The sequence below is a fragment of the Callionymus lyra genome, chromosome 2 (genome assembly GCF_982586985.1).
Source record: "Callionymus lyra chromosome 2, fCalLyr1.hap1.1, whole genome shotgun sequence".
NCBI classification, from domain to species: domain Eukaryota; kingdom Metazoa; phylum Chordata; class Actinopteri; order Syngnathiformes; family Callionymidae; genus Callionymus; species Callionymus lyra.
Window position 1 is genome coordinate 23,548,184 of NC_141819.1, and position 113,028 is coordinate 23,661,211.

Consider the following 113,028-nt stretch of genomic DNA (forward strand, 5'->3'; position numbering starts at 1 on the left):
CTATTCCTGTACCTCCCACCTTTCCACCCGGTCCTCTCACTCCATGTTGCACCTTCACCTGGAGCGAACTTTCCATATTCTTCGATTTTTACATCCTCCAGTTTGCAGCTAGATAAGGGTAACAATCATACGTATCATACGGCGTGTGTTTGTGTGTGTGTGTGCGTGTGTGGAGGTTTAAAGTGGACAAGTTTACAAATCTATAATGTTTTAACGTTTCCAACCAATATGCCAACTGAATGTTCATCATATACCTCATAGTCAGGCCACCAGAAGAAGACACGGCGCCAAATGTTTCCGTTTTCCTCGCTTAGATTTTGATCATTGTGTGTCTGCAGGAGGCGTCGCTCTCTGCAGGGTTCGACCACCTTTCTCAAGTGTCATTCGCAAGGTCCTGGGGTCAAAGTTTGGCCCAGCATGTCGTATGAAGTGGCCCACGGTGGAAGATTTAAGACGATACAGATAATTGTAATCCTATTATTTAATATTTTGGATAATCAAAAATAAATTGATTATTGACATCAGGAACTAATAGGAAACAGCCTGGAAGGATTTTTCTCCTCTGGTCCGGAACCGTGTTCAGGAACCATCAGTAGATTCTGATCCACAGACCTCAGAGCCCGAGCTGGGGTGTAAGGCTTGATCAGATAACTGATGTAAGGAGGAATGAATAGCCATGAATAGATCTGAAAGTAAGAACCAGAATTTTAAAATTGATCCTGAAAGAAACTGTTGTTTTAAGGATCGGAGAAATGTGAGTTCTCCTACTAGAGCAGGTCAGAATTCTCGCTGCAGAGTTTTGTAAGATTGTGCTTCAGTTTGTATTTTTTTATAGCATCTTTGCTAACAAACCAACACAGAGACGAATAAGCTTAATTTAAGAACCAAGAATTCAAGAAAAATCTTTCAAAAACACTTTAAAGAGTGCCAGCTATAGACGGTTCGGTAATATGAACTATTGACTGATTTTGGCCTCTTTCGTGAATGAGTTTGACGCTGCTCTGAAGTATCGGAAACACTCCATTTTGAAACGTTTGAATTTTTCTTACGTGTGCAACCATCATGCACCACTTATACAATTAGTTTAACGTTCCAGATAATTCCCGGCGTCTATAAATGAAACCAATTTACCATGAAAGTACGGTCGAGTGAAAATCCTGAAGAGACTGATGATGCGGCTGCTGCAATAGGACGGACGATTGTTATTCTGGAACCTCTCGTTGTTAATGTTGTTGTTGTTTTGCTAATCTCAAGTGTTGACTTTTTTTAATGCGCTCTACTGAAATGAAAGTCCACATCTGATCTGTCGTGCTGTCATTCGTTGCTTTCTACAGATGTTTCTTTTGAGCTGCTCACAGATTTCCTGTGAGGAACCTCTGCTGCGTCTGTTGTTCCTTCTCAATGAGAAAAACCTTCATAGATCTTTCAATACAAGTCTATCAAACCAGCCAATCAGTGCCCAGCAAACTTAAAAAAAAGACTGTTCCGATCTTGGACCAAATCAGAGGTTATAATGTACTGTAAATTCTTGGCATTTTTGATTTGAACAATTATATGTAAATAAAAAAAATGTTCTTTTCAAGCGTATGGCAAACGTTCACTGCTAGAATAACATTATTGATACTGTATGTCGTTTGAAAAAATAAATCTGAGCTGAGTTTTTTTTAAGTAAAGACCTGATGTTGCTCTCTCTTGTATTTGTACACAATGTTTGGTGTTGCTTTTATTTATTTTTTCTAAATAAAACTGTTCTGAAACTCATGATTAAGAGACACTTTGGCGATGAACATTCACCACATTATGAACACGAACACAACCTTTAACTGCTGATAGTCAGTGAAGCAGCCTCGATCAATACTGTATATGAAGGGTCAACAACAATAACTGTATTCACACGTCTCACTGACTAGAAAGAATATTGATAGCTCGTCTTACTGCTTCTATAGGTAGATGACGAAGTCATGAAACTTTTAGTAGCAAATGTAGCTCAGAGCTTTTTCAGTGATGACAGAAAAGAAATATGTTGTTGCCCTTTAAACCTTAAAGTTTCATTAAAGGCTGAGTAAATACAACTTTCTAGAGGTTAATATTAATCCCACTTGTCTCTTAAAGTCCACATCATTTAGAATGCAAACAAAACTAAGGAGATGTTTTAATCCCAAATACAAAACACATACTGTATTTCTGAAATTTAAAAAGAATTACTAATACTACTACTCATACTACTACTACTACTACAATAACTAATGCAACGAATACTAATGCTACTAATACTACTACTACTACTACTAATACAACTAATACTACTACTCTTTATACTACTAATACTATAACTACTACCACTACTAACCTGGCTGCAGAAAAACATTCAAGGAGGGCATTAGATTTTTTCAGGGGGGCAAACTTTTCAACCTCAAAACTGATTGGCTTCAGGCTGAACAATGGCTTTGGGAGTACTTGTAAGGTACAGAGCAATATTTTTCACCTCACTAAAAAGTGACAGTTCATCCTGAAATCATAAAAGAAACCCAACAAAGTTTAGTGCCGTGTCCATGTATTAAACTAAAGCACGACAGAGCTTCACTTCTACTAAAAACATAAGCACTGAAGTCAACCTGAACACTGGATTGAACAATCAAATAAGTTGTCATGTGAGGTGTAAAGGTCACCAAATGACCATCGTGACATCATAGGCTATTTAGTCATTCTACAGGAGCCCTGTTTTTAAAAGGTACAATATAAACAATACTGAACATTCACAGAGCCTTAATCACCTGTTTCATTTTCCACTTCTCCCCATCCGGCGGAGAAGACTCTTGCATCTGTGTCCTGAGGAAGTCCAAGGCAGGTTTCTTGGTGAGTTCAAGAGGCTTTAGCTGCAGCTACTCTCTCAGTTTGAATGTTCACTCCAGGGTTCAGGTGTGTTTTCAGTAGACATGGATGGCGCTGCTTCCTACTCGCACTCCTTGTTACTTTTTCTTGTCAGCGTATTACGGATGTTCATACTGAAAACTAAAACCAATGACTGACTCTATAAGCAACTGTAACCATTAATGTCAAATGATAACAATAACTGTAGTGGAACCTAATGACCACTTGGATGTGCTGTTCTCTTGACATTGATGGATGTGTGTTGAGAGCTCAAAGAAGATAATAAACGAACATATTATGAATCCCGGATTGTTGTTATCGTTGTTGTGTTTTCTCACATGGAAATAACTAAGAGTTGAGCTACTACATTGTAAATTTACATCACTCATAATATCACTTCACTTCGTTCGACAGGGCAGAGGGTTGGTATTGTTATAATTACTATTGATATACTTATAATTATTGTTATTAAAACTATTGTTATTATTATTATATAAATGATAATGATTATAGTGATATTATAAATGTATAGTAGTATTCGGGGTTCCTCTGTTATTTTTTCGTTCACGTAAACCACAATGCCAGATATAAAGTGTAAACAATGCCATCTGGTGGTGGTGATAAAACATGATTTTATATATAGGAATTACCACAGTTTTTCATTTGGTACATTTTCAATACAAATGTCGAAGAAAAGTGATGCAGACTTAGGTTTTATTAACATGTTTTAATTGTTTTAGAGTGAAAAGTAAACTGACTAATATTTATGTTATTTTAACTACAAATTAACCTTCTCTCCTTGATGTTTTCACAGACGGGTCTTGTGTTGTGTAGCAGCAGAGTACGAAACCTTCAGCTGAAGAATGAGTTGAACAACATTAATGCACAAATATAATATAAATGGTAGAACCAGTGTTTTATTAACCACACAGCGATCTCAGCCAGTCTAACCAAGCAACCGACCCAACAAAAAGACCCGCCAGGCGAATCAATTCCACAAACTGACCATGTGAAAAACTCATTTACCACCCCATCTAGTTTAGTGTGATAATCACAGCTTCGGTGTCCAGAGGTTAAGGGAGGTTTCAGGGCACATCTGGTATGGAATGCAACTAGTTTTACCAGGACATTTACTTGAGTAAAATGTACTGTATAAGTTAGCAATAAAGCTAATGCTATATCTCCAAAACACTCCTGTGTTGCCAACATTGCTTCCTCAAACCATTAAATGATGTGGTATTATCTTTCTTTGGAGAACTCACTACCTTCAGAAGTGGTTGTTGTGTCAATCCATAGACACAACAGAATTGTGTTATCGCTGATAAAAACGCAGATGTCGACCAAACTCTTCACATCAATGCAGAATCTGGACTTTATCTCAGGCTTCTGTACTTCTTAAGGAGTGTTTACCTCCGAGGTGTTTTTTTCCAGAACAATTGTAAGTAACTAATTTGTATTTGTACAAAATGTTTGGTGTTGCTTTTTTTTATTTTTTCTAAATAAAACTGTTCTGAAACTCTGATGAAGAGACACTTTGGCGATGAACATTCACCACATTATGAACACGAACACAACCTTTAACTGCTGATGAAGCAGCCTCGATCAATACTGTATATGAAGGGTCAACAACAATAACTGTATTCACACGTCTCACTGACTAAAAAGAATATTGATAGCTCGTCTTACTGCATCTATAGTTGTTCCTTTTTTTATAACAAGCACCGGTGGGCAGGCAGGCAGGAAGGTAAGTAAGTTAGGTTTATTTGTAAAGCACCTTTCTAGACCAGGGTCACAAAGTGCTTTAACAATAAAAAACAATACACAGTTGAAAATACATGCTTTAAAAGACACATAAGACAAACACAGGAGTCTCAGAAAATCAGGGAAAAACCTGCACAAATAAAAGTGTCTTAAGATGTTTCTTGAAGGAGTCAGTAGATCATCAAACACAGAGGGAGAGGAAGTTCGTTCCAAAGCTTAGGAGCAACAGCCTGAAAGGATTTCTCTCCTCTGGTCCTGAAGCTCTTTAAGGAACCATCAGTAGATTCTGATCCACAGACCTCAGAGCCCGAGCTGGGGTGTAAGGCTGGATCAGATCACTGAGAGTGCTGCAGAGTTTTGTAGTGCAGGCGAGACAGCTCCTTCTTGTTTATACATGAAAATAAACTCTTACAATTGTCTAAACGAGAAGACATGTACAGAAACAAGAACATCCTCATGACAGAAACAACGTTTTCAGTATATGAAAATTAGCTTTTGCATTAGCATTAGCATAAGCCACTTCAATCTGTCGTGTTTTCATGAGAAGCTCGTGTCACATTAAAAACTTAAATGTATACAACTGTACAAAGTTGTGTATTTTTATATTCTCTGGCTAAATGATGCTGTGTATAACTACCGGCCACATACGTTTGACTTAAAGGCCGCAAATTAATTTCCTCTCAAACCGCTGAGCTTGTGTAAATAATCCATTTAAAAGTCAAATCTTAGTGGAACTAAGGCAATGGTTGTGTATCTAGACTCTCATGTACCGGTAGCCGATATGTCCAGTGGGTCGCGGGTCACCAGGACAGTATCCTGATCAGATGACTAAGCATTGACTCCAGTCTGAACCTCCTCCAGATGACGAAGCTCTTCATCTTAAGTGTCCCGACGTTTCACAGCTTTTGGTTTCAGCTCAGCATCTTCTAAACCTCAACAATAGATTTGGATCGCGAGCACAAAACTAATGAAGAACTTAAATAGATGTTTGTGACATTGGAAGACGATCTCATCCTTCTTCTTTCCCTCACTCGTGTTGGTGAAACCGACCAACAACTGAGCTTCGACGCATGACTCTGACACATGACTGTTGAGCGTCGTTCCTTCACGCTGGACGATGACATCACTGCTCAGGGCTCATGGATAACGGGGTGCAGGAGAGAGAGAGTGACAGAGAGAGAATGTGTTGCAGTAAGAGGGGTCTATATCGGCCATGTGAATCCGCAATGAAGCATTCTGGGGCTTCTTGTTACAGGCCTTATAAGGGCCCAGGGCCCTGTGTCTCCCTGAGGCTCTTCTATTCTTAGGCTGTCTGTCCCTCACCCTCAACAACCCTGCAGGCAAGAAACTCCTCTCTAATATTCTTTATTTTACCCTGATTTTCTCATATGTTGATGCCTCTTCGGTGAGATATCTTTCACAGACGTGTTAACTTGTGTGTCCGTGTGCGTGCGTGTGTGTGTGTGTGTGTGTGTCTTCATTTTTGCGTGTTGCAGAGGCACCTGACCCACCCACTAGCGCCACCAACACCACCCCAGGGCGTTTGATCCTGAGTGTTGGAAGCAGAGGGAGTGAGCAGAAGCTGTTGGAGGAGGTCTGGAAAAAAAGGGGAAGCAAAGGGAGGACCAGGACTGAAGAGTCCACACGGCCGGACGAGTGTTGACATTGAAGCGAAGATGAGCACGTACACGGTAACTCTGAACGGCCCGGCTCCGTGGGGCTTCAGGCTACATGGAGGAAAGGACTTCAACATGCCACTCAGCATCTCCAGGGTGAGTCCACCAGAGGGGCTGACATTCAAGCAACAAGATGGCATGACACTACCATGGTCATATGTAAACACATGAGATTTTTTTTTATGTGCATGCCTGTGTGTGCATGATATGTTTGTGTGGTTATGTAATGATGCTGTATGTGTTAATGCCAGGAGGCATGTTTGTAATCCCAGGAGAGAATTTCCAGAACAGAGCCGGAGCAGAAACACTAGAATTGATGCACTTTTAAATGTTTTCACCAACAAAAAAGTATATATCTAAACACTAACCAAACATACCTAAAATGTGTCCCGTGGAATTTCAATAGTTATGCATTTTAAGGTGTTTGAAATAATATAAACTATTTATTTAGGGTATTTAATAAATTACAGGAGCAAATATTAATTTGAAATTAAAGCTGGAAAAATGTAAAAGATAAATCACTAAGATATTAGTTAAACACAATTTTTGTAACATTTCTTGATTTACATTTTATTTTAAGTTAGTTGCAGAGACAGGGCGTCTCTCTGCGGGGCCTCTGACGTACTTACAGCTTTTCTTTAAATAGCATCACAGACGAGGTAGCTAGATAATCATGGATGGAATGGTTGGGGAAAGGCTTGTGTTACCTTTAGCACTATTTATTTCACATTTAAACTCCAACATCGTGGAGAATTCAGTGTTTTGGTCCAAAAACAACAAACGAATGTGGTATAAACTTCTTTAACAACTTTTTTGTTTGTGTTTTGTGGACTTTTGGAATCTAAAAGTCTAAATAGTATTTGAATCAAAGCTCTCTTGCACTATTCATCATAGAATTTTGACAACAAAAAGACATTTTAAGCTGAAATACCTCAAAACTCATCGATGTTTACTTAGGATGTAGATTATAAAGTAACAGCTGTAAGATTATTAAAATCATTTTTTCATTATTTTTCCCATCAGAAAATGCAGGTTTACATTGAATTTTCATCTTGCTTTCATTTAAATAAAGCTTTATTTTTTTAAGTTTTTTTTTTGGGTGATTTTTCTTTTCAGAAAAAAAACATATATGTGTATAATTAGAGTGGCATTATTGTGAAATACTTTCTTTTGAATATCCAGTTCTGTGGTTTTTACCACACATGTACACAAGCAACCACTTCCCTTTACCTACCATGGAATCACAACTTTGATTATTTATTTAGCAAGAAAATGCTAATTTTCCCAAAAAAAGAATCAACTCTAGTTAATTCATGTATTACTTTTCCCGCCACTTTAGTCCATCATTGTGTGGTTTATACAGAATTGAGAGTAATAACTTTTAAAACACATGTTTAAGTATTAAAACTGTCGACATCACTCATTTTAAAAATGTCTATTGGTGCACATTTTCAGCCAACATGTAACTTTCGGGAGTTACTGGGGTCAAGAAGCATAAAACCCCTTAGTTTGATTGACATATGGGGAGCTGTGTAACTATTGCGTAACCAGTCGAGGTTTGGATTTCATTCTGCATTTCCTAACACAGAGAAATGTATGTAGAAAATTATTTGCAGAATATATTTTGCCAATATTTGAAGCAAATTCATCACCTAGAAGTGAAAAATATATGCCAACATTGATTTAAATGTCTGTAGTTAATCTTTTTTATTATGACTCTCTATCATACTGACACAATAATGTGGGGAAAATGACAACATTCTTGTTACATAATTCTGAAAGGTGTTGTCGAAGCGTGACAGTCGGCAGCAGCTGTTTGTGTGTTTGTTTTTCTGTGAATTTGTGGAGGGTTTGAAGAGGGTGAATCACAGCAGGCATCAACACACTTACTTATTTTTAACTCTTTAACGAGTTGACTGTAAGCCTAGACCAGTTACTGTATGTCCCTGGCGGCGCTGGAACCTGCTCTCAGTGGAGTTTACTCAAAAGAAAGTCGCATTCAAACAACATAACGTCATAGTCCAGTCGTATCGCACACTTTTATCAACCTGAATACTGGTGTTTAAGTGGTTGCCTGAACCTCATACTGTGAATCCAACTACTGATATTGTTACTGATTTAGTTTCAAACCTTCTAGAGCAGTGGTGTGCAATAACATTTCCTCAGGGGCCACGATTTATACACTGGCTGTTGTGAGGAGCCATCAAGCAAAGTTAAAAGCCGGAAAATTGTCACAAAAGTGATAAAATCGAACCTAATACGCCATTTTATATCCTTTTTTTGAGGGGCAATAAATGGTCCTGAAATGAAAAAAGTGAGGAAAAATGTTCTAAAACATAACCCTACAGTCTTATCTAGAGACTAGAAATGAATCAAGGAAATAAATACATTTGTACATGATCTTTATGTTCTAGAGAATTGATTACTTTATCAAAGAAACCTGATACATGCATGGCATGGATTTAATAAGAGGTTAATAACAAATACTTCATATACAGTTGATGATTCCCACTTAGAGAGAGCATATCGTATTCTATATTACGTTAAACATGTTAAACATAAATACGTATTTCTTCATTTATTTCAAAAATAATTAGGAAAGAACACAGCAGCCCATGAAGCCTACAGAGTAATATACATAAATCTTACTTTTTCCAAGTTGTATTTATTAAACATTTATATCAAAGTTTTGTCAAAACATGTGTTGTGTTTTCTCGTCTTGAAAATATATTATAAGAAGATATTTTGTCAAAGGTTTTACAGGGTACAATAGCGCTAAACAAATAATATCACAATTTATTATCTGACCTAAGAACACCAGGGGAAATTAACAAGTGGATATCCAGTTCATTTAATTTTAAATATTAATGTAAACTTCATCACATATACAGAAACTTAATTGAATAAAATTCAACCTATTTTCTATCCAAAATCTTTATCATGTTTATTTAATTTATTTAAAAAGGCCCAAAACCGTAGGAGATTTTTTATTCTTTACCAAACCTGACCCAAATATGTCAGGTTTGCAGTCAAATTACCTGAGGAATCTGTGTCAGTGGTGTAAGTGACCTGCCCTCTTGACCTCCTTCCATAGATAACTCCGGGCAGCAAGGCATCGGGTGGGAGTCTGGCCCAGGGCGACGTCATCTCAGCCATCGATGGGGTCAGCACCGACGGGATGACACACCTGGAGGCCCAGAACAAGATCAAGTCGGCCTCCAGCAAACTGGCCCTCACCATGCTGAAGTAAGGATGAACAAGATGACGAAGAAATATAACTTGTTTTTAGCAGAACCTGTAAGAATCCAGTGTCCATTAGATAGAGCCCTGAATTCAGAGAAATGAATAATAATGTTACATATAACAAGATTAAGCAACATATTAGCTCTTCAAAAAACATCAATGAATGTTGTGGGATAATATTAGACGTAAAGTAATGCAGTGAAAGTTAACTTTTAACACGTGTTTTGTGTCAGATCAAGACGTCCAGCACTGCTTCCCACAGCGACATCAAGAATGGACTCCCCCTTGCCCGTCATCCCCCATCAGAAGGTAATGAAACACTGTCTGTAAGACGTTTAACTTCATAAATGTCGACACGAAGGAAAAATTTCGAAAGAGAAAATCTTAAAGAGGATCTGATTTTCTCAATGATTTCTTCTCCATCGGGTCCAAACGTGACAGAGTTTGACAGAGGCCAGCTGTGGGACCTCTGAGGACGAACAAAATTGCTTTCTCTCCACTTCCTCCCCGACCTCCAACTTAGGGGCTTCGCCCAAAACCCCGTCCACGCCACTAGCGTCGTCGAGCCACCAGGGCCAGTACAATTCCCCCATCGGCCTTTACTCGAGCGAAACCGTGAAAGAGATGATGCTGATGCAGGGAAAGTTAGAAGATGGGTCCACCAAGGGATTCTCACCGGTGGGGTATGTCCGTGACGTCAACTAACCCAGAATAATTCCAATAAACCTCAGAGAGTGAAGCACCTTATGTTTATCCTGAACAAGAATACTCAGAACTTCCTGCAGCTTTTATGCCACGTGAGGCTATTTCTGGAGCAAACCCATCAGCATACTGGGTAATAGAAGCAGGAGACCTTTGGCTTCGCCTCAAAGAGGAGTCAAATACAGTTGAAAATATGAGCAAACCTGTATCTTATCTTACTCTGTAAAGATAAAAATGACCAAAAAGAATCTTCTCAATCACGATCATTTGAATTATTGCCGTAACAACAATAGTAAAAGCAGGTTTGAGGCGACCTTCTTCGCTCTCAAGGACATCGTCAATCTACCAACGCTGCTATCAGAAGCTGCTAATAGGTTTCCTCTCCGGGGGAAGGTGTGAGCCGTTGCACGGTACTGATAAGTCATGTGTCAAAGAACACACTCCACCTCACCGTCTGATTCCACCGACTCACTGGCAGCTGTCGCTCACTTTTATAGAACACTCTGAATCCCCTTGACGTCCCTTCAACAGCTTCCACCTCACGTGTGTCGAGCAGCACGTTCCACTCTTGCACATTGTTTCCCTTAACCTGGATCCAGGGCTGGCATTCCAGTATAACTCCCAGCACCCACTCCCCACCCCCCCCCCCGCCGGCTGCTCCTGTCAGTCCCCGCCGATGATGCAACGGAAGTCGGAAATATCCAGCCGAAGATAAATGAGGCCAAACTTAGCATCCGGCTAAAGCTCGATTGTTTCCTTCACAACAACACGGTGTTGACTCAAACACCTCCCGTCACTCACTCCTCCCTTTTCCTTCCTCTCTGTTTCAGGTCATTGCAAACACAGCTGCAAAGTCAGTACCCACAGAAGTTCACCGATAAGTTACGAGCATGACGTATGACTCGTGAGAGTTGTGTTGAAGTGACCGTGTTTGGGTTATAGCTAGAAAAACAATCATCGATTGTTGGTTTCATTTGATCGATCGTGTAACTTTAGTTCATGTTTTTTTCTTTTTCTTGCATGAAAACAAACAGATTTTTGTTTTATTCGCAAAGATTTGTTCAAATGTTTCGTTATTAGTTGTATATGCTTGTATGAAGTATGCTTGTGTTTTCAATTCAGATGCCATCATTTTATTTATTGATCAGCCATAAGACAAGACAACACCATCTATGGAAAATTTAGAAAAGTCTTTAAAACCTCAGCGTGTTTTGGTCTCTGGGAGGAAACCGGAGTGCCAAGAACAGGGAATATGAAAAGACTGAGTTGCCTCAAGTAGGATCCAAACCAAGCACTTTTTAACCACCATGTGTACCCGCCAAAATATGTTCCCACTAGAAATAAGAGCAATGAAAGGTGTTAAAAAGTTCAAATATTTGTTTACATGTTAGTCAGGCTGTAAATTCTGACCTCTGTGTCCTGCCTTTGCAACTGAACCACTGGGCAGTGGACAGATCTTCTAGTCCGATCAAACTCTTGCATGTATCGTTATTGCTACATACTACTGACTTTTGTCTTGCAAAACTTTTGCAATGTCGTCCTCACCTCAGACGAGAAATAGCAGGTAGAACATTTGGTCATAATGTTAGTACCAGTCAGCTGGTCGCTGCAATAATTTATAGTTGGCATGAGTCTTCCGGTTTGATCATGGCATGTCTCTTCCTCTTGGGTTGTGGTGCAAACGTCCTTCCTTCTTCTCTTGCATGTTAATAAATCCCCCCCACCCTTTGCCCTGGCTAACTGTTGACCTCACCTTCACCTCCTTCACTTGGCAGTTTGGAGTACACCCCCAGCTTCAACCCCATCGCTCTGAAAGACTCGGCCCTGTCAACCCACAAGCCCATTGAAGTCAGGGGTCCAGGGGGCAAGGCCACCATCGTTCATGCCCAATACAACACGCCCATTAGCATGTACTCACAGGATGCTATCATGGACGCTATTGCAGGCCAGTCGCAGGCCAAAGGTCACGAAAGGTAAGGTCAGACGCCCTGAATACGTCTCCTGGTCTGGTTGTATTGGTAGTTAGTGACTAGCTAGTCAGGTAGATACTGTAGTCCCAGTAGTAGTGCCCAGGCTGATCCCTGTTGTCTATGTCCTGTCATTGCTCTCCTCTATGCTTTTCATCCACTTTCCTTTGCCCATTCCACCAACCTGCCACCACCCTCAACTCATCCTCCCCCCCATCCTACCACCCGACTGTGACCTCAGTGAGGAGGCCGGCTCCCCATTGGCGTAAGTACAGCGTTGCTTCTCATCCTGGCTGGACGACCGCTTGTGTGTTGCTTCAATCATCTTCCCCACTTGTGTTTCCCTGGAGGAACTGTCTGTGTTGTGAACATTATAATCTTATCCTCCTCTTGATCCCAATCCGCAAAGATACTATTTTACTAAACTGTCTCCATATGCTAAATGCTAAAACATCTTACACTGATGGTGCATTCACAAGTGTGGAATCATTTAATTTGCCTGAATCATATTTTTGGGAAAAAAGAAAATTCATTTGAAGAAGATTTTTTTTTTTAAAAGCCATTAAAGAGAAAGCTGTAATTACAGAATATGTATGAATAAAGGAAAAGTTATTGTAGTCAAATTGAATAAGTATACTTTAAGTCAAGAGAATTTGGATATCTATATTGGTAGAAATGTATATTCTTTACAACAGATGGAGAAATGCTTTTATTTTTGGTGTCATTTAAAAAAACATTGGGAGAAAATAATTATGACCAAAGATTACTATATAGAAATGTAACATCAATGTAATAATTAGTAACAATAATACTGTAATTGTATAGTATTATTCAAATGATCAAACTGTCTTTAATAGTTTTGATTTACAATGTTATGATTCACTTTTAATAATTTGTGAACAAAACATTTAACATATTTATAGAAGACATTAGATTTATAGATTATTTCAATAACGGGTTCATCCTAATAAAAGTGAATCAAGTAACTTGTAACAAAGAATGCCTGGGAAATTAAAGATATGAATAGTTTTAATATAAATAAACAGGAATCGCTTCCAATCATTCTAATCCGGTGTTTGACTTCAAGTTCTGTTTTCAGTCGTGCTCTGAAAAAGAAGAAGACGATAGAATCTCATAAAGAGATTTTATCCGACTGCGAATGTTCTGAGTATTTCTTTTAATCTGCAGGAATCACGACCAACTCACTCCTCTAACATCATCTAAACATTCCTCGACTGTTGAACCTGAACGGTGTCGACCCGTCGGGGCACATCAGAAACATGATTTCTGATCGCCATCGATCCGACATCATGTTTCAGGGAAGCCGTCAGCGTTTCTAACTTCCTCTCTGGTGTGCAGTGTGTTGCCCATTAAGGACCCTGTGGTGGACTGCGCCTCCCCGGTGTACCAGGCCGTGATCCGGCCCTTAGAGTCCTCCCAGGACATGAGTGAGTGGGCACGCCGCGCCGCCAACCTGCAGTCCAAAAGCTTCAGGATGCTGGCCCACATCACCGGCACCGAATACCGTCAGTATAAGTTCCCCTGGTGCTATTTGAGTCGAACGGACCGTCATATTACGATTGAATTCCTACTTTCATTTTTCCCCGAGTAGTGCAAGATCCAGACGAGGAGGCTCTTCAGAGGTCGAGGTGAGAGCATACATTGAGGGAAAACTTCAAGAAGCTGGTTTCAGACTCAAATTAAAATCAATTCAACATGAGGTTTCCCTTAAATAAATCACTGGTGCGTTCACTTAATACATTTGTGGAGGTCAATCATCTATCCTCACTATAACATCTGTCACTGGGACTGAAAGTCCATGACAGGGTCAGCAATGACACATGAGAAGTTCAAGTGCTTTATCATGCACGTAGGAGACAGAAAGTCCTTATTTGAATCCACCAATTATATCTAAGACGAAACCTAAGATTAAAAATATATTTATAAATAAGAATGTATTCTACCCGGCCACGTGTTCTGTAAAAACTGTCACTAGAAGTATAAATACTTTATAGAGGTTAACCATAAATGATAATATATTTCAGTATGGAAATGATAAAATCTCAAGAAGAGGCAGCAATATTGTTTGTTCTGCTCTATATACTTTTGCTGTTGTGTTACAACAAATGAACTAAAATATTGTTCGTAGAGCGTTGGCTTTGAGTGACTATTTTTAAATGGAACCTCTCTTCATTTTTTTGGACGAGAGCGCCATCTGGTGACCTCAAAAAAACAATGCATCCTAAGGTGTCATCAGTACCTCTCATTTCACTTTATGTTTTCTTTCCCACCTTCAGGGAGAAGTTTGAGTCCGAGGTCAGAGGTCCTCGCTTTGCCAAGCTGAAGAACTGGCACAACGGGCTGTCAGCACAGATCCTCAACATCCAGTAGTGAGAGAGCTGACATGGACAAAAGCACGGGAGGGAACAGGAAGAAGGGATAAATGACGGGAGGAGAGCGGAGCACCATAGTTTAGAACGTGAGACATTAAGTGTTTATTGTGTGAAGAGGCTTTCTATGTTCATATGCTTGTTATTACCGGTCGACTGTACCTGTCTGCTGCTCAGACCTGAACTCACATGTGTTTACTTCTTTGTTTGGGTTCTGCCTCAGAAACGAAAGGGAAATTGTATAAAAAAAATATGGATCTGAGTGAAGTGCAGGAATACTTTTGTCCCCAGTATTAATAAAGTATCAATCACACACTAATTGTAACTTCTGTCGGAAGGACAAAGATGTAACTACATGCACAAATATGTACAAAACAAATGCACTCAAAATGAACAGATGTTAATGTGAATAAATGTTTTCTTTAAACTACAAAACCCTCCTGATCTCTGATGCTACCAGTTGTCAAAGATATCCTACTGTCTTGGCTGAAGATGGATCACATGTTTTATTAAAGGTTAGATGCTTATAAATAATATTATTATTATTAATATTATGAACTGATCCACTTTTGGGGTTTTAGCGTTTAAAGTCACACAACAAGTTCTTTATTGTTTATATTTCAATAAGGTATGTGTAAAATAATATAATTCGTTTTTGTTTTTATTTTCCATCATTAATTAACAATTAATTAAATATTCACGGGTAGCACATGGTTCAGGACCAGAGGAGAGAAATCCTTCCAGACTGTTGCTCCTCAGCTTCGGAACGATCTTCCTCTCTCTCTGTGTTTGATGATCTACTGACTCCTTAAAGAAATATCTTAAGACATTTTTATTTGTTCAGGCTTTTCCTTGATTTTCTGGAACTCCTGTTGTGTTATCAGTTTTATCTTGCCCTTTAAAGTATATACTTTATTGAATATTGTTTTGATTGTTTAAACCCTTTGTGACCCTGGTCTGGAAAAGCGCTATACAAATAAAAATTACTTAATTTCTGTGTTGCAATTTACCGTCCGGCCACTAGATGGCTGCAGTTTCACATTCTCAGCAGCTAAAGAAACAATTAGGAGGACAATATATATTATATCTCCACTACCAATACACGCTCCTAATGTTTCAGCGTCACATGTTGTAGTGTCATCATTTTTCTCACGCTTCTATGACTATTTTCATCATCGTTCACACAGCGTTTAAATGTCTCCGTGTGAGAACACTGGAGATAAATGTCAAAAGCCTGTGAGCTCCATCACGGCTGCTTACGTAACAGTCTTGTGCGACCCGACCCACATGTGTGTGTGTGTACGTGGGCCACATCTGCAGGAGACCATGATCTACTGTAACGCCTTCTCACACACCACGGATCTTCCACATGAAAAGCATCTCCGTGATCTGGAGGAGGTGGGAGTGGGGAGGGGGGAGGCTCTCAAACATGGATGACGCCGGCGGTGGGAGTCATTGGGTAGAGAGTGGGATGAGAGGCGGAGGGTTAAAGAGGCGGGGCTGCAGCCTCTTTGAAATTGCTGCAGCATCCCACGTCTCTCCACACCAGCTGTTTGCTCCCCCTCCTCCCTCTCAGTCTCGCTGCTGCCGTCCTGCTGTGTCGTCCTCTCAGTCGTCTGCCGGGCCGGCTCACTTCATTCCTCCCGCCACACTCAGTCCGTCGCAGCAGCTGCAGCCAGGATGGATGTATTCATGAAGGGTTTCTCCATGGCCAAGGAGGGAGTGGTGGCCGCCGCCGAGAAGACCAAAGCCGGCATGGAGGAGGCAGCCGCCAAGACCAAGGAGGGGGTGATGTATGTAGGTGGGTAACTGTCAGTGGTTAGCAGCTAGGAACCAGCAGGTGCAGGTCTGACAGCAGGCTTGACCATCTCAAAAACTTCCACATGACGATGTCACCGCACTTGAAGCTCATCGTAGATAGACTTTTGTCGGGGTTTAAATGATGAACGGGTCGGTGCACACATGATGGAGTCTCCGTTAGCTTCACAGACTGCGTCACATCTCAAGGTTACCCTGAGCCGGAGTCGCAGGCCTCCTGCAGGAGGACGGAGGTCATGCAGGTTGGATTTCACCGCCTGCACTCACCGGGCATCCATGCCATTAGGAATTTGTACAATAAAAGTAGATTCGTGTCACCCAAAAAAAAAGGAGTGGGAGGGGAAGCGGACCACTTGAGCACTGCAGCAGTTCAATCCCCCTCCTCCTCCCTTCATCCCTCCCTCCATCCCATCCTGGCGTGGTTGCAGCTGCAGGATTTGACCACTCGGATGACTAAACACCTTTTAAGCCGTTACCCACATCGTGACAAGATGAAAGAGGGCTCGACAAAGACTAATCCTGTTACCAGAAGAACACAATTGTGTGTTAGAACACGAGGAAAGAGTCGAGGAAAGAGTCGAGGCACGAGTGCGAACGCTTGGTTCTCACGTCACCGTATTTCTAAGTTGTATGGCCTACCATTGATTTTCTATTTCTGAGAGAGTTATGAAATACTTGAAACATAACACATGATTTCTGCATATAATAATGAAATAGGACATTTCTTCTGTCAATTCATCATTAAAATGGTAAATATGTCACAGTTTAGATGTGAATGGTGAGCATTCAAATGAAGCTTCTCTCTCTTAAAAATATAACCACTTTAAATCACATGAATAATCATTTAAAAAAAAGTGTATATATGTATTTTTTTTCATAAAGATGTAACAAGGAATAAAGGGACACATTATTAACGGACAGCATCTGGAAATATATTAATTTCTTCTCAGGTTCTTGTAATAAAATATATTACTATTATAATAGTGACTGGTCGACACTGATATACGACTCAATTCGTAGCATGAAAGTTCAGACCTTAGATGGTCTATAATATTGCCTAATATACAATCATTTAAAAATAATTAGAGCAGCCACATGAAGAGACTTTTTAGAGGCGTGGAAGAGGTTTGTACTAAATACAATATTTATAAATCAAGTAGTAACTGTGTATCATGTGACTAACATATTGAAAAGAAAACATGGAATGCCTAAAATAACAGTTTTTTCAGTACAATGTCATAACTATTGATGCAAGAACATAATTATCAATATGTCTATAAGAAAACATGGAAAACGTGTAGATATCAGTTCTTAAATTAAAATGTTGTCTTCTTTTAATCAATATATGTATACATACAAGTTAATCTTTATTTGAACCGATCTTGGGCCAATTGGACAACATTTCAAGGATATATTTAATGTTCTTTTATTTTAAAAAGTAATTAAGTAATAATGCAAATCCCATCAATGACATTTACATTGCAGTATGCCAGAAACCCCATAGAACCATAATAATCAAAGTCTTTAATGATAAAACGGCATAGAATCATAATTTTTAAAATGATGAGTGCACCAATAAGTGAATAATCCGTGTTGTGTTTTTTAATCTTCATTTAGGATTATCATCTTCTCCACATTGTGCAGGACCTTCATCCACACAAACCTCACTCAACCATTAAAAAATAAGTCACATCAATAGTTAAAGACGTTTCCATGGAGACGATGAATTCTGCATGATGAAGAGACCGGATATTTGCGATAGCGTGACACTGGAGGAGCGCCTCCTGCTGGCCGAGGACCAAAGAAGCTGTGTCATTGTGAGAGTGTCAGAGCGGCCACAGTGTCGAGGATGGTGTGAGGGGTGTGGATGGAGAGACTCTTCAGAGGCGGGGAAGAGTTCTTTTTTTTTACTATTTGCTCAAATTAAAGAGGGATGCTTTGAGGTATTCATGATGTTGCTGCAGTTTTATTGAAAATTCAAATCAAAATGGGATGTTCGGGTTAAGTGAGTCATGGTTGATGCTGAAGCACCATTTTAGAAGAAGCTTAACTACAACTTGACACATTTTATTCCTCTTTAAATTTTCTCCTGCTTGTGAGGTCATTATAACTTGATCTGTCTCTGTCCCGTGAGCTGTCTGTTACCATGACAAACGACACTTTCTCACCAAAGATCAGACTCTGAAATATATATATGTATATAAAATGATTTTTTTTTTTACAATTTTTTTATACACTTATTGAAACAAACATAAAGCATGTAGAGCTGTGAAAGTAATATAACAAAGTTTTAAAAAATATTCGTTTACAAAAGATTGACTGAACCCCCCCAATGTTTGTTTGAAGGACTGATTAAATTCAATGTATTTTCTTAATCCACAGGCAATAAAACAAAAGAGGGAGTTGTGTCGTCAGTAAATACAGGTAAGACTCTATGCGTGAGTAATTGTGTGCATGAGTGTCAGTTGTGTAACGTATCCCGTGTGTCTACCAGTGGCCAACAGGACCGTCGATCAGACAAACATCGTGGCAGATACAACGGTCGCCGGAGCCAACGAAGTATCACAGGCGACCGTGGAGGGTGTGGAGAACGTTGCTGCATCTACCGGACTCATGGGTCAGGTCAGTCACCGCCGTCCTAGTGGACCACAGTCCAGACCAGGGATCGGTGAAACAGTTATCTTGGTCACCAGAGGGATTACATTTTGGAAAGGTTCTATACTTGGCCGTCTCTTTTCAGAAGTAGGGAACGTTTTTTTAAGGATTTTTTTCCGGATTCAGCCATTAAATACTATATAAATGAATGATAATCATTATATTTCCTTTCTTCTTCTTTTTTTTTTTAACAATTTTGGAAGTTGCTCTTACTAGATTATAGCATTATTCATCACATCACATGATTTTCTTTTTAAATAAAACTATTCATTACATCTATGACGGAACACCAATAATTATAATAACAATAACAAAAAAATGTAATTTTGCTTGACGTTCATGCAAGTTCTTGTTCTGGTAGACATAAATTAGGAGTCAAATATATCTGTGTGTTTTTGTATTTAGGCAAAAACACGCTGTCCTTTGACCTTGTCTTTCAGAACAGCATCAGGTGTTTGTCCAAGTTAAAATGTAAATTAACCTCTTCTTGGTTTATTCTCTTTTTTAAAATGGTGTTTTGCCGTCCCGTGCTACAGGAGGAGTCTGTAAACGAGGTGCTTGTTTTAGTCATGATTGATCGCTGGTTTGAAGCCTCAGAATGTCCTGCATGTTAGACGCTTCCTGTACTAAAACCATTCACTGACACGATGACATCTTTGGAAGAAAAAAAGCTTTTATTCTCCTGGATTACTTAAAAAACTGAAATCTAAATTAATGTAATGAACCCAATTAACTTCATGATTAAATTTAAGGATATAGTATTTTGTATTAAATACAAATATAGTTGTATTTTATGATTACTTATTTTAATTTTACTTAAAGGTAAATAAGTATTTTTATTCTGGGTTCAATATAATGAGGTATACATTTCAAATGTATAAAAGTGGTGACATGAGCCTAAACAACACTTTAGTCACTCACTTGATCGTTTTGCCGACACATATTTAAGGTTTATCGTACAGACCTTAATAAGAGCAATTCAATAACTGGTTCAAATTGTGTTTGGATGGTGATATAATTGTGGTTGATAAATAAAAATATATAGCTGTGGCAAACTTAAGTTATTAAATGAAACTCAACAGTTAATAATACTCCTTCACAAGTAAAACATTAGATTAGTAAATTTGAAAAACCTTTGACCAAGCATGATGTATTTATAAATAAAAAGTTCAATTGAAATGTAACATGTAGTTATTTCAATGACACACACACACTGACACCTGCTACGTTTCACAGCAGTGCTAACACCTGTTAGCATAGTCATCGCAGTAAAGCTGGCTGCTGACCCTTCTAGCTAACTATCCTCTCAAAGGTCACATGAACATTTCCATTTTATAAAAGCAGGTCAACAAGAACATGTTTGTGGTTATGTTTCTAATCTAAACTAGTGGCTGCTGTTCCTCTCCTGCTAACTAGCATCTCCATCAACATCTTTGCTAACCTTCTCCTGCTGCTGCCTCTCAAGAAGCTTCTGCTAACAAAACATGATGGAAACTCTCTAAGATATGTTGACAAAGATCAAAGATAGATGAAGGAGTCATGAGTCATGACGTCACTTACGGCCACAGTTTACTGGTCAGTTCAGGCATGAAAGCTGCATCTTCATCTTCACCATGTTGGTGTGCGTCATTCTGTGCTCTCGCCTGCAGGGGGAGTATGGAGGGATGGAGCAAGGCGGCGAAGGAGGAGAGGTATGTTTGTTTGTTTAAGATATTTTACATTTATTTTCCCTTTATGTTAATGTGATTAATGTGAGCCTGGTCTGGAAAAGCGCTCTATAAATACAAATTACTTACTTACTTACTTACATACAAATAAAGAAAAAACACAATAATGTACAAAAACACAGACAATCTAATAATGTCAATGATGGCCAAATACCCGTCTGGTACTATTAGTGTGAGCAGGACTGGTGGTCTAAAAGCCGGTCTTTGACAGCCCGTGAGAAGTGATAACAATATGCTTTGTTCCTTAGATTGTTTGTTTCTTAGATTATTTTAATACCATATTAAAGCAGCAATATGCAACATTTTTTAAATTCGCGTGATTTCCTTTTTTCCCTATAATGATGGTTTAATTTTGATTTATGACTCACAGAAGAACTCCAGCTATTATTTGAATGATAAGCTTTACAACTTTGTGTGGACAACCTGCCTAGAAAGGTGGTGAGTGTCATGTGACCACCAAACTGTTTCACATTAGAGGGTCAGAGACAGTGTTTGCATATGAAGTACTGAGAAAATGCCAAGAAAATCTTTAAAATAAAAAAAAGACCCTATGGTAAACAAAAGTAAATGCAATTACACTATTCTGACACTTGGGGGAGCCAGAAACTAGCTTCTACAGACGCATTCGAACAGTGACGTCATACTAAGAGTAACACAACTTAGAATTGAACCGATTTAACACGAACTGAAAACTTCTTCAAGGACAGAGAAGAAAAGTGTTTTATTATTTAGCTATTAGCATCGAAACTTAGCACCTTCACATAGTGCTTTTCTTTTTACTCATGTGATAAACAGCTAAAAAATAACATTTAAATATTTATAAACATACTTTGGTGGAGCCATTTACAGCTAGCATATCCAAACTAGGAAGCTTAAGAGAAACTTGACATCTCTGAAAGAACACTAATGTGCCTTTTTCTGGGAATGAAAGAAAGATAAGATCAAATCAAAGTCACGTGACCATCTGTGACTCATGATCTGACTCTTCACTGAGAGCAGGAGAAACTAGATCTGCTTCCTCTTCCTCCAGGGTTACTAGCTGCCATGAGAACCTGCCACCGTCATCTCCAGTCGTCTGCTGCAGCTCCCGTTCTTCTTCGCTGTTCAACACACCAGAACATATTTTTTGTGACTTTCAAAACTAAAACGGACTCTACCGGATGCTGCACCTCCACTTCCTGTCGCACCCCTCTTACTTCCCCCCGCAGCCTGTAGCTTCTTCTTCTTCTTCTTCTTCCTCCTCCTCCACTGCCTGTCTTCTGCTCCCGAGTGTTCGTGTCGTCCTGAGATACCCCCCAGTGTTGTTACTGCCCCCACACCTTCATCCTGCACACCAATGACACACACACACAGACACGCCGCGCCAACACCAGCAGAGACACACCAGTGTGTGACCAAAGACATGTGTGTGTGTGTGTTTGAAGCATGTTGGGGAAAAAAAAGTGAGAGTGAAGCCAATGAGTTGAAGACTGTTGTTGTTTGCACTGTCGTAGGTTTGCCACTCTAGACTGCATGAGCAAGTAGAACGTTGTGTGTTTCTGTAGAGTAGCAGCTGAGTGTGTGTGTAGCTTTTTACAGCTTCAGTGTGTCACGTTGCAAAAGTAAGCTAAGTGTGTTTTTGGTGGGAAATATTTGTGTTTCTTCCAGTTTCAACGAATCAGAACATCAGGCCGACGATACTCGAGATTAAGGGATCAAAGTCTGAAGGTCAGGGTGATTGGTTAAGAAGCACTTTGAGAATACACAAGTCTTGTTGAGACAAACTGCATATTAAAGACTGTAATCTATTCTCTCAACATGGAAAAAAAAGTCCAAGTTTTTCTTTTTATTTGAGCTTTGTGCAATTGTCTGAAATGCAAAAGTATAACTTCAAAGGAAGCGCTAACAAGTCAGTGTTGTAATGGTGTCGCAGCTTTACAGTGTTTGTGTACTCGCCTTGCATGGCATAGAGATGATGGTGATGCAATTCAAGGATTTAAGATAAGCACCGACTGTATCTGTTTATTATGGGATGTCTTTGATGATACGTCTTTGATCACACACGGTGGCTGCCTGCGAAGTGTGTGTGTCGGGAGGCGCTGGTGTTTGCGTGTGTTGACTTTGAACAGGATTAGCCAGCAAAGTGTATGTGTGTTGGTTCCCGGAGCAGGATTGTGTGTTTTTAATTTTGAGGCCAATGGGACCCGTTGACTGCATGTTGCCTTACCAAGCAATCAAACTCACACCACACACACTTATATTTATTCTCCCGCTCTCACACCAAACACACTCACAGACACACACAACAGAACATTTTTAAGTTGAAGCTGATTTTATAAACTATAGCAGTGTAATTAAAAGGTTTGGTTGAAAGTCAGTCTGTCTTGTGGCATCATTTATAATCCAGTTCATTCATTCATTCATTCATTCATTCATTTTCTACCACTTTATCCCTTACCGGGGTTGCGGGGAGACTGGAGCCTATCCCAGTTTTCATTGGGCGAAAGGGAGGGGACACCCTGGACAGGACGCCAGTCTATCGCAGGGCACAAAAAGACAGACAACCATTCACACACACTCTCATACCTATGGACAATTTTAAGTTCTCAAACAACCTCTGTGTAAATTTCCTAAACTGTTACCAAGTGTGACCAGCAGGGGGCATTTCCGTGCGTATAGACACAGGCTCGTCCCAACTCTATCATTCCATCACTATATATATAGATTTATCTTAATATATTTTTCGTCTAACATTAACCTGAATTACTTACTCATTTTAAATAAATTATTATTGATGCCATCAGTCCATTTTTGTGTTTGCGTCCAAAATAAAAAGCACCACACTCAGACTTTTACTGACATTTTATTATTTTCCCAAAAAAAAAAATGAACAAAATTAAAAAGAAAAGGAACTTTTCTCCAAAATAGTTTGGCGGACGGTTAAAAGACAAGATTAACCCCCACATGCTCCCCTCTCAGATGGACAAAGCAGCTGGAAGAAGGTAGAGAAAAGGGGACGAGCAAGCGTGTTTTTTGTTCTGGAGTCCTGAACCTCATCTAGCTTTTAAAATCAACGTGTACATAAATCTTTTATCATAAACCTCTGCTATCTTAAGGCCTCTGCAGTGCGGTCAGCCGGACCAGAAGGAAGGGTCCGGCCGCTCAGCGACCACCAAACTGATGAATGGTCACTACAAGTGAAGAGTCGGGTAGAAGGGTGGGGATGCAGGACAGCACGTGGATCACAGGTTCAAACCCGGCGAGCCCACGTCTTACTGTCCACGAGTGAGCGAGGGGGAAACTGATATGTTCAGAAGGCTGTTTGGAAAGTTTGGAAGGCATGAGAGGCGGCGGGAGGCGGGGAAGGACGCGCGTTTATGTGAAGGTGAGCCCAGCCTCGTTGTAGACCTTGAAGACCTTCTCGATGGCGTTGACGTAGGCGGCCGTCCTCAGGTCCAGGCCCAGGTTGTGCTTGCTGGCTGTGCGCATGATTTGCTGTGGGACGAGAACACAACACGCGTCAAGGAACTGAGGGTGGTCTGGAGCAGCATCATCATCATCATCATCATCATCATCACGTAATCTCAACTCACCCGAGCAGACCTCTCCATGGTGTAGGCCAAACCTGAGTGAACGATGTCCTTCTCAGATGCACCCTGGAACACAAGTTCAACCTCAGATTCTCTCTTCATCGCAAGAGTTCATACGTGCAGATACTTACAGCAACTCTGGCCTGGAAGTCAGCGGTGGGCACGACAGGGATGGGTCCTCCCTGTTTGCCGAACTTCCTCTCCAAACTCTCCTGCACGGACACTGGAGAGAGAGAGAGGATAAAAGGTTATTTTGAGTCGAACTGGACGCTGCCATTCTTTTTCCGCATAGGTTGGAGACTCACTCAGCAGGTGGTAGTTGGAGTCTCTCTCGTACTTGAAGGTCAGTCTTCCATAGCTGACGTGGTTGAGATTCTTCAGCCACTCGAAATACGACACCGTCACACCACCGGCGTTCAGGTACATGTCCTGCAGGAGGAGAGGGTTTAGAACTAGAGTTTTAGGAGCCAATAATAATAATCTGGCGATATGATATGTACCACAATACAGGATCAATTATACGAAAAGGGCAATACTGTAGAAACCGTTATACATCTGTAGTATTGTCGAGTACTTGACTCTGGTGTTGCAGAATTTACAGACCACATGACTCTTGACGAAGTCGTAACTGCTTTCATTGGTTTTGAAACCAAAATGTGTCCAAACATCAGCTTTAAGAGCAGAGTGTATCCTCTCGTCCTCAACGCTGGGATCTTGAGGAATTGTACTGTTCAGCTGCAGAGGACGTAATGACTGCTGCCACCTAGTGGCTGGAAATGTAATTGTAACACAAAAATGAAACTGCAAGTATTTGCATGTTAATTAAAATTAAAAATCTAAAAACATTATTTTAAATACACTTTACTTAAATATAAACCATAAAAGAACTACGATAAATGATAAAATCTAAAATGTATACATTAAAAAAATGTTTGTGCATGTGTAATTCATTGTGTAAATTATATATGAAAAATCTAAATCTACAAAGTGCTGTTAAATATTGATACATTATTGTGCATTAAAAAATATGGTGATATTTAGGTGCATGGATATTTTTCTAACACCGCTGTGACAAAAAAACAGGTTCTTACAGGAATGACCATGACTTTGTTCTCCAGGAAGACTTTGTCGGCCTCGGGGGTGGTGGGTCCATTGGCACCTTCAGCAATGATCTACAAACCCACAGGAAGTGAGTTACAACACCTGGACAGACTGAGAGTATCTCCACTTCCTGACACACCTTGGCCTTGATCTTGGAGGCGTTGTTCCTGGTCAGCTGCTTCTCCCCGGCAGCAGGGATCAGGATGTGGCAGTCCGCCTCCAGGATGCTGCCTTCGTAAGGTTTGGCTCCGGGGAATCCAACGATGGTTCCATGGGTCTGCAGACGGAGAGCAGAGGTGAACATGGAGGAACACAAAAGCCACTCAGAGCTCAGACGAGCCATCATCTACCAGCTTGTAGTCCTCCAGCTGCTTGGGGTCGATGCCCTCTGGGTTGTAGAGGGATCCGTCGATCTCACCCACGCCCACACACTTGGCTCCGAACCTGTGCAGGTATCTCATGGAGTGAAGACCCACATTACCGAAGCCCTGTGGATCAACACGTCACACTGTTAGAAGACATCACAGGACAGGTGATTCCATTTAAACTCATGGAGATGCTGGGGATCTACTCTGGGTCTAAAGATGGATGAAGCTAGAAATATTGTCCTGTTCAGCAACAGTGTGTAGAACCTCTCAAATCCAAGGTTACAAAACCAGCGTGTCCTGCTTCGCTACAAACTGATTTAAAGAGATATTTTCTATTGAGCGAACAGAGCATTTTGTGTCAATCAATGGTAACGCAGGGATTGTGATTCCTTTTCACGCAATAAATCTCTAAGAAAATCTAATCTAAAGGACATAATCCCGAAACATACTAACAGAGGGATTAGATTGTCCCACGTCATCTTTCTTTTCTCAACATAAACCTCATCAGCCCCAGTTGAAATCCAGAGATATCCATCCTCCACTTGACCATAGAAACTTAGCAGCAAATAAATTTAAAATACATCAAAAACATAATTATCACAATAGCGTTTTAGCAGCCGTTTATACTTCAGGATCTTAAATCATCTTTGCTTCATTTTAAATATCTTTATCTTTTGTCCGTTTATAATGTTGTTTTGCCATTTATTACATGTTAATGTGTCTCTTTGGTGTCGTCAACATCAACAACAGTGAACTGATCTGCTTTTCATTGTCGTTTCCCTTGTTAAACTGGGATGGGTGTCGTGCACTGAGCTGTGAACAGAGAATTGTGCCTCAGCTGCATCTGCCACTGTCTGTAATGAGATCCAAACCAGATGGCAGCGTCCTGATCGACTCTAAGACTCTCCAGCTCAAATGAAAAACCTAAATCCAGGCGGTTTGGACCCACTGCAGTGTGACCAGAACCATGTTATATCTTCTCTCATCCACAGTGTGAACTCACCTGGACAATAAAGGTCTTGTCCTGGAACCCGGGGGTCAGTCCCAGAACGCTCATGTAGGACGCCTCGTTGATGAAGTTCTCGATGCCATGGAAGACTCCGCGACCGGTGGCGGAGATACGTCCGTGGATTCCTCCTTGGCTGATGGGCTTCCCGGTCACACAAGCGTGAGCGTTGATGTCCTGAACACACGAACAAGCAGGATTTTAAGATAAAACACTGAGCTGGTAAAACCTCACAAACCTTTATTAACGTTTATAAATCCACTGAACAGATGATTCCTCCAAAAGAAAACCCATAGCTACGCTGCATATACTGTATTTTTGACAAACGTCAACCAACCTTAAGCGCCACTCACATGTGTAACATGAGCACCACAAACTGCAAGCAAACACGTGAAGGACTTGTGTCACTCCAGATAGCTGCACAGAAATGTGTCACCTTCTCCATACTGAACACGTGAGTGCCGAGTAGGTTACGCTGACCTCTAGTACAAGTGCTCCAACATCTTATTTCTTAGAAAGGTGTTGCAGAGAAATGACAAAAAACCTGCTGTTGCACTTTTCTAGGTTTAAAAATACAGTTGAAATCATATTTAATTGTCTCCCTCCAGAGTATTTGTAAATCATTTCATTGTTAAAAATGATGACGAGGAACCACTAAATCCTTTTTAAGGCACGGTTTACCTTCTACATATTTAAATTATAACGCTCCCTAGCGACAAGTCTAAGGGACGGTTTTAATCAGTTTATTTGTTAACTGATGCACAGCAGCTGTAAACAACAGCCAACACCAAAACTAAGTTTGTCGACCAAAGAAACAGTCGCTCATAAAAACGTGGAAACAAACCCCTACTTCCTTTAACTCAACCAAAACTAAACATAACCATAATCCCACCGTTCACCATTCAATGTATTAGCAAACAGTGTATTAACTGTGTGAAATGTGGTTTAGAAAATGTTTCTAAAATGTGCAAGGAGGGATCATAAAGGCCTCAACATGCATTTCAATTGTGGAAAATTAAATGGTCACTAATTCACAGACTCGTTTATAATTAGGGGTTTTCAGTAACGAGGGACTAATGTACTTTCATAACTCGCTACAACAAAACTCGTCCTTGCAGTTCACTCTTGGATTTAATTTGACTTCGGCAAAAAGTTCCTCTTTACTCGGGAGTAAAGATATGAAAGCGTTATTGAAACCAAGAGAAATCAGTGCTGCATGAGTCATAAGAAAACACACCCTGAGTCATCAGCAGCGTGAAACACTGTAGTTGAAAAGGTTTGAATCCCTCATTAGAGCCCACTTGGTGAACATCGACCGCTCGGTCAGTAGTTTGAAATCTTCTGTTAAAATGAGTCGTACTGTTGCTTCAAAGCTTTTCATTTGCTTAAGACGCATGTGTCGTCTGAGCGCTTAACCCTTCTTATCCATCTGTTGTCGTTGTTGAAAAGTAAAATGATTGATTCTTCAACATAAACCCACACAGAGTCTGCAGCACGGTTAGAAGGGTGGAGGAATGTCTGTGGTGTGATGGGAGGGGGAAGCCAGGAAATCACCCTCAGTGACTCACTTCTTCCTCCATTTACTTTTTTTTCTTCTTTTTTTTCCAACTCTGGGCTGAAAGCGAGCAGATTTGGAAACATACCGTGTGAGCAATAGTGTTGGCATACGTGTCAGCGATCCAAGACATCTCCCTCTCGCCTGTGCCCATGTCAGGAGCTGGGACGTCGATACCAGGCCCTGGAGAGGAAAGACAGCGCAAACATCAGACCTCAGAACAGCAATAGATGAGTCAAGTTCATCAGGAGAGTAACAACAAGTGTTAAAGTCTAACAAGAAATGTGAATTTAAATTTATCACAAAAAACATATCAGTTTGACCCTGATCTAGTTCAAGGTTGTTGTGAGACATCCACAAGAAACAAGAGGCTCCATTTTCATGCCATGACTATTTAGGCTAGTGACCTTTAGTGACCTCTTCTATAGTGCTGAGTAGAATCAGATCAGCACAGAGGACGGGGTGGGGGGGGGGCTATTTAAAAGCATTCATGTTCCATTCAAACCCTGCACTGAAGTGTGCTCTCGCTGCCTGCAGCACGAACAAATATTTAGAAATGGCGAGCCTTTGCAAAGCTCACCAAACAACATGCTGGATTCATCTGCGAGCACATGACACGCATGGGAGTGAATCACTTATTACAGATCAGAATCAGGCTAGAAAGTATTATCCAACTGAAATGAAATCAAGGACACTCTATACGCCACTCACCGATGAAGCCCTTCTTGGCCAGCTCGATGGTGAATCTTCTGGTGATCTTCTCCAGCTCATTGTCCTGAGAAACGAACATGTCGGCGTGAAACAAAGCAGCGACTCCAGAGTTGAGTGTTTCTCACAAACTTACAGAGTAGTTCTTGGTGTTGATCTTGACTCCAGCTTTAGCACCACCGAATGGAACATCTAAAGGAAAATGGAAAAATTTAATTCAGAATCTGCCCATAACATTAAAATACTTTTAATACCTGCAAACTATACATGTTTCAATCCGTGCTCAATATATATAATATTTAATTCTACGTCTTGAAGATAACACCCATGAGTTGAACACGCATCTCACTTTGGGTTAAATTATGGCTACAAACGTGTACAGAAATCCTTCTGTTCAGTGTACTTGCTTATTCAGCAATTTTATGACAGTTGTCGTTTATCACAACACACAAGTGTATCTTACCGACAACAGCGCACTTGTAGGTCATCAGAGAGGCGAGAGCTTTGACCTCATCCACGGACACATCTGTGCTGTAACGGATACCTGAGGGAAGCACATCAGCACATGTTAGATCGACATGAACTGGCAAGAAGATTTTTTTTACTGTACAAAACTATAACAACTTTAAATAAAATAATGGATATAACACAATGCAAAGATTGGAATTTAGGTTGATTCTAAAAGTATGGCTGCCAGACTGACTAAAAACATCACAAACAAATAAAATCATGGCAAGACTTTATTTTATTTGTCTTGAATAATTGTACTGAGAACTATCGGATTTCAATGAAAAAGCAGAAGAATCAGGCAGGAAATGCATCAGGAAGTTCCCGTGACCACATCCCCTCTAGTGTCCTGTTGTCTGATGTTTACCACCATCGCCATAGGAGCCAGATCGTGCCACTCGACATTCAGCAGCTGCTTTACGTCACTTCGTCTCACCATCTCATGTATGCACGACTATATATTTAAGCTATCCAAGACTTGCTAAGTCACAAAGGCTCGAGAGGAAAAACACAAAGACAAAATGGAGGTGAAGTCCACCCACATGACGTCATCGACAACAAGTCGTAAGGACTTGGTCATGTCTCCACCTCCTGCTCCAGTCGCTCTCACTCCTTCCATTTGCAGGCCAAACTTTCTGCAGCATTGAATTACAAGACCAGCGACATGTGACCAGCTATTCATCAAGAAGAAAAAAAAATCTCTGTGGTGTCATCGCCGGTCTGCTGACGACAGTATCAATGATCAAATTAAAGTCCGGAAAACCAGGCCACCCATCCCCCGCCAGACAAGGAGAGCAGATTTAAAGGAGATCCCAGCACTCTTGATGAAAGTCAGACCCACTGAATGCAGTTGTTACACATAATCTCTAAAGGCCTGAACTGAAGTCAGTTAGGTAACAACCACGCAGTCGAGTACAATCAAGTGAATACTAACTGGGAATAATCCGTCTCCTGAGAACCATGACATTAGACTTTGAGGTGCTGTTCATTATTTGTGCAACTATCAGGAATCTTATCAGGAATCTTATACAGACTTTGTAGACCAAAGGTGTGAATTACTCGACTGAGGTTCTCTCAGCATAGAGCTGGGTATTGAACTTCTTTTGTGGTACCGACCCAAATGCTTTGTTGGTACCAAGTATCGAAACACGCTTCGTCTTTTGGTGCCAAGTTTCATTACGCAGGCGTGATCAAAACTTGACAATGTGTGGATTTTTCTGAAGAAAAACGGATAAGTGACAAAGACAGTGAATATCAAATTGATTTGACACTTCAGAGTTCCTTTGCACTGTCAATCTTTTATCATTTACTTTTCTGTAAAATAACAGCTTGGGAGTAGAAATGTTCTTATAAAAAACTATTGTTCAGAAACTTGTATCAAGGAAAGGTATATGTACTGGCATCGAAAATGGATCAATATCCAGCATTTGTTCGACATCTCGTTTTTTATAAGGTTTGAAACACTCAAACACCATTAAGTGCCTCCAACACATCTCCCTGAGAGCAGCTTTATTGATCGTCTTTCAGTGCAAGTGTAGCGTTCAGAGGAACCGGTGCACACGTCAATGTGAGACTGGATCATATCCTGACTGCACTGAACTCATCAGAGACAGTCAGAGCTTTGTGATCAATTTGCCCTGGTTTGGAGAGGAAAATATGAAGACATTTGCTCAAGAATTTTGAAAAAAAACAACCAATTAAAACCTGGCAGTATTCACCAACTGATCAATATTGACTGATCCTCTAGCACAAGTCAGAATGAAAGTGATACATATTACACTGTCCTCATGAATCCTCGAACAACTTTGACAGATGGTTAATAATTGAGCTGAAATAAATGTTAATCTGGCAATTGATCAACTCACAGCCCCAACAATGAGCCAAACATCAGCCTTTGCACTTTGTAGTTTAGTCTGAACAAAGTCAAAGACTGTGTCCAACATCAATGATTAAACCTGCAGAAAAACAACTCCCGTTGAAACTGCTTTGTCCGGTTCTTTATGACGTCACAAGTGGGCATTTCGCAGGGGACATTATGATTCGTTCGTGGTTCTGGCAGTTTTGAGTCACTTAGGCATGAGTTTCATTTATTTAAATTGGTTGCAAACTACATGTTATCTTTATTTGCACATCTTGTGCACAACAAAGTAAAAAATAAGCTTTCAAAAGACCACAGATCCACACATGATTCATCTGTTCCAGATTCTAGACAACAACAACAAGTCAAGGAATAAGGCGTTTGCCCTGGAGATGAGCAAGAGATGTGTGCCTTCATACCAGGACACCATTTCTTCTCATCCCTCATGTCTCACAGCCGGTCATGCTATTCCTCCATCACTGCTGTGAGCGCAATTGGATATAACAATTGTTATTTTCTTATCCTAAAGATGGCACTGTGCCACTTGCCATTCAAAATTACAGTCCACTGCTTGCACGGGGTCATTCTGCTTCCCAGTAATGATCCCACAACACAGCTGGTCATTTGTTTAGGCTTCTAAAGAAAACTACAGCGATGTATACATGCTGCACTTTAGTGATAAAAGTAATAATCTAGATGTGACTTATTTTTATATTTTTGTTTGGACCTTAAATATACATTGAGGATCATTTATTGCATGCTTTTTAGTTCACTCTATGATTACACTTAAAAGGGTTTGTATGTGCAAACCCTTTACAGAAATACACTTTCCCAGAATAGGACGCAAAAGTAAGCAGGTGCATGCAAGGGTCCATAGTGTGAACGACAAGGCAGAGTCCAGGGTAACAAATGACCCTTCCACTTTATGGCATGCCTCTTTCTTCCCAGAATTCCTTCTCTCCGAAAACACCCTCCCCCACCTGTCAAACTGCTGACAAATAGCGGAGACCGAAAACACAACCACCCCTTCCGCCTCCTTCCTCTATATCATATCCCTGTATGATCGCCCATAATGCACTGCGGCTCGAGGCCAAGCGAACTGAACCTTGAACTCAAAACCACGCCGTTAAAGGGTGGCGCATATATCACACTGCACAAATATGTTTACTTGGCCAGTAAAAATGGGGCTCGGCACATGATAATTGATGGCAACCCATTGTTCGTGGGTGGAGAGAAAATTGAGTAAACACACTTTTGTTAAAGCCTGCTCATGTTAACGGAAGCATTTCAACACCTTATCATTTGGTCGGAGAAACACTGAAGACAGTATTAACAAAAATAATGAAATTAAAGAAAAAAATGTTTTATAAAGGGATTTAAATATTCCAAGTTTGATACAATGTAACAGCAAAAAGAGATTTAATTATTATTGTATAATATGATTAGTGCCGGTGTTTACAATAAGACTTGTTCTCCCTGCTACTAAACATACAAGCATATTGACAATCAACTAAAAATCCTGAAAAGATTTGTGGGTTAAGATTTAACAGCCTTCTTGTATGACAACAATATTTCTGGAACTCCTGTTGTGTCATCAGTTGTATCTTGACCTTTAAAGTATATACTTTATTGAATATTGTTTTGATTGTTTAAGCGCTTTGTGACCCTGGTCTGGAAAAGCACTATATAAATAAAAATGAATTACTTACTTACATTAAGATGTGTATCTTACTGTTGATACATCCTTCATCACATTTTTTATGATTCTGTGCAAATTTTGGATTACTGAAGATATTGACATCAGTGTATTTTTTTATTTATTTAATCATCTTTACATTGACACTTCAGATATATATTTGATTAAAATAACTAATATTGTTGCACTCTTGACATGCCTTTAGGGGTCAACCACTAATTATATTAACGAACCGTTATCTGCTGGTTTTAAATACGATTAAAGCCAAGCAAAAATAATGAAAACATAAAGGGTATCATAAAGTGTTTTTCTTGCAGTGACTTGAAAGTCAAATGAACCATTAGCTTCGATGCTAACCACTGGAAGAATGTTGACAGCGGAGGAAGGTCACTTCCAGTAGCCAGCGAAAGTGTTCTCAATAACAACAACTACAACAAATAAAAAATAATATACGTGTTTTCTTTAAAACTGTAAGATTATTTGACGCGTTGAACTAGCAGCTGACACCCTGTCGTGACTCTTCGAATTGCAGCTGTTGCGGTGTCGTTAGCTAGCTCGATGCTAGTGCTAACGCTAGCTGTCAAAGACCCAGGGGTTCTCACCTCCTTTGCAGGGCGTCCGGTGCTGGCTGTGCTGGGCGCGGTACCCCTCGATCACCTCCCACTCCCCGTTGTCCCTCTTGATGGGGAAGGACACGCTCAGGACGTGGTTGCAGGGCTTGATGATGCGCAGGATCCCGCGCACACGGTGCCGCTTCTGCTCGGGGGTCTCCCGGGTCTTCAGACCCTCCACCAGCCGGTCCTCCACGATGGACGCGCCGCGGTCGAAGAACCCCTCGACCATGCGGAAAAAGTTGGGGTCGTCGGGCTGGTCCGCCGCCGAGTCGGCGTATCTGCGCACCCGCATCAGGGACGAGGAGGCGGGCAGCGCGGAGTCCACGCACCCCGAGGCCAGGGCGCTCCCCGCGGAGCGGCTCAGCAGCTCCCCGAAGTAACGGTACATGACGGCGGCGGAGAGAGAGAGAGAGGGAGCGAGAGAGAGATGGAGGGACACACAGGGACAGGGGCAGCTCCGCTGGCGGACTGGGAGGCAGAGACGTGAGGCGGTGGGCTTTAAAAGGGAAGCACCAATCACAGGGGGGCTCCTCGTGGGAGGGAGGGGTCAGAAGGGGGCGCGCGCACGCTGCGACGGAGAATGGCAAAGGCGCGCCCCCGAGGCCGTGATAAAAAAAAAAAGACCAAACACGCCTTTTATGATGCGACCTCTTTAAGATAAGGTAAGGTAAGTAAGTAAGTAATTCTTCTTTGTATAGTGCTTTTCCAGACCAGGGTCACAAAGCACTTAAACAATAAAAACAATATTCAATAAAGTATATACTTTAAAGATCAAGATAAAACTGATAACACAACAGGAGTTCCAGAAAATCAAGGAAAAGCCTGAACAAATAGAAACGTCTTAAGATGTTTCTTAAAGGAGTCAGTAGATCCATCAAGCGCAAAGAGAGAGGAAGATCGTTGCAAAGCTTAGGAGCAACAGCCTGGAAGGATTTCTCTCCTCTGGTCCTGAACCGTGTGCGAGGAACCATAAGTAGATTCTGATCCACAGACCTCAGAGCCCGAGCTGGGGTGTAAGTCTGGATCAGATCAGTGATGTAAGGAGGAGTCTGACCATGAATAGATCTGAAAGTAAGAACCAGAATTTTAAAGTTGATCCTGAAAGAAACTGGCAGCCAATGAAGAGTTTCACGGAAGGATCACGGAAATGTAAGTTCTTCTACTAGAGTGGGTCAGAATTCTCATGTCAGTAGTACTATGTCTTTGTCAACCATGAATTAAGTTAGTTTCCTGCACATGTTTGTCTGAATGAATAGAATGTACTCAGTACTCAGTACTCAGGTTTTTTCCAATAGCCACAGAAAATACAGCAATTTTTCATGAAAAATAAAAAATAAATCAAAATAAAATAAGAACATAAAGAGAAAGAACAAGATGACACAGTTTTACATTATCACTCACTGTTAGAGCCTGAACCAGAACTGACCCCCTATATTCCATGAACGACGTCAACAAGACGCGTTAGTAGCTAAAGTTTGTTTTCTTTTCCCAGGTGTGCATGAACGTAGCATCACCTTGTTGTCAGGAGAAACACACCTAAAGGTCACGTTTCTGCTCTGTAAACATCTTTTTTTAAGGCACTGCATTGAGATGCACATACAGCTGCCATAAATCATTAATCGAGGAAAGTCTGGTCATTTATTAGCTTCAGTACAAGGACCAGGTTCAGGTTTGTACTTTGAGTTTGTACAAAGATTTCCTAGCAGGTCTTTCTGCTGCTGTCAGCAGTTCTCGGCTCATTCCAGTGATGGACACCAGCAGGTGTGCCTGACTTTGTATACGTTTGCTAACATGTGTATTACACATGTAAGTAAGTAATTTATATTTATATAGCGCTTTTCCAGACCAGGTTCACAAAGCACTTAAACAATCAAAACAATTATCAATAAAATATATACTTTAAAGGTAAAGATAATACTGAGAACAACACAGGAGTTCCAGAAAATCACGTAAAAGCCTGAACAAATAAAAATGTCTTGAGATGTTTCTTGAAGAGGAAGCTTTTATTGTGGACCTATATGTGAAATAATCAATGGTTTAATGTATCGTGAAACACAATTAAAAGGGAAAAAAAAAGATTTTATATGTACCACCGGGGAAAAAAAGATGTTATACAGTACGTACCACCTTGAGTATTCCAGTTTGTTTTATCTCATACAACATGTCATGTTTGGGTTTCCAGGCTTTCACTGTGGCATGATGGGATAATCTCTGTGTCTCTTAAGAGTTTGTCAGACCCATCTGTACTTCTTTAATATTATTATTTTTCCAGTCTTGCTCTTGTCTTTGTCTCAACACTATTTGGTCTTTGTATGATGTCTTAGTTTTGGCTACAAGTCTACTGATTATCCATCATTGAAAAAAGGAAGAAATGATACGTATGGGCATCAGTGATCATGGGAAGATGTCTTTTAAGAGTTGGACATCTGTTAACATTAGATCGATGGTGATGGTGTGACTGGGAGGGGGAAGGGAGTCAATATAATCCCTTTCTTTCTTACCCTCATTTTGTAAAACATGCTTAGAAAAAGGAAGAATAGAAAATGAAGAAGGGAATTTGATAAGAAAATGTCAAGTCAAGAAAGACACAAGTTGCTACGGACAGTAAGAGGAATATGTTAATAAAGTCAATCTATCTTATCTATGTGTTTTAAATAGACTTCAAATGACCAAAGAAAGATCCATTAAAGGTAAGTAAGTATGAACGAAAAGGGAATAAAAGAAAGGGCTCCATATGTAAAATTAATTTACCAGAGTGTGTAATGAAAGGTACAGAAAAAAAGAAGGGAGTGAAATAAGAAAGTGGACTTTAGAAGCATAGATATTGTAGTAATACAAGTAGGATTGTTCAAAAAGAATTTGCCAGTGTATTAACAGTCCACACGGTAATGGAATGTTAGTTGCTAACAATAAAAAGGAATCTGTTAATTAGGTCAATGTATAAGATGCAACAGGAGGAAGGAAGGAGGGAAAGAAGGCAATTCATCACACATTATAGTCATGTACAGTGATGTATCCAGGCCGTGCTTCAATGTGTATCAGTGCGGGGGGGAGGGGTCTCCTCTAAGACAGCTGCGAGCGATTTAAGGGGTGTGAAGATGAAAGTATGGAGGTTCTACTCTGTGGACGTGCTGAGTCATTGTGTCGAGGTGAAGGTTTAACCTGGCAGCTCATTGTTGAAATGTATCTTCATTTGTATTGTTTAAACATTTGCAGGATCTATATGGTTGACGTTCTCTTCCTCTGTGTAATCTCTTATCAACTGTTCATGGTTTATCTACAACAAATGATGGTTTTGCACAGAGAGTCTGCTGATCTTGAATGAAGACCCTGACCTGGACCTGGACCCGTGGACTCTGCACACCAGATAAGATCGGATCAGCCGTCGTCTGAACAAATGCACCTTCATGTGCTGAAACTTCTGAACAAACAGCCGCCGGAGCCGAGGGTTGGCACGCCTGCTCGTTCAAGTTTGAACGTCAGCGGCGAGGAAATAATCGATATGGAGCGATGATATTACCGGTTTGAACTGGAACAACCCCTTCATTGCGGTGACATCGGGGCTTATCTGTCGAAGAAGCTAGATTATCAGGCCATATAGATATGTAACAGTGCTTTTATCCTGGCACTGATGTAGGTGATTGACAACCAGGCTATACTGGATTATTTTCCCATGAAAACGTTTTTTATGCATTCTATTTTCTCTCAAATATATTTGCTTTATCAATAATCTCCTCAGTTAAATCGTTTTGCTCCTGACAAATCCTATGATCTGTGATACCTGTTTGAAGTTGCAGCTGTTTTTAACTTAACTAAACAGTCAAACATGTCAGACACGTTGACAATATTTGTGTTTGTTTGTAAAAACGTTTGAAAAGCAAAAGCTTCTCCAGTTTGTCACGTGTGAGTCACCATGCTTGTGAGGACTGTCCTCTCATTGGCTCTCAGCCGGACAACACCCACCAACCACGTGTGAGGGGGAGGGGAGTGACGAGTGAGGGGTCAAGTCCAAAAGTGAGCCTGGATTTTCTACGAGTACCCATGGCATTATTCTTATAGATTAAAAGTGTGGTTTGTTATTTCACATTCATGCATTCAATGATTCATTGACAGGGTAAATACACAATATACTTCATGCATAAACACAACATGTTTTATGGTTAAATGTTCTACGTCATTTGGTGCTCCGCCCTCTAACGGCTTCGCTACTGGTTTATCCTGGAGGCCATGCCTCGTCTCTATGAGAAAGGTTAATGAACTCACCACCCAGATTGGTGCAGCCCACTTCCTCCTTTTCAACTCAACAGAAAGCGCCTAACAACGAAAAGCGAAAAGATAACAATGGAATGTAATGATGGCGAATGAATTTTGAAGTGGACAAATGTGTGTGCATGACGAGGACATTCATGTCCTCTGCTTCGTTTGCCTTGGCCTAAATCACACGAAGGCTGATTGTGTGGCTTGCCGAGCTCAAGTACTGGATGGGGTGTGTGTGACCTGTTCTCAACTCGCATCAGCTCAGTGGAAATTCTCCGGCACATTCCTCAGCACATTTTTGCTCTTCGTCAGCTCTTGTGGCACCAAGGAGTGCTCAGGGAGCTGAGGAGGCTTCCGGAGGGAAGATGAAGATCTTGACCTATCTGGACGACTGGTTGATCCTAGCCAGGTGTGAAGCAGAGAGTCACGCTCACACACAGAAGGTGTTGAGCCACATTGCCAATCTGGGGTTCATGGTGAACCTCAGCAAGAGCGCTCCTACTCCAGCGCTCTTACTCCGCTCTACTGTTCGCCTTCCCTCCTCCACGACTCCTCCTCCCCTTGGTTTCGGGGATTGAAGCAGGAGAGTCTGAGGTTAATAGTGGTGGCGCCATACTCCCCGGGCAGACCCAGAACCCCCGGTGCTGGGTCTGCCTCTCAAAGTGTGGCTCTTGCATGGGACGAGCTGAGCAGGACTCTGGACCCCCGTCTACATGTAGGCTTTATGCCTTCAAATGAGGGATGTGGTGTGCAGTCAGGTCCCTCAACCCCAGAACTTGATTGGTCTCTACTGTCCTGTCTTTCCTGCAACATTTTTTCGCATCAGCCTTAGCAACAAGGCACGTTGGGTGCCTTGGCACGTACCCACCCTCTGGCGGTTTGGTTCTTATGGAGGTGCCTACAAACTTCGACCTACTGTGAGGCCTTAAGGCCCTCAGAGGGATCTCCAGCTGGTGCTAGATTCCCTCGATCAAGTCTTGACCAAGTCCCACTGGACATTTTGTTTTTTTGAGGTCTCGCTCCTTCTGGTGCTGACATCCACGAAGAGAGCGAGCTAGCTTTGTGCTCTCTCCATTAGTCCGGCTGACAGCATTCGACGTCAGCAGGCGCTGTTGTGTCCCTCCTGGGGCTCATGGCGGCAGCTCACACGGCAGTGCGGCTGGGCTTGCTAAAAATAAGTGACATTTTGTCTTTTAATGTTTTGATCCTTCTGGTCCTGACATCCACGAAGACAGCAAGGGAGCTTTGTGCTCTCCCTATGAGCCCTGAGTGTCTTTCCTTTTGAGTCGAGGAGTCATCAGTGTCATTGCCTCCGAACCCAGCGTTCCGTCCGAAGGGTCTCAACTCCTCTGATGCCCTGATGCCCTCAGGGGTCTCTCATTGGGTGAGATCGGCCATTATCCAGGCCTACCAGGCAGCGGATGGATCTGCTCCTAGCGAATTAGGGGCAAATTCAACCCGTGGTGGGTCAGCTTCAGTGGCTCTTTTGCGGGGTGTTGCAGCAGAAGACATCTGCTCAGCCGCTTCTTGGGAGTCGCCCCCAACCTTCGCTAGAGCCTACCTCCTCGACGTGGTGATAGGATCAGTAGCTCATACTGTTTTTGAGCAATGCTATCACCCCTGAGGCCCACGGCTCCAATGGATGTGGTTCCTGGGCCGGTGGGGCCCTAGTGATGCTTCTGTCAGGAGCGGCGTCGGTGCGAAGCCCTCTAACCACGTCGCCCAGCTGCCACCTTTTCTCAGCTGAGTTTTCAGTAGGCGAGTTCATTAAGCTTTCTCAGAGACGAGGCAGGGCCTCGAGGATTAACCAGTAGCGAAGCAGTTAGAGGAGCAATTTGTAGAACCTGAAGTTATGAAACCAACCGTTTTTTAGTGATATTGCAGTCAAATAATCTTGATCGACGATAATCTGTTGGTAGAAGCTCTAGTCTTGTTGTGTAATGGATGTCAACGACAACTGTTATTACTTTACAGCACGTATTCTATAATGATCCACTGGGACCGGTTTTTCTCTTTTCTTTAAACTTTACATTTTAGAAGCTTTCAATTAAAATGGAATAAAAATGTTAGCAATAATAATAACTGATGCGACCAACTGTTCTTCTTGACCATCGTGATTATGAAACATTACCTTGCGTGTATTAAAATAAAACAAAAAAACACCTGAAATCAGATTCGTTTACACATTATGAACGCTAGATGGCAGTGTGATACAGCAGCTGCAGCGGCAGTATTATTATTTGTTTTGTTTGTTTATTCAACTTAGTTTGAGCGATTTTAAATTTTAAAGCAGTCTTAAAAATCTGATTAAGATTGTAATTTTCACATCATTTATAGAAACGTTTGACACCAATTTCTACCTGCAACTAGTTCAAAGTTTAGTTCACAATTTTTTAAATAAACAATGTATTGTTACAATGTAATAAGCATATTCCCAAAAATGTGCTACGAGCTCTTTAAAAAAAAATTAGATTAATGCCACATTACTATGTAACTAAAGAGAGGAATTATTTTATCTGTTTCAACATTAAATATATGCGTCAGATTTCATTGTCATATCAGAATAAAATTAACATGTATTGTCAGTATTGTAAGAAAACCCAGGATTATATATATATATACATATATATACATATATATATATATATATATATATACGTATACATATACATACGTACATCTTTCTCTTTATGTTCTTCTTCTTATTTATTTATTTTTTATTGTTTATGAAAAATTGCTGGCTGTTGGAAAAAAACAATTTCCCGAAGGAGACCTCCTGAGGGATCAATAAAGTTTTACCTTACCTTATACACATATACATATATATATACATACACAGCGCATGGATGTGTGTGTGTGTATGTGTGTATGTGTGTATTTGTGTGTGTGTGTGGGGGTGTGTGTGTGTGTGCGTGAGTGTGTGTGTGTGTGTGTGGGTGTGTGTGTGTGTGAGCGTGTGTGCGTGTGAGACCTCCTGAGGGATCAATAAAGTTTTACCTTACCTTATACACATATACATATATATATACATACACAGCGCATGGATGTGTGTGTGTGTATGTGTGTATGTGTGTATTTGTGTGTGTGTGTGGGGGTGTGTGTGTGTGTGCGTGAGTGTGTGTGTGTGTGGGTGTGTGTGTGTGTGAACGTGTGTGCGTGTGAGACCTCCTGAGGGATCAATAAAGTTTTACCTTACCTTACCTTGTACACATATACATATATATATATACATACACAGCGCATGGATGTGTGTGTGTGTATGTGTGTATGTGTGTATTTGTGTGTGGGGGTGTGTGTGTGTGCGTGAGTGTGTGTGTGTGTGCGTGTGTGTGTGTGTGTGTGTGTGTGTGTGTGTGAGCGTGTGTGCGTGTGTGAAAAGAGGTAAAAAGTTGAACAAGTTCCCACGAGAACTTCAAATCAACGGTTTCTAATCAGGAAGTTGTGGTTCTTTCTGATTCTCCTCGAGTTCTTCCTGGTTCCATGTCACCACTGTACATGTGATGACGAACACACACATCACGCGTGTCCTCGTCTGGCTGCACACGTCAGACGCAACCTCACAGGAAGTGAAGAAGGTCAAGAAAGAGTCAAACCACCTTCTCGCTCCTCCTCAACCGTCGCTCAACTAAATCACCGTTGCTTCGTCTGGTGTCGTTCGTTCATCAGACCATGTAGAGTCAAGATGGATCAGTTTGATTGACAGCTGTGAGTCCAAATATGAATTCAACGTGAACACGTCCTCAAATCTCACAGAGAAACTCGTGCTTGATGGGTTTTAATGAAACAACCTTTGAATAAAAGACAGAGAATTCTTGAAGAGACTGGAGTCTGGAAGCAGTTCTCAGCTCCTGGAGAGGCTCTGGTCCAGAGAGAGCTGCAGGCCCGGGTGCTGCACGCCACTGCAACACACTCACGTGTTACTACACAGTACTGTTGTACTGACGACAAAACATTTTACTGAAGAACTTAAAATAGATTTGCTCAGAAATTTAAAAGAAGAAGGAAAAACTGTGAATAATGACGTTGACTGTTAAATACTGGTAGCAAGTATTACAAACATTTTAAGTAAGTAATAGTTGAACAAATACTTCTGTTTTAACTTATTAATAAACATTTACATTAAAATGAATAATAACAGTGAAAATGTATAATACTCAAATGAAAATATTATATTTAAAATATATTTATAAAAAGATGAGATATTAAATGAAGGTACTCACAAAAATAGTGTTAATTGACAAGTACATTTAAATGAGTAGTTTTAATTTTAAAAAGTTGACCAATACAGTTTTTAATCATTTACAAATAATTGAGAAATTCTGTTTTATTTGTTTATTTTATTTAACAACTTATTTATGGATACAAATGTATGAATAGTAATTAACAAATGGAGAGCTAATTGACAAATACAAACATTTTTTAGTTTTAACAAATGATTCGATTACAAATACAGTTCAATAATTACAGGATGTGTTTTCTTCTTTTTACAATTTTAATATAAAATAAAACTAATATAGTGTTAATTTTTTTTTTTTTTTTATTAAAATCTATATATTTTTTACACTAATATCATAACAAATACTTTTTTATAATTTTTGTAAAATTGTGGATTTATTGTTAATAAAATAAATTTAAAAAAATGTTTAGTTCCTAATACAACACTAAATTATCATTAGAAAAGAGAAAATAAAAGCATTTAAACGTAAACGATGATTAAAATATTGATTTTATTTCAATTTCTTTATTTCATGTCGAATGCAAACACTTTGAAATGGTTTTGTTTTCCATCGTTTATATGTAGATTTGATTCTATATTTGGCAAATATTAAAACACTGTGACACTCAAACGAGGCTAACAAACACACACACACACACACATGCACACACCTACACACACGCTCACACACTCACACAACTACACACACGCACACAATCACTCACTCACTCACACACATACAGACAACCACACACAATTACACACACACACACACACACACACACACACACACACACACACACACACACACACACACACACACACACACACACACACACACACACACACACACTCTCACACACTCTCACACACTCTCACACACACACACTCTCACACACTCTCACACACTCTCACACACTCACACACACACCCACCTGAGCACATGCGTGACACAGAGGATGCCGGTCTGGTCCTGGTCTCTGGATCCTCCTGCAGCAGGACGAGCAGCACAGAGACTCTCCACCCAAACGTAACCTCCGCCTCGGACCAGCATCCTGTAGCGAGCGCTGACGGACTCACACCTGACGCACACTGAGCTGCTGCTTAAGTGGCTGGAGCGCCTGTTGCTGCGTCAATACTCACGGCTCATGTGAGACTTGAACAAGCTCTCGGTGTCGGGCGTGTAGCAGAAGTCGTAGATGGACCGACCCAGGAGCTGGTGGCTGCTGAAGCCCAGCAGCTGCTGCACCCTGATGGAGATGTTACAGTGACTCCATGTTGACCTGGCTCTCACCGCGGGTCCCATCATGCACCTGTGGTCACACTGGGTGAACCTCATGTCCAGGCTGTGGCGGCTGCTGAAGGCGTGAGCGGCGGTCAGCGTGAGCGCGGGGGGGAGGGGCCTGCAGGTGAGCAGCAGGCAGGACACGGACAGGAGGCCTCGACACTGGAGCACCTGAGACGACACCAGCTCAGGGTCACGACCTCAGACACGCACCTGCGCAGGTGTGCACCTTCCACGAGGCCGACTTGAGGTTCATGCTCCGGCCTCGCCTCCCGCTCGTGCTCTTCACCCGGAAGAGGAACTCTCGCCGGCCAGCTCGCCACACGTCCTCTGAAGAAACAAACCTTTATTGACACTTTTAGAAACACAACAGGATATTTTGCTGTGTCGGTTCAGAATAAAAGAATTAGAGATAGATAAGATAAGATAACATTTAATAAGAGACAAAAACAGAATTTTCCCTTCAATCACACAACTTGTTAAACCTTATATTTATTTTATATTTAAAAAACATTTTTTGTATAATTAAGACACACTTATTATGACCAAAACACACAAAAGATTATTTAAAAATTGTTTCAAGTTGAAGAAAGATTGAAATAACACTTTAAAATAAATGTTTTTTGTTTGACACATTTGTTTTATATCATTTTCTTTTATCCTGAAACGTTTTTATGATTGAAGCAAATTATTTTCTTTGTTGAAGCAACTTTTTTTAGGTTATTGTATTTTGTTTAATGAAGCAACTTGTATCTGATTTAAGCAACTTTTTCTCTCAATTGAAGAAACTTTTATTCTTTATTGAAGCAACATTTATTCTTTATTGAAGCAACTTTATTTTCTGATTGAAGCATTTTTTTTTAGTTGTAGCATTTTTTTATAAAGAAGCAACTTATTTCTGATTAAAGCTACTTTTTTCTTTTTTGAAGCAACTTTTTCAAGTTGTAGAACTGTTTTAGATAAAAACAACTTTTTTACTTTATTGAAACAACTTATTTCTGATTGATGGCACTTTTTTACTTATTAAAGCAACTTTTATTCTTTATTGAAGCAACTTTTATTCTTTATTGAATCAACTTTTATTCTTTATTGAATCAACTTTTATTCTTTATTGAATCAACTTTTATTCTTTATTGAAGCAACTTTTATTCTTTATTGAATCAACTTTTATTCTTTATTGAAGCAACTTTTATTCTTTATTAAAGCAACATTTATTCTTTATTAAAGCAACTTTTACTCTTTATTGAAGCAAAATGTATTCTTTATTAAAGCAACATTTATTCTTTATTAAAGCAACTTTTACTCTTTATTGAAGCAACTTTATTTCTGATTGAAGCATTTTTTTTAGTTGTAGCAGTTTTTATAAAGAAGAAACTTATTTCTGATTAAAGCTACTTTTTTCTTTTTTGAAGCAACTTTTTCAAGTTGTAGAATTGTTTTAGATAAAAACAACTTACTTACTTTATTGAAACAAGTTATTTCCGATTGATGCAACTTTTTAAAGTAGTAGAATTGTTTCAAATGAAGCAACTTTTTTACTTATTAAAGCAACTCTTATTCTTTATTGAAGCAACTTCTCCTTTGATTAGAAAAACCCTTTTAAATCTGATGCAACCTTTTGTTATCGAACAATTATTTTTAATAAAGCAACTTGTATCTGCTCCTCACTCACCCGGCATGAGTCTCAGGTTCCGTTGAAGCTCTCCGTGGTCACATGGGTGTGTGAAGTGAAAGAGACTGTGACCCATCAACTCCACCTGTGGAAGAAAACACTCAAGGACTCAGGTCAGGTGGATCTGGACTCACCTGCGACTCACCTGCGACAGGCCGAGGTGGTGGCTCACGTTGCTGGACAGGAAGAGAACGTCTCCTCGGGGGGACACCACCATCACGAAGCCCTCCAGGAGGCTCAGGAGCAGAAGCGCCTCCTCGGCATCTCCGCCGCTCCACCCGATGGTCTCCACCGACCTGTGGGGTGGTCTGGAGCCGCAGCTCACTCCCCCCAACAGCATGTGGGTCTGGAGGCTTTCTGGGACGCGGTTCTTGTCAAGACTCCATTGAAAAGAGAGACGTGGTGTTGGACGTGGTCACCTGTGAAGAGCCGCCGCAGGTGCAGGTAACTGAGGGTGAGTCGGATCACCGAAGGTTTGTCCAGGTGGGAGGAGAGCGGGGGTCGCAGGGGCAGCAGGAGGGCCAGGTCCCGGAACACGTCGGACTCCACCCTCCTCCTCTTCCTCGCCGCGTCCCGGCTGATGGCCCTGAACCAGAACCATGTTAGAGAGGAGTGAGGGAGGGTAAGAAGTGTCTTTACCTTCTCTTCTCCCTGTCAGCCGTCATCTGCTCCCTCATCTGTTCATCATCAGCAGCAGCTCACACTTCAGCAGGTCACTCCCCCCGACCTCTCACTCCCCCCGACCTCTCACTCCCCCCTCACTCCCCCCTGACTCTCCTCCTCCATCAGGCGGAAGTTACTAGTGTGGGTTCACGACTCAATCACAGCTTCCTATTGTTTCTGCCTTCAATCCAAACCACTTTTTCACTGAACTTTTCATGTGAACTTTTCAACATTTTGTTGTTGATGATGATCATGTTGATGTGTTTGTTGTTGTCCATGTGTTTGTTCATCTTATTGCTTTTATTGATAGTTTTGTTTCTCTTATAATGTACAGTCAGGTTGTGGTCGATGTTTATGTCTAACCCTTGTGTTGTCTCAGGGTCAAGGTGACCCGAAAAAAAGGCCCGAAAACAAATTACAATTAAAACTATTACATTAGTTTTTGGGGTCCTTCTTTCGGGTCACCTTGACCCTTATTATTATTTTTATCTTGTTTTCTATCTGTTTTAAGATTCAAGCGTCTCTTCTCTCATTTTACATCATGTACGACAACAACGTTATGTTGAGATTTAAACGTTGTATTTAAACATTTAAACTCAGTGTCAATCAACGACTCGAGTGTCAATCAAAGCTGATCGTGTCTCAAATGGATGCTTTAGTTTTTTTAAGGATTTAAATGTAAATATAATGAAACTTGACGGAGTACATACGTTTTAATTGAGACAAACATGAGCAGAAAACTAACTTAATTCAGGGTAATATGGCAGGAAAACATGGTTACGTCGTAGTCCAACAAGAAAAAATTACACAAAATACAGATTGATTTACAAATACAGTTCATCTACAAATACACTATTAATTCAATACAAATATTTGGATTTAGCATCATCCACACTAAACTATTTCAAATAATATTTTTTATACACTAATATCATAAGAAATACATTTTTGTAAACTCGTGAATGAATTGCAAATAAAATAAATAAATTCAATTTTTAGTTCCTAATAAAATATTAATTATCAATCTTAGAAAAGAGAAAATAAAAACTTTAAACGTAAACCCTCGATGATTGAAAGATTTATTTTATTTATTTCATGTCGAATGTAAACATGAACACTTTGAAATGGTTTTGTTTTCTATCGTTTATATGTTGATTTGATTCTATATTTGGCAAATATTAAAACACTGCGACACTCAAACGAGGCTAACAAACACACACACACACACACACACACACACACACACACACACACACACCCCCCCCCCCCCACACACACACACACACACACACACACACACACACACACACACACACACACACACACCTACCTTAGTACATTCTAATAATTCAGACAAACATGTGCAGGAAACTATCTTAATTCAGTTGACAAAGACATGTCTCTTGTACAACAGATAATTCTGACCTGCTCTAGTAGAAGAACTCACATTTCTCCGATCTTTAAAACTCTTCACTGGCTGCCAGTTTCTTTCAGGATCCACTTAAAAATTCTGGGTCTTACTTTCAGATCTATTCATGGTCAGACTCATCCTTACATCAGTGATCTGATCCAGCCTTACACCCCAGATCTTCCTCTCCCTCTGTGTTTGATCTACTGACTCCTTCAAGAAACATCTTAAGACACTTTTATTTGTGAAGGTTTTTCACTGTTTCTCTGGGACTCCTGTGTTTGTCTTATGTGTCTCGACCTTTGAGAGAATGTCTTTTTAACTGTGTATTGTTTAATTGTTGTTAAATTGTTTTATTAGGAACTACATTTTTTATTTATTTTTGCAATTAATTCAAGATTTTACAAAAAAATATAAAAACGTATTTGTTGTGATATTAGTGTATAAAAAAAGTTTTGGAGAATTTGAATATTTTTAATGTGGATGATGCTAAATCCAAATATTTGTATTGGATTAATAGTGTATTTGTAAATTAAAATGTATTTTTTGTCGTTTTTCTTGTCGGACTACGACGTAACCATGTTTTCCTGTCATATTACCCTAAAGTAAGTTAGTTTTCTGCTCATGTTTGTCTCAATTCAAAAGTGTTGCTTAATTGTTGTTAAACGATTGTTAAAGCGCTTGTGAACCTGAGAGACGCTTTAAAAATAACAATTACTCACTTCCTTCCTTATGTACTTATACGGCAGAAAAACGTGGTTATGTCGTAGTCTGACAAGAAAAATGACGCAAAATCCACATTATTGTAGAACGTGATCACATTTGAACGCTGTGTCGTTGAGACTTGAGATCCCGCGATAATTTCGTGACGATATTACAGCGTCATCATTGACTCTCGCGATATGTCCTCATTCAGAAGACGTTTACTTTGAACCAGGCAGGAAGCCCCGCGTGAGCAGGGCATCAAAAAATTGGGAAAGACTCTTGTTGTTCCTCTCCACGGAAATCTTTAGTAAAAGGCGAAAGATTTATACGATCTGAAGAGAAACAAGAGTGTACTGAGGAGACAGAGGACCGAGGACCAGAGCCTTCCAGGACCACATGGATCACAGTGACGGTGCGAGACAGAAACCAGCACCAAGTGTTATTTAAATATTACTAAACGTGAACTAACGGACCACAAGATTTTAAATGTGGACAATAATGACGTTTTATTCACGTAAACGAACAAAAATATAGCTCAACGGTCGCGGCTTGAACACAATGCATCATGGGTGATTTCCGCCCCCAGCTTCCGCATTTCGTATCACGCTTTTCTCCAGTTTCAACTTTAACCTTTTATATTGATCGTGCTTCGAGTTTGTTTTTTTAATCTATAATCTATAACATATATTGATTTAAAATACGCTGCAGTTTAATGACAATTGTGTTTGTAGATTCACGTGAGTAGCAGATGAACCTCGTAAAAACAATGACAAAGTGAAGTTATTTTATTAAACTGTTGCTTCTTATTCAAGAACTTCCTCCATGTAGAAATTGTATAATATTTATTTATATTTATATACATTTACAAATGTATTTTTTGTTAACCAGGCCCAAACAGACTTCTTCTGTTGTTTTATCCGCCACAAAAAAAAGTGTTTCCGCAAATGTTAAAACATAAATAATTCAATGAATGGCAGAAGATCGGGGTTAAGGTTCCGTTTTCATTGTATTATTTTGTTTTTGTCTCCTTTGGTTGTTTTACTTTTCTCATAAACCAAAATAAAACTTTAAAGAAAACCAGATCACAGTAATAGCTGTGGCTACCGTTTGGTTATAGGATTTAGTGATATCCACTGATAAAAGACACACTTAAAGTATTTGTCTGCATCAAGAACATCTTTATGTTGAGTCAAAAATCCCTGAATATCTTTGCACAATTGACCCGCTTTAATATGTAATATCTTCACAGAACAGACTTCAATACAGCAGAAATTAAATGTGAATTTTAAATTGTAATGTTAAAGTCTAGTTTCTATTAATTTACCGTTTTTATTTTACTCTCAAGTTCTGGTTTGCAGACTCATTTTTGAGTAATGTTACACAGACACAAGCAAATGTTAAGTGGATTTAAAAAAAAGTGTAAATTAAATAATGAAATAAAACCCCAGCACCGATCACCCCTGATATTCCACAAATCCATTAAAGAAATAAACCCACAGGAGTCAGGAAGCAATGTTGACAGCTCAGTGTTTTATTGGAATCAGAGCAGACAGGTCTAGCCCGGCTGTTGCACTACATTTTTGGCACAGAGTAAGATAGTGTGACCAGGAACAGCCTATCCCTGGGTGCACGAAGCTTCACTACACACTGACGTACGGCACACAGAGCGACCAGCTCGTCTTTTTAAACACTGTACACTTCACACACACCGGTCCTTCTCTCTCTCTCCGTGGACGTGTATGCATGTGTGTGTGTGAAGAAGGGAGGAGGGCGATCGAGAGAGAGAATGTTTGGAGTGTGTTTTTCCTTGAAATGAGAGGTAATTCAGCTGCTGGTTCTCCTCATTCCTTCCCACCTGGCTGTAACAGATGTTTCATGGTATAGCTATAGTATTATACACAAAGGTTTCCTCCAGATACACTTTACAATAATAATAATATTTATCATAAAAAAAAAAAATGCAATACGAAAGAAAGCCATTCTGGACCCAGAAGAAAAGAAAAAGAAAGCAAGCAGTGGGCCGAGCGACAGCTGAGGGGGGCGAGGGCGGGGGGGTCATCAACACTGACGGTAACTATAGGAACAGAAATGGTCGAGACGACGATGACGACGATGAATACATTCTCACGCTAAAAATGTACATTCTGGACAGAAAACGAAAAACACTCGCTCCGGCAGACGAGCAGTCGTGTGACTCTCTGCTCCACATAATTAGTTGAATAGCCTGTAAGCTCCACATTCACTTTATATACACACACGTACACACACACACACACACACACAAGACAGGGGGGCGCACACTCCTCGGTGTGCGTCCAGATCACTGGATCAAAATGTCATCGAAGAATCTTGTACCATAAAACAAGAAAAAACACATTTGGATTTGGTCAAAGCTAGTAGTTGTGATGGAGTTTTGTATGTTTTTGGACTGTGAGAGGAAACCCACACTGACGGTACCTGGTGGCTTCATCGACTGTCACCGTGATAGGCTGGTCCCAGATATCCCCCCCAACCCATGACCTCAGGGGCAGTGTTGGAGACATGAGGATTTTACATGATCTACAAGCGACTCTCAATGAATCGGTCGATTCAAACGAACGTTTTGACTCGACCGTGCATAGTTAAATAACTTCAGATGAACGTGGGATAAGTTATGAACATTCAGAAACGTAGATGAGCACCAGGGATCGGAAGTCATCCATCTTGTGTTCGGTGTCAAAGTACGGCTGTTTTCTTACAGACGGTGTTGAAGGAAGGATGATCGATGAAAAGCCATCAGAACCGTAAGATTTTAAAGGAACAACTATGACGATATCGACTCTTTGGTGTGACGGTATCATGTATGTAGAATCCTCCGAGGCCAGACTCGGGTATTTTAAAATGTGGCCTTCTTGAGTTTTCTCTTGCATTATGGTACACGGTTCTTCAAGAAACAACACTTTTTCTAGACTGGTCCCCAAATACTGCATCAGCAGATGACACAAGGATCACATTTCCAACCATACGCAGACAAAACGAGCGAAATAAAATAAAAATAAAACATAGATATTGTCAGGGTATTGCACAAAAGGGTATATGGCCCCCAGGGGGGGGTCCACAATCCAGACAGTAAAACACGAGTAAGGTTGCTTGTCCATGCGTCACAACTCTCTGTAAGTAGCGGACGATACCAACACAGCACAGCCACTCGACGGAAGCTATTTACAAGGCTCTGCAGCCCCAGGTCCTCGTGGGTGCTGGGAAGAGAGGGTGTGTAGTGTGTGTCAGAGCAGGTGTCAGGGGTCTTCGAGGATGTTCTAGTGTGTGTGTGTGGGTGTGTGTGTGCTGGTTGTAAAGTGTGCGAGCATGTGCAGAATTCATAGTCATAAGAAATCCAGGCAACAACAACACAATGCAAGTAAATAATATTTGAAGGGTAACAACAACCAATAGCTTGAAAGTAAAGGAGTGGCTCTGTTTGTGTGTGTATGTGTGCGTTTGTTTGAGCGTGCAACTAAAGGGATTTTAAAAGTGTCGTCAGCAATGTGCCGTGTTTTTTGTGAAAGGTGTGTTTATGTCGGGACAGTGTATATGCATGTGTGTGTGTGTGTGTGTGTGTGTGTGTGTTAGGTCTGCGTCTCTTCGGGGGCGCAGTACGAGAAGTCCTTGAACTCCTCCTGATTGATCTGTCTGATGATTGCCTCGTCCGTCGGGGTCAACACGGGGTCCTCCTTGGTGAAGTCCTGGTCAAAGTTATTCACGTCTCGCTTGGTTTTCTGTGAACACAGTCGCAGCGTCAGTTCAAAGGGTCGCGTTAAAAGCTGCAACGGCGCCCCCCTATGGATATATACAGAACTACACTCCCAGGTAGAGGCGATAAAGAGGACGAGTTCAGAAGAAGAATGGTATAAATAGAGACACCAGGTGGAAGAAGAAAAGGAATTAGTGGGTTGATAATAAAATGAAAGAAGGTTAAAATGGAGGACGCAGACTTGCTGTGGGAACCCTAATGAGTTCAACATAGATCTACTTAAACCATTAATGTGCATTTGAAAATATCCAAAATGAATCTATCAAAAACTGTGAATACATCTTGATGTGAAGTGTGTGTGTGTCTCTTACAATCCGGGGTTTGAACGGAGGCTTGACTTTCCTCTGCTCCAGCAACACCCAGTCGATCTCTCTGAAGAAGGGATGACTCTTGATGGCCTCCTCGCAGCCCTGACTCACCACGCAGCCCAAACGCTTCGCCGGGTTTTTGGTCATGAACTGTGCAGGGAAACAAACATTTAGTCGAGCAAAGAGACCACCAGGGAAAAAAAAAAGAAAAAGTAAAAGGCTTTCAATAAGCGAGCCGAGCCAGTAATGGCCGCGCGATTACAGCGGTCAACGGATATCTGTTCGTTTTTTTTTTTGTGCCGTCTATTCAGAATCCAGAGAGCCATTTGTCATCGCTGCAGTTTATTGGTTTAACCCCTCTGACTTAATTTTTATTTTCACCCAGCTCACTGACAAAGCCAAGAGCCCTGGAGCAGTGAAGTGCACTCCATGAATGAACCAGCCACAACAAAAAATAGAGGAAAAGCCACAATAAAGTGGTTTTAGTCGCAGTTGGCGGAGAGTAGGAAAGAGAGATGAATTGCTTTTTTTTCCAGGTAACAGTATCAAAGGAAATATTAACTAAATATTGTATGCCTTCAGTAAGAGGACTTGATTGAACCACTCGAGCTCTAGTTCACTTGACTTCACACTTTTATACATTTGTTTTTCAATCCTTTTTTTAACTGAATATTTGTTTGATTATTTGACATAAATGTACCATTGGTGAATCCAAAAAGACACCCACATACTTCTGGCCAAAAATACTACCTTGAAGTAACAATTAAAGAGAAAAATATCTTATTTTATTCCCAATCTTTGATCATTCGTGAGCTATAAGATCACATTTTAAATTCATCAAGCTAACAAATCGACTTATTTCTTAGTCATGCAGCGTCGTGCTGTAATATTTCCTTCCTGCTAAAATAGATCTCAGACTCTAAAGGTCTTCGACCTCCGGGGTCACGTACCGCTCTCAAGATAGACACGGCCTCCTTGCTGAGCCACACCGGGTAGAGGACGTCGTCGTGGAGAATGGACTCGAACAGGTCGTCCTCGTTGTCGGCTTCAAACGGCGGCTGACCGGCCATCATCTCGTACATCAGGACCCCCAGAGCCCACCAGTCCACCGAGGCGCCGTACTCCAGCTCCTGCAGGATCTGCATCCAAGAAATGCTGTGAAATATCTGCTACCCAGATAACATCTCACTTTTCAGAACATTTGACCACGAGCTTCAGATGTTTACCACCGTGCTCAAGGGCACCATGACAGTAGATGTGCTGACATCACTACAGATGATCTTCAAATAACACGTTTTCTTGGTTTCTTTCTCGTCAAATCAAGTGGATGTTAAATTGTATGTTAAAAGCATCACGTCAGAAAGCATTGTGACTCCAGCTCACCTCAGGAGCGATGTAGTCCGGCGTTCCACAGAAGGTGGTGGTGGTCACTCCATTCATGATGCCTTCCTTGCACATGCCAAAGTCTGCCAGTTTGCAGTGACCTTCAGCATCCAGCAAGATGTTGTCCAGCTTCAGATCCCTGAGGGAGAGACGCAGAGTTTCTACTTTTTTCAACCATATTTTATTGTCATTTCATTCATTAGGAGTGGAATTAAATTAATTTGAAGCCTCCTCGTTTTTTACGAGAATAACAGACAATACAAAACATCATAATAACAATAAAGTTACAATTTTCATTTACCCTTTTAAAGGAGGTGATAAAACAATTCTAGTCATAATGTTTGGCTTACAGTATACTTCTGTATCTAAAAATGTTTTACGTGTGCTAGTAAACGTCAACAATTATAGTTCAACTTGTGTACTTTGTAATAGACTGTGTTTCTGCCCAGATGCGATATTTCATCATTCAAACTCACTACCGCCGACAGACCTTCAATTATTATAACAGAATCTGCAAATACAAAGTAAACTATAACTTAGTTCTTTATGTATTTTGAAGACAATATCCCAGGGATTTAGAGAAGGAAGATCTCTTCGCTCATTATGAAGTGTTTTTGTGTTTCTGTGTTCTAGAAATCTGGCGATGAGGTCCCACTCTTCTGTCTGAGTGAACACAAAATCTGTGTGTATTAGAGTTTTAAGAACGGAAAAAACAAACAATAAAAAGGTTCCTACAATGCAAAACTAGCCATTTATTAGGTGTCACAGAACGGATCTGTTGCTTATTTTGTTTGCTATCTTATTTCATTCTTTTTTTTCTTTACTGCCACCACAAAAAATCCTATATTCTGTGTAAGTTTCTGATTCTGACAGACTAAGAAAACGACAGGACAAGGTTTACAGTTCAAAAGTGCATCATTTAGGGATTTCTTAAATTATTAATCTGACCCATCATGTATAGATAAATATCAGCGTAAATGTTATTTGCTACTCCACAGCTTCAAAGATGACCAATAAACCAATACAATTTCTACGAATTCTCATATTACACATTCCATAATGCACTGCAACATTACTACGTTGTTTCTGGCTCCCCTAGCGTCAAAAATGGTGCAACTACAATGTGCTGGAACCTCAGTTCTACTGTATAATAGCACGAGTGTATTAGCTTCACAGTGTGAGGAATGTTCTTGTGCGGTGGCTTTACTTTCCTTGTCATTTCAAAAACATGCGTAGTACTTGTAAACAGACCGTCTCTGACCGACTTCAGGAAAAAGTAGTGAAGTTCATTGTTTAAATAATCACTACAGATGTGAGTTAAAGTAGCTCTCGGGATCAAACGCGTGTTTACCTGTAGATGACTCCGTTGCGGTGCAAAAACATAAGGGCTGAGGTGACTTCGGCAGCGTAGAACCGCGAGCGAGACTCATCGAACTTCCTGGATCGCTGAATCTGGAACATCAGGTCTCCTCCGTTCACATACTCCATTACAAAGAACAATCGGTCCTAATGAGAAGACAGGGGGGTGAGTGAGTGACACGGGGTCAGGGACGGCCGGTCGGGGTCGGGTCTGGTTCCCCTACACGTGTTTGGAAGCAGCAGTACAGCTGGGTGAGGTAGGGGTGTTTGCGGGCCAAGGCCAGGATCCGCTTCTCGGTCATGGTGCAGTCCACGTCATCATCTTGCAGGATCACATCCTTCTTTAACACTTTGATGGCATAAACCTCTTCTGTGCCCTTCAGCTCGGCCAGCATCACCTGCGCAAGACACACGTCAGTATAGATGCTTTATTTACATTAAATTAATACACAATCGACAAAGATACTTTCATTCACATTGTTTGTATCAACCATTAAATAGGATTAACTTCTCACTTTGCCAAAGCTGCCTTTGCCAAGAACCTTTATCAAGTTGAAATCGTTGAGGCTCCTCTTCTGGCTCTGTCCGTTCTCCTTCCCTCCGGACGAGCAGGAGGAAGAGGAGGTGGTGGAGGATGACGAGGAGGGCGGCTGGGGACCCTGGCCGTCCAGTGACAGTCTGTCCTGCAGCCGATCCAGCTCTGCCAAGTCTGCGCCGCGTCAATAAAACAAAAGCCCATCAGGGAAAACAAGCACACCAGCTCGTGGATCCTTCCAAAGGTTCACGTGAAAACATGTTCAGCAATACTTCACTCTCGCTCTCTATCACACTCACAGTCTGTGTCTAAAAACATCTCAAATCAAAGAGTGGTTTGGATTTCTTTGTAGACGCTGCACTTTATTTGTGGAGACTTGAGAGGATGGAGCACCATTAGATTTGATGGTGACGATGAAAATGAATTGGAAATAACATTCGTTTTATAGACATTAACCTCATAATCTATTTATCTTTAATCCTTTGATCATTTGCTTGTTTTTTATATATTTGTTTATAGTTTATCTGTTTTTATAAACATTAAACGATTATATTGGGGCAGAAAGAACAATTTTCTTTTGACATTTTGTCAATCTTTTCTACTTAATACAAAATGTTGTTTATTTTTATTTCATTCTGACATGAACATGTATAAATAACTGCTACAATAATAATGATAACAACAGCAATAATGACAATAAAAATAAGGGATTGTTGCAGGAGCATCTCTCTTTACTCTATATGAAGATATTTGTGTTTATGACCAAATAAACAAGTGTACTGTGCATGTGTTCTTCTGCATTACCCTGCTGTGAGGGGGAGGTGGGCAGGCTCGCCCGGCTGAAGCTGTTGTCCTCGGAGTGGGAGAGCTCAGGAGGAGACTGGGGAGGGTCCTGCCCTGGAGTCAACTGGAGGAGAAAACATGAGGGATTCCTTGAGTTGTTGTCATGAGCTCTGGTGAACTGATATCTCAGCCGGGGCATGTGACTTTATTTTTCGATAGGAAAAGGATGAGTCAGCAAATATTTTTGTACAGAAAAAGCCTAGTAGGGAGGGAGACATTTTGAACTTGTACAGATTCCTCTGAAGTTTTATTAATACACTTATACAGTATTTTTAGTCTACGTTACAACAAACATTCTCTTCACTGAAAATGAATGACTGTTGACAACATTTTGTTAAGAACTTAAATTCATATTTTAGTAAATCTTTGAATTAATAATTGATAGGGAAATATGAAATAATAAAATTGCAGTGATATCACACGAAGAAGCTTCAAACACATAGCTAGAAGTATAAAAACATGAATGTATAGATGTATAACTCATATTGCTGGCTATTCTTAATACGAGTAAAATTGTCTTCACCTTAGTTCAACTTGTGAACAAGTTTGATCACATGATGAAGATGTTGACATTTCACTAAACACATTAACCCCTGTGATATGTCAGGGTCAAGGTGACCCGAAGACCTGCAAACAAATGTGTTCCCTTGTGTTGTCTCTGGGTCAAGGTGAATACTAACACATTTTGTTTTAGGGCCTTCGGGTCACCTTGATCCTGGGTTAACACAATGGTTAAGTGAGAGAAAAAAAAGAGTATATATTTATTCTTATTATTATAACTTAAAATCCTGTTTGTTCTGGATTTTATATCACTATACTTATAATTAATAATTTCCCATCTAACAAAAAGATGTGTTTGGGAAAACTCTAAAATCGTTCTTTATTTAGGCTTTTAAACAAAATTCAATTCAATTCAACAGTTGAAAATCGATTGAAAAAATGTGCACAAACTCCCTGAATTCTTGTATACTGGACGAAATTGGATGCTTTTGTCTAATATTTTGCACAAAATAGTTTAAAAAAAAGACATGAGATCATGTCACCAACATTTTAGGCACGTTGACAGTCTTTGGTTTAACAGCACTTTTGTTACGTTCAAACCAACTAAAGCTAAACTACTTCAATTAGCTTCACTAGTACAGACCTGCATTAGCTCTAAAGCTACATTAAGAGTAAGTCAGTAAGTAATGAGTATTTATAGGTGAACTATGTCACCACTTCAGCAACATCAGCAACAACATTGTACTATAGTTCACATTAATGTAAACATGTGTAGGCCAGCATTAAACAACAGAAAGGCAGGTAGATGTTTCCATTCCATAAGCCAGTGGTGGATTTAAAGCTCAGCGGGACAGATTACCTTCCTCCTGCGCTGAGCAGTGTTGGAGATCTTGTCAGGTGTGACTCCCAGGTCAGAGAGGACTTTGGCGATTCCTCGGGCGTCCACACCACAGTTGGGAGCTACATTCTTCTCACACCTCCTATGCACATTCATCTTACACACTGCAATACACACAAAGAGTGATGTAAGACGATTGAACGACGTCATGACCTACTTTTATTTACTGAAAAACTTGTATTTTAAAAGCAAACCCACCGCTGCTACGAAGCAGATTATGGAAGTTTTATGACAGTAAATGAGGGTTATGTGCTGCACAGGCAGGGATCAATTTAAAGTTAGTCCCTTTAATTGAACAGTTGGACTCCATCGTTTTACCTGCTTGTATTTTGGGGGTTTGAGCCTGATAACTGGAGTGACTGGAGAAGACCAATGAAAGAAGGAGATCATGCAAACTCCACACACACCATATAATACGGCAGATAAATGTCTGTAGTGATTTAAAATGTTTGTCGTGTGAATGAAACTGTGGCTCTAGACGGTCACCTTTACACTGCAGGCCCTGTCGCATGAGGCCCCACAGCAGCGAGCCGCAGTGGTCGCAGAAGGTGGGCACCTTGTAATTGTGGATGCTGAACTTGTGAGGCATGTTGACGCTGAACCGCTGGGATCCCACCTACAGGGGGCGACACATACACAAGATGAACGAGGGATGAGGACACTTGACCAGATCTGTTTATGGATAGAAAAGTTAAGAGACTTGACTAGTTACTATCAACTGATAAAGAAAACAAATATATGAATAATCTATTGCAGAAGTTTACAACTATGCATCACACGTTCATATTTATTTAATACAATAAACCATGATGGGTTTTTTTTTTATCTCTTCTAGAAATCTGGCAGCCTCAGCGTTGTTAAACGATGACTCAGCAGAAACGCTGTGCTTCACCGGCACACACGTCCTTATTTGAAAACATCTCATCACTGGATGAATAGTGTCCTGTCGTGGCTACCGGCTATGACTAATTGAGCTGTGGAAAAAAAAAGAGGATTTCAATTCCTCCTTGGCTCCGAGAGGTTATATCGAGGTAAAGGCCTGAAGAATGAGGGGAACAGCGGTTCCTGTCGTCTACCTCCTCTGGTGTGTCTTCCTGCTTCTTCATCCCGGCACACTTGGTGATGATGAGCTCATGGCAGCGCTTGTGGACGACACACGTGCACACTGGAATGTGACAGGAAATGTGTCAGAAAAAAACGACTTAATTAAAGAAAATTTAAAAACAAACTAAGCTTATCAAGATATCGTTTATGTCTGTGGGAGCTTTAAACACTTATTGTGAGTTTAACGATCACCAACAACCGTCACCTACCACCCAAGTTAGGACTTGTTGTAACATGCTTTTCAAAAAGCAATACGTCGTTGAAATGTTAATAATGATTTGAAAAATGCAGACTGGAGGGAATCTGTAAAAGGTGTGTTGTGGTGAACTTGTTTATCTTATTTTTTTGCACCAACCGTAAAAAAATCTGAAATTGAATTAGCCTCTATCTTTCTTTTCCCCACGACTTACTTTAAAGATTTAAGTTTGACGGCCCTGACCTATAACACAGTCAAGGAACATAGTTCACTCCAGTGTGGTTGGAAATGTATACATTTTCTTTTAACCTTTGTGTTATGTTAAGGTCAAAGTGACCTGGAGGCCTGAAAACAAATGTGTTCGTGGTATCCCTTGTGCTTTCTTTTGGGTCAAAGTGATGACCTCCCTGGCTTCCATAAATACATATGGAGGTCGTCACTTTGACCAGAGACAACACAAGGGATAAAAGCTTAGAGTAACCAATTGAACACTGGAGAACATGATCCATTTGTTTTAAAGAAGATTATCAAAAAGAAACAAAGTTAGATTTTCCTTTTAGAACATTTTTTTCTTTCAATCACATTTATTGGCTAATAAATGATACATTTTCCTTTTTAAATTATTGTTAACATTATTCTAACAATTACATGTGTTGCAGGTTGAAGGCTATTTTTCAATTAAAAAAATATATATATTAGTTTGATGATTTTTGGTACTAAATTAAAGACGTTTTATTTCTTTACAATCTTAAGTTAATGCTATTACAAGCACCTGTTGGTTTCTACAGGTTCATTTGCACGGGTTGTAGAAGTTATCCCCACAAAATCACTTTATCATTGCTCAGCAACAATTGTGTGTGTGGAGTGCTTAAATAATTTACGGTGCTGAAAGTCACTCGAGGAACTGGCAGAGACAAGTACTCACCCTGACACTGGTATCCCTGCTTACCCAACACGCCCCTGAAGAGCCAAACACAGACGAGTCAGCTTCAAACACTAGAGGTTGTGTCGTCGGAAGGTGTTCCTACCAGATAAAATCCCTGCAGTGCGAGCAGTAGGTGGGCTGCCTCAGGTAGGTGGCCATGAACTTGTGTCCGTTGACCTGGTGGACGCGTCTCCGGACGGCGCCCTGACGCCGCCGCGGGCCGATCCTCTCTCGGAACACGCGCTCCTCATTGTCGTTGGTTCCCGAGGCTGCGGGAAATAAAAGAAAGTTTCAGGTCATTTAAAAAAAATCCTGGGTAACGAATCTCATTCGCATCATGTTGCCGAAGACACTTGAATCATTTAAGGGACGCTCGGCTTTCTCCGTCGTGCCCACGACTACCAGAGAGCGTTCCATGTACACATATGTGGAAATGCTATTTATACTGTCATGTGTGGGCAGTCAAAGGAAGAGCTGCACATTAAAACACTTCACTTCAGTGAGAATCCACCAGTCATTCCCCTTCTCTCCGCTGCTCCCCGGAAAGATAAACGCTTTTCCGTGAGTAACCTTAAGACAAGTGAGCCGCCTCCTCTCTGCCGCCCACGCGAGCCTTCTGTTCCTCGCTCCTGTCCTAGTTCGCCCGGGCTCTCTCGAGCTCTCCCGGGCTCCTCGGCGAGGTAGTCACCGCCGAGACTCGGCAGAGTTAGATTACAGAGAGGATGTCGAGGGAATCCAGTCACATTGTGTTACATTAGAAGTGCAGCACACACGGGAGCGTGCCTCTGGAGGATGTCGAGTGGTGAAAGCTGGTGAAAGCACGACAATTTCCAGCAAAAATACATCCCACAATCTGTTACCAAGACATCCACGAGCTGCTCGATTTATTTTTGAGCTTCTCTCACACCAACGTAACCGATGTATCCGTTCGACGGCCTTTTATCGTTTATATTTAATTCTCATCCTGAAAATCATATTTAACAGCAACATTTCCTGTCATCGTTTATCTGTCCTCTTGGATCTAACATGTTTTGTCAGAGCTCCTTCCTTTGTAACATAAGTTCATACTATTCTTTGAGGTACAATAGTTTGTCTACGAGGCTGCCGACACCCAAGATAAGTTCTCTGCTGGTGAAGCTTCCAGTTGTTCCACTGAACAGTGCCTTAAACAAGTGTGTGAAGCCCCTGGAGAGGATGCAACACAACAGAAAAACTTAAAATCAAACTAAGTAAAAATACACTTCATTTAGCATAGCTAGCTAAATATCAAAAAACAAATACAACTCAAAATGTAATTGAATGATCCGGGATTTGTTGAGCATGGACTCTTCAAACACAGCAGATAATAAAGAAAAATATATTGATTAATGAAGGAAAAATCTATAAGGTCAGCTAACAAAAATATATATACCAGTTTGTTTTCTTAAATTTCTTGTAAATTCGAATACATTGTTCAACTAAAGGTTCATTTGTTTGTACAAATATAATGATGAGAAGAAAATGGATCATAAGAGTTTATTTAAGAACTGATATCTATATGTTTTCCATGTTTTGATGATAACACAGTTCTTACATCAATAGTTGTTACATTGTACTGACAAAAACAGTGCTTTTAGTCATTCCATGTTTTCTTTTCAGTCTGTTAGTCACGATACATAGTTTTAAAAAACAATATCTGGATATAAAGGAGCCATGTTAGGTTCTAAGTAATATTATTTATAAATTATTGTAGGCTACGTTCTCTCTCTCCACTGCCTGGGGTTGATGGTGGAATCAGCAGTCGTGGGTGTGAATGTTTAATCTGGAGAGAAGCACCAGCATAAGGGAGGAGACTGAAAGAGGAGGATGCTGGTTCAAGAATGAGGCTCAGTGTAGCATCACAACAGTGTGTGGTGGAGCAGTTCTTTCTCCTGCTGGTGTGTACAACCACAAAGCCACTGAACTGGTTTGGCATTAACTCCAAATAAAGATGGTAGGAACCAGATCAAATGACCTTCATAATCTGAGCTGTTGTTTGTTTTGTGCATAGAAGAAAGAGAAACTATTACCGCTTCAACCACCTCTTTGCATTTCATTTGAAAACGTCGGATGAAAGATAACGTGAAATATAAGGTATTTGAAATGACATAATGTGGAAAAAGTCCTGAGAAGTCATGTCCAAAACATATACTCAATGTGACGATCACACTTGACTTAACTGGTTACGTCATGATTAATTGTGTCCTCATGATTAAACCACATTACCAGAATGAAAACATCAACATAATGTCTCTCTAAAGTGATCAGAGGGACTGTTGTGTTGCGCTGAGGGGAGGGGAGCTGGCTAAACAGGCCATTACGGGGATAACTTTGTTTTACATAATACATCATCCATCTGTCCAGCACACACACACACACACACACACACACACACACACACACACACACACACACACACACACACACACACACACACACACACACACACACACACACACACACACACACACACACACACACACACACACACACACACACACACACACACACACACACACACGTGTGATGGGGCATAACAACAGTTGCGGAGGTTGTCGTGGAGACACTTGTGTGGACCAGTCGGGCTGATATATAAAGCTGAACAAAGATTAATGGAAGCATGGAGACTTTTTTTTATGACGATGAGCATAAAATCTAACTATATATAGTTGAATATTATTTATTTGAAATTAAAAACTTTACATTAACTAGCTGCATCAACCATTCAATCTTCTATTAATCAAACCAAAGCCATACAATTGTCACTATTTTAAGTAGGTTTCCTGAGACTTGTGACTTGTATAACTGTGTTCCCATTGATCTTGGATCGGGGACCAGAGTGGCACTTTGCTGTGTTGGCCATTACCAACAAATCCCTTTCCTTTTAAAGGGCGATAACTTGGACAAAAGCCAGGCTTCTATTGGTCAACGAGCATCCCCTAATACTTTGCATGAGACCAACCGAGCGCCCTTTTCCCATTCGAGTGCCGGAGAGCAAGTGACCTCACAAACACCCCCTCGTCAGTTTAGGCCAATAGATGTCGGCAAACAAATAAAAATCTTCTTTCGACAAGACTTCCCTACAAACACAAAGGACAGAGGATTGATGATGATATTAACTACTAAAGGTGGTTCTGACCCAACAGCTGTCTCTGGAACAGCAGGAGGCTTGTGCGTCTCTGTGTACGCTTTAATTGTGTAGTACAAAGCTGTAATTGTGGTATGGATTATATCATTTTATGGCACATGACACATGTCCAGAACTATATAATGTACCCATCTCGCCAACATTGTCCACTGAGGTCAACAGGAAATCAACGTGTCTCTGAAATTTTGCAGAGCTGTTTAACAGGAAGTTGTGGTGCGATTGGAGCGGTCATAGTCCAACAAGGTAGCTAAGCATCCAGGCGGGACATAGTGGGTTTGCTTTTTGCTTTTAATTCAAAGGGAAACAAGTTAAACAAGTTAAATCTGTTAAATTATTTTTTTCTGTGGCTCTTTGAACTCACCATAGACATTACTTTAACACACAATCTTTGTGAGTGCAGTGGTCAAGAACAATCAAGAATGTGGTGAAAGTTTTCTAGTGACTTTTTGTTCTATAAAGTACGGAGCCCTGGAAGTGACATGAGTGTCATTTTCTTTTATTTCGAGATACACATATGTCGTAATACTACTGTCGTAATCGTGAAATTCATAAGTCAAGTTGTTCGTATCTCATGACAATCAAACAGCGTGTTTTTATACTGTGCCAGTTCACACTTGAGGAAGGACCAGTGATGTTCCCCATAGATAAACAAAGAGCGACGCCATCTAGTGGCGTCGCTCTTTGTTTTCTCACCAGGCTAGCAAGGACAAGTTCCCTTTACGGACCCGCTGTGCTTTTATTTAAAAAAATTGTAGGAAATGAGCAAGTTGTAAATACATAATAAAATATCAGAATGGAGAAATATTATAACTTTGGCAGCAAGCATGTGTGATCATACCTAATTTTGTTTATTTTTTATTAATTAATTGATGACCAAGCGATGGATTCGGAGAAGCCAAAGAAGATGGACCAATTATTGAACGATTAAGGAGAATGACTACATCACACAATATAACCGACAAAATCAAGAAACTAACACACCTGTTTCACACGTCCACCTCTAACCATGGCCTTTAACTTCTTGTCAATAAAGTGAACAACTTTCCCCCGTTTGACTTTAGTTGACGAGTTAGGTTTCTCCTGCTTTATACAAGACAATTCCTGGATTCGCTGGAAAGAACCTCTTCAGTCGTTTCTAGTAAAATAAATTCAGATATGATGTTCTCGGGCCATAATATTGACCTTTTTCTCATGACAATGAGGCGGGTAGTACTTACAGAGAGTGCATCATCATTAGATATGAATAATAAACAATTATATTTATGACACCTCTGAGGCTCCTGTAATAAAGATTCTATTAATAATTATAGTTTTTTATTTTGTAAACCAGGTTTAATTATTGTTGAGTTTAATAAGCAACAGCTCTCAAAAGTTCATGTATGAAGTCTGTGTCTCACTGTATAAGATCTACACGTGAAAAAGACGAGACAAAATAATATTTTTTATGCCAGTTTCCCTGCTTCAGTAATCGTAGGGAACCATTTGCGAAATCAAACTTGAATTAATCGCCCAGACCTAACAGAGAGAGAGTCTATGATGCAACAGTACACAGTCGTTCAAGCGTCCTATTGGACGGTTATATCGTGGTTCAAACATTCATCCCCACAAATATCATTGCCATGACTCAAACCATATACTTCCACACTGAAGAGTCCTTCTGACTCACAGACATCATACTCAACCTGTAAATATGTAAAACTCAAACCCCGCAGGATCTGCGGAAGGAAAGACTGGACAAAGATGCTAAAGAAACAAACAGGCAGACTACGGATGGCGAGATTAGGTCAGATTATGTTGTCACTTCCTGAGTCAGGCTGATGGCGGGAGACGGAGGAGAAGAGTGAGGAGCAGAGAAAAAGCTCCCTATCAGTCTCTCTGTGGACAACAGGTTGCACCGGAGGAAAAAATAAACAAACCTGCTAAAAATACCACCTCACACACACACACAAGCAGACACACATAAACACACACAGTTTGTCGCAGCATACATTAACATGACAAGCACTCCAGCAGGAGTGAACTCGGGAAGGAAGTTCAGCAGTGGGTGGAGAGAGGGTCCTGAGGTCACATCACGGTGTCCAATCATTGGAGCAGAGGACAAAACGTGCGTCTTTTTGTGTGTCTCTCTCTGTGTGTGTGTGTGTGTGTGTGTTTGTATGTTTGTGTAATCCACTGCTCAATCTCCACGACTATTTTAAGCATCATCATCCCCCTCTGTTCCAATCTGTATCACACTCCAAACTTAAATGTTGCTCCAACACGAGCCCCCCCCCCCCCTGACCGATCTCACCCGGCGTCCTTGCGCTGATAAACGTCATAAATATACATGCACACGCTCACTGGAAGGCTGGGCTTCTATTTTTAGCAAGGTGAGAACTTTAAAGCTCTGACCTGAAGTTTGTAGGCAAAGCAAAGAGCTACAGTTAGCCTCGGGAAATGCAATGTGGCTTTCCATTCATGCTACGCCACATAACACTGATCAGTAATTACATAGTAAATACATATGTGTGTCGCAAACTAGCCAATATTTTCTACATAAATCAGACAGAAAATACAAAAAAAAACAAAGAAAGGAGGTTAGGTTTTCGTAAGTGTATTTTTATTTGGGGGGATGCATAAACTTAAACTCACCCTCAGTGGAGGATCCGGACAAATCGATGACCACGTAGACCTTTCCTTCGGGTTCCAGGTCAATCTGGTGGGAGACAGAGGGGAAATGAAGGGTGAGACTGTGTCAGGGGACGCAGCTGAAACCCTCAGGCACTTTTGGATCACAGGCACGGTAAACAAGTACATTTTGTGTGGCTCTCGTTGCCAAAATATATAATAAGAAACATCCATTTGAACATATATTCGCACAGAATAGAGGAATTTAAAGTTGTTCTATGTTGTATAATGTCTAATAAAACCAGTTAAAAGTGTTTCCTACAGTGTGACACAACAATACAACAACTATTTTGGCAGTGGCAGGTATTGTTGTAGATATTATGGAGGTGCTGATCCTCATCTCAGTTACACGTACTTAAACAATAAACCTTTATTGAATGTTTTTTTTATAACAAACAATAAATAAAAGTACACCCAAACATATTTGGCTGCATGTAAACAGACGTGTTCAACCCCCGATGACCTCATCCCCTGACAATATACATGCAATTACAAAGATTAGGGCGAGAGAGAGACAAAGAGTGGGAACGCAGGCGAGAGCGAGAAAGTGAGGTTTAAATCCTCCGTTAAGCTCTGGGACAGCAGCAGATCCTCTTATGCAACACTCAGACTCACACAGCCGGTGAAACACACATACACATCCCAGCATTGCTACATATGAGACACAAACAAATATGAAGTCTATTCTCTGTACAGCCCACCTTCGCCCCACACGAGGACTGTCATCAAATGTAGTTACTGACGTCGTAACTACATGTTGAAAAAGACATAAAGTGGGTTGAACTGATCTTGTTTTTATTTTTTATTTTAGACTAAAAGATGTTATTCTTCTTTTTCTACATTCAAGTATAGTCTTTTTATATTAGTTATTTTTTTTATATACCAAATATAGCACATAGATTTTGCATAGAAGGTAGTTCTATTTAGTGTTACAAGGTCACTTAGGCCTCAGCTCCGGCTTTATGTGTTGCATTGCATTAAACGAAATATTGTGGCTTCCTATATTTTTATTCTGCATTGTCAACATCATTCCTTTTAATTAAAATATTGTAAGATAATCTGACCACTTTTAAACCTTACATTTCTGTCCTACATTCATCTATTTCTATTGCAATAAACCCTCTGGGAGACTTGATGTAGGTACGATCCATAACAACAGTATGTGGGGATTAGTGACCTATAAACTCTGCTGGATTCTTGATGTCTACCCTTGAAACCATGTGGTAATCCACAAATGTAACCTCTTGCATAACCATGCATCTCAGTGGAATTTCAGCTGAAAGACTGGCTCTTATTTGGAAGAGAGTAGAACAAACAGACGGTGATTATGCTATTCCTTAAGCGGTGTAGAAATGTAATGACTTGCACCTTTCATCACCGATGCAGAAGTGAATATTACAACACTCTATTCACTTCAGTTGAACTCTGAGATTACCATCAGAAGCAAAGATATGAATCTTGGTTCTCTTAAGAAAAAAAGTTGTTTTCTTTAGTTCCTTGATGATTTAAATGTCCGTTACAAATAAAGGTACTTTTTGTTTGAGCAAATATAATCATTAGAAGAAAAATGGATCATAGTAGTTTAATTTGAGAACTGATATCTATACATTTTCCATGTTTTCTTGACGATACATTCTTATGTCAATAGTTATGCCATTTTACTGACAAAAACAGTGCTTTTAGGCATTACATTTTTTTTCTTCTGTCTGTTAGTCACATTCAATTCAATTCAATTTTATTAAAAGTGTCTCATCATAACAAAGTTATCTCAAAACACTTTACAGTTGAGGCAAGACTATAGTGGAGAAAGTAAAAACAGATCCCAGCTACTCAACAATGACAAAAGCACAGTGCGGCGTTTGCGAGGAAAAACTTCCTTTTAGAAGGCAGAAACCTTGAGCAGAACCAGACTCATTACAGCCTTCTGCTGTGACCGTCTGGGAGGATGGATGGGGGGGTAGACAGATGGACCGAGAGATACACAGATATGTAAATGATACACACAGGACTAAGTAGGGGTGTTATATCATTATGGTGATATTCTTGCCTCTTTGTATCTGTATCCATGATACTGTTGATATTCAACAGCATTATATCGATGATCTCCAGATTCTTGCCAATACACACCTCTAGGACTTACTACATGATTAACTGTTGATTGAGAAAAACATATTGGTCAATGTTAAAGCATAATTTACACTTTGAATATTCCAGACTGGCATCTTTGTGAGTCTGGATGAGCATATTATACAAACCTGATGGACAGACAAATGGTCATTATTCCTCAAAATACTCTAAAAGTTTCTCGAGAGAAGGTTGTCTGTCACTACAAATATTTTAATTATGATAGTTTTATTCTGTACACAATAATGAAAGAAATATGTTAGAATACTGTTTTAAGTTTTTAAGTTTTTATTTGATTGGGTATTTTTTGATTGTTTAAGCGCTTTGTTACCCTGGTCTAGAAAAGCACTCTATAAATACGAAATACTTACTTGCTTACTATATTGTTGAGGCATTGTTACACACCAAAGCCTTGTATATATATATATAAAAATAAATGTAAACAAGAGTACGCCACACAAGTCACTGTGAAGTTTGATATTCAACAAAGAAAGACTTTGGGTCTGCACTTGAGTAGTTCTGAGCGACATTTGTAACTTCAAATGAGAAAGTGTAAGTGGTGCTTCCTCTTTTAAGGATGCAGGGCTTGGTGGACTTTTGACATAAACCATATTTGCTGATGTCACAGTCATTTGAGAAGGAAACAACATATTCATACATATTACTATATACATTGCAGATTTGAAGAGGCCACTTTCAATCATCCTTCCTTAGACGGGGACTTGGAGAGTAGGAGAGCGATCTTCTTTTGTTTCTGACAAACAAATGAAGTTGTCATCTGCACATTTTAGCTCTTTTTATGTCTATTTGCAGATAATAATAAAATAAATCTCTGAGCTTTGGATTTGGATACTTATCACAATGTGCTGCGTTCTGGCTCTTTATTCACTTCAGAGTCATCCTCGTCAGACATTGGAGACGGTTATTTGTCCCACAACACAGAGGACGTGCCAGGAAAGACTAACAAACTAGTTTGAGGATCAGCACATAAGAGCCATCTTTGAGTTGTCAAAATAGCAGCAAGTGTTCTGTTAACTTTTTAAAAAAAATGATGCACCAGTCAGTGCTGAAATCAACATACGCAGAGTTGTTTACATTGTGGTTGATTTTTGCTATATAGCTGTCAGGTATATTTTAAGTTATCTTACTTAACAGTGAGGTGTAAGCTCCATGCTATTTAGCCACATAGCTAGCACTAGTTCTGTGATCTAAATTGCATTTGCTAAAATACTCACAACCTAAAACTGTACGTACACATAAATTATTTAATATACTTTATGTTAACTTTTGTTTGGTTAAACCTGCATAAATATCAATGTTCACCTATGGAGGTCCATGAGTGTAGCAGACACCAGTACCATCCCTACAGCAGGCGCTATAAAGACAATGTATATAATATGGATGTGAAGCTGTGACATCAACTGTATGTTAACAAATCACAGTTTTAGGGCTGGTTCTTTGGCACGCTTCGTCGTCCGTTGTTCTTTGAAGGAAAACAGTTTTCGAAGGAAAACTGATAAGTGACGAAGGAAGTAAACATCAGATTGTTTTGTCAATATTGCAAGTGTTCTTTTACACTGGAAATTACTGTTGTTTTTTTTTCTATGGAAAATGTTCTGGATCGGCAGAAATGTCCAACTTTAACGTGCTCGGCAGGCACACACTCGTGTTTCCTGCCCAGGCTACAAAAGATGGAAGGATAGAGCTGCAGAATCTAGTTTGCCTCATTAATCCTGTTAGTCCAATTAGTGCAGAGATACATGCACAGAATACAAGACACAGCTTCACATGCACAGATTTGATCTTTTTGTCTGCGGGAGTGCGTGAACGAGGGAGTGACAATATTGGAATCGACTTGGGAGAATTAACCTTAACTCCTTTTATTTGTCCGAAAACAAATTGGGATTTATAAATACCCATGGTAGAGTCAACACACACACACACACACACACCATATGTAGCAACACGGCGAAGCACTCAACCAAGCAGACGGGGCACTCAAAGCTTGCATTATATCAACGCTGTGGAGTTCACCCCCTCCCACTCTCGCGTCCATCTAGCTGACTATCCCTGCCCGACCAGACAGCCTCACTCTGTGTCTCTCTGGAGCGTTTAGTCTCAGTGACAACCTCCCACGTCCATCTGTCAAAATCAGGAAATTCTGCTTTCAGAGAGCTCCAGTGCAGTCACACTACGACATGCGAGCGGTTCCGTGCACAGTTCCACCACCTGGCAACGCAAGTGTGTCCATCCGCATGCAGAGAAAGCCCTCGCTGAGTGAGACAGCATGAGAGTCATGCATCTTTAATGGAACATCACAAACGGCTAATAATGTAAGAAGAGCTCCACGGCTGGGCGGCGAGGTGGGGAAGGAGGCGAAAGAAAGGGGGGGCTGGGAGGCGAGATTAGAGCCTTGAATGCGACTTGTCAACAAGTCTGCTAGATGTGAACTCCCTGGAGAGGCAGAGTGGTGAAGCGACTCGTACTGCAGCCACAATGGGACAAGGGTCATGAAGCCAAAGTTTGCCATTGTTTTACAGAATTTATAATTAAAGCATTTATGTCATTTTGTTACTGTAGAGAGGATTAAAAGCGCTTAAAATTATAGCAGAAGGTAGAAACTAACTTTTTTTTAACTCAATATACTTACTAATTATATTCATTCTCCAAAGGTTTTAACTTGTTCTTAAAAGGTTTCAGGTTAATTTCAGTTAAGATGAGGTATGAGCGGCCATGTCTGTTTTGATAAAAGTTTGGATCTCGGGTCAAAAACTATTTAACTGGAGTATCATTCAGGCCTGAAGAGGTTGTATTTACATGTCCACAGACTTCATGTCCACAACTCATCTCTTGCTCTTAATGCTTTAGCACTTTTCATTCCACCACCTAATAACCATGGAATATTCTACATGCTTCAATGTGTTTCCAACAAACATCCCTAGTCTCATTCACAACAACAGTAGTCGGTACCGGACTGGGGACTCATACCGGTACTTAAGGAACTTGTTTGTGGGCAGCAAAGAAATAATAAACATGTTTTGATTGATTTTTACTAATTGATTAATAATCGGAATTGTGTTCTGTTTTGAAGAAAAAAAGTTAAATTATATTGTGGCTCTTGACGCAACACTTGTTTACGTCAAGTTTATTAAAAAAAATAAACATGTGAATATAATGCCGATGTAATGCCAGTCTGTGGTGCAAAAAACCTTGACTAGAAAATACCTTTTGAAAAGACGCTCACTAACAAAATATGGCTTTGCTAGATGTAGTTTATAGTTAGGCAATTAGACACAACTGGAAGAAAGAGTAATGAATCCTTCAAAAAAGCGATGGATCCAGATGCTTATCCAGAACCCCATCAACGTTGAATCATCAGATTCTAACCCATAATGATCCAACCATACAGAAATTAATTCATTGAAATCCATTCTTGAGTTACTTCGCGAACAGACGGAGAACAAAAACTATCCCATAAACTGTAATAACGGTAATAACCTTGTACTATAATCCTCATCCTGCCACCTCTCCAGCTTTCACACTTGTCAAAAGAAGTCCCCCAGAATAGCTCTTAGGCAGCAAGACAACACAATGGAGTGGTTGCAAAGAGTGTGGTCCACGCAACTCTCTAACTGCTGTGTTATAGTACGCTAAACAATCTGACAAAAAAAAACTGCTGAATCTGCTGTCTGGCTCTGTGACCACATACCATTGGACGTTCAGTTGTGATACTACTAGTGATGCAAACAAGGGGAACTACTCTTCTGCCACATGCAAAACACATCATCAGTGTCAGAACCTTTATTGTCAGTGTTGTAAACACAACACAGGATTATTTTTGTGGTGGTACACAAATGTATTCTTTATTATACAATGTCTATTGTCGACCTGCACTTTGCCTGTGTGTATACAAGGCAGCTATTCATATCCTGCGGGTGTGTGGCCTGTGGTATTAAATGTGGGTTCACCGTTAACTGCTTAACCGTCGCATTTTCGTTTTAATTAGCTGTGGCAAAATTGATATTGATGGATTGTACAAACGGCACAATAGATTCAGTATCAGATTCAAAGCACTTCAGCATCACCACATACTCCAAATAACTAACCATAAAAATCAATGTACCAGCAGTTAATCTTGTGTACAAAGAAATTAAGTGGGTCTTTCTTTTGTCAGCAGGACTTCAGAGGGTATTGAATGATAATCGTCTTTGTTCATTTTTTTGTCATAAAATATTATGTGAAATGGAGACTGAAGTGAAAGATGATGGACTGACGGACAGACAGACAAAACTAGTACGATTTGTGGTTATAAATCACATTAATAAATCATTGGATGAGCAAACACAACTCTAGAATCAATTCCAATCCCTGCATTTTTTAAGTCATTGTCCTGACTTGTCCTTGAGAATTGATGAGCAGTTTGACAAATGGTTGCAATTGATTTTTGAGTTAAGGGACTGTCTTTTTCCTGCTTACTCTCCGTCACACACATGAAAATGTGCATTTCTAGCTCCATTAAAAATCTTGTCATCTGGTCCAGCATCTGAAAGTATCATTAGACCTGATGTTAATTGACAAAGTGACAGGTTTAGGTCAATTTCATGTATTAATCTTCCTTGATGAAACAATAACAAGATGAAAACGATGTGTTCAGCTTAGAATCCATCAGAAACTAATGTGAAAACCCAACTCTCCTGACTCACTAACATGTTTCAAATGTCATGACGATGTTTTAAAGGTATAAACTTTTCCCCTTGTCTGAAATCTTGGCGAACAACAGGTTACAAGAGTGGAGTCCATTATGATGTAATAATGGGTTTCACTTCCAATAATGGCCTCCAGCAGCAACATCGAAGAATGCGCTGCTTCTTTCTGTGTAGAAAGAGTCCCTTGGAGGTAGAGATTTTCTTTATTAATTACGTGCCGTGACAAACCTGTATGCATCACCAATCCCAGCAGAGTGGTTGTGGTTAAACAAGATCTCATCTCCAAAAAAACGGTTTCAGTGGGCAGGACTTAAGCACATTATCTAATATAAATATTTCAGTTCAAAGAGAGTTTTGAGCAAAAAGACACATACTGATGAGTACAATAGAGGTCCAAGATAAGAGACATCAACATTAGTCACCCTTTAAAATCCTCTTAGTTTAGGTTGGAACAAGCACACAAGTCTGTTTCTCTTTGAAAGATAATATTATTGGGTAAACCGTTCAAATAGCGACTCCTGGCATTGAGCTCTGCACTTACTCCTAAGTGTTGTTATTTATAAAAGAGGCCACACGTTCCACTTACCTATAATCATCCATTTATCATAGCCTTACAGTCCAATTTGTTTTCACAACCATGTGGTTGAACATCGCTAACTCACTTGACACTATCAAAGAAGACAGTGAAGCAACTCTCTGACTTCTTTGTGATTTGTAATGTATCCCCAAGACTACAGGGTCTACAAAATAATTCTGCCATCTTAATTCTCACCTGGTTCTGCAGGAGGAACTTACTTACACGGTCAACCATGGTTTCATAGACCGATCCTTCAAAGAATCACCACGTGATACCAAAGAGTCCTGGACTGTTCCAGACAAATAAGCTGCTTAGACAACACGTTCGAACTATTTAGACTTATTCAAAGCTGCGTGATGTTGAGCTCTTTTGACTTGTGACGCAGCCAAGAGTTTACTCATCACCAACAGTTAGTTAAACGTTCCCCCATCGTCCCACTCCATCCTTTCCCCGACTCTCACTTCCCGGTATCGCTCTCTGGTGTTTTTGGTGGGAGAGAGGCTGCGATCAAGGCGACGAGCCGTCTTTGTCACCATAGGGATGAGCTTCTAACGGCGTCTCAATTACTGAGTGGGACAATTACCGAGCATCAAAGCCTGGTTAATATTTTACATGGAGCAGGAGTCTGGGGAGTCGGAGGAGGGAGACCGGGCGGAGAGTGGTGGGCCTGAGACAAGAAAGAGAAATGAGATGGAAGCATAATGAGATGAGTGAGGCAACAGCAGGGCGGAGGATGTGAGAAACAGAGATGCTCTGTGGTAACAACAGTGGAGTCTTTTAATAGATGTTCATCCTTATTGGTACTTTTGCTCTGACAGAAGAAGCAAACTCAATTATAACGGGTTCTTAAGTATATTGAAGGCCCGACTTTTCCCCGAGTGATAGATCCAAAAAATGGAGTCTTTTTTTCTAAACTGATGAAGAAACCCAGAAACGACTTGCATGAAATGAAGAACTGCAGCACGGCCTGCTTCTTTTCATCTCATTTATATTGAACTGCAACATTTTCTCTGGCTCTACGTCCACCCAAAACACAAAACTTTGACCTAATGGAGATCATTGATGTTAAGTTAATGTCCACTATTACTCAAGGTTCTGTCTCTGGGTCACCTACGCTTCCTTCCACAGCAATGAAATAAGATTTTGGATAACACTGTAGAAAATCTGTCTAGAGCTTTATTCTTAATGTCTTTTACCGATTCCATCCCAAATGAATATGCTTTTCCACATTCCACTTTCCTTCTGAAGACTTTCTAATCCACCCTATGCCCCAATCGCACAAGTGTAATCTTCGAAGGCCAACCTTCTACCAGCATATCTACTCCACTGTGCATCTACAGGCCGCACAACATCAGGAGGATACTTGCTACAAAATGCAAAACATTCTTCACCGAGCTAAGTGTTGTGTTTCCAGTTTGGTCCATTTGCTTTTACATTTGATCCAAAGCTCTTCCATTGAGCTATAACTCACTTATGTTCCACAACATTCCACTTAAAGACACTAGAACATCTCAAGTGTATTACGGACGATCATACATCCAAGACATGGCTACATCCGCTCAGAATCACCCAATTTGGCTTATAAAAAAGATCACCCAGTTTTTGCCTTCCGTGTGTCCCAAAGTTAAAGCATTAAGAACTATACAACAGGGACGGTAGAAGAACAAAAAAATCTAGTCAAATTTCTGTGTGAGTGAGTGAATTGCATTTTAATATGTGATCTTTCTTCTTTAATATATACCTTGAATAGTAATTGAGGTGGAATACATGATGACAGAAGCAAGATTGTCCCCATTTTTTATTTAGAAAAGTTTTTCCCCTAAATGTATGCTGTGTCAATATAATTAACACAAAAAGTTAGTTCTTAAGTGGTTATGTCATAATGTCTATTATGTCTAAGTTTATTGTTTGTCGATTGATGCAACAAGTAACTTCAGTAAAACGGAAGATGACTACATCCCACCACATTATATATCCACCATTAACTGAAGAGGAAAGGCTGAAAAAGAAGGATGACGATGTTTCACGAGTAGGAGGGTAAAGGAAACACAACTTAGACGATAAGATGCTTCGGAGGAGGAGGAGGTTGTAGAGGAAGGAGGATGAAGAGGTCGAAGCGTCGAAGGCCGAGAACGTCGAGCTGCTATGTATCGGTGAACCAGCCGACCGATCAATAACATGTGTTCGATCAACAATGAACTGTACTCTTTGACCTTACTCTGAATAGCTGGGAGTCTGTGTGCGCTCGCATAGTAAACCGTTACATAACCGTACTCCCAATTAAATAAGCCCTGATGGCCCCGGCTGGCTGGGTTTGTTTGTGAATACCTGTGCTTCCAATAGGAGGGGAGTATTGGCAAAACCTCATGATACGCTACACATCACGCTGGAGCTCAGTTGTCTTCATCTTCGTTGAAAAAAACCTCACTTAAAATCTTCCAAATACCTCAATACTGTTTGTTTGTAACGCTCTGAAAAACTAAAACAAGTCTATTTTGCTATGCTAGCTGCTAGGCCACACATACAGGAAGTTATTCGGAAAATATAAATATCGCGAGCGCTTTGGATGTTTTTAAGATGAAGGAAATTGAGCATTAGTGGCTACATTGCAATGACTCACTCTTTTTTTTCTAGAACTCTAAAAAGGAACGGATTACTCTAAAAAACAACCGTCAGTCGACATAAGAGTGAGGAGAAAATGAGTGAAATTGGAATTTTGTGTGAACTAAACCTTTAACTACGGTATGTTATCCCTTAAACTAACTTGAAACTTCTTACAAACATCAGCTTTGTGTTCAATTTATAAACATCAATATAAAGAGATAAAGTACTTATTTCAGATAAGAGGTTGAAGTACTGCAACGTATCGCTGTATCAAAGTTCTCATTAAAACTCTCCTTGACTAAGTCATGTAAGGTTTTATATGTTGATATTTATATATATATATGGTAGCTATATCCACAAGTGGATAATGACCATTATTAAAGCGTTGAGGAGGGTCTGGACCAGATAATGAGAGCGTAGGAAGATGATGGAGCCCCTGGAGAGAAGAACCGAGCGTCTAAGGCCAGGACTGAAGCCCTGTGTGTCTCTGAACAGATTGTCACACTAGCCACGCAACCAACACCAATGTTCTGTGGAAGAACAACTTCATTATCAGCAACAAAGTTTACACAACTTTGTTGTCCATTCGGGTGCCATCAAGACTGCCTGACAAGTTTATCATTCTGTTGTACATCAGATTATTTGGGTTCCAGATTAAGCTGAATTGTATGTTTCTTTATATTTTCCAGATCTAGAACGTTCTTTTGAAGAGACGTTTTGACTCGAGTCTTGTATCTGATCCAAGTGCTGCCACATCCTCCTAATTTACTCTAACAGAATTACATGAACATTCCACGGCTGGTGCTTTGAATGTTCCACAAAGAACACACAGCTTCTTTACTTCGGCAGAAGGTAACAAAGTGCTGAAGTGGAACACGATCACATGCTTCTGCAGAGGCCCGAACCTGCAGGCTTCACACAAACAGCCCTTTCTTCTGGTGCGTACAGATGTGTGCGGCGCACAAGCATCACAGGTTCAATGCAAATCAGTTTACATGACAACAACAATAACAAACACAGGGACGGCATCCCAGGCCGACTGGTGAAAGGGAGGAGACAACGTTTGAGTCGGAGAGATTATACTTTAAAAAAAAGATTGGGAAAGGAATGCGAGGAATCGAAATCGTGACAGCGACCGGCTGGACCAGAGACACCCAGAACCAGAACTAATGCAAGTCCAAACAGCTTCCCTGAAGGTGTGTGTGTGGGGGGGGGGATAAAGGATTAGTGTTAAACAAAACCAACCCCGGCTGTCACCGCTGGGAAAGTGAAGAGAAATGAACAGATTAGGACTGTCGCTTATTTAACACATAAAAGATGTAAGAAATATTATTTTCAGGGAGTTTTTTTTTTTTCACGCTGTCACTGTCAATACAAGTGTGCTGCAGTTTTAACCTTCATTTGGAGAAAAATAATTGAAAAAGAGTTTGTTTGGGGCCAACATCGTGAAAGCAAGAACACATTTCATCGATTATTGGTTAACCACAAATCAGATCAATGTTGGGATGGAATCACATCTTGAACACAAAAATGTTTCTTTAAACCCCGATTTATTTTCCTAATTCTTTATCAGGTCATTGTCTGCCTTTTGTTTCCAGTTCTCAGAATCAAAGATGTGATCATTATTTGCGATGTTATTGTAAATGCACTTTTAGGTCAGTGCGGCTGATGTTCATTATTTACTCGACTCATTACGTACGTTAGTCCGGCTGGTGGCCCGTATTATTGTTCATTGTTTTGTTATTAGCCTTGGCTAACACGCCTTTAGCTCGCTGACGCAAACATGTTTTCTCCGACTCAAGACGCCGACTGAAGCAGAAAGAGGTCGACCTTGATCTCAACTTAACCAAAAATAATCCACTATCTCCTTAAACTTTGATATAAACAGAGATGTGTGGAGTACATAAGGATCAACTGCAGGTTGTTTGCTAGTCAAATAGGATTATAACTTTTCTTTGCTTGTATTTACACACAAAAACATGAGTACATCGCATTTTATCATGGTTTCTTTTCATGTTTCTTGATAATTATTGTATTGATTCATAATTGATTCTGTTTTTGGTGTAAATAATATATGCAGTTGCCATTTTTTATTCCTACACTTTTCATAACGAGTGTCAAATATCTTCCTGGGTATTAATACAAAGTTTGCCATTTTAGCATCGTGACCACACCGACTGATACTAATGGGGGGACATTTTAGTGTCAAGGTGTTTCCACAGCTTAGTCCGACAGGTTTAAGGCCGGGTCAGAACCAGGACTCTCTCGGAGACAAATAGTGTGTATGCGAGTGACGCAAGAAGAGTGATTGGACCTCAGCGTGAACGACTGTGAAGCAAGAGTATGAAGCATCTCTGCTGGTGTTGGCTGGAGAACCACACATGGAGTGAGGAGCTTCTGTGGAAGACCACACTGTTGTGTATGTGATAGCTGGTATCACTGCTAAAGGTCCTGGACCAGGTAAACGAAGGCCTTCTCTCATTCCATTCTTCAAGCATCTTACCTCATTCTTTTTATTCTGCACCCACACAACAAAATCCTATGTTGTGGAGATACAAGTTTCTGATTCTGATCTTGTGTGAGAAGGTTCAAGTGAGAAGGTTGATCAATTCAATGATTCACACCATTTGACTACTTGGTGGAGATATTATTATTTTATTTTATACGAATATCATAACTGTATTATTAAGACTTGTTTCAGCGAGGCAGGATTTGTGGATAATAGCAAAATACAATTAAAGTATCGAAATTGAGAATATACATCATGTTTGATATTATACGGTGACTCTGTGGCCTTCATTGTATTACTGAGAAAATAAAATACAGGTTTAAAAAAATAATATAATTTTGGTGCCATATCCCTGGAATCAAATTAAAGCGTGCGATGTTTACTGATCGTTTTCACGTCATCCAAACCTTTTCCTAACCTGGTCCAGAGACCCGTGATCTCCTACAGCTTGATTCTGTGATCAGATCTTCCGTGAGATATCTGATCGGACGCGGAGGCATACCAGGGTAATTGAAGAAATTCCATCACATTCGTCATCATACATAAAAACAATCTACGAGCAGCGTGTTTTCAATGGATTGACATTCATACTGAATATGATCTTTGTTCCAGATGGGTTTTTTGGCTCGTGGGTCATCCTGGTACAGATTCTTTAGGTCCAGATCTTAGTGGGTACTTGTGATTATACAAGAACACAAAGGGGACAGGATGGATTTGGCCACTGGTGCAGGAGTTTTTCCCCAATATAGCAAGTATAAGGGGACCCACTTCTGGCTTCTAGGGCCTTCTTGTTTGTCGAAAATAGCATCTCAATGTTATACTTTGGATTTGAGCTCTTCAAACACATCGATTTAAAACGTGTTTGCCTGTGCGTTAGATCTTCCGAATCAAAACAAGTATTGGAGAGATAGCGCAGGACCTCCGGGGGTGGAGGAGCCCACCAGGAAATGAAGTCGTGGGGCTTGTTGCTGCTTAACGCGGTAAATGCTGTAACCTCTCGGTGTCAGATGGTCTTCAGCGAGACTTGTGAAGCCATGACGGGAATTTTGACCGGTCATTGGACGAGGAGTCACATGATGGTGAGATGCATGCGGAGTCATTCGAAAGATCTCCAGTCATTCAGGAGCGACAGGAGGGAAGGTTCTGAGAGTCTTTGTTTGGTCTCGGGTTCCTCTCACCCACACGCGAGAACATCTACTCTCCTAGCTCTGTGGCACACATACCCAGACCATCAGTCACACACGCATGGAAACACATACCCAGTCCTCATAGTGCCGGGTCCCGTTCTGCAGCAGGTCCTCCAGCTGGATGGTGCAGTTGGCCACGAAGTCGTCGTACCCGATGGGGGCGTCATGGAACACCGACAGCTCCAGGCTGCGACCCTCTCGCACCTCGGTGCAGAACTCCTGGTGCCAGGCGGGGCTGTTGGTCTTGGTCCGGGTGGCGGTCTGGCCCAGCCGGGTCTGGTCCAGATTGAGGGCCAGATAGGGGTCCAGCAGGAAGGAGCCGCTCTTCCCGACGGCGTGACGTAAGGCCCAGGGGGTGGGCTTCAGGTCCACAGCCTCGCACACTCGCACCTTCAGAAGGCCACTGAACACAGGCATGACTGCAGAGGGGTGTTTGGAGGGTCTGGAGTCTTTAGAATGGAGAGTGTGTTGGGGGGGGGGGGTCACTGCACAGTCCTGCTACATCCCATAATGCAGCCCGGCCACATCAGATCCCTGTGATATTGCAGATGTTCTTCTTCTTCTTCTCAGCAGATTCTTCTCGACGAGGCACAACCACGCAGATGTTCTCTCGGGGAGTCCTCGTGCGTGTGCGTGTGCGCGCGTGTTGTGGATCAGGGTGGGAGTGAGCGGGAGCAGCCGCGCCTAGCCATCCGGGATCCACGCTCCGTGTCCAGCCTCTCTGCCGCGGCTCGCGAGGATAAGAATCCCTGTCTCCTCGCGACGCTGGCCCGCGTGCCCTCCTCCTCCTGCTCCTCCTCCTCCTGCTCCTGCTCCTCCTGCTCCTCCTGCTCCTCCTGCTCCTCCTGCCCGCGCGCGGGGGGCTCGAGCCGTCGGTCTCTGGTCCCTCACGCTGCGGGTTCACGAGCACCGCGAACACACCTCGCTGCTCCTGGTCTGCTTCGCTTTCTTCTAATGCGCGCCCCCGGTTTCCCCTTCCACAGCCGAGCGTGAGCGCGAGCTGCAGGAAATGCGCAAAACGCGTCACCAGTGCGGGGCGAGCGCGTGCGCCGGATGAGAGAGAGAGAGAGAGGGAGAGAGAGAGAGGGAGGGCGTGAGTGAGTGGATGGGAGAGGTGTTGTTGTTTTGTTTTTTATATATATATATCGAGGGACACAAACACGGGGATGGAATTCACCCGCGGGCGCATGTGTGTGAGCGCGTGCGTGTGAACCGATCAGTCGATCGTTGGCAGCTTTTTGCGTCACTCGGGAATCATCGTGTCCCCCGAGAATAAACGAGTCGACTGTGGTTTGTTGTTGTTTTTGATAGATTTCTAGATCAGTTTTCAAATATCACACACGCGAACACACGCGCGTGCGTCTTCTCGTGACTCACAGATTGAACGTTGGGAAAAGTAACGTGAAAAAAAATACCGCACGAGAAGGTTGAGGCAACATCGCCATCTGTTGACGGGTTTGTAGATTGCAGGTAGTCATCACGCCTCCGAGGACGTGACGCCACGGATGATGCCTTTAAGTGCGGCTCGTAAAATTCACTTTCTTTTTTTATTTTTTATTTTGAAACTTTTCGTTGGAAATTGACAAGATTTCTGTTCAGGCTCGGCAAGGAAAGGTTGGTTGAGAAAATAAATGTCGTTTTCTACAAGGGTGATAAAAACAATATTAAACACTTGTGATATTACAATATTTGTATACGTTTGAGTGCTTGCAAATATAATTTTGTAAGTATAAACAGGAGAATATTGCACAATATGGCCACTAGATAGCGATATTCTTTATTTAAATGAACTATTCTTACATTTATTCTCTTCAGATTCCTCTTTTCTCATTTGTGACAGATTTGATATATCAGTATTTAATTATTAGCAGTAATTATTTAGTATATAACAATATAACACAATATTTAGATTTATTTATAATATGGGATTTTTGTCCAATATAGTTTATGGTACAATAGGGAAAACAGTCACAGGATTCAACTGCAAGATATTAAAGGTTCTTACCTCTAATTCTTACTCAATCCATCTTTTCTCTTCCGTTCATTCGAGATCAAGTCGTGGGGGAGGCAGATGTAATAAAGGAAGTTTTTCCTCGCCATTGCTCACTGTACAGCTCACTGTACAGTGTTTTGTTTCTTGCTCTTTGTTGAATTGCTGGGATCTATTTTTCCTTAATCAACTGTAGTCTTATTTCAACTGAATAGTGTCTTGAGATAACTTTGTTATGATAAGACACTTTAAATAAATAAAATTGAAATTGAATTGAAATTGAATAAGAGGTCCAGATTCTCTTCTCCACAGTAGCCTCCTCCAGCTGGAGAATTCACAGGTGTTCTCTTTTCAATTGAAAGACATAATGACGGGTCAGCCCCCTGCATACCTCAGGGTGGACGTAGACAACCTATTATATTTTTCACATAAAGCGACTATTGATTCTGATTTTAACCACAGTAATACAGTATATGGACGGTTAAATTATTTTTTACCCTCTTGTTTTGGTAAAATATATAAAATCTACAGGAACAACTAATATTTTGAATTTTGGACAGTGTTTAGAAATGACTTTAAGTAAAGTGTGTTACATTGTTAAATCCTCCTATGGATGGATTCTGTGTCGTGTCCGTACCGTAAACTCTGAACAGTGAAAAAAACGTGTAAAATATATTGAGGATGATAAAAACGGTTTGAGTGCAAAATGTAATGCTAATGCAGTTAAATCACCCAAAATATTCGTCATCTTCAAATTATTTTTATTTTGTTTAATCATCAAAATCTAAAACTCCAATCATTTAATAACAAATCAATAGTTCCTAATATTAAGAATATTTTTAGGACATGAAAACATAGTACTCTGAAATAAATGTTTTCATTAATTATTTTTTTGTTACCTAAGGGTTTGAATGGATGTTTTCCAGAGAACACCCAGTAACAATCAAACGTTTTATATAATCTGAATTTATTCTTTAGTATTTCAAAGGTAATATGTATTTTACATAATGTTATTTTGGCAGAATAATCCAGAAATACATTGTAATAGGATCAACACAATATTATGTTTGTAACTATCTCAGGGTTTCTATGCATAATTAAATAAATAAGAAGCTAAATTAAAGTTGATTCATTCAAATTTAAAATGACAAACACTCGCCTGATGCTGCACATAACTGAAGGTTTTGTTAAAGGTTCTCACGCCGCAGTGGTCAGTTCCCCGTATGAGTTACTTTTTTTACAATTTAAAATCTTCTAGTTCTATTCATCATTTTTCTCGAGTTCTTTGGTTATTATTTTGTGATTGAAAATATATCATCATCATGAATGTTGTAAATTAAAAAAAAAAAAAAGAATGCTGAGAAAATAGTAAATTTTGATCAACAGAAATGATTAAAATCTGAAAACACATGAATGGCATATTCAGATTTTGATGGCATCAGAATAGTGTCACATGAAGTAAGTGTGTATCACGTTTAATTTAGATCAGTAGTGTCCGGAAACACCCTGGAGATCTCACCAGTTCACGTTAGACAACAACTCACATCTGCAGAAAGTCTGTTGGATTAAACCGACCGTGTTCAACGATAACTGTCGAGAAAGAGATGAAGAACTACAAACTAAATAACAACTTAAAGGTGGAATTTAACCAGCTACCTTCTTCGTGTGAGGAAGAATATGTACTCTGAATAAAATAAAATAGTTGGTAAAAATGAGTTTTAGATTGAAGCACAGAGACACAGGAAGAGAATATATTAAATATTTTTTTTATAAAATATGAAAACAAAACCCTCCACAGACAGACATCGGTTCACTGAACAGGAACATTAAATAAATGTAAACATTGTCGAGGAGGCAAACAAACAGATAAAGAGCAGACTCTGGGAGGAAGTGTGTTCGGTGTCGACAAGAGTGGACATTTTGGGGTTTCTCACTATACAAACAATGCAAATTGTACAAACTGTGGTTTCTCTGTGGCATTCCAGAATTGTTCTGTCATTCCCAAGTGAAGGGTCAGAGGTCAACAGGGGTTCTCATCAGTCCAGCCGAGCGGAGAATAGACAGACAAAAATCTGACACTTAATAAAATATATCTTCATTTAACCGTTGATTCCGTGAGCAGCGACATCCCCCCCGACACTGGAGGGGCCCCTCTCGGGATCCGAGCTGGGCCTCCCGGGGGCCCCCCGGAGGTGCTAGCTCTGCTCATTCAAGTCTCAGACCTCCAGATCAGAGTCACTGTCCGTAACCGAGAGAAGCGTTTCTCCATCCAAGCGTTCGGCGTTGATGTCTGGACTGCACTCTCCTCCACTCATGGTCCGGGACCCTTCGCCACACATGCGGTGGTGATGCAACCTGGAGGAGAAGGACCAGTTAAACCTCGGTCGTTGACATGTAAAAAGAAGAAAAACTAAACTAGAACATCTGAGGAAAATTCACAATGCTTTGAATATGATTAATATTTACTTTATTTCATTATTTCATTTTTACATATTCATTTCATGTTTGCATTAAAAAGTCTGATCTTTTGTATGTATTTTTGAGAAAATGTGTTTTCATTCTTATTTTTAATTATATTTTTTAAATATAAGATGAAGAAAATGTGTATTCTTTTTGTGATTATATTATCTTTTTTTATATAAAAGTATCTAAATGGATAAATAATCGTAATTTATTAGGGGAATAAACTCGTTCTTGTGGTTTAAGATTTGCCATAAATGTTTAAGGTAAATGTATCATTTTAATTGTAATAACCTTTAATAAAACGTAGCGTACACTATAAATTCCGTGTTTGTTATTTACATTTTATATTCTATTATGTGATTTAAATATCTTGATATCGATCATCGATGTAATCATTTTATTGAAACATAACAGTTACTTCTTTCTTTCCCGTTGAATTGGAATATGAAATATAATCAAATTGGTTGTTTATTTTGTTGCCGAAATAGAAGCGTAATCGCATAAAAAGAACCTAAAATCCATGTAGGTCTACAAACTTAAAATTAAAACAATATCCAGACAAAGACAAGATGAATAATATTGAGATTTCACTTTAACGCACGACAAAAATGGTCTTAAATTAGATGTTAGTTTAATAAAAGTAAGGTTTAATTTATGGCACAATGTCATAATATTCCTCCAGAAGCGGGTGATGCTGACGCACCTGTTCTTGGCCGCGGCTGCTCGGTCTCTCTGCCGCCGGTTCTTGAACCAGTTCCCGACCTGGGTGGGCGTGAGCCCGGTGGCGTGGGCCAGCTCCCGCTTCTTGCCCGGGTTCGGGTAGGGGTCCTGCAGGTACCACTCTCTCAGCAGCCCGCGCGTGCGCTCCTTGAAGCAGTGCGTCTTCTGCTCCCCGTCCCAGATAGTCCTGGGCAGAGGGAACTTCTTGCGGACCCGGTACTTGTCCACCGGGCCGAGCGGGCGCCCGCGGAGCTTCTCGGCCTCCCGGTAGTGGGCTTCCAGCCACATGGCCTGCAGCTTCCCGTGGGAGGCGCGCGTGAACCGGTGCGTCTCCAGGATGTGGTAGAGTTCCCGAAAACTTCCCGTGTGGAACGCGACCACGGCGCGCGCCCGCTGCACGGACTCGTGCTCGGAGATGGAGTCTCGCCCGTCCGCGGTCACCGGGAGCGACCAGAGGAACCGGGCCAGACGCTCGATGTCCCCGGTCTCCTCCAGGGTCTCGCACACGCTGGCGATCTGCGCCGCGGAGAAACACATGCCCGGCAGCGCTAGAGGAGGACCCGGGGCCAGAGGGTGGTCGTCCGGGGAGCGCGGGCGACCCACCACCGGGGACCCCCCATCCGTGAAGTGGGGCAGGAGGAGTCGGGAGGCCGAGAAGAAGTCGAGGGGTGACCTGAAGACCATCTGGAAATCTGAGAGGAGAGTCGGAGCAAAAAGTGCCAGAAGCCACCCGAGCTCAGGGGGTTTTACGCACCTGGGTGTCAGGGAGGGACCCGGAGGAGGACCCTCATTGGAGGATGCGATTGTCATGGCAGCCACGTCAATCAAATGTCTCAAAAGCAAGGGATTTACGCTCCTTGTGCACACATGCTGCGCGCGCCTCCGTGTGTGTTTAAAGGCGCGTGAGCGATGTTGTGTTTGGACATCTCAAGTAGTTTTACGCGCTTGTGTTTTGTGTGACTGTACTTTTGAAAGGATGGTTGTGTAGGTCATTTTGGATTAACATCTTCCTATGATTTGATTTGTGTGTTTAGTGTTTATGTGAACCTTTTATTCAGTCGTTTAACCTCAGATCTTTATTCATAAACACTTGTGCAGCATTTATCCAGTAATAAATAAAAACCTCTCTTAGACAGTCACTGTTTTCAAGATAGAATCAGATCTTTATTCATAAACACTTGATGGATCTACTGACTCCTTTAAGAAACATCTTAAGACGTTTTTATTTATTCAGGCTTTTCCTTGATTTTCTGGAACTCCTGTTGTGTTATCAGTGTTATCTTGACCTTTAAAATATATACTTTATTGAATATTGTTTTGATTGTTTAAGCGCTTTGTGACCCTGGTCTGGAAAAGCGCTATACAAATAAATTACTTACTATGATTTATTTGCGTGTTTAGTGTTTATATGAACCTTTTATTCAGTCGTTTAACCTCAGATCTTTATTCATAAACACTTGTTCTTTGGATTGATGGATCTACTGACTCCTTTAAGAAACATCTTAAGACGTTTTTATTTGTTCAGGCTTTTCCTTGATTTTCTGGAACTGTTGTGTTATCAGTTTTATCTTGACCTTTAAAGTATATACTTTATTGAATATTGTTTTGATTGTTGAAGCGCTTTGTGACCCTGGTCTGAAAAAGCGCTCTATAACTAAATTACTTTTTATTTTATTCGATTTTATTTGTGTGTTTAGTGTTTATGTGAACCTTTTATTCAGTCGTTTAACCTCAGATCTTTATTCATAAACACTTGTACATCCTTTATCCATTAAAAAGGAAAAACATCTCTTAGAAAGTCACTATTTCCAAGATAGAATGAGATCATGGCTCAACAACTGGTCCATGATTGTAATAAAAGTGAAAGGTTCACAGTTAAGCCTCTCTGGTCATTAAAAGGATGTGATGAGACCCGTATGTTTTTTTTTCGGAGGTGGTGTTCTGCCACTCAAATCACTTTTCTATTCTCTAATATCCACAAATTCAGAGCTAAGCCCTGATCTCTCATTCTGTTACCCCCGGATTAACCACCTACAGTATATTCAATCAACATTAGCACGTTTGTCCTCGGCCATATGCTTTGACACCGCTGCCCCAGATACTTTTTACTCCTCCATTGCTCAGGAAAAAACTGCTCAAACAAATACACAAACATTAAAACCTTATTTAAAATCAATATTTTGAGAGGGGAGGAAAAAAAAAAGCTGAGCTAAAGGGCTAATGCTAATTAAATCAGCAGGAAGGTGTTGTGGCGGGAAAAGCTTGTGCCACTTTTCTTTGGCTCCCTTCACCACATCCTGCTCGCCCAGGTAATCCCCCCTGAACCCCGAGATCAGCTTTGCATGATTAATGATAATGAAGTTCATTTAAACAACAGAATTGTGTCAGCTAACGGCAGACAAATACACAAGTGTGCGTTAGCATTTAGCCGCTACTTTGATGCATTTTCAGTTTGTGTATCTGCAGCACTGACTTGCAAAAGTCATTCTAAAGAAACTTTTAAAAATGTAATTAATAAAAAATTGTTAATTGAAGTTTTGTCATTGTAAATATAAACCTATTTTTTGTCATTTTTGTCCAGGACAAACAACTCCTTCGATAATAGAATATATTTAGTTATTTAACATAATATAATAATTTATGTAAAAAGACATCATTTAAGTCTGTTCTTTATTCCTGACGGTGATCAGATGAACATTAGTCGCCTCAAAAAAAATTAAACTGAAATATTAGATCGTAAAAAAGCTCAAAATATCCTTTTTTTATATTTATTGTTTTGCAAGGAAAGCAAAAGTAAAGCCTGTTGCCTTCAGTTACAATTTGTCTCGTTGTAAACTTATCTTTTGGACAAAAAAACAAATACGTTCACAGCTGCAACCAACAAAATTTCATCTCTTAACTGAAGCTGAACTATTGTTTACATTAATAACCCCTTAATTCTAGAAAGATGTCTTGTCATGAAGTGGTAAATGCACATCAAGATGTCTTGAAGTGCTATACTTAAAGTACATTTAAATGAACAGTTTGTCACTTGTTTAGTGCTCAAACTCAGAAAAAAAGTTCATTTTTTACTAAATATTGATGCAACTATGAGTTGAAAAATGATGTATTTTCTCACATGAAAATAATAATTTACGTTTTTTAAAAGAAAGGCTGAGAATTTAGCTCAACGGGTTACAAACCGTTGTCGTCCCATGTTTTAATGTAACGTTCATGTTTTGTTTCTACGTCCAGCTTTCTATTTTCAAGTGGCTTCAAGTAAGGAAGCACATACCTGCAGGATTCTAAACAGCGGGTGACAGACGGGGCCAGACCTCCATCAAGTTGAAAAGACATTCTTGAGCGAGGAGGAGACAGCTTACACACTCAAACAAACACTCCAGCCAGGTGTGTGTGCTGGACGGCGTGTCCTAATGGTGACAATTAAGTTAATTCAGATACATCTCTATTCAGCCGCGGGACCATTAGCGAGGGTGGATGACACTTCCTGGATGGCTGCAGGAACACAGCGAGGAAGCCGAAAGAATCGCCTCCGTGGCTCCTCGGCCCCCGTCAACAAAAGCTAGGCTCCTAATTAACCTCTCCACTGACCCCCACAACTTAACACCGACCTCTTAAGCCCTGCGACGTTAACCCCCTCGGCCCGGCTCACGGAGGAGGCCGGCTAGCTCCTGCGACTCCGCAGAAAGCCCCCTCCTCGTTAAGCAACTAATCACTTCCTGAGTCTTTGTTGTGCTTTTGTGCCGGGACACTCTCTGGGAGAGTCGGGCGCACAATGGCGAGGGGACGAGCGGGGAGTGAACCGTCCATACAAGCATGAGTTTGGCAGACAAGGGGAACCTCGGGCTTGTGTGGCGCGGGTTTGCGACGAGGACTTGTTGGAGCTCCTTCAGCGCATGTTGTCGTTGAGGTTAAACACACACACAGGATTGTGTGCAGGTGGATGTTTGTAGGAATACACACTTTCTGCACATTCAAGTGAACAACAAAATTCAATTTTTTACCCCCCTTTCTTCACCCTCGTGTCGACTTAGAGTTGGGATTATTTTCAGAGTAATCTGTCACTTTTTAGAGTTATAGACAAAAATATTTGTTCATTTTAATGTAGCGACTGATGCTCGATTGTCTTCATCTTTATCTTCGTCCACAAAAGACACCTAAAAACATCCGAATATCTCCATAAGGCTCGTCTGTTACGTCCATCTTGTATTTGAGCCTCAATATTTGGAATTGTTCCGAAAAAACGTAAAGAAGTTTATATTTTAAGTTTGTTTGTAGTGCAAGCTAACATGCTAACATGCTACACAGACAGATAAATGTGTGTTTCCAAGTGTAAAATACAGACTTGTTTAATTTTTTCCTGGAATATTCTTCCCGTCGAGAACCAGGGAGGTATTTCGATGTTTTAAAACGTGGATTTCTAGACGTGTGTTTTTCACGACAGTCGTATTGACAAACATTTTTGCCTGTAACTCCAAAAACACACGGATTACTCTGGAAATAATCCCAATCCTCAGTCGACATGAGGGTGAGTAGAAAATGGGTTTAATTTTGGTTGTAACAATAACTTTGATATGACGGGGAGGAAATGGAAATAAAAGATAAAAAACGGTACGATATCATTTAATTTCCGTCATTCTATCATTATAAAAACAATCCTTTGTGTTGTATTTTTTCTATTTTATTTGCACACATTTCATAAAATATCATGTAGAAATTTAATTTAGTTTATCTTGAGTGTCAAGAAATACCTACGAAAACCAAACAATTAAAAAAAGTTAAACTAGTAATACATTAACATTAATAAGGACAAAATAAAATTGTGTTGTTTTTTACCAGTTTTCACTATGAGGGCCACATTTGTCCAGCGAGCCTTTAGGTATGTTGGGAGGAAATTAGAGTTCTTAGAGGAAGCCTAGTAAATATTAAATGTACACTGTCCTCACCTATATGAATAACCCACCTGCGTTATATTGGTAATCACGCAGGTAGAACTTCACCTGTGTGTCGCCCACAGACTCACACAAGTGCACAGCGAGCCTGGAAGTGTGTGTGTGGTCGACTACCTGTCCCGCTAATCCTGCAGCTGATTACTTTGCAACCCAAAACCTCAAAGACAACTGCGGAGGTTCGGCCCAAACAAAACAAGCGCTTGAGCCCAGACTTACGATGCACATGCAGGAGTGACACAAATCCACACGTGGCAGATGGATGACGACAAACAATGACGCACCTTTCAGAGGTAATCACATAATTTGACTAATAATTCTGATTGCTGGACATCTGGACCAGATGTTCGCCGAACACATGATTATCCTTCATTAGCACCTTTAAACCAATAGCATAACAAACAATAATCTTTATTCCTGGAAATATTTGGGACTAAATAAGGGAAAAAAAGGGACGACTTTGTGAAGCGTTATCGCCACAAAGAAGTTAATGTGGTGGAGAATGATTGAAAAAAGGGCAGATTAGAGGAGTTGGATTAGACGGAAGTGGAGTGCTGGAAGAATCTCATACTGAGTGGACAAAATGAAAGGAGGGGTCAGAATAAGTGAAAAGGCCCCGAGGGGGATCTGATTGGGAGGCGGGGGGGATAAGGGGGCTTGTGGTCTGGTGTGGATGGGGGTAATCTGCTCTAATCTACTGCATGTTAACCTATGTGAGCAGCGAGAGCCGGATTATCCCCGTAACAATGGCCACCCGCTCATCTGCTAAATTACTCCACTCAAAATCATATGCTCGGACACACAATTACGCAGCCGTGACGCACACACCCGGCTCCATCAACGGATGCTGCGTTCAGTATCAAAACAATTTTAACGAAGGGTATTGACTGTTGTTCTCTGTTGGATATCAATTGCATTCAATTTACATTTTCAAAATTTGACCACCTGGATCCAAGAATATTTTGAAGGTTGGTACTCAGCGGCGTATATCCTGTTTAGGATTGTTGAAAGTTGAATAGGTATACTTGATTTTAAGCAATATGGGGGGAAAAAAAGCGACATTTTGCTTCAAAAAAACAATACTTGGTTTAAGTTAACACTTTAAAAATCAGCATTTATTTTACAATCATCAAGTAAATATTTGAGATTTAGATAAAAGAAAACAATCTCAATAAAAACATATATTTTTATATTTATTTTATAAAGCAAAGTTTACTGTAGAAAATGTAATTAAATCAGTCAAGCATTCAGTAGCTGTTTCACCCACAAAAGCTATTTATACTATACAGTCTCAAAAAAAGAAACATATGATACAAGGAAATCAATTAAACATACACGTTTTATTTAAATGTGCCTTCTACTACAAATCCCACAATGCACTGCAACCCTTGACTGATTAAAACAAATGAATTGATGCTTCTCATTAGTTCGAGAACCATTTTAAAAATAATTCTTCATCATGAATTGAGATATTTTAGCAGTAAAACTTCAATCGGCAGAAGTGTTTGCCTCGGCCTTGCTCAAGTTTAGCCTTTGGCTCCGTATTGTAGCTCGTGCAGCACCTCCGCTGTCAGTGTCAACAGCTGCAGCAATACAATCATCAAATGGCTCCACTGTTGCCTCCGAGGCGGAATCCTTGAACCATTTCTCTTGAAATACTGAAAGGATTTCTCTTCCGAACAAGACTTTTAATACAGATTTCATAAAACTACGTGTGACACCTCTCAACCTTTATCATTGAGTGATTTGAAATGTGGAGAACACAAACACAACAGTACTGATCCACTCGTTGACGCTAACTGAATCTTAATCTGTTGTGTGTGTTGGATAACACATTTAAAAAATGTTAATGTTAAATTGACATCTACAGTTATATAAAAAAAATATTAGTGTTACTTGTGACTGGTAGAAAAGAAAACATGACATGCCTAAAAGCACTATTTTTGTCAGAACAATGTCATAACTATTGATGTAAAAACGTGTTATCATCAAGAAAACATGGGAACTGTGTAGATATCAGTTCTTAAATTAAACTATTATGATCTATTTTCATTCTTATCATTACAATTGTACAACAAAATGTACCTTAAATTGTACCAGACATTTATATCAACAAGAAATTGAAAAAAAAACGTATTTCATTACATGACTGGATGTATTTTTTAACATCACATCACGACACATTTTAATTCAACAATGTATTCTTGATTAAAAATTGGCGAAAAGTCAATAACACAACATAATATGTGAAGCTTTATTTAATACACTTATTGCTGCAATAATATCATCACACAATTATTTTTTTTAAATACTTCTTATCTTTTGAATTTATTTATTGGCAAACTCACTCGACATCTAAAAACTAATTGAGCTCCTTTTTACAAGGTTCATATTGTAAATATTTAATGCATTTGTATTTAAATAAAATAAAAATTATATATACAGTACTGTGCAAAAGTTTTAGGCAGGTGTGAAAAAAATGCTGTAAACTTAGAATGCTTTCAAAAATATCAGAAAAATGGCAGCAGGTGCTCTGGACTGATGGATCAAAATTGTAAATATTTGGCTGTAGCAGATGTTTGTTCACCAAAGGGCTGGAGAGCCGTACAATAATGAGTGTCTACAGGCAACAGTGAAACATGGTGGAGGTTCTTGCAAGTTTGGGGCTGCATTTCTGCAAATGGAGTTGGAGATTTGGTCAGGATTAATGGTGATGGAGCCCTGATCTCAACATCATGGAGTCTGTCTGGGATCACATGAAGAGACAGAAGGATTTGAGAAATATCTACAGAACATCTGTGGTTAGTTCTCCAAGATGTTTGGAACAACCTACCAGCCGAGTTCCTTCAACAACTGTGTGCAAGTGAACCTAGAAGAATTGATGCTGTTTTAAAAACAAAGGGTGGTCACACCAAATATTGATTTGATTGACATTTATCTTCTGTTTATTCACTGCATTTTGTTAACTGATCAAAAAAACTATTAACACTACCATTTATGAAAGCATTCTTAGTTTACAGCATTTTTTTGCACAGTACTGTATATGGAAACATATAAAGTTTTATTTAAATGAACTCTGACTTCCTGAGGGCCACAGTCAAAGGGCCCAGAGCTACACTATTCCCAGCACTGTAGCTACAATAGTAGTATTTTTACATGATTTCTGACGAAAACAAACGTGCACGTTCAGCGAGCGCGACATTTGGCCTGTGAAGTCGACTTCTGGCTGACGGTAGAAGAGGAGAGAATGTTTGCCTGGTTGTGATGTGGATGAACAGTCACCTGGTGACCGTCTCTGACTCAGGGCCACAGCCACAAGTGTGGAATCCTTCACCACATGAAAGCCTACGTGGGTGGAAACAGAAATGAAAGCTCGGGAACGAGTGAAAGAAATAGAAGTGAATAGAAAAATCAGCGACATCTTTCACTTCTTTTCCCACCTTCCTCCCCTCGGGGCGAGCTGATGCTGAAACGCACCATCGTCACGTGTCCTCGACACCTTCGCCGACCTTCGGAGAAGGAGGAACAATGGCAGTAGAGTCGGGAAAAGATAATGTGGGGAAAAAAAAGTCGGATAAATACTGAAAGCTCAGAATCGGTGTCGGCGCCGACGTGAACCGTCGAACCAGAAGCTTTGGATCTTCTTTTTTTTCCTCCTTCTTTCGAGCAGGTTAGAGGTTGTCGAGCTGGGAGGTTTTCACAAAGGTGCTATTCAGTCAAAGCGGAGAGATTCAGTGTTTACATGCAGAGGTTAGAAGGCCTGATCTCCGCCGCAATAGAACCGACCATTGTGTGGAATCATAACCTTGAGGATTCCACGAGTCTATTTAGCCAGCAAACAAATCTTGGAAGCAACAAACTGTCTGAAGGGCCATTCAACACTCTTTCAACACGTCATTGATTCTGAAAATGAGGAGAGAAAAAAAAAAACACTCTTTTTTATTCCTCTATTTAAATCAATCCCAGCCTTCCTACGATTGACAATAGAAAGTGACACGGAGGCACCTTCTGTTGGTGGCTTCGACAAAGACGTTGTTAATCCTCCTGGACAAACTAAGGATGACCAACAATACATTTCAACAGGTGAAAGATCAACGAGTATTGCAGTGCATTATGGGACTCATCGTACCAATAATTTTAATAAAAGATATTCAGAAGAGTTTCATTGCAAGGCCATTAAATTAGCCGCTTCTTATCTTATATCTTTAACCCTTGTGTTATCTCAGGGTCAAGGAGACCCAAAGGCCCGAAAGCACATGTAATTGTTTCATCCCTTGTGTTGTGTTTTGGGTCAAGATGAATGACCTCCACCACTGCATATATATTTCTGGACCCTGAGACAACACAAGGGATAAAACAATTTGTTTTCGGACCTAGGGGTCACCTTGAGCTTGAGATAACTAGTTCAACACTGCAGAAAACTGACCAGAAACTGTTTCCTTCAACTGAGAAAAATCTCTAAATTTAGGGAAATTATGTCACAAAACGATCTGGAGTTTATAATCCATGTGATTATTGTAAGTGTTTATTTTTGCGTCTAACCAAGAAGGATCTGTCTCGCCTGCAGTTGATACAAAACTCTGCAGTGAGAATTCAAACCCGCTCTAGTAGAAGAACTCACATTTCTCTGATCCTTAAAACTCTTCACTGGCTGCCAGTTTCTTTCAGGATCAACTTTAAAATTCTGGTTCTTACTTTCAGAACTATTCATGGTCAGGCTCCTCCTTCCATCAGTGATCTGATCCAGACTTACACCCCAGCTCGGGCTCTGAGGTCTGTGGATCCGAATCTACTGATGGTTCCTGAACACGCTTCCGGACCAGAGGAGAGAAATCCTGACTCCTTCAAGAAACAAATTAAAAAACACCTTTTAGTGAAGGCTTTCCCTGATTTTCTGGAACTCTGTTAGAATTATGTTTGTGTTGTGTCTTGGCCTTGTATTTGCATGTATTTTAGCTTTGTTTTGTTTTTATTTGTTCGAGCAGTTTGTGACCCTGGTCTAGAAAGGCGCTTTATAAATAATCTTTACTTTACTATAACACAAGGGTTGTACTGAGAGTTCATCACCAACCTTGGATGGCTTTAGATCAGATATATGAAACTGAATCACAGAAGGAGCCAATATTTTTTCAGTTTAAGTCGCAACTTTTTCACTTCCATCAAATTCCTTTTTTCTTCAACGTCATTTTCACTGTATTTGGAAGTCTCTGTATATATTTTTTTAAATCCATAATCTCTGTTCCTTATCTTATCCCAAACACTCCACAGGTCACTATATCAACATGAACATTGTTCGGCCAAATATAAACGTATATATGAATATGAAAAGTATATCTTTTTTTGAACTATATTCAACAGCCGTTCATTTTTACATTCATTTCCATTTGGTCTTCCATTGAAGGCAGTCAAAGGCTGTGTGTGACCCGCAGGCCACACACCATCCAGGTCTGGTTTCCCATCTCTGACGATTGTTGGATGTTCTGTGAACACGGAGAACAGTGAGCGGACCTGAGGGCACGAGTTTCTTGGATTATGAAACAGATTCAAGAGTTCAGCGATCTGATGAATGACACCATCTCGTGGATCTGTGTGTGTGTGTGTATGTGTGTGTGTGTGGGAGGCAGAGGTCAACCGTCTCCTCGTCCGTCCACATGAAATGATGAAGACGCCTTCATGCAACAGTCTTTTGTGCGACTGGAGGACGGAGGTGACACTACGCCTGGGCCTGATTACTTCCAAGAATTATTCTTCCTAAACGTAATCCCACCGCTCTCGGACTTTGATCCTCTGACGATTCTGACACCACACACACACACATACACACACACAAAAAAAACAGTTTTTATCCTTTAATATGTTGTCGACATGTCACGCAGGCTTTTCCAAAAATTAAAAGAGGAGCATGAAATTCTGTCACGCGTTTGAAGAAAAACACAAATGAAAAAAAAAAAAAGACGTCAGATTAATGAACCACAGTTTAGCAGGTCAGGTTCTATTGTTGGGAGTGGATTTGAGGGGGGGGGGGGGGGGCGTCACCCCGCTATCATGAAATTAAATTCACCCCCAAAACAGACGGACACGTGGATGACACCTGGGGTGTAATATATTTAGATTGCTCACACACACACACACTCCGGCACAAGCCCATAATCCCAGCCCAGATTGAGAACACCTTTGGGATCCAGCGTGATCATGATTAGGGATTATCATCAAATTACGACAGAGTGACTGATAAGTGTGTTGACATGTCGTCGACGTTCCGCCTCCGAACCAAGTTTGACTGGCGAGTCATTGACGAGGCCGCAGGTGTCCTTGGCAGGTATTTTATTTCATATATAGACGCTTTCTGTAATCAAATGTGAGTGCAATCAAACAACAGCAATACAAACATTACCAATGCAGTCTGAGAACCAGGACAGGGTTAAAAGAGGGACGTCACTCACTCTACACAGCGAGCAGCTAGTAACCTCATGGACAACATAAAAAAAAAAAAGGAGAAAAAAAAAAACATTCCCTTCGTCAGGACAGTCTGCCGCGTGTGAATTTCCATCGTGGTGGAGGGAAGCCTTTCTAGCTTGTCCTCTCGGGGGGGAGGATGGGGGGGGGGTCCCACCAGTGACACGAGGAAACCCACCGGCGACCTCCGAGAGTCCGATCCGGTTCTACCTCCCAAAATTCCCGCTGTGATTATCTTCATCCGTATAGCGTTGATCAGAAAAATGAAAAATGAAAAAAAAAAAGAAAAAGTTCCACGTCTACAAAGCCGGTCCAGAGGTGGGTCAGCGTTCATCCTGGTGGACTAGAAAAAACCATGTAGAACCAAAGTCCTCATGCAGTACCCTGCGAAGGTGGCACATCACAAACGTGCACAGGTGGAAGTGGAGGGAAGGTGTTTTGATGCTTTAGTTGTGCCTTTGACTGTGGTTGTGTGTTTGTGTGTGTGTGTGTGTGTTTGTGTGTGTGTTAGGAGTGAAGCGATGGGATTATGCAGATATCAGACCCAGGAGCACAAAGAAAGTCCAGGAAGAATCACATACAAAGTCTTTCAACCATCTGGCCTCTCTGCGGTCATTTAATAACACACACACTCACACACACACACACAGACACACAAACACCATCCCATAGTCATTGTGAATTGTTTGTCAACGTTCAAGGGGGGAAAGGGGGGGAGAAAAAAAAACACCTCAATGGTAAAACTACCACCACAACACGTCTGTTCTTCAAACCTCTGGGTGATTTTGAAATTCTTTAATCCCTCCAGGTTCAAAGATGTGTGTGTGCAAGTGTGTAGTCTTTGTCCCGCTGCTGCATATACACACACACACACACACACATACGTACACACAACAAACATCCGCGCGCATACACACATGTTCTCTTTAGTGGAGAAAGACATGGCGTAACTCCTCCTCTGGGCGGGGGGGTCAGGGGGGGGGGCACTGGGAGGAGACGGGTCGTCGCCACGGCTACAAGGGCTCCTCCAGGTCACCAGCACTCTGGGCGAGCAAAAAGAAAAGAGAAAGATCGGAAGACGTGTGCGTTAGCTTTTTTTTTTTTGTTGTGGTGACAGTAATCTCAGCTCAGATCAGACATTCATGACAGGAAACACCTTCACATCATTGTGAGACAAGAGAGAAACGACAGTTTAACATCAGTGGTCCTGAAAGAAAGACGAGCCGACATCACTCATTGGTGCAGTCAGACGCCACGAAAACAAAACTCCTACATGGTTTTTGTACAGTTATGAGTCTTAAAATATTGAATTTATTGTCAACCATGGACCCATTTATGAGGAACATTTGAAACGTAATCCAGAACCGTCCCAAATACAAACTACAGCTTTGAATAAATGAATAGAATCTTTAAGCAGCATCTGAGATTATTCAAACTGTAAAAGCAACTCTTTATGCTTGGAATCAAACCGTTCATTGGGCTTCAGTGGTGACTCACACCATTGATAACAGACATGAATAAACCGAATTCGGAATCGATGATGTAAACATAAAATACAGATTCGACAAATTGATCTTTATTCTTCTTTAAGAATGACTCATCACTTTCTGGAAGTGGACATGAATCTTTTAACATTACAAATCATAAGTGCTGCAAAACATTTGAGGATGATCATACCTGAACATTTACTTTACTGTAATCTCTGTGCAGAACACACACCCCCCCCCCCATGGCCAGACGCACACACACTATATACACACACACACACACACACACAGGCAGTGTAAACGAGGACCTTGCCGTCAGTCAAGTGTCTTCGATTTTAAAGGTGCAAGCATTTGCAGAACACAACATGAATGGTCCCCGTTTGGTTACTACGACTTTTGAGGTGGATGACAAAAGTATTCTTGAAGTTCTACACGTTATCCTTGAACACCTTTACAGTCGTACATCTCAAGTGCTGTTTACAGGTCAAAGATTACACCGATGTTGAAGCCTGAACATACATGGAAGCGCTAACATGTCAACACCAGCCATCACATTACAATGTAAACGGTTTCTGCCGACACTATTGTTATTCGCCAGCAAGTTTTGGCAACAGTAGCTGTGACATGAGCTGCAAAACCTTCTAGTGTTGAATATTGTAAGTGCCCTCTGTTGCCCCCTAGTGTCTGCCTACAATCTAGACGACGTACCCACCCTTTCAAGATTCTTTTTTATTCTTTTCTTACATTGATGGCCCTGTGTTTGTGCGGTTGAAGAAGCAAAGCTGCCGGATCTTTACATTAAATCACCATCTTGTACATAGAAAAGCAAAAACACTCTTAATCTACGTCCTCCAGAAAGCTAAAGATAACATTTACAGGTTAAGATTTTTGTCTTTTTTATACAAGCTGGAGGAAATGCATCAACGTCTCTACATGGGACTCATAAACAAGTTACTAAAAGACTTTAGATTTGCTTGAATAAATTCAACAAGTTCAACTAATAATTACTTTTGTTCGTCTGTAGAGAGAAAAGTTTTGATCGACAAGGTTAGTGAATGCGTCACCGGGGCTGTAACATTTATACGTCTGTGTGATGGCTATTATGACAAACTCCACCTCAGATATCTGACAAATAAAACAGCCGCTTTGATTTTAAAGATACAATTATGTAGAGTAAACATGACAGTATTAAATGCTTAGTTCTATGCGATATGAATACAGCGTTGACGCTTGAGCCACATGAACATTCACACGGACACACGACCAGCAGAAAGACGCCCGTCTGCAGGTGAGATATGAAGAAGCTCGGAGGGTCCTCGGTGGGCAGGTGTGGAGTCGAGGACGTCGGTCAGAAGCCAGCTGGGGTATTTTAGGCCTGGTGTGCAGGTCTTTGTTTACCAGCCCCTTATGACTCGAGGTACAGGTTGAGTGAATATGGGTTCGCGAAGCTAAAAGGGATCCAAGAAGGAGGAGATCCAAGCCAAGCTGGTGAGGGTTGGAGGGAACACAGTCTTCATGAGGTGGGAGGTGTTGACGAGGCTCCCAGGCACGACTTGAACAGACCCGAAGTGGCCTTTCGTGAATAAAGCGCTCGAGATGCCAGCGTGTCTGTTCAAGTCCTGGGTTGAAGGAAAAGAGGAGGAGCAGGAGCAGGAGGAGGGGAGCATGTCTGGCGGGATCAAAAGGTGGATCGGGTGAGTGGCTGTGCGGGAGGGTTGCTCAGTTGGAAGTGGGATCGGACTCTGGGGTGGACGCGTCTCGGCAGCTCTCCGCATCAGCAGTAGCAGGTGAGGGAGGGGGAGAGGGGGGAGAGGGAGGAGAGGTGGGACGGTCCTGGCCGTGGTCGTCGACGCTCGGGGTCCTCTTCCCGTCGCCCTCCGGGGCTCCTTCTCCGGGCAGCTGGTAGGCGGCCAGGGACTCCTCTAGAACTGTGCGATACTGCCCCCGGTGTTGCAGGCGGAACTGCCGAAGCGCTTCCAGCAGATGAGCCGCCGTGCCGCCACCTCCCTCCTCACTCTCCTCCTCTCCCCCTGCACAGGCCTGAGGTGACACGCTAGGGGTGAGACTCTACAGGCACGCTCCATGGTCAGACAGTGATAAACATGGGACTGCAGTGCTCACATCATCATCGCCACAAACATCCGACACACACAGGAAGTACTCATGCAAACACTACCTCTGTGTGACTTCTACTGTCTGGTGTGGTGGAGAGAGTGGGTTAGTTTGCTCCCTCACAGGTCCCACCGATGATGTGACAAACCCACTTGAAGAATCGTTCACGCACACATGTGTATATGGGACATTTTTGATCCGTTCTTCTGATGGTATGTGCGAGTGAAACCCATGAACACATTTTTTCTTTAGCAATCTTTTCAACAGGCCGTCCACTTCAGAGGTTCAGAAAATAGATATTAAATGGTGTGTTTGATATTTAAACATGTACGTATTATAAAAGCTTTCCTTTTGTCCTGGGACTTAATTTACTCAAAACTGACACTCAAATAAATAAAAAAAAGAGCAACAATTATTGGGGGATTTCTACTCATAACATATGTAGATAGTGATCGGTCAATTTAAGTTTGACAGGTGCAGGAAAAACGTGTTTATAAATGAACAACCACTTGGTTATGTTTTAACGGATCAGAAGATTACTGACTAAAGTCTGACATATGTGAAACACACAAAAGACAACGACAGTAAAGCACTTGGAGACATTGTTTAGTACTAAAGCTGTTTAAAATGACTCATTATATTCACATATATTTACACTCATTGTTTATGATACACCCAACTACATGCATTTATTTTTACCTTACCTTTTTATGTACAGGGGGTGGTGTAAAAAAAACCCAACATTTTAAGGGGTGAAAATTAAATTTAAAGCTTGTATCACTGTCGTAATCAAATGAATTAACATATAGTTCAGTTAAAATGGAAAAAGCTAATCAACCACTGAATTATGTCACTAGTTAACTCCAGACTCCAGCGCCTGACATCATCATAATGACTGTCAATGATTACATCATCTTCTTGATCTAGGATCAAGATCGTACAGACAACATGGTCGGAGACACAGGTGAAAGATTTGGGGGTTCCAAACATGAGTTGTGTGCGTCCTGATCTGACTGTGTAACAAATTTACGAGGGACACACAAGCAGCACAGAGATTGACATATCAATGGAGAGATGTCTTAGTTTCCTGAAAGGCACCAAGGTTATTCTATTGAGTCAGCGCCCTCCTCCCCCCTCAAGTCCTCTCTCACACTCTCACCGCATTCAGTCTCTCGTGCACACACACAAACACACACACATAAAAGGGTGTCCTTGTTTGTGCTGGTGTGATCAGACCCGCATGGATGAGGTTATGTGGGGGGGACGGGGGGGGTGAGTGCTGGAAAAAGGGTGAAAGAGATAAACTCACCCCTTCTTCTTCTCTGTGAGGGTTTAGCTTGTTGTATATCGCCTCGATCACACTCCGTCTGCAGACACACAAACATCCGCGCTTAGAGGAGCACTATCGTTTAAGATGTTACTTCTTCTGGTTAATGTGTATTGATTCATCTTGAAAGGGAACACAGAAGCATCCTCGTCGATACTCCTCCTTCCGCCATTCATGCATCAACACAGAACAACATTTAATGCTTGAACGAATGTTCGTCTCGAGCTCAAGCATGTTTATCTGCTGCTTTAAGTGCGTTTGATACAATTGTGGGCTTTTTTAAGTTGTTGTCAAACAACCATAACAACACTAAATATGCAACTGGTGAAATAAACAAATAGGGTTTATTTATGACAAATGATGTAAATTCAACAATTAAAAAAGGGGGAAATGAATACGAAATCATGACAGAATAGAGATGTGTATTTACTTGCTGGCCAGGCCTCCACCGGGTGGAAGGTTGGGGATGTTCTCTGTGGCAATGCTCCTCAGGACTGATACAAGATCAGGTAATCCAGCTTCCCCACAATTTCCCAAAAGCTCTGGACACACAAATATGTAGTCGTTAACATTTCAGAGACACAATAAACTTGTGTAAATTCTGGACATACTTTGGTCTGGGGTAATAATAAAACGTTATATTAAACCTTTAACGCAATGATATGAACATACATCTCGTCATTTTACTGACAACATTAGGATGAATAAGAATTCTCAGGAATGTGTGCAGACCTTCAACACGACTCTCCAGGTATTTATCCAACTCTTCCTCTTTCCTCAGGGCCTCCTCTGAGAGTGTGGGCGCTCCGGGTAAACACACCAGGACCACACTCATGTTGTCTCTGCTCCCCTGTGGCATCATGACCCAAGCAGCAACAGACACATTGAAAACAGAGTCAGAAAACATAAATGACATGCTGTTAAGAAAGATCTCGACATTCACAGGTTCACCAACTATTCACAAGGTTTGATCATGAACGAGGAGTTCTTCCAATGGACACATTTCTTTGGTAAATAAAGCAGTTCAGGCTGTGAGTCTTCCCAGAATGCTAGTCGAAGACAGGCACAAGCCTGGGATCAGCGAGTGAGTTCATCTGAGGACAGGAGATCTCTGCTCTGCACGATCAATAGTTTACAGTCCCAGCAGACATGAATGAAATAATGCACCCGAGCACGAGGCTGAAAATACCCGTTAAGTTAACTTAGTAGCACTAAAGACATGCAGCAGATCATATGGAAATAGCGTTTTAAGTACTTTTCTGCAGGACCGTGACGAGTGCTGAGAGTAAACAAGATTGATCAAAAAGAGTATGTTGGTCACTATTAGGTTCATTTAGGTGGCTGCTGTTTTTTTATGAACCGCATGCTCTCATGATGGATATTTCAACTTAGATTCTGTTTTTTTACTGTCATTACTTGACATAAAGATTATCGTTTTCAAACCTAGATAACGAACAAAATATTGACTGATTCACAAGTATTTTTCTATTACAAACATTGAACTTTCTAACTGGTTTTTGGCTTCACTCATGAGTTGGAGTAACTACATTTCTTCCTGATGACACATCATTTAATTTACCTATTCTGTTGTAACTTGCAAAAGCAAAGTTTAATCTCACCTTGTGAAGACAAGTGTCCACCACAGCGTTACAGACCTTCTCCAGATCGTCGCACACCAGGAGTCGAGAGCGCACAAACTCACAAAGGTCCTCGTTGGTCATGACGTCCCAGATCCCGTCGCACGCCAGCACCACGAACTCGTCCCTCTCCGGCGCCCGCTCCAACACGCACACCTCCGGCTCAGGGCTCACCAGCTGCTCCGTGGGACCCTTACCGTCCACACATTTGTAGTCATAGTCCCCCAGGGCCCGAGACACGGCCAGTGATCCGTTTACCCTCTGGATCATGACTGACCCGCCTGCATTCTGGATGCGCTCTTTTTCACAAGGGTTGCAGGGTTTGTGGTCCTGTGTTGAGAAGCCCACCTGAGTGTCTCGACACAGGACCGCTCTGGAGTCGCCGCAGTTAATGAAGTAGAGGTGAGTCGGGCTGAGCAGCACGCACACTGCAGTGGAGCCGCTGCGGTCCAAACCCTGCCGCAGGTCAGAAAAGCTGCGCATGTACTCGTCAATGTTCAGGAAGCCCGAGCGGATGCCATCCTTCACCCCCTCCACGGAGCTGGTTCCTGACCCGAACTCCGCACCTCCTGATAAGATGTGTTCCAGCAGGTGGCCGGAGCAGTAGTTGGCAACCCGAGAGCCGGCGTGGCCGTCGTAGACGGCGAAGAAGGACCAGTCGATGAGTCCGTGTGGGAGGCCAACCACCGCTGTGTGCGCATCCTCCATCTCCACCCTCCAGCCCTGCATGGAGCTCAGGCCGTAGCGCAGCCCGTTGCCATCCCCATGAGCGCTGTGCTTCTCAGTCTTCGGCTTGTCCAGGAATGCACCCATCGCTGCCTATAGCTGGAGAAGCAAAGACAGAAACATCAGCCATCACGCGTGTAAAACCTGAGCATCGATTGGTAAATGCACCGCAACTTGTCAGCAAAGTTGAGATTTTCTTGCTACAGGTGTCTAAAGAAAGTCATTGCTCTAAATATGTCGCACCCCTTGTATTAGGTAGGTTTGTGTCGTACTAACAGAGATGTTGGATTTATATTACATTCAAATTTATCTTGTTTGGAGTGATAGTAGATTTGATAGGTTGGTGAAAGGGTAGAGCTAGTAAGACACAACCAAAGGGAAACTGCAGAATCAAAATCCTCCAGAACACATACGTAAAATAAAATAGTTTCCAACAAGTAAAATCGACACCTGTCAATCAAACGCCAAAGTGGATCTTTGAAAATGAGTCACATCACAACTTCATATTTAAATATCCGAAATGTTGATGGGTCCGTAAACAAGAGAATGCTATTAGTCTATACTAGTCAACAGTTTAAATGATTTCATTATTGTTTCTTTTAACCTTTCTCATGACAAAGCTGACCATTTTTGAGGTGGAAACAGTGAACCTTTATATTCAAAAGTTCAAAACTATCTGTGAAGTCTTATGTAGAATTTCATTTGATAATGTTTATATTCTCTTCACCAACAACTGAATATTTCAGAATACAAGCACTCATCAACATTAATTTTCGATTGAAGATGAAGCAAAAAAAGATCAATAAAGCATTAGAAGCATCAGCTTATCGATCTGCGTCTCTGCATTACCTCCCACATGAGTGCACATGAGGCATGGCAGGCATGTGCCCAAAAAAGGCTGTTGAATTCAAGGAGTAACTACAAGTAAGGAATGTGTGTGTGTGCGTCCATTGAACATGTGCAGTGTCATAGTCAGTGCGCAAGAAAAGACGCTCTATAAATATGCCGAGCTGGTTTAGATTTCATGTCCAGGGGTGGGGCCGCGTTGCATGTGTCAGGTTTTAATGTTACATCGAAACAACACGACATTATTGTATGGAGGGAATGTGCTCCATACAGCTGTTGCCACAACTGCTCACCAGACAAACCCATAACGATGTGGGCGAATGTGTGAGCGAAAGAGAAATGTGCTATGTTCACCAGCAGTGATTCACGCTAAAAATAAAACAAACAGTGTCATTGCTTAGCAACCACCCACCCTGCAGTACAAACATCCAGGCTTAGCTTCATTCAGCAACATCCCCCCCTTCATGTCTCTCACACACAACCGCCTGGTCGAATGAGGAAAAGGGGGATTGCATCATCCCTCCATTAAAGCAGTCAGACCCTGAAAGGAGAAGCGCCGACTAAAAACAACCTTAACGGAGATACGGACGGATTTACGCGAAGCGAACCTTCAGCGAGACTAAACACGACGGAAGAGCTCGAGTGAAACCGAAAAAGGGAAGTCTTAACCATTTGACCTGATCAAAACTGCCGTCATGCATGTTGTGACCGCAGAGTGAAACCAACACCTCTGATGAGAAGACACGCATGCTTGCCAAAAAACTCCAGGGAAGTGGAAGGTCGGCATTACATAATGCCGCAGAGAGCCTGAGTGCTACTCTGAGAGCAGCTGGAATGGCTGAAAACGTTTAAAAATCCAAAGCTTGGTTAACCCACAGCTCTGTGTTAATGGGCAAACTTTGAAACAGTGCTGACAGATCCAACCATTAAAGAATAATCCTCAAGATGCAGCGAGTCCCTCATCATGATGATGTTTTTCAAGCCATAACTTTCTAAAGTTCTCCCCCGTCTGAAATCTCAGCGAACGAGAGACTACGAGAGCGGAGTCGTAATAATGGCTTCACTCCTCCAGCCAGCTGTAATCACACCCGCTTTGTTTATACAACGAGACCCTTGGAGGTGGAGACTTCCGAGCTTGGCTGTCAAACCTCGATGCCTGACCAATCAGAGCAGAGTAAGCATGGTCAGTGTTTAAGGTGGGTGGGGCTTAATCACATTTTCTAATGTAAATATGTGAATAAAAAGGGAATTTTATACAAACCCGATACATACTGACGAGTACAATAGAGATCCAAGATCCGTTTAAAAGACACTTAAATCAACACATTATTTACACGTTACACGGTTAGGAATCCTGTGTTGAATCTGAATCACAGCCCTTGGGTTTAGGTGAGAGATTAGAAATATAAGCTGCTTTCCTGGACACATTTGTCAAACATAAGAATTGTACATAAAAACAACATTACATTATTTATCCTTGCTGCGCTTAACTCTTTAGGGAAAGCTTTGTAGTCCAAAATAAATTAATATTAAACTATCTTGTGTTTTTTTATAAACTTAAACAAGCCATTCCTGTTTCAGCTCTTTTTTTGTCACAATTTTAATGTTTTCATGAACCAGTTTTGTTTCACTTACAAATGAAACAATATAAAATCCTCCCACTGATTGAAAACTTTTATCAGCAGCTTTGTTAACAAAATAGAGTGTCGTTTTTATCTGCTTCAATATACACAACCACACTACAGCGAGATAAGATTATCAGCCATCTAAGCCTTCGTAGATACTATTTATGGTCACACCTAGATCCAACCGTTTGCCCAAGAGTAAACATACAACAATTGAGGGTTTAGTTTTCACATTTACATTCAAACAGTAAAGGTCTGATTAAAACTTCCAAGCTATGATCTCATTCTTGTTAACTTACTGGCAAGAACTTGGGAGGAAGAAAACAAAACAAAAATACTTTAATCAAAACATCACTGGCCGATTAAGAATACAAAGTTCTGTCCACTCTCAAAGGTGCCTCTTTGGAGTAAAAAGACTAGCGTGGAAGATTTCATAGCTTGGATTATGGTTTGAATATTGCAGAGACACCAGGTACGTTCATTAAAGAAAGGTTGAGATACAATCTTGGCCATGTGACACTTTCTAATTTGGTCTCACATTTTCAGATACCGTTGGTCTACTTGGATCATCAGATGGGAACAAACTACAAGCTATCTATTGTGAAATAACCTTGGCTCACAGTTGGAAATGTACATAGGATTCCTTATTAGTTTCTTAAAAAAAGGAACCAACATTCACAACAATAAAATCTTTACAGAAACTAGCATCGATCCTGTAAACGGGGTTGATGAAGAAGCAAGATGGAAATTTTAAAAGAAAATATAGAAATCTTTTTTAGATTGCTAGTAAACTAAATGACTGCCTGTAATAAGTGTGAAATGACCTTATATTTAATTAAATGGTTTACATTTTTGTTCCAAGCCTAATTATTTTCTTTTTAAAGCAAAGTTTAAACATTCCCTCAGAGTAAACTGAAAGACATACCTTCTCGCTGAAACAGTGGAATGTTTATTAACTCGCAAGCATATTGGTGCTGCTTACCTGCAGACATTTTTAGTCAGATCGAGAGCGAAAGCTGCCACTCAGTCTGAACTCTCAATAATTGTTTGTAAATCAATGAGCAAACCAGTATATTTGTTTATCTAAATATCCCCTTGTTTTTAATGTTAACCGTCTTTCTCTCTTTCAATATTGAAACTATTCTACAAACTAAAGTCTGAGTGAATCTGTAAGATAATATTTGTGTTTACCTATACTCAATATTTTAATAATACATCTTGCAAAACCTGTTAACTTGAAATATGTAAACGACAATCACAAACAACAATGACTTGTGTGTTGGATTTTTATGCTGTTGATGACCAGCAGCTGTTATTTCTGGGAGGAGAGAGACAATCGTCAATTATGATAATACTCCACTATTGTTCAAGACTTTATTTCTACATTTAAATAAACTTCTTAAATATGGAGATCCGTGCTGGCTCATCCTACTATGCATGTTTGGTCTGTAAACCAAACCCGTTTAAAGTAATAGTTTAAATCAGTTGATTCTTTTAGTAGTTTTTTGCCTGACAATACTTAAGCAGGAACTAAGGTAGATTGACTGCACTTTCATGCCATCAAAAACTATATACAAAAAATATATATTTTAGAGAATTCCACCTATAAAAAGAGGTTGATAATGTTATATACTAGGGAAACCTGTGTTATAATTTTAAAACTGATTTTGTAATGTGAGGAGGAGGAAGAAATTGTAAAAAAAAAAAAAGGTAAAACAAATGGCATAAACGGAAATAAAAAAAAACAACATTTTAATATTGCTTGATTTTAATTTACTTTGGTTAGTTGGTTAGTATGCTAAATAACTTCTACCTTAAACACTAATAATGATAACCGTGTTTAAAAAACGAATTCAGAATATTAATTTAAATTTTATGAGCAAACACGTATATGGTTCATCTATACTACAAAATGATGGCTATTCATAACACAATGTATTAAATATAGACTTTAAACTGTTATTCAAGCATCATCTTTAAAAAAACAAAAAAAAAAACACTACTCGATCAGGTTGTCATTTCAGGAAATAAAGCAAACTCAATTAATTTAAATTAAATATAGAATGAAGAAGCAGCTCGTTTGAGTCATTAATGGTGAGTTTCTGGAGGTTTCTTGCGATCATTCTTCACATGTATTTAAGCGATTTAAAGCAGTATGAAGACCAGTGAAGTGGGCTTTCAACTTCATTGGGTATTTCCTTCTGCTCGCTTATATCCGTCATTTGCGGACCTTCAGACTCGTTGTCGACTCACGGTAGATCGTTTCTCGGTGTGTTCGACACCGATCCACTGACCACATGCTGAACTCCGCTCCTACTGTTCCCACTGCGCAAAGGCCTAGTTTGCGGGTGTGTTGATACAAGCTAACGTTAGCTCAATGGCTGATGCTAACACTTGTCAAACTCTCGCTGCTAGCGTTAGCGCACATGCTAGCTTCGCGCTACTTACGTTTTCCTGCGGTTAGGCGTGTGCGGATGTCCAATCTTGGATAGCTGTGGGACGCGGTTCTCGGGGTGAATGTGTGCCCTATAGCTACCTACGGTGCTAACGGTGGCTAAGCTAGCTAAGTTGTCTTTTGCGAGATTGGCCTCAGATGAGCGGCGATAAGTCCTTCCTCGGTGGTTCCCTGCTTGGACTGCGTTGATTTTCAAGCATGTTTGACGCCAGATCTGTCTCTCACATTAAATAGAGACAATTCCGATTGTTCCGAACACGGGGAGCTGGCTATATTATTATATAACAGTGACAAATCTAGCACTTTCTTCCATTGAAAGGCCAGAGCTTTCCTTCCACTTTGGGTGCTGAACAAGAGGAGGTGTTATTTTTGGCGTCTGCTCGCTGATTGGCTAAAACCTCTGGAAATAGCGCTCGTTAATTGGCCGGGTTGTCTGTCAATTAGCTCTGCCCCTGACAGGATGCGGCCCGCTGATTGGTCAAAAAGACGTGTCATAACTTGCAGCTCACGTTGACCTGTAGAAATCTACAAACGTTAATACGAATAAGTGAGTTGATATTTTACATTCATTTGTGGATTAAGCCATTCAACACAGAAGATAGATTTTATTATGGCGAAATAAAATGTTCGGTATTTTCATAATTAGATTAAAACATTCATTCAAGCCGTAACATGAATTAATATGATCTTTGTCTGTTTACTAACAAATGTTTAATGTGATTTTAATACATTTTCTGTGGAACTCTTCAAAAACAAATAAGTTCGATCTTAAGACATTTTTATTTGTTCAGGCTTTTCCTTGATTTTCTGGAACTCCTGTTGTGTTATCAGTTTAACTTTCCCTTTAAAAATAAATAAATAAATAAATAATAATAAATAAATATAAAAATGACTTACTTACTTACTTACTTTTCAGTGTCAAACACTTCAAACTTATTTGGCCTAAGTAGTGATCGTACAACAGTGTTAAGGTTGCAAATTATTAAAAAACACAAAGGTAGCTACTTTCCATTTTTTTTATTTATTTTATTAAATGTGGGCACACTATTATTTTTAAATCAAGCAGAAGGGTTTGTTATGTCACTGTAATGGATGATTAATTATTAATCCACCCTCAGAAATAACAGTCGTTAGAAGCAGGTTATTCTGGATTATTATTAAAATCTATTTTCATTTGTTATGCTCAGTTTTAAATGACTTTGTAAATGTTAACTTACATTCATAAAGAGCATAACTAGATTAATCTCATATGTTTTGTTTTTTTTAATCAGAGAACCTCCACTTTTCATAGACATGCAGCTCCGAGTCATCTGTAGAATTGCAACACTTGAACTTTGACCCTGGCCTTATCATCTAAAAGATAGCTACATAAGCACAGCCCTGAGGAATTATGCTGAAACACTGCAACCTAAAGGAACTCCACAGGGGATGAGGCAGCAATTAATCACGCATGTTTCTTAATCTATAAGAGGTTTACCGAAGGACTGCTCAATTAGTGAACGTTGCGAAAGAACCGGGTCAGACGCAGCCGTTAAATCTGAGATGAGACACAAAGAAAGAGTGGGAAAAAAAAAAAGTTCACATTCATCCCATATAAACACACGACCTTTGAACTTCAAACTGCTGTATGCTGCATTACGTTCTCTTTATTTGCTGAGCACACATCCAGCAGACACATCAGTTTGCACAACAGTGATGACACACACACACACACACACACACACACACACACACACACTGATCAGTATCACAACTGGTTCATGAGGTGAAGTTTCTACGACTATTTGTTTTGAATCTGCCTGTAGGGAAGATAATCAAAGTTAGAAAGAATTTACAATATTGATTTATCACTATTTAACAGTATTTTAAACGTTTTAAAAATAACAGAAACTAGACCAGGGAAGTCAATTCATGTGAATTCAGAAAAAATGAATTTGATCAATAAAACACCCTCCGTAAACCAAGAATTGTGTAGGATTAAATCAAAGTGTCAACAAGGAATTGAACCTGAGTAGCTGGGGTGAAGAATGAGACGTTATCTTAGTAGAACTGCCCAGTTCTAAAAACTACAAAGACACATATAACTAGACCCAACTGCAAGTTGATTTAAGTGATCAGATTATTTAGGTTTAGTTTTATATAGTTTTCATTTTTTCTTGCTGGTTCTGACCAGGCTGGGCGTAGGAGCAGCAGCTGCAAAAGTCAATGATTGTTCCTTTAAACAAATCCTTATTTAGATTAAATGACAATAAATGACATAAATCTAATGGAAATATCAACAAAAATAAACATTCATCCAAAACATTTCAAACTATTTTGACAACAGATAAAAACCAACAAAACACAACCACATCGGAGGAGGTGCCAAGCGTTAAAGCAGCAATTCAGTGTCAGAGAAGCGTAACTGCAATGTCACGGAACCTCTACGACCACATACTGCACACTGTCTATGACCTACAGTTCGATGGTCACATGACACTCACAGGCGCTCTCGGCCAAGATTTTTGTTGAAGAAATAGGTAGAGAACTAGTCATGACTAAATCAAAACATCATTACAGAAAATATATACGAACATTTGTTAAAATTGTGCCACTAAAAACTACAAAAATGAACAAATAGATACAGATGTTTTAAGAAAATACTAAAAAGTACAGTGTATGACTTGAGTCGTTCAATAAAAAACTATTGACAATTTGACATAAAAATGTATTTATCTATCTATCTATCTATCTATCTATCTATCTATCTATCTATCTATCTATCTATCTATCTATCTATCTATCTATCTATCTATCTATCTATCTATCTATCTATCTATCTATCTATCTATCTATCTATCTATCTATCTATCTATCTATCTATCTATCTATCTATCTATCTATCTATCTATCTATCTGTCTGTCTGTCTGTCTGTCTGTCTGTCTGTCTGTCTGTCTGTCTGTCTGTCTGTCTGTCTGTCTGTCTGTCTGTCTGTCTGTCTGTCTGTCTGTCTGTCTGTCTGTCTGTCTGTCTGTCTGTCTGTCTATCTATCTATCTATCTATATACATGTATATATATATATATAAGAACATGCATTAAAACATTCAAAAATATATATATAATATATATATAATATAAACAATAATGTCAAGGGCAGTGGATGTGTTAAAAAAAAAAAAAAAATCAAGTCAGATTGTTATATCAGTTGTTATTCAGAAAATAAATATGAGGCGACGAGCTGATGTTTCTCTCTCATGACTCTAAAGATGTGAGATGAAATGTAGTAATACAACAGCAGCCGGGGATTACTGCATCAATATAAGAGCGTGTTTAAAGATGTTTAGTTAGATAGAGTATCAGTGAATTTGATCTCGGCAAGTGTGTGTGTGTGGAAAACGACGGCTTATCCATGTTCATTTTGTGTTCCTCCCTCGGGATTAGACTCAAGTCTTATTAATGAAAAACTCATCAGATATCAGAACAAGTCTCTGAGAACCCAACTGGGGTTATGAGACACAGGTCAGATTAAAAGCCAGTGTGTGAGTGCGCTTGTGTGTGGGTGGGCATGTTGAGGACAAGACACAGCAGAGTAGTATTTAATTTTCCAAGATGAGGGATTATCACTGGCAGAATTTGATCATTGGGCTCCGATCTGGGATGTTCAATCACAGATTATCCCAAATATTAAACTCTCCGTCTTTTGTCCCTCAATCCCCTACACGTACACAGACGCTCCTCCTACTGTCGGACTCTCATCCCGCAAAGTGGCCAACTGAGCCGACGGTCAGGCGGTTCTGTGATTGTTCAGCCACCTGCTCACCTCAGGGGACCGGGGAGGGAGCGGGACCCGGGTCTGGGTCGGACAAAACAATCCTGTACTCTGATCCATCCTCGTGGACCACATGAATTGATGCGTGCCTTAATGTTTTAATCCCAACCCTGACATTGCTTTAATTTGATGGTGATCGGAGGTTGACATTTATTTACAGGTTGAGTGCAAGACTTTTGGATCGTGGTGTGTTTGGTGAAAGTAAGAAACAACTAAACACTTTCTACTGTGTCGTCACTCACTGAACCAAACCATTGTCGATGTGTGTGAATCACTTTTAACAGAACATTTCATTAGATAATGACAGTTTTCCAACCATTATATTTGTTATTATACATTATATACAGTGTGTATATATATATAATATTAAAATGAATAAGCAAACATTTACTCTGCACTTTTTTTGTGTTGCAGTTACACTTCCGGCAACTAGATGGCGGCTTACATCTGATGCAGTTAGACAAAAGCAAACACCCAGCAATGACTGAGAACGAGAGGATACAGTCGTCTCAGCTCATGTTTGGATATATTTTGTTTTCAAAATAAATCAGAATCAGAAACTTTTATTGCCAGTGTTGTAAACACAACATAGATTTTTGTGTGGTGACATTGCAAAATAAAAGAATGAAATAAGATAACACAAAAAAGCAATAGAAACAGAACAAAATAAAAGCAGTTACGACTTTGTCAAGAGTCCTTGGTCTGTAAATTCTGCAATACCAGAGGAACGTAATCAGGAAATACCACGTCACTGATCCGACAGTATCGCCAAACAAAAATACTTCCAAACATCAGCTTTAAAAGCTGCTGAAGTTCACTGTATCCTCTCGTCCTCAGTCATCGCTGGGATCAAAAAGGATTTCATTGTTCTTTTAGCCGCGAATAACGCAATGACTACTGCAAAATAGCGGAAAAATAAACAAACGCAATAATAATTTGAATGTTAATTCTATAAGTTAAAAAATATATACCATTTTATTTGATGCACACTTAATTACTTTATTGAAATGTTAAACATAAAAGAACCATTAAATGAAGAAAAAGA

The 113,028-nt window shown here is 40.5% G+C and overlaps 7 protein-coding genes and 1 non-coding gene across 9 annotated transcripts; 2 read left to right on the forward strand and 6 right to left on the reverse strand.

The window, feature by feature from the left end:
* The first annotated feature begins 6,128 nt into the window (after positions 1-6,128).
* Positions 6,129-15,045, forward strand: ldb3b (LIM domain binding 3b). 2 transcript variants are annotated; one of them, XM_087784202.1, is made up of 9 exons: positions 6,129-6,404; positions 9,403-9,554; positions 9,785-9,860; positions 11,084-11,106; positions 12,029-12,226; positions 12,462-12,485; positions 13,580-13,746; positions 13,833-13,869; positions 14,518-15,045. In XM_087784202.1, exons 1-9 carry the CDS (start codon positions 6,309-6,311, stop codon positions 14,609-14,611), a joined length of 867 nt encoding a protein of 288 aa, XP_087640328.1. In that variant the 5' UTR covers positions 6,129-6,308; the 3' UTR covers positions 14,612-15,045. The 2 variants fall into 2 exon arrangements, with proteins under 2 accessions (XP_087640328.1, XP_087640329.1); XM_087784203.1 differs by lacking the exon at positions 12,462-12,485.
* Positions 15,046-16,163: 1,118 nt separating this feature from the next.
* Positions 16,164-23,166, forward strand: sncgb (synuclein, gamma b (breast cancer-specific protein 1)). The gene is made up of 5 exons (XM_087784205.1): positions 16,164-16,411; positions 18,811-18,852; positions 18,923-19,050; positions 20,733-20,774; positions 21,841-23,166. Exons 1-5 carry the CDS (start codon positions 16,291-16,293, stop codon positions 21,847-21,849), a joined length of 342 nt encoding a protein of 113 aa, XP_087640331.1. The 5' UTR covers positions 16,164-16,290; the 3' UTR covers positions 21,850-23,166.
* Positions 23,167-23,633: 467 nt separating this feature from the next.
* On the reverse strand, positions 23,634-34,258 carry glud1b (glutamate dehydrogenase 1b). Its single transcript, XM_087784206.1, has 13 exons — positions 33,781-34,258; positions 29,581-29,661; positions 29,254-29,309; positions 29,121-29,184; positions 28,498-28,592; positions 26,852-27,031; positions 25,831-25,968; positions 25,620-25,757; positions 25,471-25,551; positions 24,685-24,808; positions 24,511-24,602; positions 24,383-24,445; positions 23,634-24,284 (listed from the first exon to the last, which is right to left on the reverse strand). The coding sequence occupies exons 1-13, from the start codon at positions 34,178-34,180 to the stop codon at positions 24,165-24,167; spliced, it is 1,632 nt and encodes a 543-aa protein (XP_087640332.1). The 5' UTR covers positions 34,181-34,258; the 3' UTR covers positions 23,634-24,164.
* Positions 34,259-41,808: 7,550 nt separating this feature from the next.
* epas1a (endothelial PAS domain protein 1a) lies at positions 41,809-45,899 on the reverse strand. Its single transcript, XM_087782971.1, has 9 exons — positions 45,862-45,899; positions 45,642-45,808; positions 45,368-45,579; positions 45,223-45,307; positions 43,780-43,880; positions 43,579-43,721; positions 43,409-43,515; positions 43,201-43,357; positions 41,809-41,948 (listed from the first exon to the last, which is right to left on the reverse strand). The coding sequence occupies exons 1-9, from the start codon at positions 45,897-45,899 to the stop codon at positions 41,891-41,893; spliced, it is 1,068 nt and encodes a 355-aa protein (XP_087639097.1). The 3' UTR covers positions 41,809-41,890.
* A 2,337-nt stretch (positions 45,900-48,236) lies between these two features.
* Positions 48,237-48,350, reverse strand: LOC148086049 (U5 spliceosomal RNA). The gene has a single exon (XR_015710613.1). It is a non-coding gene; the product is annotated as a U5 spliceosomal RNA (small nuclear RNA).
* A 1,158-nt stretch (positions 48,351-49,508) lies between these two features.
* On the reverse strand, positions 49,509-80,331 carry prkcea (protein kinase C, epsilon a). The gene is made up of 15 exons (XM_087784236.1): positions 79,453-80,331; positions 65,638-65,701; positions 59,944-60,109; positions 59,841-59,875; positions 58,692-58,780; positions 58,102-58,231; positions 57,577-57,719; positions 56,178-56,280; positions 55,354-55,547; positions 55,063-55,236; positions 54,831-54,985; positions 53,480-53,618; positions 53,047-53,235; positions 52,100-52,246; positions 49,509-51,753 (listed from the first exon to the last, which is right to left on the reverse strand). The coding sequence occupies exons 1-15, from the start codon at positions 79,795-79,797 to the stop codon at positions 51,604-51,606; spliced, it is 2,223 nt and encodes a 740-aa protein (XP_087640362.1). The 5' UTR covers positions 79,798-80,331; the 3' UTR covers positions 49,509-51,603.
* Positions 80,332-83,586: 3,255 nt separating this feature from the next.
* Positions 83,587-85,237, reverse strand: six3b (SIX homeobox 3b). The gene is made up of 2 exons (XM_087782841.1): positions 84,537-85,237; positions 83,587-83,725 (listed from the first exon to the last, which is right to left on the reverse strand). Exons 1-2 carry the CDS (start codon positions 85,235-85,237, stop codon positions 83,587-83,589), a joined length of 840 nt encoding a protein of 279 aa, XP_087638967.1.
* An 11,800-nt stretch (positions 85,238-97,037) lies between these two features.
* On the reverse strand, positions 97,038-108,538 carry ppm1bb (protein phosphatase, Mg2+/Mn2+ dependent, 1Bb). Its single transcript, XM_087784207.1, has 6 exons — positions 108,167-108,538; positions 102,504-103,346; positions 101,617-101,734; positions 101,315-101,426; positions 100,867-100,924; positions 97,038-99,485 (listed from the first exon to the last, which is right to left on the reverse strand). Exons 2-6 carry the CDS (start codon positions 103,332-103,334, stop codon positions 99,165-99,167), a joined length of 1,440 nt encoding a protein of 479 aa, XP_087640333.1. The 5' UTR covers positions 103,335-103,346; positions 108,167-108,538; the 3' UTR covers positions 97,038-99,164.
* Positions 108,539-113,028: the final 4,490 nt, after the last annotated feature.

What these genes read in the sequence shown, in the direction of transcription:
- sncgb (XM_087784205.1), top strand. Translation starts at nt 16,291, where the DNA reads ATGGATGTATTCATGAAGGGTTTCTCCATGGCCAAGGAGGGAGTGGTG. An exon ending in GGAGGGGGTGATGTATGTAG is followed by an intron (nt 16,412 to 18,810) that starts GTGGGTAACTGT and finishes CTTAATCCACAG; the next exon opens with GCAATAAAACAAAAGAGGGA. An exon ending in CTACCGGACTCATGGGTCAG is followed by an intron (nt 19,051 to 20,732) that starts GTCAGTCACCGC and finishes TCTCGCCTGCAG; the next exon opens with GGGGAGTATGGAGGGATGGA.
- six3b (XM_087782841.1), bottom strand. Translation starts at nt 85,237, where the DNA reads ATGGTCTTCAGGTCACCCCTCGACTTCTTCTCGGCCTCCCGACTCCTC. An exon ending in GCAGCCGCGGCCAAGAACAG is followed by an intron (nt 83,726 to 84,536) that starts GTGCGTCAGCAT and finishes CTTCTCCTCCAG; the next exon opens with GTTGCATCACCACCGCATGT.
- glud1b (XM_087784206.1), bottom strand. Translation starts at nt 34,180, where the DNA reads ATGTACCGTTACTTCGGGGAGCTGCTGAGCCGCTCCGCGGGGAGCGCC. An exon ending in CCAACACTATTGCTCACACG is followed by an intron (nt 27,032 to 28,497) that starts GTATGTTTCCAA and finishes TCGTGTGTTCAG; the next exon opens with GACATCAACGCTCACGCTTG. An exon ending in ACAAGACCTTTATTGTCCAG is followed by an intron (nt 25,969 to 26,851) that starts GTGAGTTCACAC and finishes GTTGATCCACAG; the next exon opens with GGCTTCGGTAATGTGGGTCT.
- epas1a (XM_087782971.1), bottom strand. Translation starts at nt 45,899, where the DNA reads ATGAGGGAGCAGATGACGGCTGACAGGGAGAAGAGAAG. An exon ending in GCTGACAGGGAGAAGAGAAG is followed by an intron (nt 45,809 to 45,861) that starts GTAAAGACACTT and finishes GTTCTGGTTCAG; the next exon opens with GGCCATCAGCCGGGACGCGG. An exon ending in CCTGCGGCGGCTCTTCACAG is followed by an intron (nt 45,580 to 45,641) that starts GTGACCACGTCC and finishes ACCGCGTCCCAG; the next exon opens with AAAGCCTCCAGACCCACATG.
- ppm1bb (XM_087784207.1), bottom strand. Translation starts at nt 103,334, where the DNA reads ATGGGTGCATTCCTGGACAAGCCGAAGACTGAGAAGCACAGCGCTCAT. An exon ending in TGGACACTTGTCTTCACAAG is followed by an intron (nt 101,735 to 102,503) that starts GTGAGATTAAAC and finishes ATGATGCCACAG; the next exon opens with GGGAGCAGAGACAACATGAG. An exon ending in GGTGGAGGCCTGGCCAGCAA is followed by an intron (nt 100,925 to 101,314) that starts GTAAATACACAT and finishes GTGTGTCTGCAG; the next exon opens with ACGGAGTGTGATCGAGGCGA.
- ldb3b (XM_087784202.1), top strand. Translation starts at nt 6,309, where the DNA reads ATGAGCACGTACACGGTAACTCTGAACGGCCCGGCTCCGTGGGGCTTC. An exon ending in TGCCACTCAGCATCTCCAGG is followed by an intron (nt 6,405 to 9,402) that starts GTGAGTCCACCA and finishes CTCCTTCCATAG; the next exon opens with ATAACTCCGGGCAGCAAGGC. An exon ending in GAGGCCGGCTCCCCATTGGC is followed by an intron (nt 12,486 to 13,579) that starts GTAAGTACAGCG and finishes TCTGGTGTGCAG; the next exon opens with TGTGTTGCCCATTAAGGACC.
- prkcea (XM_087784236.1), bottom strand. Translation starts at nt 79,797, where the DNA reads ATGCCTGTGTTCAGTGGCCTTCTGAAGGTGCGAGTGTGCGAGGCTGTG. An exon ending in CACTGCAGGGATTTTATCTG is followed by an intron (nt 59,876 to 59,943) that starts GTAGGAACACCT and finishes TTGGCTCTTCAG; the next exon opens with GGGCGTGTTGGGTAAGCAGG. An exon ending in AGGAAGACACACCAGAGGAG is followed by an intron (nt 58,232 to 58,691) that starts GTAGACGACAGG and finishes CGCCCCCTGTAG; the next exon opens with GTGGGATCCCAGCGGTTCAG.